The sequence below is a fragment of the Falco punctatus genome (assembly GCF_963210335.1).
Source record: "Falco punctatus genome assembly, chromosome: 1".
NCBI classification, from domain to species: Eukaryota; Metazoa; Chordata; class Aves; order Falconiformes; family Falconidae; genus Falco; species Falco punctatus.
In genome coordinates, this window is record NC_137580.1 from 57780776 (window position 1) to 57924954 (window position 144179).

At 41.1% G+C, this 144179-nt stretch overlaps 1 protein-coding gene and 2 long non-coding RNA genes across 9 annotated transcripts in view; 2 read left to right on the plus strand and 1 right to left on the minus strand.

The window, feature by feature from the left end:
- LOC308063239 overlaps nucleotides 1-36229 on the plus strand; it is an 83187-nt gene extending 46958 nt beyond the window's left edge. For 2 of the 3 annotated variants that reach the window (XR_013927893.1, XR_013927894.1), the window contains 2 exons: nucleotides 371-471; nucleotides 10161-36229. This is a non-coding gene — a long non-coding RNA (uncharacterized lncRNA). Of the gene's footprint in view, nucleotides 472-10160 lie in introns of all 3 variants that reach the window. The other variant, XR_013927892.1, reaches the window with a different exon arrangement.
- Nucleotides 36230-63155: 26926 nt separating this feature from the next.
- USP46 (ubiquitin specific peptidase 46) lies at nucleotides 63156-105248 on the minus strand. Of its 4 annotated transcripts, none has more exons than XM_080385879.1 (12): nucleotides 104590-105248; nucleotides 104067-104134; nucleotides 99501-99581; nucleotides 95917-96038; nucleotides 84466-84546; nucleotides 83481-83694; nucleotides 80988-81217; nucleotides 77446-77522; nucleotides 71973-72056; nucleotides 71486-71683; nucleotides 70689-70767; nucleotides 63156-69689 (listed from the first exon to the last, which is right to left on the minus strand). In XM_080385879.1, the coding sequence occupies exons 4-12, from the start codon at nucleotides 95995-95997 to the stop codon at nucleotides 69588-69590; spliced, it is 1146 nt and encodes a 381-aa protein (XP_080242005.1). In that variant the 5' UTR covers nucleotides 95998-96038; nucleotides 99501-99581; nucleotides 104067-104134; nucleotides 104590-105248; the 3' UTR covers nucleotides 63156-69587. The 4 variants fall into 4 exon arrangements, with proteins under 4 accessions (XP_080242005.1, XP_080242008.1, XP_080242007.1 ...); XM_080385882.1 differs by lacking the exon at nucleotides 95917-96038 and adding an exon at nucleotides 97033-97187 and having other exon boundaries at nucleotides 104590-105245; XM_080385881.1 differs by lacking the exon at nucleotides 95917-96038 and adding an exon at nucleotides 97033-99139 and having other exon boundaries at nucleotides 104590-105245.
- Nucleotides 105249-105330: 82 nt separating this feature from the next.
- Nucleotides 105331-109486, plus strand: LOC308063232. 2 transcript variants are annotated; one of them, XR_013927889.1, is made up of 4 exons: nucleotides 105331-105424; nucleotides 105721-105945; nucleotides 106811-106913; nucleotides 107328-108129. It is a non-coding gene; the product is annotated as an uncharacterized lncRNA (long non-coding RNA). The 2 variants fall into 2 exon arrangements; XR_013927890.1 differs by lacking the exon at nucleotides 105331-105424 and adding an exon at nucleotides 109456-109486 and having other exon boundaries at nucleotides 105431-105945; nucleotides 107328-109097.
- Nucleotides 109487-144179: the final 34693 nt, after the last annotated feature.

Sequence of the window (144179 nt, forward strand, 5' to 3'; positions counted from 1 at the left end):
TGGTCATAAAGCAAGCCAGGATAACATGGTATTAGAAATTCAAGCTGAAGCGCCCTTCCAAGTGCATTGAAAAATTCACATGTTAAAATAAATGACCTTCTAACTCATATATTCTGTTTTATTACCCTTCTACTAGTGCCATACATAGATATCTTGGCTAACCTAACTCTTATTTTGTAGAGGTGCACATGCCAAGAAGAGCTGGCCAAGAGGAAAGTCTGCAGAGCAACTCTCCCCCATTCACAGGCAATACCCAGCCAGCTAGCGATCTGAATGATTCGTGTGCGAATGTGAATGGCTCTGCCCAGGACTAGTGCTCTGCTTGCAATGTTCTTTTGCAAATGCTCAGCTGTTGCATATTTTCATATAGGGTCCCTCTTGCCTGGGATAAACAAACACAACAGCAAGCTCCAGAAGAAATAGGAAACCCAGACCAAAGAATGAGACCACACATCAAATAAACTCTTAACAGTAAGTAACAGGTCAAGATAGTATTTATTCTTCAAATGTTTATTGTTTATTTGTATTGTAGCACTGCTTAAAGGCCAAGGGTGCTTTGCACTAACCACTATTCAGGCCTAATAAAAAGCCCGAGCTTCAAGGACAGGCCCATCTGCCTCTACATTTACATTCTCTGGTTTTATATCACTCATTTGACTTTGGTATATCAAAGCTCTATAGGAAATTTCATTCACCTTCCTTCCTTTCAGACCTGAAGTCCCAAGAGCTCCAATTCAAATCTTCTCCTGTATATTTATTGCTTACTAAATGAGGTACAGGAAAGGATTATAATTCAGGCTGCAAAATTCTACCTTCAAAAGCTAGGAAATGCCAGATTAAATATGTAATAGCAGTTCAGTCCTCTTAGGTATTATATAGATTAAGATACAAGACATAATTTTTCTTTTCCCCTGGCAACCTTGCCTCATTCAGTGCTGGCAAGCGAATCAATGAGCCATGGCTCAGTATTCTCTGTTATTCAGGTGGCTGAATGTATGTCATATGCCTCCTTCGCTGCATGCTGGTCAAAGTCCTGGGTGAGAACTGAACATTTAGTTTCTTAGTTTTCTGTGATGCTCTCTATTGGTGCATCTGAGGGCTTCATGAACATTTCTAAGTTTTTCTTCAGGAAATCCCTGGAAGTGATTCTGTTTTTACATTACAGGCAAAAAATGATGCAGGAGTTGGAACGCTTTTCTTGCCAGATGGTGTCATGGGTGGTTGCTTGCCTCAGAAACAGGGGGATTGGGGAAACTGAGGTAGATTTCCAGGGTCTGGAGGCAAGTGTGCCCTCAGAGTACAGTCTTCTTGCTGTTCCCTGAAGCTTCTTCAAGTCTCAAATCCCAGCTCTTTCCTCTCTTTGCTTCTGCAGTCTTCCTTCCTCAGGCATTTCTTCACAGTCCAAGCACCTTCAGTTTTTAAGTTTTCCTCTCTGAGCTGACAGCCCAAGTGACAAATCATCCTCCTCATCACCCAGTCTCTCCCTCTCCCATTGTCATGGATGTACTTGGCATCTGCAGGAAAAAAACATGACTGGGATTTTGACAGGAGGGCTCCAGTGCCTCAAGGATTAGACCAGCTTTCCTGTAGTGCTTTTAAAACCAAGGTCCAGGACTGAAAGTGTATTTCATTGACATCCAGCTACTACTCAAGCACAGGAATGGTCTACCTGCAGATATTCTTTTCTTCTTGTAAAATTCCTACCATTTCTAAAGGATGTCTTAGAACAAACTGCCAAAGGATCTTTTTTACTTTTCATTGTTATTAAAAAAAAAAAAAAAAAATCTGTTGTGGTTTAATCCCAGCTGGCAACCAAACACCATGAAGCCACTCACCCACTCCCCCCACAGTGGGATGGGGGAGAGGACTGGAAGAGTAAAAGTGAGAAAACTAATGGGCTGAGATAAAGACAGTTTAATAAGTAAAGTAAAAGCCGTGCATGCAAGCAAAGCAAACCAAGGAATTAATTCACCACTTCCCGTAGGCAGGCAGATGTTCAGCCATCTCCAGGAAAGCAGGGCTCCATCACACATAACGGTTACTTGGAAGACAAGTGCCATAATGCTGAATGTCCTCCCTTCCTTCTTCCCCCAGCTTATATACTCAGCATGACGTCATATGGTCTGGAATATCCCTTTGCCTGGTTCAGGTCAGCTGTCCTGGCTGTGTCCTCTCCCAATTTCTAGTGCCACTCCAGCCCCCTTTGCTGGCAGGGCCCAAGAAACTGAGAAGTCCTTGAATTTTGTAAATGTTACCCAGCAACAACCAAAAACATTGGTGTGCCATCAGCATTGTTCGTACATGAAATTCAAAACACAGCACTACACCAGCTACTAAGAAGAAAATTAACTCTATCCCAGCTAAACCAAGACAATTTCCTGGCCCTAAATTTCCTAATTTCCAGTGTCTACTCCAAGTGTTTTTGGGAAAAAAGAAAGAACTTCCAAGATCATTGCATGAGAATTGGAGATTCATCATCTGTGCTTGAGAGTGTTCTAGGTATTTGGTGATCTGTGGTGATGCTGTTAAGATTCACTTGTTTCCCAATGCCGTTTCCATGGTAAGAAATACTTGGCTGGAGATTGGATATGTGATAGAGGAACAACAGTGGGAAGTCTGTCAGAGAGAGCCTTCAGTGCCTCCTGGGTATGTTGTAGCTCTAGTTACAGTCCAGCTTTAACATGTTTTTTGGGGGTTGTGGTGGTTTTTTTTTTGATCTAGGAAAACATTGATGCAATCAAGTTGCAGATGAAGGTAACATTGCATTAGAGCTGTATTTGTACCAAGAAATTCAGTGCTTCCTGTATCTTCTATAAGACAGGCTGGCCCAACAGTGCTTTGTAAGAAAGCATGCATCAAAAGGAGTGTTTAGAGAAATCCCAATCTTGTTGTGGAGTACCCCAGATTGTCATGCAACTCCTTGTTAAAGGAGCATGAAGAACAAGTAGTATCTGAAGCAAAAGTGAGGGATGAACCAACTGTAGGCTCTGGCTCTGGTTGCCCCGAGGTGGCCTCTTTTGTATCTCAGTGTCTGCCGAGTGCTGCTGAGCATCTTGGTGACTGGACTGCAGGCAGCATCATGGGCTGGCCAGAACAGCAAGAGAGCTCACATTGAGTCCATGGGTGTTCAACAGGTAGGCTCTGAGTCTGCTCATGCGTTTAGCAAGCGTTTGAGAAACATCCCTGAAACCTCAATTCTGCTCTGGATAGTTTCTTGTTGTAGAAAGAGTGCATTTTTAGAAAGGGGTGGCTGCCCCAGGAAATTCAGCATGCTGAGTTAATGCAATTGTTCACATTTGCTAAAATGTGAACAATTTTGAACACATTTGCTAAAATGTTACAGTTGCTAAAAGTGAAAGTAGTATGACTTGAACCTGTTGGATACACTTAATATTTCTTGGATTCAGTTATATTTGCTGTGCTAAAAACGCTTTGAAACCGTTACAGTTGTGACCCAGTATTTTAGATGAACAGCCAAGAGCCTACAGACCCCTTGGCTCCAGTGCTCTTCCTTCCCATCTCACCGCACAGGATCGAGCCCTTGCGTTGCGCTGCTTGCACGTCGCACCCAGCACGCCCTGTCCCAGACCCACAAAGCGTTCAGTTCCCACACAGGAGAGGCTTCAGAGTCGTTTCGGAGCGATCAGGTTTTCAATCCCGACGGCTGCCTTTTCCTCCCTGTGCGGCTGGACTTCAGTTGTCGTGTTCCCCCCCTCGCCCCCGCCCCGGGGCAGATTTTTGTGCCCCGGAGGGAGCAGCCTGGCTGCGGGTCCCGGCCGCCGCGGCTGCTGACAGCAGAGGGCAGCAAGAGACAAAGAGCGTTTCATAAACTGGGTAAACTGGGTCAGGTTCTGCTTCCCGGCGTTGGCTCTCGGGATGCAGCGGCCCCGCCGCCAGCCCCCGGCCCGGAGCGGGGCGCCGAGACGGCGGGCGGGGGGCTCGGCAGCCGCGGGGCGCGGGGTACGGGGGCTGTGCCGAGCGCGGGGCTTTGCCCGGGTACAGCAGCGCCATATGGCACTTCAGCATGCTCGTGTCGAAAAGCTACAAGGAGCTGAAATTAGCTACGGTTAGCTTTCATCGCGCGGCAACATGTATCGCGTAATTGAACCATGAATAAATGATTTCTTACATAATGATGAGCGCTGCTGGGTTGCATTCCTTGCCCCCTCTACTCTGCAAATCTCTGAAGAGGGATGTATGTTTGGAAAATATTTTGTACTGAAGGACAAAGCAAGAAGGTCAATGCTACCATCTGATTTTTAACAACTGGTATTTTCTCTTCTACAGACTCATAGAAACGGATCTTTTTTGCTTGCTTAGCTAGTGGTTAAATAAACAAAACCTGGAGTAATGCAACTTTCCCTTCACTCTCCCGCCAGTATGTACCCTAAACAGGTCGTGTTGGTGGAAGGGGGAAACCCAGCTGCTGGTGTCCTCTCAGGTGACAGCACTTGCAAAACCGGCAGCCACATTTCCCGGAGGTGAGGGTAGCTGCTCACAAGTGTAGGAACTGCAACTGCCATCACAGTTCGTCTTCATGCCTACCTGTAAAGCAGCATGTTGGCAGCATGTAAACAATAATGTATATGGCCTTAGGCAGTCACAAATCAGCTCTGTGATCTGGCACAAGCAAGTGCCGTGGGGTGGCTCCTCTGCTTGCTTGCCCTGGCAGTGCCAGCAGCAATGTCCAGCTTGTACATCGTCTTCACAAACGGTCTCGTTACCTGAAAGGTGAGTGGCCCTAAGCTCTTCACATCATTAAGCTTGTCTGTTCAAATTATTACTTTCATGGTGTACAAACATTTGCAAAATTCATTATAGTCTTCATGTTAGAGAGACCTCTTACACTAACAGAATAATCATGGAGGTTCCCTTCCACATAAAAGAAAGGAGTTGGGATCGTGGCCTTCTAAAGGTCTCTGTTTCTCCAATGTAGGGACAGAGATGCTTAAGTGGTTCCAATGGATTTGAGAACTGTGCATGGGGGGTGATAGAGGAGCAGATAAAATATGAAAAGCAATGTGAAGGGACCCTCACTTTAGATAAAAATAAGTTGCAGAAGAAGAGAGCACTTTTGACTTGTTTGTGGTTTTAATTTTTTTTTAACATTGTAAAATAAGACAGAGCACTTTCGTTTAAGCATGCTGGCCTACTTTCACCGAAACTCAAGAACTTCATCCTAGCTCAGATTCTCATCAATCAGTTCCTTCTATAGAAATCACAAGTGTGCTATAGTACATGTTTTATTTTTTACAGCTGCCGTCAAGCAGCGTGCCCCTCTGCCAAGCATGGGGCCAAACCCTGGCATTTTTTCCTGCTACCACCAGCTGGCAAAGTGATAAGATGGTGCTCAGCGTGACAGGGCACATTTTGATGGCATGCAGCAGATGAGACAGACTTCCAATCTGGTGAAACTGTTCTTTATTTTAAAATTCTCATGTAATGTACTCCTAACCCTTATTTATTTTTTGTTTAAACATCTTCAGTTTGGACCATCTTCCACATTAAGTCCATATTTCAATGTTAAATGAAATTCTTTGATAAAATTAATTGTATTCAGTGCTGCTATAACGCAAGAGCTGTAAAATGTAGAAAAGGGCCAGTTTCTGTCTAGAAGGTCTTCTAATATTTTATGTTATGCCAACCCCCCCCCCCAATTTAGGAGCAAGATTTGGGCCTAAAATCCAGGACAGGCTCTATGTTGAAGTCAAAACGACAGTTTTTTTCTTAAACAGGCTGCTATTGGAGGCTGTGGTCACTTATATTCCACGGTAATGAGCACCATACAAAAATCTCAGATGGACACCTCTTAACTTCAAGAGGCAAATATAATGAAATATTGGGTGGCAAACACCTCTGTTTAGTTTAGCTCTACATTCGGTACCATTGAGTGTTGTGGACTGGACAAGCGCCTTCCCAACCTAGCGGAATTGCCACTGGCACTGGCGAGACAGCCATGCAGAGCAGCCCATTATCCCTCTCTAGGAGCTCTTAGAAATTTTTACATAATGATCTGCTAAGAAATGCCATGTATGATGACCTTTTTTTCAAGTTTAATATTGCTCTCAATTGAGAAATTTTCAAGTGGATTTTACAAGCATTCCGTCTTCTAAGGGGAAAAAACACCCCTGCTGCAGTGTTTATTGACCAAAACCCCACATCATGGAAGCACGCTCCACTTTACATTATCCGTTGTAGTTATGATTTTCCAAAGACTTCTAGGATCTAAATAAATAGTGGAAATGAAATGTAATTTTAAAATAAAGAGAATTTCTAATATTAAAAGGTTCTAACATAAAACAGGTAATAGACTGATTCCTTCATCTTAGACAGTAGAAAGTGAATGCTTCTCATAAATTTGGAAATAAATTTGTGGGTTAAATTATATATCTGCTGAAGAAATCATATGTGTAGAGACAGAGGATGAAAAATTAACTCCTTGACCCAGTCCTGCTACTAAGCAGAATTCTGGCCATAGATGAATTTGCACAGAGTTTATCCCATTCCAATATTTTGTAGAAATCTGTCAAAAATACTGCAGGATGCATTTTGTCAAACTGCCTCATTTCTCTGTTGATATTTTCCTTCATTTTTTTCATTCCTGTTTCCTTCCTGGAGTATTGCTGCATAGCAAAAGCCCCTACATGTTTGTTAGTGAGCTGGAAGAAGTGCAACGTACCCTTGCCTTTAGGCATAACACACTAACATCATCCCATACAATTAACTGCTTACAAAACATTTCTTTCTCTCACTGTTCATAGCACATATTATGGATTACTTGCTGAAATTTGTCTTCTCACCTAGGGCAGGAATCTGCTGCTTGGTAAACTTCCAGAACATGTCACCCAGGCATCAAGATAGACTTACACTGCTTGCTTAGCACGAAAAGTCCTTCTCCCCACCTGGAATTTCACAGTGATTGATTTCCTGCAAAGCACCTCACTCCAAAGTGAATTAGGAATTGGACTCACCTCCTTCCTGCTTCAGGGACCATGCGTGTTTTAATAGCCAAATCCTTGTGCTAAGCTAAGTTTCTCCCCAAAGGGTCGGGCTAGGACCACTCACTGGGCATGGCACTGTGGAGATGCAGCCACGAGTTCTAGTTGTAATCTTTCACTCACTTCCACACTATGTGGGCTTGACCAAATCATCTGGGGCAACATTTCTAAGCATTCTGTCATTTTGACATTTCCCACAATTGACATTTACTTAGTAAAGCCTTTCTTCTCTTGTCCCACCTCCCTGTGCAGGGCTGTTTTCAGAAGAAGTGGCCAGTGAATAGTGTAAGTGTCAATCAACAAGCTCTGAAAACCAGGTCATAATTCACTGTTAATGCCCCCCTTCTAAGCAAGGCTGAAAGCCTCTTTCCTTATGTTAGCCTCAGTGGCCCAATCAGTGTTTTTTTTCCAAAGCTATAATCTGTCTCCTAGCAAATTAAGTTGATTTCTACAGTAAAAGTGCCACAGTGTTGGTTCCCAGCCGCCGCCCCCCCCCCCCCCCCCCCCCCCCCGCAATCTGTTAACATCATGAGAACAGAAATTTCCAAACATTTGTCAGAGAAACACATTCTTCTTTTAACTATTTACCTCGGAAAAATGAATTAACTCTCCTAGATTTATTTTGTTAATGGTGCCTAGATACAGTGCTGTTGGGTACACTGGAAATTATCCTAAATAGAACTCTCCTGGAGAATTCATTTGGAAAATAACTGAATGATACTAAAAAGCTTTAGAGATGAAGATGCAACTGTCATCACAAACACTTCTTAATGGGCTCTATTTTAAGTATAAATATTTTGCATTTGGGCTAACACCTTCATGCTACATTTCAGTCTAATTGTTTTTAAAAGCAAACAGAAAATGCTTGAATAAAACTATGTAATGGGAATTGTGCAATTATTTAATGCGTTTATTCATGTCAGCAGGTAAAGGGAATTTGAAGCATAAGAACACACATGCAGATGGCAAGGGAGGGACAATAAGTGTGACAGTCTGGCACATGGGTAGGCGTACAATACTTGAAAGGCCTTCCCAGAACCTCAGTATTATAAAATTTGGCACTGTTTTGTGACCCAGGTGCCTAACTGATAATGAGTCTTGTAAGATTTGTCTCTTGGGATGAGAAGACAATGTGGGATCTAGACACCTTCTGTGATGCAGAACCTGCAAAATGAGCATGGGACAGATCAAACAGGGGAGTATTTCTTCACTGAGAAAAGTTCCCAGTCTGTTCAACCAGTGATGGAGACTCACCCAGGCTGCTGTGTTTGGACCCCAAACTATGGACCTACCTTTCGCTATGTTACCTTTCTTTCTCCCAGGAGACACCAATACAGACTTTTTCTTGGACCTTCCCAGCATTCTCCCTAGTTGTTCCTGTGTGCCTACTTTCATGTACATGCTTGTTTATGATTTATAGCTTTTGTGACACAAGGGTTTCTAAAGCAGTTTTTTATTTCAACAGCCTGAGATCAGTAAGGATTTAGACAAAACAGCAGGCTACTTGCATGTCCAGTCCCATTTTTCTCAAAACACGATATGGCTCTTTGGATTAAAGCTGTCCTGCTTAGCCATGGAAACCAGCTACAGCAAAGGTCCGCCTGGGTGATCTGCCAGCTACTCACCATCTTGACGGGGCACGATTTTTTCCTTTCTGTCCTCCCTCTTTGTCTCTTCCATGGGAACACGAAATTATCAAGAGTTTCTGTGAGTCTCTGTTGCTGACTTAGTACTGGGTTGTGTAATTTTTCTTGGCATTTCTTGGGTGTTATAGAACAGCCTGAAGCTATTTCACAATCAGCATCATCTAAAAAAAACCCTGACTGTAGAAACACATTGACATTCACAAATCAATCACAGCTAGCCCTTAATCCTAAAGCTCTCTATCAGTGTTTTTGCAGGATGACATGCTGCATCTATTTGTGTCTGGTGCATCTTTGCTGCCTTCGTTCTCTGGTATTTCTGACTCTTTTCATGGATACCTTATACTCTTCAGAAGAAAAGCTATGAGTTTTCCTTGGGAGACCCATACCTGCTTTGCGCTTTTTGGGAAATGTTGGCATGTGCCTGTTTTTGGCAAACTCAAACTTTGTTTCAGCTGCCTGGTTTTGAAGTGGACTTCCATGGCTCTTAGAAATTCTTGCAGTTCTTATAATTGTAGCAGTAGCTCTTCCTATAGTGAGATCTCTTTCATTATTTTCAAATCCCATCTACTCTTAGATGAGCAGGTTTGAATCAAGGGGTGAAGTGCTGAGGGTTACAGGCATTGCTTTGTATATTTTACAGTCAACAGTGCATAGTTCAGTCTTGAGGCAGTTGTTTTTGGATATCCCCTCAACTGGATTGTTTAATCACTGCCATGTGCCCTAAATTCCACTGACGCAAAATGGAACTGCAAGGTTTGCCATCTGTTGCTCTGTCAGCGTCTCGAAGAAGCCAGACACTAGAAAGAGAAAACTATTAGGAAAACGTTCTTTTCCTGCTTTAAAATCTATGCAATTCACATTGCATCTTGTGAGAAAAAGAAATTTTTTGATGAATGCTTTGAAAAATCCCAAGATTAAGTATTAAATATTGAAATTTCTCTTTCTTCCTATCCTCTCAAAATACATATTGCCACAGAGAACTGGGGATCAGTGTGCTCTTTGGGATGCAAGACCGTTGTTTTGGAAAGTAAAACACTGGGGCAATTCACAAGGCATTTTAGGCGAAGCTCTTTGGCTCCCACATGGCGTTCCAGTGCAGGCAGTGAGCTGTGGGGAGCATACCAGGTAATTCATACCCAAAAGAATTCAAAAGGGAGGCAGAAAAAGCTATTCTTCTGAAGAGCAGAAGTTCTAATCCTAAAATAAAAGAAGGAAAGTATGCAAACAGGATTTGCCTGTAGAGCAAATGACATGCCTTGGGTGTGCTGTGGGGTTTGTCCCATGGCCCATCTGCGTTACAAGGCAGTGTAACGCCCAGATTATGGCATGCATTCATAGGCCTTTTCAAATACTTAAATGTCCTCGATGCTGTAACAATGAGACAAATGCACAGACATACCTCTCACACTGTTCCATGCCATTTAGGTGAAGCTAATCCTTTTACAGTCGAGATTATAAATAGCTTCCAACCAAAAGCCTAATTTAGGTATCAACATTTCATTCTCTGTTTATACAGAGCCTGGTGCAACGACATCCTGATCCATGAGTGGACTTCTTTAGCAATACTGCAATATGATTAACAGATCTTTCCTTTTGTGCCAAGAATGGTATGGGGCCAAAGGAAAATGGCAGAATACAAGAAAAAAAATGCCTATGGAGAAAGAAGAGGAATCCAGAGTGTGCCTACTCTTTGTGTTGTGGTGATTAGATTTCTACTGATGTAAGTGGTTTTGAATTAAGCAGTTGGTGGTCGATATAAAAACATAGTCAGAGAGATGGAAATAATTATTTTAAAACCCTAGATGGTTATGCTGCAAGATGATTTCTCTTACAAGTCTCTGTTTTTATGGATTTATGACTGCGTGAAGGAAAGTTCTTCCACATCTGAACCTTACAAGCTTGGCACTTTTGCTGCTGAAGTCTTGATTTCACATCTGTATGTAGTCCTACAGCACTGAGTGGATCCCCTTCTGGGTGTGGAGATATACTTCGTTGGACCATGGGAAAATATCTGTATTTAGTAGGTGATGCTCCAGATGTATTAGAACCTCGTGGTTTAGGATGGGACAGACCTTTCCAAAAGAAGCATGTACTAAAGGTCAAAGTCTTGTCTACAAAAGCACATCTGAAAGCTCCAAGCTGTTGACCCATACAACCAGCTTGATAGAAAATGCTACAAGCAGTCACTGGAGGAAGATGAGAAGCTTCTGCCAGACACCAGATGAAAGCAGGCTAGCTCTTCAGGCAAAGCATACACTTTTATAAACATTTTGTCAAGTGTTACTGTTTTCAGTCACAGCTGCTTGGGTAACTCCCTATAACCCTCATAATTATTTTCTGTCTTTCTGAAGAAGTCAGTAAGGAAAAAAGTGGTGGGTTGTGGTTTTTTTGGGGGGGTGGGTGGGAGTGGTTTTTTTTTTTTTTTTTTTTTTTTATAAATAAAATAATGTCTTAATCTGTCATTTCCAGATCCAGTGCCCTCTATGCTGAAACTTCGGAAGTATGCATTTTTATTTATTTGCTTTGCATTCTGGCTACACACATGGCTGACATTATTCTCTTTCTAGTTTTCAATTGTGAATCACATTTTGCCCCTCCTATCTCAACCCATGCTCCAGGAACTGACTGATTCCATAGAGATCAAGAAGAAAAAGTAGCTCAACAGTTTGTGACTCTATATAAGGAACTTCAAAAATTTTACCTATTTGTTTTCATGTTAGTCCAAAGACTTTAGGCTGAAGCTTTTCAGACCTTAGAGATTAAATTGTATGCCCCATGGTAAAAGCAGATGAGATCCCTGATCCTTGTCAGTATAAGCTGAAGAAAATTCCTCTCTGATCCCAAATCTAACACAGCTGCGCTCTGACCAGATCAGTAAGACATACTGCAGGTTTTAACTGTCAGTACTGCTTTATTACATCCCTTGGAGTGAGGGGACAGTCTGACACACTAAGCCATGTTCATGGCATTTTCAGTCCACGCTGTACCGAGCCCAATGTGGTGGGATCCTGGTCTATGTCTGGGACTCCTTATCAAGTAGCTCAGTCATTGTGTATCACAAAAATGCCTTCCCGAGCCCTGCAGGAGGCTGGCAGAGGCCTTGAACCTAGACCTCTGATTTTGACCACTGATTTATTATAGCACTGGGAACACCAGGGACAGGGTATGGCCGAGGTGGGGAGGGGGTCTGTGACAGAGGGAGTCATGGCCATTTGGAGGAGAGGCCATAGGCGAGTACACTGGCCCTCCAGCCCTCACCTCTATCCACTGGAGTCTTTCCTCAGAGCAGATTAGCCTCATCCTCTGGAGCAATGTCTGATTTCATGTTGAACCCTGCTAGGGCGAGGTCCCAGCAGAGGTGCCCTTGGGAATGTGGGACAGGTAGAGGGCTGGCTCATCTCTGATTGCTGGGGCTGCAGGATGCCAGAGTTCTCTGTAGCAGCATCTAAGGACCTGGCTGAATGCTCTGGGGCATCTCAAAATACCACTTGCTGTAGAGGAATTATAGAGGAATGAAGGCAGGTTAGTCAACATTGATAATATACAGCTGTGGGCTGGCTTCAGGGGGGTGGGTTGGCTGATGTGGGTAAGGTGCAGCTGTGGCTGGTTCCTGCTAAGTAGTTAAATGGCTCTAGGGGGGATAGAAGAGGAGCTCTGGATGAAGAGAGATCTGGAAGAAGCAGAGGGAGGAGATGTGTGCCTCAGATGTAGGTGTGATAAGGAGAGGCCTTGGGAGAAGCAGGGGGCCTGGGTGAGGTGAGTCTGGCTGGAAGAGGAGCCTGAAGACGGAAGACTCTGGACACAGCAGAAGTAAGAAGGAGGGTGGACTGGCCTGAAGAGGATGCAGAAACAACACAGACAGTAGATGAACTGTTGAAATCTTGTGGGGGGCTGGTGGCTGTGCCAGGGCAAGGCATGGGAGCTACTTACTGAAGTTAACCTAGTATGGGATGGTAAAAGCCCTGTTGCAGCTGGCTAGTTTTGCTAGTGCTGTGACAACTTGCTACCTGCATTTGGGGAACTGATTTGCACACTTGGTAATAAGTTCCCTGTTCCCCTTATAAGCTTTTTCAAAGTATAAATAGTCTCATGTATCTAAGCTCAAACCTTAAGTCTCTTCCAGCATGAGTAGACCTGTAGTGTCTTTCTCCCCAGACTATCATAAATCTTTTGTATGGTGTGTCATGTCTCTTTGAGGAGCTGTACAAGTTCGAAATGTTTTTTGTGACCTATTTGTGCTCTGTTGTATTCCCACATCCCTCTCAATACACAAGCACAGGGAAAGAATGAATTTCTCCATAACAGCTTTGCCCAGGCTGTGCATGGGAGCAGGTTCATTTTGTTACCTCTTTCCATTATTTATCTTTGTTTATTGAAGGGTTATGGCAGCCTTCAGTTGTAGTATTGACAGTTACTTTCAATGATATGTGAGCCATAGCTGTTAGCACAAATCTGTGTCTCCCGGCCTGTGGCTGCCATCTCTGTCCCTGAGCCTTAGGTGCAGGCTGGGTTGTGGCCGACTGACCTTGTAATTCAGGTCACACTACCTCAGCAGTCTGCTATTTTACTGTGTTTATCATGATCTACAGCAAGTGCCACCAGCAAATATTTTGTGTTTCTAAACGACTGATACGCTATTAGTGGTAGCACAGGGACTGGTCCCTATGGACCAGGCTGGAGTAGCCTCAGTGACAGATACGTCTCCATCACGACATGATGAGACTCACCACTGAGGCAGCTTGTAGTTATTTTAATATGTACTCTGTTATTGCTGCACCAAATAATTTTAAACAAAGTATCACCTGCTTCTAAATCAAATGCCTTGTAGAAATCCAGATAGACTATATCAAGATACCTGACCATGTCAAATATGTCTGAGATTCCCTTGGAACAAAGGTAATATTTAATGCCTTGATTTTCTTTTGTACAGGACAGCATAAATACCATTCCATCAAGCATATGATGTACAGCCTGAGGCAGTCAGCTAATGGTGTGTGAAGCTAATGCACTGCTCTTAAAACTTTTTTCTAACCCTGACTAAAGAGCAATATTAGTGCTTTGACAAATGACTGGAAGTAACTGGCTTTCTGAATAGGCTGAAATTATCTTTGCATGCCGTGATTTGCATTTGGGAAGGGTGATCGATGACAACAGGCCACTCATCTACAAATTAATTTGGCTTTTATATCAAAAAAAGCTAAGCTGAAAAGACTGTGACATGTTGGGTCTGGCCAACATTGTCAAGCTTTTGCATTTAGAACTGGCTGGCATTTTTTTCCCATTTTATATGATGAAGACCCCATAGTCAGAATATAAAGAATTATTGTACTTGGTTTCTTGTATCTGATTCCTGCTTTTATTGCTAGCTGCTCAACAGTTGGAGGCAACTGAGCTAACATTGTGGTTCTTCAGGTTTAAATGCCAATACACTTTAATAAAGTGTACAGCAGGCTTCAGTATGGATTAGTGAGCCAAATTCCACTTGTATAACACTGTCTCCTGGAGACCCATGGTCTGGATCATTACCCAGTTGCCAATTAAAATGCCAGTGAGGCAGTGGACTCTTATTCTTAGAACTGTGGCTGTAATATATTATTGTGTGTCTTATCTTTGAAATTAGAATAGGCTTTATCCTAAGTAGATCTGAAGATTTTAGCCCAGAAGATATAAAAGATGATGATATGTCTTAGTGTCTCTTATTCCATTACCATCTATTTTTATCCCAGACAGAGTATGCATAGAGACAATGTAAGCGAACTAAAACTAAATGGTTCTATGATAAAATGAGGTCAAAGAAGAGTCAAATGCAAGGTAATCAAACTGGTGAGATATCAAACTTATCAGCTGTTTGCATTTTAAGCAGTTCTCTAGTATTTTTTGTGTTTTTCTTATACCTGTTTCTGTAGGGTGGCATTTAATCAAGCACAGCAGAACACTGGGGTAGGCTTGATCCCGTTGCTCTTCACCTGAGAACTGGGGAAGCTCAGCCAAAAGAGCTGTTGCTAAAAACTGATTCATGTGTGTCTCTTTACAGAGTGACTCTCTCCAACTTGTAGCTCATAGAGTATCCTCCTTTCTGTTCCTATTTCAGGGTGATAAAAACATAGAGCTGCTGTAAGGGGGAGGCTGGGGGGTGTGTTTGCTGCTGCTCCCTTGGAGGCAGGCCCTGGCTGTGGGGCACGCAAGCTGCCTGGGCCAGGGGATGTGGTGGCTGGGGAGCTGCTGGAGCAGGCAATGGGTACAACTGCCACATGGTGCCCTCAGCAGAGGCAGGGAGAGCTCTGTCTGGCCACCTGCGCAGCACCATCGTGGTTCTTGGTATTGGGTAATATGGAAGAGCTCCAAATCCTATTTCACAGAGGCAAGCTAAGAGTTAAAAGTGGAAATAAAAACTTGGGGAGAAAATTATTGAAATGCCCTAGCCTAACAAAGGACTTAAACATGAGCATTGATCAATGTCAATAGGATTGGACATGGCAGGAGCTGATCCCTTTGTGGAAAAAGTGACATATATATATCCCTGAAGAATATAAAGCATTACGATACTACTACTACTGCAAATTGTTATATATAAATGATATTGTATAATATATTTATAGTAATTATGCTTTGAGAATAGCATGAATAAATGGTCTTGAATTTTTTGTGGCGTAACACCATATAGCATGTTCTGTTGTGATGCAAACCAAGGACAGCTCTGCTGCCTAAGTGAGGCTTCACTGGTCAGTGGGACTGAAAAGACAGGCTCACAGCTGGTGCTGTAACTTGAGGAACTGTATCACCTGGCAGATAAACAGCCTACCCATCCCATGTGCAGGGTTATGCTACTCTAACCATCAAGAGACTGAGAAACTTCTGTAGAGTTATAGAAGACTGAAAGAAGGAAGAAAGCCAGTGAAAGTCAGAGGCTGAAATACAAGGCTGAGGGTTTTCTTGCCTTTGTTTACCCAATGCTATTAACCTGCCAGTTTATTTTAACTATTTATTTCAAAGTAACATTTGAAGTTAACAAAGACCTCAGACTCTGCAGAAAGAATTTATCAACACCTTTACTGAGTAGCTGTTTGCCCAATCTTTTGCTGGATTTTGTTGCTACATTCCTTGCAATCACTCGGTAGTTTCACAGCAAGAAGCCACTAGGCTGCTGCATGTGAAGGCTAGGACAGGACAAGGAATTTAGCAATGCCTCTGTGCCTACAGACTGCAGGGAATGCGGGCACCTAAAGTTCCTATGAAGTCTCTGGAAAACCTCATGTTCAGTAGGCCAGCTCTGTAGTTTTGTGCCCAGCTGGCCCTAAAGAGAATGCTGCTGCTTCCACACCCATGGGGCTTTTTTGTAATGACAACGGCACTGTTCTGAACAGATTTATCTGCCTAACTAGTAATAAAAGCATATGGGAGTTAGAAACCAGAGAGGGGCAACTGAAGGCACTACCCTGCTTCCCCAGCTGGAATGAAAGGTATTAACCAGTGAAATACAGCAGAAAGCATGTTTAACAGCAAGCTCACAGGGTTTCCCTCTGCATTCTGATGTGACCAGCCCCAGTCCTGGCTAGAGGAAGCAGTGTGTCAGGTGACAAATGTGGCAAAACACAGCACTGTGCGCTCTGGGCTGTGCGCTTCCTGGATGTGATTATGTGTCTGTGGGAAACGGGTCTCTTCAGCCTTCCTGGCCAGTTACGGGAGAACACAGATGGGATGCTGAATGTTATCTGTACCATGAGGTTGCTGGTTCAAATATCATCCCATGTGGCTTGTAACTAAATACTGTTACCATTTGATTAGAGCTCTGTCTTTAGTATCAATTAGCCAGTGAAAAAGGAACTGGTGGTTTTGCCTTGATTCTTAGTAGATGGATACCCACATCGTAACAGCCAAGCCCTGCACAGCTCACCTGGAATGGACGAGCGAGGGATGTGGCAAGGCAGCTAACCATAATCCTGGGGGGGAAGTCTTTTGGTATCGGGCTTATTGAGTGTTGCTTTACTATTTGTGGTAGAAGACCTGACTTTCCATTTCTTTCTGCCTTCATGTGTGATCAATTCTCTTTAACTACTTGATTCTAATTAAGAAAGGAAAGAAAACACAGTTGTAGTAGAAGACTGATTCATCCTACAGTTAAGGGCAAATCCTTCACCAGTATAAGTTGTTGTTGCTCTAATGGCTTAAGGGGGGCTTCAGTCATCTGAAAGTCTTCCTCATTAATCTGGACAAGTTAAGCCTGTAAGCCTGTTGCAGGCCACAATAATGATTAGCATGCAAGAAAACTGGCTTTGGCCTCTTGGCAACAATGCTTGATTAAATTATTTGAAGCCAAAGTTCAAGAAATGGGGGTCAGTCATAGATGAGAACAAGTGCAATTCTTGTTCTCTGAGTGTTTTCTTACAGATGTATCAGGGCCTTCTGAGAAAAACTTATCATACCTTAACTTGGGTGATAACACTGTGAAGAATAATTCCTGAAAAGATTTTATCTTCTTTGCCTGGCCTTGTATAATCCTCAGCTCCATAGCAGGAATGCTGTGATCAGAGATCTACCGCCTTGAACCAAATACTGTATAAACTGAGTTTAAAAGGAACAGAAGGAAAATAGAGGCTTTCCCCCCATAATGTTAATGCATCATTTTACTTTGTAAGTGGAAGGTGTTTCCTACATTCACCTTGGGTAGGAGACCACCTCTAAGATGCTGAGTTGAAAAACTGAACACTCTCCTGAGCTGCAAACATCAAAGACCACAGTGGAAGTATTTGAGTATTTACTCATGTGTTTCAGATTCATGATGCAAACAGAAGCTGACAGAAGGAGAAAAAACCCCACAGAACCCAAACCACTTAGCTGGTGCAGCAAAACCCATCAATGTTTATTTTTATCTGACCCAAATTTAGTCAGACTCCCTAAAATCATTTTATATGCTGGAGATAAATATGATTGTATAAACATGGGAAGAAAACTTTCCCCTTGTAAGCAGAAAAATGCAGCCTTTTATAAATGTTGACTTTTCTTTAGGTAATCTACAATAAATTAGCATTGATAATAAAAGTAATTGAAATCCAGTACAAAGAGCTAGTGGGTGGTCTGCAAATAAAAGAAGAGCAATATGGATTAATGTAATTTTTTTAATGGAGTCTGACAGCGTGAGATTCTGAGGCGTTTTAACCACATGACAAGTTTGACTTTTTTACCTCTCTGATTATTCAGTGCAGGATGGTAATAATGGTTAAGATATCTTTGAAAACTTTGCACAGATGAAGATCTGAGACATCCCAATAAAATCAATTTCCCAGTGTTTATCAGGACAGCAAACATATTCTTGGAATTGGGCCAATTATAACACAGAAGAAGAGTATAGGAGGTTTTTGAAGTCATACTGAAAATTTTGCAAGTGGAGGAAGATCTGACTACTGATTTCCATTTTGTGCATTTAGTAGTTGATGGAAACTCATAAAAGCTAGTGTAGCAGTACTAAAAGGACAAGTGAAGTATGAATCGCACAAAATCTGAGTTAAAATTGGTTGCTTTGAAGTGTTGATCTTTGTTAAACAAAACTGGAGAAGAAAGGAAGGGGAAAAAGACCTCCTTATCTGTGACTGGGTGCTTCCAAGGGGTTGGTCTTGTTGGAGATGGCAATGCTGCTGCTGGGAAAAGGGCATTGGGGAGGAGTGGCTGACACCCCAGGAGGCTGCGCTGCCATTCAGTGAGACCTGGACAGGCCAGAGAGCTGGGTGGGGAGGAACCCAATGAGGTTCAGCAAAGGCAAGTGTGAGGCTGCACCTGAGGAGGAACAACCCCATGCACCAGGACAGGCTGGGGCTGACCTGCTGGAAGGCAGCTCTGTGGAGAAAGACCTGGCAGTTCTGGTGGGCAATAAGTTGTCCATGGGCCAGCAGTGGCCAAGAAGGCCAATGGGACCCTGGGGTGCGTTATAGGGAGTGTGGCCAGCAGGTCAGGGGAGGGGATCCTGGCCCTCTGCTCTGCCCTGGGGAGGCCACACCTGGAGTGCTGTGTCCAGCTCTGGGCTTCCCAGCTCAAGAGAGACAGGGAACTGCTGGAGAGGGGCCAGTGGAAGACTACAAAGGTGATTAAGTGACTGGAGCATCTCCCTGATGAGGAGAGGCTGTGAGAGTTGGGACTGTTTAGCTTGGAGAAGAGAAGACTGAGAGGGGATCTTATTGATGCATACAAATATCTTAAGGGCGAGTGTCAGGAGGACAGGGTCAGGCTCTTTTCAGTGGTGCCCAGCGACAGGACAAGGGGCAATGGGCACAAGCTGCAACACAAGAAGTTTCATCTGAATATGGGGAAGAACTTCTTTATCTTGTTGGTGATGGAGCACTGGCAGAGGCTGCCCAGAGAGGGTGTGGAGTCTCCTTCTCTGGCAACATTCATCACCTGCCTGGATGGGATTCTGTGCAACCTGCTGTAGGTGAACCTTGCTTTAGCAGGGGGTTGGACTAGATGATCTCCAGAGGTGCCTTCCAACCCTGGCCATTCTGTGATGCTGAGTCCCCCAGGGCCATCAGAAGGGGTCTGAGCAACTCCTGCTTGCAGCTCCTAAGACCACTTGTGATGGCCCTGGAGGATGCTGTTCATCAAATAAAAAAGCAGCATTCCTGCTCCCCCCGCCCCTTGCCCAAAATGTTCAGAGAAATACAAAGGTAACTCTCCCTAACCTAGGAAAATTAGAATAGCAATGGTTGTGTAATATGCAAATGGATGCTTATAGCTCAATAAGGATCTGTCTGAACTCTTGGCTGTTGAACTTTACAGGGTAGAGGGTAGTAAGGAACAAAAAGTGATGGCAGCCAGTTACTGGCTGTCCTAAAAAAAGCATGTGCAAAAAAAGTGTCTGGTACACTATACTGTTGTTTGATTATTAGCTATTAGACAGTTTGATAAAATGTTTTATATATAATTCAATGACAGCTATGGAAAATCAAATGTCTCTTTCCATATTCACTATTTATGCTATTCATAACCCATTATAAGGGTTATTCAAAGAAGATAAAGCAATTTGGTGACTGACAGGTTTAGTGTAGACATTTCTTTGGCGGAGCTGGATCCATAAAGATAAACTGAACCAAGCATTAGTCAGTTTGCTGAAGCTAATGAAAAGGGGTAATTTATATATAAATAAACTGATGGACACCAGCGTGATTAGTCACATGAGGCAAATCCACAGGATCGGTCTGTATTTTGTAAGGAACCTTGAATTAGATGATATATGTTCTTTTTGATCTACTATATGTTATGGACATGGACTGAGCCATACCTGATGACTCCTGATCTGAAGACTCCTGAAGGAAATGTTTTACTATTTGAACATAGGCCTTCACTTGAATATCACAGTGACCATAGCACCTTGTTTACAGCTGGGACCAAAATCCTAAGCTATTGGATTTCCCCAGAAGTGCAAAGGAAATTGAAATCCAGCTCAGACCATAAAGGTCAGGTTCATCTCTAAAAATAAACAGCATGTATAACTTTCAAATGACAGCTGTTCACAAAATCACCAAGCAATCAAACAAGATAAGGTGTCTGGTGTTTTAAAACATCATTTATTGGCAGGTTCTGAAGGGCCAGTGCAAAGCTGGGGGTGTACCTGCAGGGGGTTACCTTACAACCCCATTAAGCATCTTCCCCCTATAGTGGGATATCAGAAGACTAAACACATCCTGCGGACACAGGAAGGGTTGGAGATGACTCCATCTCTGATGTTTTTTTCTGTGCCCCAACTACTTGCTAAAAGACTCACTTTTCCACACATTTGCAGAGCATATGACTAAGGCACTCCCAATGGTATCGCTGCCCTCGATAAATTCTCCCACGACCAGAAAACATTTGCATGGAGACATGAGGGTAAGCACCTTCCTTCAGGTGGCTCAGAGGGATGACTGATGTTGTGAGGAATTGTGCCAGGTCCCTGCAAGCCATGTGAGCACAGCGTGTCTCATGGGCAGCTCTTGGTGGCAAGGCAGGACGTGAGCTTGCCGCTGCCTCTTGCAGCTCAGTCAACTGGGTGGGTGCAGTGAACGTCCCTTGCACCACTCTTGCCTTTGGCGAAGGTGGACTAGAGTTTTCTATGTTTCCTGTGATTTAACACTGCCACATAGTGAAAAAAAGAGACTCATCTATTCAATCCAACCTCATCAGAAGTTAGTTCAGGAAGAAACCATGGGGAATCTTTCAGCATCTCTAGTATTGTCTATGGAAAAATAAAAATCTCAAGTAGCATCATTGGCATCAAAATTTAGTGCTTATTTTCTCTTAATTGTACAGGGATATTGGGAACTGAATTAGTTGGGCAAAATGCAGACCTTGGAAAAAAGCAGGACAGTTACATAAATCCCCAGAATTTCAGTAATAAAATCAAGTTAGAGTGGTAGGCAGATACCATCAGCTCCCTTTTAAGGAAGCTTAACAGACCAGATAGGGTTTTTTTAATCCCTTTATGTTTTATTTGAATGCTGAGCAAACATCTGAGCTCTACAATGTATTTAGGCTGTGTGAAAGATTAATGTGGAAAAAATCAGCCACATTTACATACATCTGGAAATAATTCATGTGCACTTAGTGTTTGGTATAGATATTGTCGTAATTCCAATCTCAGTGACACAGGAGACATGGGAGCTCATTAGCTTTTCTCCTTTAGAGAGACAGGTTCAATATATATTTTCCAGCAGGAATACAAACAGGTTTGTTGATTTATGCTTATTTACCATGTCCTTGAGGAGTCCCAGAAACGCCATCAATCTCTGCTGTTACAATCAGATCTCCATGACCATGGGACCTGAGAACATCTTATTTTGGTAACGTGGAAGGTACATCCCATCTCCTTTCTTGCAGCTTTTCAGTTCTGCCTTGCAGCCCCTCCATCCATCACACCATTGTGCTGGCACCCTGCTCTCTGTGAGGGGACAGTGCACAGGGCTGACTGACCGGCTGCCCTCAGCTCCAAGCCACTGCAGGAGGATTCTCTTAGGACTGGGGGAATTTTCATAGTGACTGGATCAGTGACCTGAGTGCTGTAATTCAGATTCCCCCGGCAAAGCCTGTGTCCTGCTGCCATCTGCCCCTGGGGAGATAATGGGGAATGGTGGGAGTGAGCACCTGCGGAGAGTGTGTTGGTGGCTGTCACTGACCTCGAGGCTTGGGTGGCAGCACCCAGAAAGGAGACCTGCACAAGTGGCTTAACTGGTGTAGCATGCAAACATCAGGAGAAAAAAGGGTAGCTGCATTTTGGCCAGGACAGATTGGCTTGGGACCCCTCAATGACAGGCTGTTTTTGCGCCAGACTAGTGATGAAGTTACAGATGGGGTCATCTGTAACTCTTACAATATTTTAGGACAGTGAAAGATAATGCTGCTAGCAGGTTTCAAAAATAGATAAGAAAAGCACCGTTGACATAGTTGGAGCAGCATATGGTCTCCTTGTTATCCAATCATTCAAATCTAAGTGTACCCTTACATGCAAAAGCATGAACGCTTTGTATCGATAATGCAGTAGGTGGTTTAGAAGAAGTTGGTTTGAAGGGTGTGTTCTGTATTTCAGCTGCACTTGACATGACAAATCTTCCTCTTGTTTTCAAATGCAGAACTGGCAAGGACACACTGTGAGCTCGTTTATTTCCCTCAAGAAGCAAATGAAGCTCTTGTGGAAATTTCTTGATCCTGCTGCTATCCATCAAAAATAATAGTTATACCCATGGTCTCTCAGGGAGAAATGTGAGTGTTTTCCCCTTGAGGCGTCTGAAACCTTGGATCAAAAATTTAAAATGAGCAGAATGCTAGCTCATGAAACAAAATAAAACACTAGGAAAGACACGTGAAGGGGTTAAGTGGCAGGGTCAGAAGTAAGATGAGAGCCAATGTATAGATTTCATGATAACAAAATGATGGGTTTTGCAGCCAGGATTAATTACTCTGAACCTCACAATCTTGGACAATAAAGGCTTGACTTTAATCTCAGCTGCAAAATTAAGATATAAATTCATACTTTTCCCTCCCTCTACCCCAGAGTTGTTGACTTTAGTCTGGATTTTGATTTATCCTGTAATAGGAATGGAATCTAGCACTGAAATTTGGATCTTGACCCAAATACGGTGCAGAACTGAACCATATTGGAAACGATGAGACTGCGATATTCTGGCCTTATATTCTGTGCTCAGCTTTTTGATTAAATGTAAAAAATGGGAACAGATCCTTCTGCACGCTGGTTAACACCCCTCAAGGGAAAAAAGTGGTCATTTGATCCTGTGTGGGCAATCTCAAATGTCTGTGCTGCAAAATCCCCCCACTGGCCTTCACAGCCCGTTGTAGTCCATTACATCAAATTTCACCTGACCATACTTAGAGAAAACTGCATGTGCCAATAGATCAGGTTTTTTATTTGGGAATGCTCATTATGCACGTCTTCTGTGCTGCCATTTCCCCATTTTGTTCTTTCAGTTGTTCATACCTGGGGAAAGGAAGTGTCCTGGACCAAAGAGAGCTTTTTTTGCATCATGGAGTAATTTGACCCTGATACGAGCCTAAACCGTGTATTCCATCCTTCCCTCCCTGTGATGTATGCCAAACCTACGCTACTGCACTGTGTGATGTTCAGCATGTGTAGCTCCAGACTGGAGCAATTTGGGGAATATAGGACCAGGTTTCTTTCAGAGGAAACTGGATTGGAGGCTCTGCTCCAGGTGCACACCCGTGTCCTTCTACCTCTCATGAGAACATTGGAGTCTCAAGCAATTGTTGGTCCAGCCAGACGCATACTGGGAATGTTTGGCTCAGGAAACCAGTGTGCAGAAAACCCCTTGAACTGTCTATGCCATAGCTCCAGCTGCTTCCCTCTACCGATCCATTCCTCCTGGCCAAAATCACTTGCTAATATCAATTTACCACTGAAGCCTTAAAAATGCAATCGCTCCCGATTTTAGTGAATGCCCCAGCAAGTGATCTGCTGCAAAATCGTATTGTGGAAATGGATGTCCTGACTACTCTTGCCAAAATACAGTGCATGGCAAATACTTTCCTTCACGTGGCTGTGCTTCTCTGGCCAAACTCTTGAGTACGGAGAAGCCACAGTGGAGAGACTAACAAGGGAGAAGACAACAGTTCTGCACAAAAATGAGCACTGTGAGTGATCTGCAACTTTCTGCAGGGCAAAGAGATTGAATGTTGTGCAGAAGGTGGAGTTGTGCAAAAGCGGATGGGATACAGACATGAAACTGTAGGACTTTTGACTGAGTATTTCTTGAGACCGGGCTCTGTAGCTTAGGTTAGACTCTAAAGAAGCTACAGATAGGTGGCAAGGAAGGTCTTCTCACATCCAACAAATTAGCAGAGCTTATGGTCTTCTGCTGCAATTGCCTTAGGATGTGGCTGCATGTATTTTTGGTGTGGACAAAAGCGTGGCATGAACAGGGACCTTTCAGGTATGAGCATAGGTAAAATTTAGGGCATCTTTTCCTTCTGAGGACCTAATTGGCTCCTCCTGTGTTGCTTGTACTTCTCCATATCCCTGGTGTTATTCAGTGCTGTGCAACACAGAGTAGCAAACCACATGAAACTCAGTTGCAAGCTGTATCTGTCCCCAGGGTGCAGGTCTCCCTATTCCTGGAATAAACATACCTTTGGACAATTTTTTTTTTGTTTTTTGCAGTGCTTTGCAGATAATACCATAGATGGTAATTGCCAGAGTAAGTTGAAGCCTTTTTCTCATAAGCAAAGAATAAATTTGCTAGAGCTACGGCTGGCCTGTATGAGGACACTTCTGGTGGTCATTTAACAGTAGCAATTCGTGTTTACTGTGTGGTCGTTCTTCTAGCACAGGAAGATTTTGCATTAAATGCTTCTTCATAAAATAAATGCTTTTTCATAAAGTCTATATGTACATGCACATGGATGGCATTTACTCATCTCCTTCAACAACTGCATAAGGTGGAGAAATGGCTATTGATGAAGTTGCTGAAATCCCAATTTTTCTCTTTTAATTTTTAGATTAAGAAGAGCTGGTAACTGTGCCCTCTCCAATAAAAATAGCTCCTGGTAACATCGTGTAAGAGATGAATTATTTGTTAATCTGGAAGAACAATTTGAAGAAGGAGGATGTGATGGAGGTACAGAGAGAAGTAACACAAGGGCCAGGATTTCACCACTAGAGAGTGTAATTCTACTACATAATTTGACCTTTTCTGTTCCCAGAGAAAATGATTCAAGGTGGGGAACTTTGCAATATGCAACAGCTTGAACAGCACTGCCCGAAGTACCTTCTTTAGGTCTTTTATTAAAATGGACATCAAGGGGTTACTGTATCCTTGGAAGATAAATGCATTACTTCCTCTGTGCGTTGCCTAGCATGCGTTTGAGGAGGCATTTTGCAAAACAAGATGTATGTAAATTGAATAAGAGCTTATATTGAGCTTATCCTTGAGACAGATGGTTATGTGTTCAAATTTAAATTTCAAGCATTTTAATAAAAGTGGCCAGCTGAAATGCATTTATATGTATTTTTGAATTTTGTTTTCAACTGTGGTGTTCTATCACCATGCATTTCCCTTGGGCTGATGCTGCAATTTTTACCTTAAAGACGGCTCTTTGAAAATCCTGCCTTTGCTTCTGCTAGTGTGGCTCCAAAACTGCACTGCCAAAGTCACTGCTGTCTCATGGTGTTATGATGATTAAACCAGGCATCTAATGGTTAAAAAAATAGGGGAAATTGATCTCTTATTTACAGATAATGTAATTTCTCTTTATGGGTGCATATCTTTGTCATGAGTTTCACATGGGGAGTCTTCAATCTGCTGCAATCTGTGCATGGTGACATCCACACATAGCTTTAGGTCTCTTTCAGTGGCTGTATATTCAGGCCTGTCATATCTCATTTGTTAATGCCTGGGATTTCTCTGCTTTGCTGCAGCTTCGCTCCTCCTTGCTGAATGGAGCAGTGAAGCCACAGCTGGCAGCAAGGAACAAGAAGCAATTGGCACTTGCAGTGCCAGCTGGAGGGCATGAGCACTGAGGGGGCTCTAGGAGCCCATGGCATGGGTCTAGTCACAGCCTGATGCTGGCAGAGAAAATGAGGGTTCTCAGGTCATCTGCTATGGTCACTGGTAGAAGATGTGAGGAGCCTGGGAAGTGCAGTGTCACAGCTGTTGGGGCTGTGGATGAGGAAGAAACGCATCTTGGCATCATGTCTGTTGGCATCCTTTGTAGCCCTTGTTCAAACCAATCTCTAGCTGAACTGGAGTCATCAGGAGCAACATTGAAGCTGGGTAAAAATAAGGCTATTGAGTATATGCCAGTCATGTAGAGTTAAGAGATTGTTAATGGCTCCTCCATGTGTGCACAAGAGTATACATAAAACCCGCAGCGCTGGTACCTGGAATTTGTCAGGTTTAGGAATAGACTGACTGAAATGTGTATGCATAGTATCTGTTCCTTACCACTCGTCTCCCACAGGTTCCAGCAAGCATAGTATCTGTTAAGCATAGTATCTGTTCCTTACCACCCATCGAACCCACAGGTTCCAGCAAGCACTTAAATGCTGTTCTTGGGAACCTGGGAAAGGGTCATCACATATGCTGAAACCTGTGAATGTGATTATATCTCTAACAACATCCTTGGAAATATGTCATAGTCCTGAAGCTAGTGAAACAAATTAATTTTTAACATAACTGCATTGATTTTGGTTAAGTTTTCTATAGAGAGAAATCTGACCAAGCTTTTGTCTGCTGTAATTTTAAAAGTTTGCAGTGAATTGAGATATATGTAACCCAGAATATCCACTGGTGTTTTAAAAGTTTTGCTCCCTTCTCCTTTCATAACAAAACTGGTACAAACTTGCATCTCCCATACAGTAGATGCGGCAATTAACTCAGTTATAGCATATTCCAAAGGACATGCTGTTCCATGACTGACCATTAAAATACCAAAACAATTATGCTCAATTCATGTATCATTGAGGCAACACAAAACATTTAAGAAAGAATGGATATTAAAAGTGAGTTTTATATAGTTTCCATGGTGACTATACTAAAAGCAATAAAAATAGGTTTAAATATGTTTTCATTTAGAATATCTTTAAAAGAATTTGTTTGGTTCAGACATGCTGTGTTTACACTATAATTTGTCTCAAATCACTGATTATTATAAAATGAAGCTAAATTGGCATGGCAGTACTGTTCAAACACTTCAACAGTACACCAAAATAGTTCAAAGCTTGTTGCTCAATATTTTTATCACAGCTGACATGCACATTAGAATGGGAAAAGGGTCCAAAAAGGCAGTAACATGATTTAAAATCAGTGCCACAGTTCTGCATTAGGCCATCTTCCAGAGTACATTTTGCTCTTGCTGTTTTATTATAGAATTCAGGAGCTTATCGAGAGACAGCTAAACTTTGTACAAACAAAGGCGATGTGTTGGCAGCTTCTCAGGAACCCGGAGCAGATCAGATTTGTGAGTATTCTCATAGTAGCAAGGGGCAGGGAGTAATAATTGATATACAGGATTGTACTGTCAGATCTTACTTTGGCCTTCCTTTAAAAATAATACAGAAATGGCTTCATCTTTGAGTCCCCCTGCAACAAACAGCATTAAGAAATGCTGTGGTAATGCAATGAGTATAAAGTAAGGCACAAGGATTTGGGGTGTCTCTGTGTGTGTGTGTCATGTAATATGCGATTTCCAGGCTGAACATCCTAACCTTCAGACTTAAGGCAACTATTTTGGTTGCTTCTAGCTAACTGCAGGATGAAAGGGTGAAAGCCCCTTGAAAGGCTTTACTGCCTCTAAGAGCAAGGTAACTGAGCCAGTACTTGTTATGCCTGCTTGGTATAGCTGGCAAAGATTTATGTTCAAAACTATGCTTTCATTTAAGTGTAGTGATATTTTGCTCTATTGTTTGTTTTCTGAATCAGGACCAGCATATTGGTGAAAATTGTACTTCGCAGTAAAATTGTCCTTCTCTCGCTTTCTGGTGACCAAAGCTAACACTATCTGAGAGGATCTGCCATCTTCACTGAGCTGGAAAGCAGCAAGTGTGAGCAATTTAGGTAAGAAAAGTAATTCTCTAAAGCCTCAAATTGCCCTTTATTTCTGAAATGCTTTCTGACAGGCCTAATCCCTTCCCTGGCAGGGGGGAGCAAGACCTTAGGAACTGCATCTTTCTGAGCTCCCTCTTTGGTAAAGGGATAGAAATAAGCTCACCCAAAAGGCAGCCATGAGCATCTAAGGCTTAGTTTCTCTCCTGGATGGCCTTGCCCAGGCACCCATCTGACTCCTCTGGCTATGAGACATGCTGCGGAGATCAGCCTGGCCATGCTGTCCTGGTTTTGGCTGGGACAGACTTAACTTTCTTCTTAGTTATTGGTTCAGTGCTGTGTTTTGGATTTAGTATGAGAATAATGTTGATGACACACTGATGTTTTAGTTGTTGCTAAGTAGTTCTTACTCTAAATCAAGGACTTTTCGGTTTCCCAGGCTCTGCCAGTGAGCAGGTGCACAAGAAGCCAGGAGGGAGCAGAGCGAGGGCAGCTGATCCAAACTAGCCAAAGGGATATTCCATACCATAGAACATCATGCTCAGTATATAAACTGGAGGGAGTTGGCCGGCAACCTCCGATCACCTATGCACAGCAAAGTCTGTGGGCTTAGCTGAAGAAGGCAGCTCCATAAGGTACCATTTGAGAAGGAAATGAAGGTTATCAGGAGTAGTCAACATGGATTCACCAAGGGAAAGTCATGCCTGACCAACCTGGTAGCCTTCTATGATGGAATGACTGGCTGGGTAGATGAGGGGAGGGCAGTGGATGTTGTCTGCTTTGACCTCAGCCAGGCTTTTGACACTGTCTCCCATAACGTCCTCATAGGTAAGCTCAGGAAGTGTGGGTTAGATGAGCGGACAGGGAGGTGGATTGAGAACGGGCTGAATGGCAGAGCCCAGAGGGCTGTGATCAGTGGCAGAGTCCAGCTGGAGGCCTGTAGCTGGCGGTGCCCCAGGGATCAACACTGGCTCCAGTCTTGTTCAACTTGTCAATGACCTGGATGAAGGGGCTGAGTGTACCCTCAGTGAGTTTGCAGATGATACAAAACCGGGAGCAGCAGCTGACACCCCAGGAGGCTGCGCTGCCGTTCAGTGAGACCTGGACAGGACGGAGAGCTGGGTTGGGAGGAACCCAATGAGGTTCAGCAAAGGTAAGTGTAGGGTCCTGCACCTCTGGGAGGAACAACATGCACTGAAACAGCCTAGAGGTTGTCCTGCTGGAAGGCAGCTCTGCAGAGAAGGACCTGAGAGTTCTGGTGGGCAGCAAGTTGCCTATGGTCCAGCAGTGTGCCCTTGTGGCCAAGAAGGCCAATGGGACCCTGGGGTGCGTTATGGGGAGTGTGGCCAGCAGGTCGAGGGAGGTGATCCTGCCCCTCTGCTCTGCCCTGGTGAGGCTGCACATGGAGTGCTGTGTCCAGCTCTGGGCTTCCCAGCTCAAGAGAGACAGGGAACTGCTGGAGAGGGGCCAGTGGAAGACTACAAAGGAGAGGCTGTGAGAGCTGGACCTGTTTAGCTTGGAGAAGAGAAGACTGAGAGGGGACCTTATTGATGTATACAAATATCTTAAGGGCGAGTGTCAGGAGGACAGGGTCAGGCTCTTTTCAGTGGTGCCCAGCGACAGGACAAGGGGCAATGGGCACAAGCTGCAACACAAGAAGTTCCACCTGAAAATGGGGAAGAACTTCTTTATCTTGTTGGTGACGGAGCACTGCCACAGGCTGCCCAGAGAGGTTGTGGAGTCTCCTTCTCTGGCGACATTCAACACCTGCCTGGATGGGATTCTGTGCAACCTGCTGTAGGTGAACAATTCTGTGTCTCTGAAAAGCAGTTTGGGGTGAGAACTGAACAACCTAGTCTTGGCCTCTCAATTGAGGAATGAGGTGGGTTAAGGCTTTCTGAAACTTTGGCTGTCGCTAACTAGTATAAGGTCACAGCGTGCACATAACTCTTGTACACTTTTTAAAAGTCAGACAAGACTAAATTATGGTGCTCTTCTGTGAATTATAAATGTTGCAGCCACGATTAGCTTCCAAGACATGGACGAAGCTGAATGACATCTGGACTCTGAGGTAACCTTAGATGAAAATGCTGCTTCTGTGCTTGACTCAGTCTTCTTGGAAGCTGCTCCCCCATAAATGTTTAATAATGCAGTATTACAACAGCAGCTGCAGTACCCGCCAACTGGGATATGGATGTCTTTGTTCATATGCAACTACTTACTTTGAAAGGTTGAGACAATGCTAGGAAGACAATGGTGCTTGAACTGAGAAATATTTGTGGTTATTTCTCCTTGCCTCCCACTCCCATACTTGACTTTTGGCTGTCTTTCCTCAAGTCTGCATGAAAATCTGCAGTTTCTAACAGAACTGAGTACAACTGTGTGCAATTGTACACAAGGACCGTGGTTCAGGAAAATGTGTGCATATTTTCTAAGACAGCATGAAGGGGAAACAACACTGATTTAGCAGTTGCTACTGCAGTCCAAGCTTCTTGCCAGAAGGAAGTTCTGTTTTAGGGGAGATCTGAGGTAGGAGTTCGATTCTTCTGTTTGTTTAAAACACATTTACTCGGGGTTTTCCAGAGAGGGGCATGGCTTGGCTTTTACATGGGATGTTGGATTTTGGCTGAGGTGCTCCAACTGACTGTGATGGGGTTTTGTATGCAGGAACTTACTACAGCTCATACAGGAGGCTTGCAACTGACTGGAGAGAATGAGCTACTGTTAATGGGTGGAGTTCTCCATTCCCACCCTGTAGAGGTCAAACAGCCAAATCAGATAATTTTTACCAAAATGTCTGTTTGGGTTTTTTTAGCTTGGATAAAGGAAGCAATGATCACACCGTGATTTCAAGCCCTTTGTAGTTCTCTGAGCTCCCTGGCCTTGGCCACGGGCTCTGTGTAAAGCACGGACATCTTGACTCAGGTTTTTCAGGCAGTACATCCTTCCTTTAGGCAAAGTCCACGACCCTTTGCATCTAGGTTTGTCCCATGCCAGCTTTGCCTGAAGGCAACTTCTTGCTCATTTCCCTGAACTGATGCTCACCCCACTTTTGCTTTGTACAGGGACAAAGTGAGAATTTGTAAGCTTAGCAAAATTACTGGAGGGGGATGTCGAGGAAAAGAAAGACTAGATTTTGAGTGTCTTAGAAGCACCTGGTGTTTTCCTATATCAGCCTGTGCCTCGGAGCAAATGGCCTCAGTTTGGGACAGGTGTGACTCAGATCACCACCTATCTGCAATTCTAGTTGCTTCACCCATCAGCAAAGTGCAAGGATCATCAAGAAAACTGTCTACTCAATGTCAGGGGGTTGCAGTGACCCAAATGTCAACTCATACTATTAATAATTGGTTTAGCTAGAGCTGTGAACAGCCTCTGCTTCTTTTATAGCGGAAGAAAAAAGGAAACCTGTGATACTTGGAGTGCTGGTGTGTGTGTGGTCTTTTCCTCATGCAAGCTTACCTGAGAAGTCATTCTTATGTTCATAAGCAGCCTGCCATTACTTTAACCTCTTTTTCTTAGCTGTAGTTCTAATATACCTTCTGCCCAGATATCAGTGTGCCACACAAATGTAACTACTCAGGCAGCAAATGTGGGTTATCTCAGACTACATAGTCAACAAAACACATGCTGTTTTGCACTCCCGTTTCTGATATAGACAGCCTTTGCCTGATACAATACACTTTTGCTGTAGAAAAAACTGACATACCTCTAATAACTGATGGTGATTTGCAATTAGCTGTGAAGTGCAAAGCAACTGTCCTAATTAAAACACAGGAAAAAAGGGCTTTTAGATTTTTACATAGCATTGTACGTACCCTAAAAGTCCTTGGGATATTCCTTGAAAATTACTTGCCTAATTACAAGCATCAGAACTTATAATGATACACCCTTCTTCTCTTACCATGTCTATAAGTACATGAGAATAGTTCCTTCTGCTTTTGTTTGCTCTGACAACTTCAAATAAAGCAAATACAGGTGCCTCCAAACTTTATTTTTCTATCTTTTATGCCAATTTTTACTATTGGATGTCATCGTGGTGTTGTGCTTTGTGCATGAATGCTGAAGGTGAACAGCAAGTAAATGAAAGTAACAAGCCAAAAGCTAAAAGTGCATTTTTATTGCTTTCAAAAATATTATCACTCTTCCTTTCTGTTTTACTCTTGTGCCAGGGGGAGAGGGCAGATTATACTCTGAATTAGACTTGTGAAATTTCTGAATTTGCCAAGAACCTATTGTTATGGTTCTGAAATGATACAGGAAGAACCAGTGACCTGAAACATTGCAGCCAAGGTTGGTGAGGCTGCGAGCACACCCACCATTGCGCAGATGTACTTTGGGCTGTGTAGATACTTGGTTTAACTTGCCGGATGCAAGGCAGGAGCCTGCGATCAGATACATCCAGAAGCTTGTACTAGAGGTGTGAACCACGACAAGTCCAGTTCCTTTTGCAAAGTTCTTGCAAGATAAATAAGCAAAAATATTATGGTACAGATAATATGCTGGTACAGAAGGAGAGAAAATGGACTTATGGAGCCCGAGGCTGCCTGCAGTTTTATTTGGCTGCTTTCCTTGATTTTCATTCCAGGCAGCCAGTACAGAAGAGGCAATACTGTGATACACAGAAAATAAGTTTACCTTTTATAAGATAGCCTTTTTTCGATAAGACCACATCAGTTTAGACCAGCAGAGAATTTTACCTATTTCTTCTCACTGATGCCATTATCAGTCCTCCAGAGCACTGTGTTATTACTTTTTTTCAATATAGAGCACTGATTGCTCTTGAAATGCTGCTGCAGTTTGTCAAAGCAATGAGGTCGGTTCTCATTTATGGAAAGACTTCTTTCTACAACTACAGTAGTGCAGAGGTAGCTTTCAGAAAGCAATAACTGGAGCTCAGCACCTTTAATGTGCCTGTAATTTTTTAAGGTAAGTATACATTACTGTGAGCAACTTTTATAGCCAAGCCATCAGACAAAACATTGCATGTAAACACACTAAAGCCTTTAAGGAGAAGGGAATAAATGAAAACTATGATGGTTACAGGCTTTTTGATAGTCTATCCTTAAGAAAATTCCCCTTTGTGACAGCTGTATTCCTACTGATACTCTCCACCAGGCAGACTACTTTTGTCTATTAATCAGACATACATGTGCTAACAATACTGAGTCCTTTGATAGCAAAGCAAAAATCAATGAAGCTGAAGTCAGGGATAGTTTGATTTCTATCAGAGTCTCAGCATGGTGTAAGATGAGTTTTCTTCTACTGATCAGCACATCTGAGTCTGAAATATTGGTGGGTTTTGTAAGGAGAGGATTTATTGTTTTAATAATCATACTAGGTATTTAGTTTTCCTATGTCTCCAGGCTAATTTCAGAGAAAACAATGATGAGATAGGAGAGATGTGGCTGCCCAATGCTGCAGGCAGATGTGATTAGGTTTATACTTATTTTTCAAGTGGTATATTGTGTTATTAAATTTGCTAAACACCCTTGAGAACAGGAGACAGGGCAAAAAGGCTTGTAAAACCACTCACATGCTTGAAAGTGGCATTGTCAAAATTTCCAACCATTGAACTCCCTGAAAATGATAAAATGTTATTGGAAAATTATCTTACCAATTCTACCGACCTTCAGATAATGTAAAGGACCATCTTCCTACTGTAGTAGCAGCTTATATCACTTAGGGATATGTCCCCTGCATGGTAAACCAAACCACCAGACTTCTCATGCATTTCAAGCAGCTTGATGGTTAGAGGTGGGACCTGAGGTAGCGATCACAACATGAATAGTCCCTATTAAATTCAAGCTCTGTGTGTGTGCTCATTTATCGGAAAACCTGAAATCGCTTGATGTTTTTTATCTGGGTTCTTTCTCTTCTTTCTGAGCAATAATGCCACCAACTAATTATATCTGAAGAGAGATCCCTTGAGAGAAGGCTGACATCTGTGTCACACGCTGACTGCTCTATTAGAGTCTACTGTTCTATGCAGTCAGTGTCTGATCAGGTTTCATGTGCCTCGAAAGCCAGACAACCTGCAATAGGATACTCCTAGGCAGTGAAAGCACATTAAATATTTAAACACAGAATTTGACATCATCCATTAGGTCTATTAAAGAATCTCACTTCTTGCTGCCAAAACTAACCACACAGCTTACCAACTGTATGACTTTTAAAATTACTAACTTTCTGCTTCTTATGCCCTCCATGAATGTTTCCATGCTAGTTTCCAATGTTTCCATGATACTGCCAGCAATCTCTATGCAAGTTTCTAATGCTATTCTCACTGAAGATAATGGCACTTAAATTAGTTTTGTACTGTATAGGAGAAGGGAAGTAATAATTTATAGCAGAGACATAAATGAACAATTTTTTATGAAGGAAATAAATTCTTAATTTGTCAGAAAAATCTGAATTCATCATGCAAAATATTTTATTGTAAGACCTCTTTGGTCTAGTATCAAATCACTGAGAACCCCAGAAGGGAGGCAAGCGGTGCCTTGCCAATTCTTGGAATGAACTCCTGGAGAAAAATAAAAATAAAAACTAAATAACTTCCCTGTGGCCACACATTGACTGCAAAGGCAAAGCTGAACATTACAGCCAGGTTTTGTGACTGTCAGTGCTGTCCTTAGATTGGTAAGGATGTTGTCTATCTCTGGAAAATGCCACAGTGTTTTTCCTCAAAACACTCAGCATTGCTCTAGTTCTGCTCCATCTGGAATCAGTTAATATTAAGCCTATACTCCATACATAAAATAATGATACCATATTGGAATTGTATTTTACTTTCCCAGAAATATTGGCAACATTCTTACAATAATAAAAGCCCACTGCATTGTGGATTTCTTTTCCCCTTAAAATATTTAGGGTTTATTTCTAGATAAATCTCTTTGGTGCTTCTTGGGTCACCAGTTCTTTCTGTGGCTTTCATCAGAAAGAAAACTTTGTTCCTGTTTTGTCTGATTTCATAATCTCGTAGCCACCTTTGTTGATTCAAGAAAAAAGATTACTTTATGCTCATCCCATTGTCTGTTTTTTCTAAATTTTTTGCAGGGCTCTGGAAAAGCAACTTTGGAAAAGAAACCTACTCATTGTTCTTTAATTTTAGTATCGCCTCTAAATTAATGTCCTGAGAAACTGTTCCGCTTCAGAAATTATTCAACTTTCTTCATTCTGTTACTATTTAGACCACTATCACTGTATGGTTTCAACAGGAGAGTAGTTAAAGTAAGAAAGCAGAGCTAAATAGCAGAATATTATCATTTTTGATGGATCTGCAGTACTTGGCTGATGTGACACTGTGATAACTTTAAACATTGATGCTGAAGTTAAAAAATGCTGCTTTCAGGTTATGTTGACGTAGAACATTTGTATACAAAATGATGTTATGTCAGTAAGTGTGGTATTACACAATAATAGCAAAAATGTTGAGAAATTATATTTAGGAAAAAAGAAACAATGAGTTGTTTGCTTTTTTAAGGGGAGAAAAACTAGTATGTTGTGGGTTTTTTTTAAAAGCATTTGTCTGAAGAAACCTAGTTTGTTTTGTTTCAAAGAGGTGGGCAGTGTTGCTCATATGTTAATCATGGTTCTAACTTCATGGTAGCTTCTAACTTAAAGGTAACTTCAGCTGGCAATGTAACGTCTAAGCAAGTGTAGGAGTAGAGAGGCATGACAGGAGGATATGAAAGTGATGACAGAAGGTATAATCTTTGGCCAGGAACAATAACCTACTGCTTCATCTACATGGTCTGACTGCAGGAACCACTTTGGGCTGAGGTCTGATGTGACTGCCAGCATATCCCGGAGGAAGCAAAGTGTATCTACTGCTTAGCATAGTCCCCAAGGGACACTTACCTGCTGTGGGGTGGACCTTGCCAGCTTCTCTTCAGTTTTTCTTGAGAGGGCTGCAGCATCATCTGTCGTCAGAGAGCTTTGACACTGGATGTGTGCAGCTGAGTAGTCTTAGAGTAAAAAGAGCTCCAGCTGCCCACAGGACTCAACAGGGATGGTGGCTACCAACTCCTGTGAGTAACCTGGAGTTCAGTGTGCTCTTGGGCTTGCTCTAAAATGTACCATGGGTGACAGTGCGCAAGTCTTTTTGGTATGCTGTTCTCTCTGCTCTATAGAGTAACTTCTGTGAGAGCAGGAGTCCTTCTGTACAAATCAGTTTGGGGGTTTGCCTCCATGTCTATGCTTCCAGTTGAAATCAACTCCAGTCTTTGCCTCATCATTTGGTAAACTGCTTTTTCAAATTTTTTTCTTCCAGCTAATGCAGACTTGACTGGTTTTCCTTCCCAAAATGAAGATGTCTGTGGTTTCTCACATACACAAAGCTGTGGGCAATGAACAGAAAGAAATATAGCACTGACGTATTTATTCAGGGCAAAAAAAAAGATCCTTCAATTATACAAAATCTACCACTGACATCAGATACTTAAAAAATAGGTCAAGTTTCTGAAGCTGGCATTTTCAAAGTTAAGAAGAACTTCCTGGACACAGGTTAAGGATAAGGTAGTAAGGTCAAGGGGGGACAGAGAAATATCTTTTGTCACAAGGAAATGAACTTAACCAGGTTCCTTACTTCTTCAGTTCATCTCTGCTTTCTTTACCTTGGCCCTTTGCAGCTTTCTCACCTGCATCTCCAACTCCATTCTCCTGTCTGCAAACCCCCACCCTTCCCCATCTGGCTCTCCTTTTCACTTCAGCCTGACTCAGTGCTTGCCACATACCTAAGGAATCAGTACAATGCCTAACCTGCTCCTCACTCTCTACACTGCTCCAGAGATGCTGTCTCCTGCTTACCTGTTATCTTTTTTACATTCTTGGCTGGTTCAATGCACCTCTAGGAAGCAGATCTCTATCTCTTGATACTAGAAACTGGAGTGTCACTTTATTGGCAAAACGTAAGTCTTATTAAAAGCTTTTGATGTGATTCAAAGTTACATGAAATGTAAGAGATATCATAATAGCTGATCCCACTTTTACTACTCCAAGACTGAACTGTACAGTGTATTTTGTATCATCCTGTCTTCCCTCAATTGTAAACCATTATTCACATAAGTAATTCCGTCTCAGTTGCATTGCTGTGCATCATAATAGAGATTTTCTTCTTTTCGTGTTTTTTTCCTATTTGGTTTTGCCTAAACTTTTCCAGACTTAAAGATTTGCTCTCTGAGTTTGCTTCTCTGAGTAATTTGGCTTTAGCTTCTCTTTGCTTTTGAAGTTCTTCTGCTAGTGCCCTGCTTCATGATCTGAACAAAAATGACCTTTGAGGAGGCAAACAATCTTGCAGTCTTTGCTTAGTAAAGAACTGATTGAAAAGCGGTATCCCATTTCCTCTGAAAATGTCTGGGTTTTTTTCCCTTGCTAAGCTTTTGCCAAAAGAAGTGGAACATTTCTTACATTTCTAGCACTTTCCAGTTTCTCAATGTGTCTGTGCTGTTTGCCACTGCTTGCATTGAATCTGAAGTACCCACCACCGCTGCGGGATTTCATATCACACACTAAAGAGAACCAGCAAATACAGTAACAGCTTCAAATACACTGAAACAGTGGAAAAGCACAGAAGGAAATAATTACCACTTTATTTGTGTTATTAGGCTGGACTGACACAACCCCTTTCAGCACGCCATCTGTCTTTGGTTAAAATGGAAAGGTTTCTTATGAAATGATGCATTTGCAAGGGGTTCACAGCTGCATAGCCAACCAAATCTTTTAGCATCTGTTCGGTCCAAAGAGATCTGGACTTAATGTACCTTTGAAAGAATATTCTTGAAATGGTGCTTTACTTCAGGTAGTCCTCTTCTGATGTGTCAGTGGTTAATAGCACCGTCAGTGGTGAGCTGCGTACTTTGTTGCTTGGAAAGGTCAGGAAGGAGGCTAATGTGAGCCTGGCCAGCTGCCTGGAAAAAAATGACCTATTAAAGCAAGGCCAGAATGGACTGTGCATTATTTTTTTGTGCTTTTGTTGTTCTAAATTTACTAATGGGGTTATCAAATGGGACTGTGGAAGGAACACCCAGTGGAGTGAGCGGGTTTGTGTGACCTGAGAAGGCCTGCTGTCCAACTGTCTCTAGGCTTTTTACCTTTTCGGGTCCATTCCAGGTTTTCAAATCTATACCATGTGAGAGACTGACATTTTTATAGCTGTAAGAAGACTATGACTATGCACAGAGAAGAGCATTATGTGGTCACCGACATTGCAAGTGGGTCTTGCTTTGCCACCAGGCAATGATAAACGGTAGTAACAATCATAGCATACATTCAGTCAGTAATGAATGCGTTTCAGACTACAACAGTTTTGTTCTTGTCAGTTTTCCACTGTGTTTGTTAACTGAAGAGAATGATGAGTTTACTCTTACTTGAGCATTCACCTTAAATGTGTTTGTGTTTAGTAATCTCTTCGTATGAAGCACAAGAAATGACTGGGTGCCAAAAAAGGACTAAATATTTATATAGCAGTCCAGAAAGGTCATGGCATTGTGCAAAGGGATAAAGATAATCATGCACAATGCCATGACAGTTGATAGTCTTATTTAAAAGGCAAACAAAATGGCTATCTCCAGATATGATTTATATGTCTGTGCAACTAAGACCATGCATGCATAGTCATTCCAGAACTAGGACATAACAAAGTTGCTGCTGCTGCTGTGCCGTACATTTACACATAAACAATTAATCCAGCAGGTCCAGTGCATGTTCAAATTGACAGGTATGCATAGATCAATATTATGGACATACATAGTAGCACCAGCACATCCGGGTCTGGGTCTCCTGCTAGCCCAAAAGGCCTGGCTACTCTCACTGCAGGTTTTAAACCAGTCAGTGAGACCCACTCTGATGTGAAGATACTGTAGGTGCAGGCAGCCAGCTGTCTTTGGCATCATGTTGGTGGGAGCAGCAGCCAAACCACCTCAGCCCCGTGGGACCGAACCTAGCTTGCCATGGAAGATGGGCCAAGCTGTGTGGGACAGCAGTGGAAGTAGTTCTCCTACCCAGCAAAAGCCTCAGCAGCAGCAGAAGCAGCCAGCCTGTGTCTCCCAAGCTCTTCATACCCTGGCTGTGTCTCTGTTCTTCCCTTTTCTTCTTATTTCCAGGAGATGTGTTAGGGACAGCTTGGTGTTGGACCATCATCCTTGGGGCAGCACAATTAAAATTGTTGTTATTTTGATGTTATTATGATGTTAAGAAGCTGTAAGTTGGCTGGTACATTACATTCTTCTGCCATAGAGGTCTGGTCTTTTGTCTGATGCAGAGAAGTTGGGAAAGGGCTCATTCTTGCAAGGCATGATCAGCTTGATGTATGTGAGCAGTTCTGTTAAAACCAGCAGACCTACTTGGAGAGCGAAGATAGGTACTTGCAGTAGGATTTACAGAATCTGAGATTGCCTTTTAAACAGCTATTTAGTTTAAAGATTAGATACCCAGTTTCTTTGTCAGAAAGGTTTCCCTCATCTTCAGATAAAGGAGGCAGAAATTCCTGTTAGCTCTTGTTCTGCAGCTGCAAGTCTTAGGTCAGTTTTTGGTCCAAGTCCTCCTGCAAGAATAGTTCCAGATGTGAAGATCTGGATGTGGCTGCCATGCTCTGGGGTTATCCGAGTCTCTCACTCCCACAGCTTCAGGTGCTCTCCCTAACAGCTTGAAAGCTCTGGTATCGCTGGCCTTCAAGCAGTCTGTCTGATGGGATTGCTCTGCAGCCATGGCTATAGATATGGGCCCATAAACAGCTTGCCTGTGCAATCTGGAATGTCAGCTAGTAGACTAGTTCCCTGACAGTAATACAAGGACAATTTGGTGTAATGGGTCCATTCCCACCAGATACATTGGGCCCCACAAACCACGTTGTCCAGTGATGTGTTCTGTCAGAATTCCCACATTTCTAGCAAACTGCCTCCCTTGAGCCCTGAGTTATGACTGAAGACACTAGATGCCATTTCATGCAGAAGTGTGATCATCTAGAAAGTAAAAGATCTAAATAAATAACTCAAAACCAGTTCAGTTCCTCAAAAGTGAAGATATAGTGCTGAGTAGTATTTTGGCATTCGCTATTGCTCATTCTGATGAGAGTCGGTGGACTGCACTACTTGACTTAAATGGGCATTAAGAGGGGCCATTAAAATTTGACTGTCCTTAATCAAATTAGCCTATCACATATAAACCAGCCTTCCCACACATTAATTTTCTTAGTGTGTTTTTCTGGTGTATGTTTCTATTTTTCTTTTCCCTTGTTCTTTGACAAGGAAAGGAGAATTATCGGATTATTTGAACAATTTCTGCCAGCTTCCCCAAGGTAATGCATTCACCATCACCCCATCAATTAGTAGTGATATAAACACAGGTGGCTAAAACCCGTTCTACCAGTGTGTGCTGTTGTTTTGCCTGAGTTATTCTTGAATTTTGATATGCTGCATAGCAGAACTAGAGGGCAAATCATCTTGAATCTTGTGTGTCCATTTGCTGGCAGTATGTTTTCTAAAGAATACACAACATATTAGCCATCCTTCTCCATTTAAATAATGAAATTTTGTTCTAGAATTCTGAAAACAAGGTCAGGCAAGGACTTTTTTTAATGGAGAAACAACATCTGTTTCTTGTGTATTACCATCTTTTATATAGGAAATGTGATTACTTCCTCTGTTCCATTTGATGATGCTAGTGTTGTTTTACATTGCTAGTTACATTTTTCTTTCTAATTTGAGCATTTTTGTTATCCAGCTGGTGTTCAAAAATCAAGCCTTACTTTCCAGATGTCATAGTAGAGAAAAGGTTCAACTTCAAGGATAATTTTAGTAAAAATATATGAATGATGTTAGGGTTCTTGTGGGGAAAAACAACGATGAGCACAGGAGAGGTGGTGAGTTCATTAAACTAGCAGAGAGAAAAACCCAGAGCAGGTCACAAAGCATCAAGGATAGCTCTGAAATCATTGCTCTGAGTAGCAAAGGAAAGATGAGAGGTAGTTAAAAGTGGATTTTTGAAGGAGAAAACAAACTGTGACAGCCCTGTTACAACAACATTTTCATGCTTCAGCCTGTGTTTTATGACTTGCTTCAAGTGAGGTGGACAGAACTGGGTAAGACTGAATAAACAAAGGATGCTTCTTACTTCAGTACATATCAGATATGGCCCTGACAACAGTTTGACAGGGTAGGTGTTCAGACCAAAATCAAACAGGTGGTACAGTAAGAACAAGGATATCTATAAAGCTATTTGTGAATTTGAGATGTAATGTAGAAGATGTAGTAACAAATGCTTTTTATATGGAGACAGATGAGTGTTTAAAAATGGGCCTAAGATTTGACAGCTTTGGCTGGGAGAGAAGTAATGAGATGGGAAGACATAATGTGTACGATATACAGTGCCTTTTTACAGTGCATCTTGTGACCCTGCTCTTTAGGTCTCCTCATTACTAAACCCTTCACCTAGCCCTGACCAGACATCTGGAAGCCATTCATGAAGAGCTAAGCTGTGGACTAACATTCCTGGTGTACATAGGAGGATGATTTCAAGACTCCACAAGGCAAACAAAGTTGAAAGGAAGAAAGAGTTCTTATTTAAGCAATGTTAGGTGTGGTATGTTTGTTCACCAAAGCCTGGAGTATGTTTTTATGCACCCAAGCAACAGGACTAGGAATATTGTCCTTGTTCCCTCTCAGGAAACATGCCATCTCAGCCTGAATCCCCTGCCTGGTGGGGAAATAACATCTTCCCAACTAGTGAGCCCCATCTTGTAATTTCTTACTTTACACTATACTCACTAACTAGGAAGTTACTCTTTTCATAGCAGTAATCTTAAACAGGAATTTGTCACTCCTGAGATATTCATAGCAGAGCTGGAAACAAAGGATCCTCTGTGCTTGACAGAAGCATTTTTCACCTATCATAATTTAAAGTACTGGTAACACATTTCTGCTAAGATTCAGTGCTCCCCATGCTACAGAAACACCACCCCCATGTCTCTGCTAAGGCCTGTTGCATGAAAGGATTGGGAAGCTGGCAAGGACTTTGCTTCCATGAGTAGCAGGGAAAATGCAGGAAAGGACAGTGATTCCTCCACCCTGCCATGTCTAGTGTTAGGGGGAGAGCGAGCTACGTGGCACTGTGAATCAAGTGTGTGAGCCTGGAGAGCCCTGGAGAGTGGGATCCAAAGGGATGAACTGGACAAAGCTTTGCTCTGGTTTTGGTTTTGGTGTCGTGTCCCCCCCCCCTGCCATGAATGAAGGTTAGAACTCTAACAACAAAGCACCAGGACAAAATGGATAATCATGATGACACTGAAAGCTGTTAAGCATCTCTAGCCACTCTCTGAAGGAACCAAAGGTACGCTATACGACACTGATAAAAGAAGTAGTTCATGATAAGACTAAGAGTGGTGCGGCCACTTGCAACAGAAAGTGCGTTCCTCAAATTAAAAAAGCTTGATACACTCTGTCTGACCTTAGTCTGCCATCAGTCACAGACACTTTTGCAATATAACACACTGTTGGTGACAGTTTGAAAAATTAAAGAATGATTGAAGATCCATCTTCAATCCAAATATAGGCATCTGGAAATAAGTACGCCACAGCACATGGACCAGGGCTTAGCACTGAAATTGCACCAGGTGTTGCATAGTATGCAGTATATGGCATGCACTAATCTGCATTGTTAATTAACTATCTCTTGTTTGCCCTTGTGGCGCAGAAGTTCATGCGAAATCCCAAAGTCCAGTTTTTGGGCTCTTCTCAGTGAACACCTCCCACCCCAGCTGCATCGTCATTTCAGATGTTCCCTGGAAAAAGACAGTTTCTTGATCAATGCAGAGGAAACAGCCACTGCCAAGCTGTTAACAGCCCCCATTGATCTCTGCTTGCTTCCTGAACTGCATCGTGTGCTGATTGACTCAAGCTAAAATTTGCATTATTCATTATGTTCTTATTTATTTATGATATTCGCAGGAATCTTGCAAGAGGTTTTCTTTCCCTGGCTGCCACCTCCTCAGCATAACCTAGGCTAGGAAGGAAAATGACTCAAGTGGGGAATAAAAAAAGGAGAGCAGATAAAGCTCATATCTCAGTGAAGACTGCACAGTCCAGCTACTAGTGATGGCAAAATACAACAGACTTTATCTCAGAGAGGTGTTTCCAATGCAGTGCATTGCTTATGGGAGAAGGATGGAAGCGAGTCACATCCCAGCGTCAGGGAATCTTTGCTGTAGTTACAAAGTGCCGCAGTCGGCACAAGTTTCACTAAGCAGGAGAGTTTTGTGGTACTCTTTTTGTGAACATGGAACATCTGCTTAGGCTTGAGCAAAATTTAAGGCTTAAGTGCATAGCTGTCAAAACCGAAGTTCCAAAGTCCATCTGCCATTGGCTTTAATTACTCAGGTATTTGAAACATGGTCTGTACTTAAAGGACAGAGGATGACTAATATAGGCTGGTTTATTTACTTTTTTTCATTCCACAGTTTATAATGCTTAATGTATTTTTAATTATAACAATAAAGAAAAGCTCTAAGCTTTATCTTTAGGATAAAATCATAACAATACACTTACAGGAAAGTAGGTCTTTTGACCAAACGTATTATTTTTTTTATCATAGTGCATTACAAAGCTGCTTTTAGAGTCCACAAAAATTCTTCAGTGTCTAAAATAACCATCTGGAAACATTGTGATACAGTAGCATTGACTGAGAGCAAAAGTCAAAGTGGTATGCCTTTTATTCAAAAAATTTCCAGATACAAACCAGAATTGTCAGGTTTTGTGACTAGATTAATCCTCATGCAGCACCAACCATGCAGCATGAATGTTACCTGACAGTGCACGATATGTGAAGAGCTTTATTTACAAAAAATTGATGACTAATACTACATCTTAGACTTCCCATGATGGCCACTGCTTTAAAGAAGAAAGGAAGTGGGGGTCTTGCTCTAGTTGCTCTACACAGTCTTCTTTCAGAAAAGTCAAATGGACCTGACAAGAGCTGCCTGCCAAACAAGAAAAAAACCCAACCAAAAACCTTAGAAAAGGATGAGTCAGAAACTGAAGCAGTGAGCTCAGAATCTTGAAACCCTCCTTAGATCGACACTCTTTTTATAAAAGCCTTCCTTGTCAATATCTCTGGCTCCAAATTGTGTTTCATGGGGACCTACTCACAGAGCACATCGTCAGCACTGTTTCTGAAGTGGAGCAGAAAATTTCCACCACTGTATTTATTGATCAGAAAATGCTGCTTCATAATTAGGCTTCTTTTCTTTTTTTTATGCTTGCTTATGTGAAATACCACTCTGAAAGAAGTCAGTGAGGTATTCCAATAGTGGTGAAGTCTTCCCTTTTCCATTTCCCAAATGTAAGTCTTGTGTTTACCATTTAAAATTGACATACTTTCTAATAGTTTTAATTTTGTAAACATTTTAAAATGGTAACCTTTTAAAGTCAAAGTAAAAAGCTATCATTCAAATAAATAGTAAGTATTTTACACAGTCCAGAACAAAATCCTTAAAATACTTTCTGTATATGGGAAACAAATTTTGTTTCAAACTTGGATTCACTACAAAAGTGAACTTGAAACATCAAAACCTCCTCATGGCACACAATTTCTGCATTTAAATCAGTTCTATTCACTCCAAAATACTGGGCTGATGTCTCATTAGATGTCTCGTTACACCTAGCGGAGTGCACGTTTGGAGGAATTCAGTAGGGGAAGGTCACCAGGAAGGACATCATGGCCAGCGAGCTCCTGAATTGGCCATGACTGCAGTAGCTCCAGACCTGGTAACTCACTCAGGTAGTGAATCATGCTGAGAGGTAGGATTTTTAATTCATCTGGATTTTAGCATTCACAGTAGTGTCTGAACACAGTGCTACACTGTCCTTGTTCTGGTCAGAACCTGTGCCCCTAGGCACAGAGGTTCCCCAAGCAGAGACAACCAAAATCCATGATGATGCGTGGCATTTGGGAGCCTGTCTGAGTTCCTGCTCCCAGGTGTTCTACCAGGCAGCCACCCGTTGCCTGAAACCACACACTGAGAAGGATGCCCTTGGTGGAGACATGGTCTCTTGTTGACTGTTAGAGCTGGCAGACCCTTTTTGGGTTGTCAGGTGTGGAAGTTGCTTACTGGTTGCATTTTAAAACTGAAAAAGGCAGATCATGTATAGACCTATAAAAAAGGAAATTGGTAATAGGAATAATACGTGGGAAGACGGTTATTCTTTTATTTGCCCAAGAGCCCTTGTTATTTGAAGGACCTGTAACGTGGGTTTCATGACATGTTTTAGTAGTTAGAAATATCCAGGTCTCAGCTGCACTGGCCTGGGAAGCACCTTGTAGGCAGCCTGTGGGTTTTGTAGTGTCTTTGAACCATATAAATCAGAAGCAGCTGGTTTTGTGCCACATCTCACTGTAATGCTGAGCTTGATTAAAGTCTGAACACTGATGAGTTCTCTGCCTCCAATTCAAGCTGATCTTTTAACTCTGGCTTTGAAATGTCATCCTGGAAGAAGGCAAGGACAAACACCAGAAAATGTCCCAGGAAGCTTTTAATTGCTTTTCATTCCTCAATTTGCCTTCTCCTCCCTTCCCACTCTGAAACAAGAATTGCTTGGGTTTTTTTCTTTTTAACTAAAACCAAACTATGAGAAAAGCAGGTTTTACCCTACTCTGACAGCTGTATGTGATTTACAGCCCATATTGAGTATGCTGGTTTCATTTCCATCACTTGTCTCACTCAGAGCAAACTTAGCTGTCTGCAGATGTGATCCTAAAAAACTGCACCCCACAAAAGCACTGGCAATCTCGCCCGTTTGAGTTAAGTCAGGCTAGGGGCTTGCTCTGTTATCATTGCTTATTTGTGCTATCTGAGAAAATGTTAGCTCCATGGCTGGTGGATAATAGCAGAGCTCTGTTGATTGCTGGAGGCCAAGACCTCCTGCTTATGAAAACAGCCACTATTTGTCTTCTTTTAATCTGTTAGGATCCTCAGTGGCTGCTAATCAGTGCATTTCCAGTGGAGAACAAAGTCTGAACGTTTAACATCTCCCCTCAATTTACACTGAGTTATTGCTGGGATTTGCCAGTCCCAGCTCCTCCATCTCTGCAGATCTGGACCAGGAATTTGTGGCTGTTTAAGTACACCATGCCCCTGGACAGCACAATTACAGGGAGCCTTTCCCTGTTTCATTTCCAGCTCTACCTTTTCAAGTTGTTTACCTAACAGGGTTGACCTGCGGTCATTCCAGTTACAGTTGGAAGGTATCGGTGTGTCAGTATCTAATCAGGCAGCAACTCCTGGTAATGCATTACCTATCTGGGACTTAGAAACAGAAGTTTGCCTTTTCCTTACCCTAGTTCTCATAAGACATCAATACTGTAATGCTTTATTTTATGAGGCTAATAAATTACAACTTTCTTTCCATGTTCTGTGGAAAGACAAAAAGTTGTTATTATTCTTGCAAAACCACATTAAACAGAGAGCAACAGCAACCAGAGTATTGCTGACATTGCTTAATGAAAACCAGAGCATTGCAGTGGAAAACACACTGGGAAGGACAGCTTCAATTAGAGGAAAAGAGAGATTAAAGATCTCTTTTATACAACCTAGGGAAGGAATGTGAAAGAATGGTGTAATTGAAGGATAAAATGGAAACGGTAAATGGCTTACGATAAGATCAGTACGCAGAGACAGTGAAGCCAGTATTGCTAGGAATATGTGTAGAAGTCCATAAAATCCCCCAAAGCCAATTCAGACTGGAACAGACAGATACAGAGGAAATATCCCAGGAATTGTGAGCATGTAGAAATCCTATTGGATAAGGACAAAAGGTTTGAAAGGGAAGAATGCAAACAGTTTCAAAACCCATCAAGTATTTGTCACATCAAAAAAAAATATTCACTGAAATGGGAGTAGAGTCAGGAAGATCAAAGTCTTTTCCTGAAGGAGACATGAATTAAATTTGGTGACAATTATGCTCTGAAGATACCCCTGTAATCGCAAAATTTGGTCTTCTCAATAGGGAAAATCTGCAGAACTTGGAAAGGTAAAACCACTTAAACTTGAAACTGTTATAAGCATGTGTCATATTTCTTCTTAACACATTGTATAAAAGGGCTTTGACTTAGACAAGTATGTTTTTAATTAATTTAAATTGTTAATTTAACCAGGCTAAGAACAAGGGCAGAGGGGGAGGAAAAGGGGATAAAGGAAATTATTTCAACTTCAAAGAATGTCCAACTGCATTAACAACAAGGGAAACAGGATACCAAGAAAAGAAGATCTTCTGCAAAGCAGTCCTTATTCTCCCTAGGCTTTCTGTAACAATTAAAAAAAATCAGCCTTTTGTTTACTGCTTCTCTGATTTTGAGGCAGGGCTAAGCAATCTTGTTTTCATCCACCTATGGAGCTTTGGAGAGTGGCTCCACCTGAGCAATCTGCCACCCGCCTTCCAGTGCAATCTTTTTTTCAGCACTCCCTGATTGGCAGCACAGCTTAAGTGCTGTTACCTCTTGCAGTTATTATTGCCATCTGATACCGTCGACCACTTTATTCCAAGAAGTGTTTGAATGTACCTACCCATGTCCCAGTTCTTTCTGTTCTTAACTGCTGCCTACCCTGTCTTTGTACCATGGGCTTGTTCTTGTCATTTGGTCCTTTCCACTCTGCTCTTATTCCACAAACTTTCTTTCTGTCTCAGCTATTACAAGCCCTGAGGCTACTCCAGTATGTGTGCATAGGCAGGCATGTATATGCATGTATGTATTTCGTCTGTTCAGGCCATGCCACCTCCCTGCTCCTTTCTGATGGCATTTGGGGTACAGTTGCCTGGCCACATGCAGACATGTGCCGTGGTGGAAGAAGGGGAGCCTGCCCCTGCAGAAGAAGGGAGTTGAAGGTCAGCCCTTAGAGATGTAAGGAGAAGTACATGAGGAAGCTTGGCTGGTGCCTGCCTGTGCCATATCTAGCTCTTTCTAATGCCCTGGGTCCATTAATTTCATCAGTACTTAAAACCCCTCTGGAGTATTTATATTTTTTTTCTTGGGTGTTTCTAAGAGACACAGATAAAGTAATTGGTCCAACAGTAAATCTGCTATGATGTGTTTATAAATACGGGCTTTAGGTTCTCTGGAAAGTTTAGAATTCTGTTTTCAACAATGCAAGTTTACACAGAGGTAGAAACATGGACCAGAAGAACTAGGTCATTATGGGAGTTTCTATTTTTACTTGAAGTAGATGAACATTGACTGACATCTTTACAAAAGGATGACATTATTAGCAGTGGAGGCTGGTGGTGTTGGCAGACTTACCAGCACTGTTGTTTCTCTTTGGTTTAAACTCTGCCCTGGTGAGGCACTAGGGAACGTTCCTGTTGCAGCAGCAGCAGCACTATGTACAGCTATCCACATTAATTAGTCTTGTTAATCAACGAGGTGTGTTTGCCGAGGCTAAATAGTACACTGATGGGATTTTTAATTTAGCAGATTAGCTTCCTTGGCACAGCTCTGTGTCATATAGACATGTTCAGGTTGACCTGCACGATATGCCTGGTAACTGGTACCATGTTTTCCCCAGTGATAAGTGACCATCAGGTGGAACTCATGATCCTGGCCATGAAGCAGAGCAGGACCTGAAGGAGCTCTCTATCAAGAACTGCACCTGGGTAACGCTGATAGCCTAACAGGGCATGCCACCCCTTACACACACTCCAGGTAGGTGATTTCTACCTCCTTTCTTCTTCAGCACATACAGCTTTGTTAACGTTCTGAAAGGAGAATTATTGCAGTGGATAAAGATGATCTAAATCTCTGTTCAGGTAGGTGGGGTCCATCCACCACCGGGAAAGGGAGGTGGGCAAAGGTCGGGCTCTGCTCGCTGCTGTGGCTGAGCAAGTACAGGGAGGTGAGTGGTTTGTCACTGCTGGTATAGAGACTAGCAGTAAGATTGGTTATGAGTCTTCCCAGAAACACCTTTTGTGCCTTTTTACTATCTCACAAATTAGAAAACTTCAAAAGTTATTTGGCAAGGAACAGGAAAATATCTCCAAGCTTAAACTTTAATGGGCTGGAGAAAGCCACTTCCCAGGCAACTCTGATCAGATGGATGTCACTGTGCCCTTCCCATTACCTCCATCCTGCCACACCACGCTGCAGATCCTAGAGAAGGATGGGTCCATAACAAAAGATCCTGCCTGGGCAAGTGCTGTTTCTCGTGTAATCTGCTTTACTTGGGCTGAGTCTAGGGTCACAAAACAGTTGCCTTAGTGGTAGGCTGTTATGACACCAGACGTTTAGCATACCTGAACAACTGTTCAGGGAATTTGGAGGGTTACTGCCTCGTGCCCGTGCTCCTCTGGGAGCTCTTTCCCCCTTGATAGCCTTCGATTGCATCCTGCACATTCCTTGAATATTTTATGCCAAATTTGTCGTCTGGTCAAACAAATCTCAAAAATTTAATTGGGCTGTAAGAGAGTTCATTTATGCTTCCCTGTTCCTCAGTCACTCAGAAGATGCAAAGCCCGCACAAGAGAGGCAGTAATTACCATTTTATATAACATGTATGTAGGTATCTGTGCTTACTCATTTAAAATGACTGCTCTATCTACCGTGAGGAGAGGCTTCATTGTGATATAGGTTTTATGTATATGCCCTTTAGAAACCACAGGTTGAACACCTGACTTTGAAGGTGCAGTGAACCAGATTCTGCCCCTCTTATATGAAATGATCCTTCAGCTTTGACTTTGTTTAGACGAGGCACTGCTGAAAGTACCCTTTAACATAAGCAAAGGTAGAGGAAATGGTCTACTACCTCTTCAAATGAATCAGCATGACTCAGCTTCCCAAAGACATTTTGGCGCTTTAATTGCCACTGACATGGCCTCTAAGACAATCATCATATCAGCCATTTCACAGAAATGAGACTCAGCAATTTTCCTAAAGCTCTTAGGAAAAACAAAAGGTTTGGGAAAGGTATTCATCACAATGAGCGAGACTGAACTGGATGGAGGCAGGTGTGTTTGCTCCTGTCGAAAGTATAGCATTTGAGGCAATTAGAATCACAGTAGCTTTTCTGTGTCCTATTTTAAGTCTTTTGAAGAATATTTGAACGTAACTGAAATTTTAAAAACTCTGTGTATTCCGCGTGGTGTTAGAAAACGTAGATTGAAATATTAATGGAGAATAACATGTTCTTGACATGGGAACTAAGTAGGAACCAATGAAAACATCAAGAGATGTGTAATAAGGTCCTACAGGAAGGAGGAGAATGGCTTCTGGCATGCATTTGGGGCAGAGTGGATGGAATATGGTAAAGATGACAGTGGCATGCCTGGGTAGTTAATTCCCCAGTAGGGGCAGAACAACGAAGACAGTAACATCTGAGACCACTGCAGCCCTGGGCTTCCCACAGAGAAGCAAAGTCCTGCTTTTGAGGAATGAGCAGAAATAAAATCCTGCAAAGCACTATGGCAACCATCACCAGGGATACCATCACAGATCTCAAACGTGTTTATGCAGAAGAATTACAAATCACGGAGTGAGATGATAAACTTGGAAATGGTATTTTAAAAGTAAAAACACTGTCACCTGGTAACAGCAGTGATATAGAAACGTGACACTTGGACTTCTTAATAAAACAAAACTGTTTTTAAAAGATACTGCAGTGATTATCTCCTAGAAATAGCTACAGAGAGTTGTATTTGAAAAATATCTGCAGGCAAGAGAACCGGACATTGTGCAAGAAGGAAAACCAGACCAACAAAGTCACTGCAGTAGAACTATGTGAAGATCTTTAAACAAAACAAAAGTTTTTTTTTAAAAAAACAATATTCACAAAACTATTTCATGGTCCTATGTAAGACCAATACATATACTGACATCACATTTAATCATGTTTATGGATGACGCAAATTCCATTGAGTGTAGTGTGGTCCTCATCGATAGAGTTCTGCTGAGCTATAGTCATATTTCACAAAGGTAGAAACCCCAAACCAATTCTTGGTTCTGTTTGGTTTTAAAGAGGGAAGTGGGAATTGTCATGTCCTGCTCCTGGATGTATCACTGACCTGATCAATCACACTGGGCAACCCACCTACTTGTTTCAAGCTTCTGTCTTTCAAAGGAAGACAAAAGCTTGCTGGAGTGTTGTGAAGATGAGCTACTTACCATTTATGCAGAGGGTTAAACACGTGAAGTGTTGGTTTACAAAATGCTGTATGATGTAATTTGTTGGCATTCTTCACGATTGGCATTTTTTATCATGTATCTTAAATGCTTTTCTCTTCCACCTATACTGCCCATGAGCCATCCTGTTTCTCCACAAGTTCTTCAGTCTCACGTAGCGCTTGTTGACACTGCTCACATCTTCTGCAGAGGTACAGGAAAAGACTGTTATCCTTTATTCATGCTGAGTTCATGAGTGATCCTGTAAGAACAACAGCTATTAGTACAGTCTGTGTAAACAGATGTTTCTGAATCTCACTGCCAGACCTCGTTCAAATGTGAAGCTGAATGGTCTTCACTGGTAGTCAAATGGTTCCAGACTCCTACCCTGTCTCTCTAGGTATATAAATGTCCACCAACCTTTGCAGATAATTCAGTTAATGAAGTTGTGGGTTTTTTTAAATCCAGTATCCCACAAGTGCTCTCGGTCTCTGACAGCATCTCCAGCTGCTGCTACTCGGCTCCCCTGTGAAAAAGGCTGGTGTCCAGGAGCAAGACTGGGTCACCCTGACAGCACGTCTGCACGTCTGCTTCTACCCTATGCCACCTGACAGAGAAAAATGAGCAAGATTGCAGTCTGTATTACTGATGATCAGGCAAGTACAAATCAGAACAATATTTCTAATGTTTGAGATTTGAGAGGAACTAGTAATGTTTTTGTAGTAATAGCCTAATCCTGATTTTGAATAACAAAACACTGTTTCTGAGTAACAGGAAAGACAAAAGAAAAACACAAAGACAAATTATCACACATTCCTTCTCAGTCTCAAAAATATTGTCATCTCTGTATTTTCTTACAGGCTTTTTTGATTCTGATATGGTCGGTGCAATGTTTGCCTCCCACTATGACATCAAAACATTTCTCAATACTTACATCTTGGCTTATGACTTAAGAAAGGAGCACTGTTCTGCTGCGCTATTTAACATTACTCTTCACTATTATTGGCAGAAATACGTTACTGTCACTTGCACACTGACACAAATTCAATCATCCTTTCAGTGGACACTTTACTCAGATTAAATTAACCCATATGCATTGTATAAAAGCATTTCAAGTTAAAATGGTTCAAGTTAGTCAAATAATCAAGCAGCCAAATGATTCATTACAGCTGATATCTTCAGTTACATTAGTATTGCATACTTATCTTTTTTGAAGGCAATTAATTTTTTGCAGTCTGGATTTTCCTACTGCTGTACACATAGGCCTTTATGATTGAATTTGCTTGGAGTGGGGAGCTGTATGGTTATTCTTTCTCCCTTCTAACTTTTTGTCCTGGGTTTCAAGGGTGGCAGAACAGTTGCTTGGTCTGATGCAGGCAGCAGCATCATCATGCTGTGCTTGGAGTACAAAAGCACCCCTGCATGGCACCCACGCTCTGCTGCCTGCCAGGCCGCTGGTTTGCCTTCCACTTGTAGCAGCACTCTGCCCATACTTTTCAAGCCTAAAAGACCACATCTTTGCAGGACAATTTATTCTGAATGATAAACAGTCCAGGTGTTTTTTCCCTAGCTTGTGAAGATTAAGGAAATCAGCAAAGTGTCTCCTAATGATTCAGTGTAACAGTTAAAAATGTCAGGGTTTATTTCTAGATGGATGTGGTCACAGTTTTTGCTTTATAAGTGCATATACCAAGCACAACTCAACTATACTGCCATATGAATCAGAAGTGCCTATACAGAAAGTCTGCTGATGTGGGAGTTTCTAGCATGCATTAGTGAGGAGAAGCTGTGACTCTACCTCGAGTGCTTTTTGAAAGCAAATCTCATGCTCTATTACAAACAGAAGAAACAACTATCTGCATGAAGTACACAGCACAGATACTCTTTGCATCATCTAATGGTGAAGACAGGGGTAGGATGGAATTACTTCACTTTGTATGAGTTCCTGTGAGAAAACCACAGAGCTACAGCTTTCTGCTTGGTTGCAAAAGCATAATTCAGATACTTTGATCTATCTCCTCTTGGCAATTCTATAATCCATGTTTATAGCAAACTATATAGGAAGGGGATAGATTAATTTTCCATTATGTTATGTATCAAAACATTCTAGGGGTAATCCACAAAATATTTCATATAGTGGCTCCCCCATGCCCTCAAGGCTACATGTCTGAAATCAGAACCACTTGCTTCAGGAAAGACGGCAACAATTAAGGGTGGAGGGTGGTTTCCATGTGGTGAAAATCGGTAGGTTTTCACAGCTCCCAGTAGAGCTACCCAGCCTATTTCAGCAGAGAGCTTGGCTCCTTAGATGCCTACACAGCTTTTTGTCGAAGATGACCATTCTTGGAGGTGCACACTGGAGTTAGCAAGCTGCCAGGCAGCCTCAGAGCAAAAGATACAAGACTAAAAACTCCAGACTCAACACATGCTGCTGTTGGGGAAAATCTCAGGTTTTCTAGTGCGCTCTTCCTTGCTCTAAGAACAAGGTAACACTGATGAAATGCCTCGATGAAAACTTCCCATCACAAATTTCAAATAGAAGTAGTAGGAATTTGTGAGTGTATTCAGTGCCAGAGACCTCTGAATTTAGGGGGTTATAATGGAATATAAGGAGCACAAACTGGCCCACCGTTTTTAGTGTTTTTCAAACAGTACAATCTGTACAATCTTTTAGCTATCTGCTAACTTCAATATATTTGCTGATTTGATTTATTTCCTTTATGACCAGTCTGTCAGCTAAGATACAATGGGACTGCAAAAGAACTCTTTAATTTAATGGCTTTCATTAGATTATGAGTTTCTCACTTGAATGAATAAAGACTTACGAGAAATCTAACTTGTGAAGGGCAGCAACAACCACAGACTGAATTTAAACTTATGGAGGGGGCCAGGAGGAGCAAGAAATATTATTATGAACTTTAAAACTGCTGTTAAAATCCATATGGGACCTGTGAACAGAGAAGAAATAGAGAATCTGAATACCCTGATTATTTTTTTTTAACTACAAATGCCTAATAACCAATCATAACATTTTGACATTTAGGTAAATAGCTATTTAGTAGAATTTGAGTACAGCAACTTTTGGTTAGTCCCTTAAATTTAGTGCTGTTCCCACTGAAATAAACTGAAATTGGGAGTGTCCACACTATGCAAGTTGTGTAAGACCAGATGAGCATCTGTTCCATTTTTCCATCTCCAGCACTGACCAGGTCCAGATCCACAGCTTTATTAATGCAGCCTGAAGGCAAAATCTATTGGATTCAGAGGAAAGATTTCCCTGTTAATTTCAGGAGGAGTAAGCCACATGAGTGGCAATTATATATTCTTTTACTATTTTCAAAACAAAAAATAGAACGGAATATTTTGAATACCCACAAAATAGTTGAAGTATGTTGCATTAATCTAAGTTAATACAAGAATAGCCTGAAATTGAAAGAATTATAATAAGGATATCCTCAATTTGGCATGTAAAGGCATATGTACTCTTATCACCGTGACATTTGTCTTTTCGCTGCTGTGCTCCATGGGAGCCACTCTAGTGCTGTCAGTGGTGTCATTTAGTTGAGTCCCAGCCCTTCCTAGAGCCAGGTCACTTGCTGCCCTTTATTGCAGTAACAGCAGATAGTTTATTGGTGAAAAAACCAACCTGGATCATTACCTCAGGGTCCTATAGGCCAGCAGGCGTGGGAAGAAGGACAAATGGTCTGGGGTGTGGATGGGAGCAAGGGGGTCCTAATGAGTCTAGGGAGAGGTAGGAATTAAGAGCTCTGGGTTTTATTGCCCACGAGTCACTGGGCTGTTGCATTACTCCAGTCAAGGACTTAAGCTGGATGAATACTTGTAAAGGGCTTTGGGGTCCTTGCAAAAGAGCATGCTCATGTATTTCCAGAGGTAACCCCAAGGGTCCTAAGGAGAGGGTGAAAGACTCACATTTCCCCAAACTGCTTTCGAAGAGCACAGGCTTCCTGCCCTTTTTGTAGACTTGCTCCCTTTCTTGTTCCAAAGGGCATACCAGCCTTTAAAAAAAAAAAAAAAAGGCAGCTAATTAAGGAAATAGTGACTACCTATTATGCCAGAATCTGTAAAATGTGGGTTTATATTTTATGTACATAGTAAACCAAAACCTTTTGCTCCTTTATATGTTGCTATAGAGATGAATACAAAAAGTCTTCATAGGAGAGATTTTAGGCAATTTTTTAGGCAATTTAAATGCAAGTGATTTATGTGAAAGCCATCATAAAATAATTAAAGAATAGACAGAATTTTCAATTTAACTGTTAGCTTCTGTTTGCTGTGATACTGGAGACTGGAAATTTACTGCTGTAGGGACAAAATACATACTGATGAGAGACTCGGGCAGTGAAGAGTTATCGGGCTGCGGAGACTTTTATAAAAAGAAAGGTAGAATGAGGATATTTTTGAGTATTTTTTTCTAAGGTTTAGCACATGCTTGTTCTAAATTCTCTTTGCTCCCAACACCAAAGAGAGCCCTCTGTGAAACAGACCCTTGATCAAACAGCTTAGAAGTTGTTTTTACTCAAGCTCCTTGTGTAAAAGTTGTTCTCATACAAGTCCTGAGACTACAGCCAGGTACTAAAAGGGAGGAGAAAAAAAGAAATTACTGACCTCCAAACCCTGCTGTTTCATGATAAGCCACACTCCTGGGGTGATATTTCTTCCAGAAACCCAGGTCTTTTTTGTCTTTTCAGAATCAAGTTGTCTGGAAATTGTCCTGGAATGCAAGGGCAAAACAGTCAGAGTGCCTATAACTTCAAGAAATTCATCATGGGCTGCCAAGGTCCCGTATCTCTACAATACGTTTTCAAGTATAGTAACATGCACCTAGATATGAGTATTCTATATGTACTTCCAATTAACGGACACCTAGTTACTGGCTGTCCTAGCCAGTTTTCCAGCACAACAGGATAAAAGCTGCTCACATTGACATTGGTTAATGCCCCAAAGCACATTGAATTGTAGCATGCAAAAGGCAGGATTTCTTTCCCATCTGTTCATGTGTATCAAATACTGCATGAACGTAGATGATGATAATTCATGCCAGTTGGGGTTATTTGGATGTGGTGTTCTGTTTTGAGCTCATCTTTCATCAGACCATGTTCACCAGTGCTTGGGGCCATTTCATCCACTGGCAGTTAGGATCTTTGGAGGCACGGGGGGATTGCTTTGGCTTGTTATTAAATTCCTGTAAGGGAGGATGGCAGGTAGGATTTGGGAGGAAGAAAAGCAGTGGTTTTGCATGGAAGTAGGAAAATACAGTTCCAGTGGGGATGAGATCAGTGTTTGAAGGTATCTGTTGCCAAGGAAATATACGGTATTAGAGAAATAAGATCACAGTTTTCTCCTACGACTGCTTCTCTATTTTGATGAATAGTTACAGTCCAGAGGAAACAGCAACCGGAGGAGAAGCTGCTATTGCCAAACAATTGGGCACACATGGTATTAAGAATAACCTTCTTAAAAAAGGGATAGTAGGATGACGCTTCATGCTCTCATTCGCATTACAGAACGCTCTGGAGTACAAGGATGCCCACGCCCTGAGGCGCATGCCTGAGGCAGTCATCCATCACTTGTCCCATCACTTTCTCAAGTAGGCTTCAAACCTAAGAGACGGAATATTCTTTCTGTGTGAAACTGTGCGTTAACTGAGAAGCAGGTAAAAGTGGATGATGATTTAACTGTTCAGAAAAAATCCTTGTCACTTCTAATCTCCTGTGTTATACACTTGCGTTGGTTTTCTAATCCACTGTATCACCCATCAGGAGATTAGGCACGAGCTATCCAGCCTTCCCCACTTGTAAATGGATTTGAACCATATGGCTTGTAAACCCCGCAGCGGTCCTAATGTGAGTTTAGTTGGGGCCCATGTGCTGCTTCTAAAAAACAAGTATTACTAATGTTTTTACATCAAACTTGTAAAAGTTGAAACTGGTTTTGGGTCTGGATCTGACCTTTCCCAGAGTCTGGGAATGCTGAGATGATTATTAAAAGACTGTGAAGCCAAGGAGTAACAGCAGCGCTTGGTAGTTGTCCACAAAGAAAAGCATTAAGAAGCAGAAAAATTTTTGTGTCGTATAACTTATATGGCCAAAAACCAAGGGACAGTGGTTCGCTGGTGTAATGCCCTGGCTATTCTTATTTGTTCTGTGAAGCATCTCTCTGTGACAGCCACTCAGTCATACAGGTTTGCTTAATTTGTTCAAAGGAATTGAAAATGTTAGGTAGTCCCCTCCTGGTTGTGTTTGTCAAACAGAAGTAAATTATTGTGCTGTGGTTGGACAGCATTATAAAATTAACATTCAGCCAAATGCATATTTTCTTCTACAAAAGATCTTATCAGCTTCTGGAAGAGAAGAGCTGCCTTTTCTTTGCTCAGTTCCCAGTAGAAAGGGTTTGATAAGAATGGCACATTGAAAGTGAAAGGCACCTCTTTAAACCAGCAGTCCATTGCAGTAACAGCTGAGGATGGTTCACTTCTGCGTATTTGCTAGTGTTTGTTCCATCCTCCAAACATGGGTTTTTTGGAAACCTGATCCTTATGAGCTCCAAACACCCATGTGGGCGAGGAATCGTCCTTTATAAAAGGAACACAGCATTTCTTACTCCTTTTCATGAATATTAACCATTTCCTTCTCTGAACATTACAATGATTTGGCTGACTTCTTTGCTTTGCAGATGGGAAAAGTAAGGTTAAAATGAAGAGTACAAAACCCAAGAAAGAAATAATTTAAAGACAGAGTTCTAAAAAAAACCCCCACATTGTTTGTCTTTTTAATATTTAACTTCATAAAAACATTGAGAGTTTGGGTTTTTTTTGTTGATGATCTTGTAGTCATCCTAAAATCCTTCCAAAGGCCCCAGATATAATAAGTAATACTGTAAGTAACACAATAATATCTTATTATCTGAGACATAAATGGAAAATTATTACGGATGATAAAATATTTTTTAGGAGGGAAATGAGCTAAGCAAATATAAAGAATGAGGCGGTACACAGTGCATAACCCATTAGCCTAATTCATATCTGTAAGAAAAGCATCAATTAACTAAGTTTAGAGAGAAAGTTTCTTTCCCTTGGAAACTTGCCTTTTTTTTTTTTTTTTTTTTTTCTTTGTAAGGAAATTACCTTGTTTAACGGGTCATTTATTTCAAAGCTGTCTGCAATAGGGTTTTCTCTCTTTCCTTTGAAATCTCCAGATACAGTCATAGTGAGAGACAGCGAGCTGAAAGAAACTGCAACTCCCTTGTCAGATCACCTGTTAGTCACCCTGGACCTCATCTTTGCCCGCTGACTTTGATTGGGGTAATGATGGGGTATGTTGCTTGGAAATAAAATTCAATAATACTGACCTTTCGGGACAAACTCAGAATACATTTGTATCACTGAATTCCTGCCACCTCTGGACAGTTGTTTGATCTCTTTTTTCCTGTCAAATAACCATCATATAGTCTTACTGTCTGCAAATCTCCCCTGTTGAAGGGAGCACTGCAGTTATTAAAGGAAGACTGCCTGAAAAGAAAAAAAAAGTATACTGTTATAACCTAATTATTGCGCATATGAGAGTAACTGAGGTTGCAGCCTCTACTCCTCTGACCTAAGCTCCATAGCTCTCTGAGATAGGTAGGTAGATGTTGGTATACCCATTTTCTGCATGGGAAATAGAGGGAGAGAGGTTGCATTATCTGCCCCCCTGTAATATAGTGAGTTCTTGACAGGGATGAGATTGGAAATCACAGACTCTCATGCTCCCAGACCTTGCTGCTTTCCTGAGCATCCTCTCCTGAAGGATGAGTCCTGTGAATGTGCCCTATAATACTGGATATTAAATAGTCATACGGTTCACTGAAGCTGGTGGGCTGGTATTGCAGTTCTTCAGACAGAGAAAGGCTAAGCACTCTTCCATTCACTGAGAGCCAGAATGGTAGAAGATACTGTCCAAAACTACAGGAGTAATAGGAAAAACAAAGAAGCCTACACATCATGGCTTATAAGGAAAAAACCGACCCTACCCAACCAATAAAAAGGGGCGAGAATGTCACTTGAAATTATGCCAGGGAACATGCATCTTGGGTTTTTTTTCATTAAGAAATGGTTACATGAATTCAGGTTTATCAGAGCTTCAAGATAAAAAAACGGTTTACCTGGGAGATAGGCTCATTTTCATATTACAGGAATTTTGAGTAAAATACCCTTGGATAAATAAAGCTCAGTTGGATATAGGGCACGGTGAATGGAGAGGTTTGTTTTCAGCTCAGTACCTGGAGGCAGGGATTAACTGCACAGGAGCGAGAGCAAGAGGGTCAGTGTGTTAAGGAAACATTCTCTGGGTACATTTCTTCTACAAGTATCATGAAAACTAAATGGACCTACTAAACGCTGGGGGTTTATTCACTGCCGTTACCGCAGCGAATGCTGGCCGTGCATGGTCTGTATTCTGCAGTACTGCTTACTTTATGATAAACTGATTGTCCTTCCTCATCCTCTGCAACTGCGCTTGGCAACAATAAATGAGTGTGGATGCGTAACACTGCTATAAAGCAAAGCTTTTAGATTTCATGCACCACCTTCTCTAAGCCATGGTAAAAATACAGTTTAGTATAAATATTGAACAGTACTCTGAAGCATGTTATTGCAAAATTGTGGTAAGTTTAAAGTTGGTTGAAGCCACATTGCAGCATAGTGATGCCGTATGCCAGAAATATACCCCCTTATATGCCGACAGCAGAATTAGCAGCCTGTGCTTAAGCATTTAAAAATATTGCAGTTGTAAAGGTTAGGGGGGAGAATTCTGCTTACCTTTTGTGGGCTTTTGTCCTCAAGGCCATCTTCTGAGGGGCAACTGAGTGCCATTCTGGTGTCTTAGTCAACACTGGTCTTGTCCTGAACTACTCGTCTTGCAGAATTAAATTGGTTAAAACTTCAATGACCTTACCTCAGAATACTTTTGTTCATCTGAAAATGTAACTAGAAATATCCAGAATGAAGAAAGAGAAATAAACCAACTAAATAAATGACATTCTTGCTTTACCTAATATTTTCTGCTAGTGTATAATAATTAACAACTACTAGGGGGCAAAAGAAAGTTAATCCATTCTTTAGAAAGCGAAGAGCTGTTTATGACTAACTTCCCAAGTAACCTCAGCTGCCCCAGTACATTCCAGGCAAGACAAGCTGTTTCAGAGATAGCAAGGGATCGGGTTATATTGGAGTGATGTGCTACAAGATCTGCGCTTTGAACTGCATCCAGAAATGAATAGGTCATCAAGGTAGTGCCGAGGAGCTGAGGAAAATGTTCCTACTAGGTAAACTGGTCTAGCTGAGGGATGGCCAGATTCAGCACAAGTTACAGTTCTCTAAAATACGTAGGTGTTTTGGTACACATTACCCAATTTCTACAATTTTCACCAAATCAGGTGTTGGAAAGTTATTAACTTATTTGGTAAAATATTTTGAAGATTAAAAATGTTTTCTAAATGACAGTGAGAATTATATGATTAGTGACTAAATAAAGTGTAAAATTTCGTTTGTTCTCTGGAACTGTGTTTTCAGATAGCAGAGATAATCCTACTTGCAGTTTCTTCCCCAGTGCTTATTGTTCCACACATAGCCACGTCTTACAGCTGCACAGAAACCATAGTCTGCACACCAAATGTTTTACGTGGATGTAAGAAACTTTATTCCCATTTCTCCTGCTACTAATCCCACCATAAAACTGCAAATCTGTCCGGAGCGTCTTTACAGCTACACCAAGGTGATTGGCAGTAGAATTTGTTCTCTGTCAGGCAGTCTCTTGGTTGATGCCCAAGCATTTGAGATGTCTAATTTGCAATGTTGGGTGACATCTGTATCTTCTGCTTCAACACCTTTGCTGTTCTGGAACATTTGAATATTTTTCCTCATATGTGTGTGAAAGGAAAGCCAAAGAGTAATGTTTCATTGTGGCTTATTCCAAATTTCTTTCCAGTATCAACCTCTTTATTTTACCCTAAGAGTGATTTGGCAAAAAATGTCTATCAGTCTCCACCTCTTGAACTTGATCCTGGTAGGTCTCCCCATGTGTCCTGGGCCAACCTGCAAACTCCAGGTTGTTGCCACCTCTGCTGTTTCTGTATTCGTGGTGAGGTGAAATGCAGTGTTAGCACCAAGCAAAGGGTTTGTGGCTGGTTAAACTGATACAGGCGAGAAGCATGTTCACTTTGATAATGGTCACTCTTTACACTGGTGAATGCCACCAATGCTTCCTTCAAAGCAAGCCCATCCTTCACACCTGAACCCTAAAATTGAGCTCAGAGTAGTAGAGACCTGCTGTGACAAAGAGGATTGAGAGTGCCTCCCCCCAGCCATATAACAATATGGGGAAGGGAACCATAGAGAAAAAAAACAGAGAAAAGTTGTTATAGTTCAGAAATGTCTTGGATTGATTCATTAAAGGAATTGTCTTAGATTCACACCACACGAGCAAACTGAAACAGGAGAGTGCATATGGTTGTTTATCTTTTTTCTAGATCTGCTGATTATTTTCCTATGTAAAGCAAAGTGATTCTGTATTGGAAATACAAAACTTGTGCATCATCTGTTCCTGGAAAGATGAGCTCGGGCAAAATGCGTATCAAAGCTGCATAGGTGTGGAGTAGAGAAAGCTATCACTGGTCTGGTGTGCCCTGAGAGAAAGGATCCAGGGAGATCCAGGTCTTCAGAGGGCTGCTGGCCCCCACAGCCTGTGACACAGAAGTCTCCCAGAGACAGCAAGGACACGTGGCTACAGCCTCCTTGGACTGAGGAAAGCTTGAAACACTTCGGTCACAGTAGAGCAGCCAAATGAGTCACACAGTGAGGGTGAGTGAACTTTAACAAGGCGATGGAGAAATCATCTACTATGTGATATAAAATTACTAAGTGAAGCGGAACATTTTTCAGAACAGATAATTGAAACATTCTGTTATCATATATACATATATTTCTATGTCTTCAAAATGATTGTCCTGTTTTTCTCCTTCAAATATTTTTACTTGATTTTTAAATTGCACACAGACATTGAAGGAAATTAACCATCTCCAGAAATGTGGTTTTCCATGTCATGTATTTAGCCGTGTCTAATAACTGATGTTTCAAGTCTGGTGAGTGTATTTAAATGAGGAATCTTACATTTTTCTCATAGCGCACCTGAGTTTTCAATTCAAGGTGAAATTATATTTTTATCATTTTTCTGTTTATCTGGTACAGAGAACACAACCCAAGGTAATGTAAAATGATTACTCTAGCTGATACCAAAATCTAAGGAACAGAGACATAGGTAAACGTCATACAGCTTCTGGGAAAGCGTATTTCTGAAGTGACAGCAATTCTAGTAGAGCCCACAGTGATTGCGAATTCTGCTCTTGGAAATCTTTGATTGGTTTCTTAATATGTACACTATAAATTTTATTTCTTTAAAATGTTTTTAAAGTATGTATATGTGATTTATTTATTTCAGTCATCTCCTGTGTTTTACGTTTCTGTCTCTGTTCTGCAGTTAAAAGTTTATGTTCTAATAACCCAGAAGTAAATTTGAAGGTGCTTCAAGGTTTTAATTTGAAAGGAAAATTGTACTGTAAGATGTAAAGTGTTTTTCAACCCAGTCCTCTGATAGTCTGATGTGCCACGAATCTTACAGCATGTTAGCTATAAATTTAACATGCAGTTCGACAGCTATGTTTGATTTTGGTTCTCTGAATGATTCTGAGGAAATAACAAGAATCCATTCAGACAAAAGCAAGAAACACCAGTCTTTTATTTATGTAACGTTTGAGAAAGTGAATTGTGTTTGCTGATTAATAACCAGGAAAATGAGCAGACTACAGGAACCTTTCAATTCTCTGGCAGAATTTTAGACCTCATTAGCAAAACCCTTTCCCACTCTGGTAGTCCCAAGCAAAATCCCAGGCTATAGGGCTTGGAATTCCTAGTCCCTGATGCAAAAGGTTTTTGCTGCTTTTTTTTCCCCTTCAGTTTTAGCTGTCCTCAGTAACATCAGCAAGGTCATGATGTCCTTTAACTAGGTACAGCTCAGTCACGCAATTGTACGTGTAATCCACCAAACCCACTCAGGAACTGCATGCAAAATTGGTTCCCTTAAGACACTTCAGAGGCAGTTAGCCCAGGTGGTGAAATATTCTCTGATGTCACTTGAAATGCGATGACTCCATTAAATGAAATAAGAAGTGAGCATCAGCAGTCTTGCCATCTGTAACAATACAGATACCTGACATCCATAAGCATGTTGCGTAACAACCAACGTCAATGTTCAGCCTTAGTCTGACTCCAGCTGAATTCAAAGCAAGTTGAGTGGAAGCAAGATCAGCTAGGGAGTTTATTTTTTGTAAAATATAAACATGTTAACAGGAGAAAATACTGTTTTCTTATGTTACAACCTTAATAACCAACATTAAATTTATCTTACAGTTCTGCAGGTAGTGCAGGTTTTAATTACATGTACATGATTAAAAAGAGCAGATACTCAACTGTACACATACACCATGTATTGTACACTTCACTAGAAATTCAGTATTTTTGTGTGTCTCCAATTGGTGTGCCTAATAATTTTACTATGTCTTACTCCATTTAAAAAACTAGCACAAAATATTTAAGTGGTTTTATTATGATTGCATCATTTTGACAAGGTAGAGAGGGACTATATATTTACAAACAGATATACATATTCAAAGCCTCCAAAAAGCCAGCCCTTTCCGTATTTCTTCCTATTTTCTTTCTTCTTCCCTGTACCTTACGCTCATATTCATACAGCTTATGGTGACTTTACTCCTACAAAGTCACGGGTAAGTTATGGAGCTTGTGTTAAGTCTTTAACAAAAGCCACTGAAGCTAGAAAATTGTCTCCAGGAAAAGTACTTGAATCCGTAACACGGCTGCCCTGACGTTGCTCTTGCTGTTAGAATGAGAGTTGAGAGAGGGCTAGGAAACAATTCAGTATGTGAACACAGTCTGTCTTGGAACAACTGCAAATATGAACACCATGGCAAATACAAAGCTGATGTTTAAGCACAGCCTCTTTAAGGAACGTATACCTACTAATGAGGTTTTGGGGAGTGGGGAGAGAGGGGTTGCTAATATTCATTAATTATCTACTGTGGCAAGCAAGATGTTTTGGTGAACTGCAAGGTATCTTCACAAAGGGTTTGCTCCTGCTACTTTGGAACCGCTAGGAGAAGGGTTTGGATTAACTAGGGGATGGAGTACCGACTCCAGCTGGGTACAAGCTGAGGGTTAGGAAGCTGTATGCTAATCCAGCTCCTCCTGCGGACCTATCGTGCTATCACTGAGAGAGAAGTCACTCTTTAATATGCTTACATATAGTGAAGTTGTCACCTGCAACAGCTTTCATCAGAAGCATTAGGCTGTTAAATTGACCACTGTGAATGGCACACACAATTTATTTTATGTTGTACAATAGTCCCAGTTTTGATAGCCAAATGAAGCAGAATTATTAAAGAATTATAGCAACTCTGAGACCATGAATAAAGGGGAGTTATGTGCGGTTTCATATTAAATCATTCAGGCAAAAGTCAGCAAGCAAACCTCCTGGGGGGTAAAGAATCATTAGTGTGTAAAAAGGTGTGGGCTTAGCCCAGATGGTCCCATTAGGTGGGCACATACCTCCTGACAGGTGTTATTTGACCTTCTATGCAAAAGGCATGTGTTAATCTGAGTAAGTCTTGTGGACAGGTTCAAGCAATCTCTTTGAACTAATGCATGTTAACTGGAAAGAAATTAAAAGGCTTGTCTACCAAGGCTTCCCAAGATCTATTTAAATGTTATGTGCCATGTTAAATTGAGAAGAAACACCTCAGCAGCAGAACTGACGCAACAGGAAAAAGCCCTGGTCTTTTCATTGATCAACAAGAATATGATGTCTAGAAACCTAAGAATAACCCTTGCATTAGCACAGAAAGTCTGTGACTTTCTGATATGGACACCACAGATGCTGGCCTCTAAGAAACATCCAGTGTCTTTGACAGATGGTGTGGCATTTTTACACCAGCACTTATCCTACCTCATTATCTCCTCCCTTTGTATGAGCCCAAGTGGAGAGAAGGAAGAAGAAAAAAAAGATTGCTCTCCTTGCTAGCACTCACACAAGAATAAACGCAGCTCTTAAGTATATTTATACTTGAGACTGTACAGAACACAGATAAAATGGCAAAGAGAGCAATACCTGTATCATCAGCAGATTGACCGCTGTGTTTGGTAAAAGAGAATTGTCCTGTGAGAAGTGGAGCTTTTCTAAATTACAGTCATTGGTAACTGTGCTACAGATTAAGGTATTACAGTAATTCGCAGATGGGTTAGCAGGTACAGTGCAAAAAGGCTGCGAAACGTGCACTGTGAGTGCAACTTGTTAGGTACATACTGCTATATGTAGCAGAAATGTAGAAAATACCGCATCCTTGTTATGTACCAACAAATATGTATGGACAAATTTGGGCTTCCCAAATTTACAACCCAACTAGGACTACAAGCCTAAAAATGGAAATTGGGTTGTAACCAGAGATGTTGGATCACAAGCAAACAGCTGCAAAAGCAAAAAGACAAAGGCAAAATGTTAAGCTGATTGGAATTTCACAAGATTGATGTTGTTGCTTAAAGTGCTTGGCTTGATTACATTTAAAAAAAAAATCAAAGTACATAAAAATTAAACCAGAAAACTAATAATATTAACTACATAAGTTATTATAAAAATACAAAAAAAAGATAAATCAAAGAAAAATAAATTAAAACAAACACTGATAAAAGGTAGTAGTAAAGTACAGGTACATAGCCAAAAACTTCTGAACATTTCTAGTACACATTCAGCTGTAAGACACTGCTCACACTCGTAGCCACAAGCAGCAAAAAAGAGACAAACCAAGAAGGGGCTGCTGCTGAGAGGCATAAAATCACTGGCAGCTGCAAGTAGTCGGCTCAGGTCCCCAGTACCTGATGCTGTAACAGATGGGTGAATGAAACGTAATGTCTGAAGATAAAAGACAGGTTGTGGTAGCATTTTAAGGACTCGCCATTTAACATGAATTTCAGTTTCAGCTTAGGTCTTTAATATCTTTATTAAATCTGATATGAAGGAAATACCTACTGCCTTATTTTCTTTACTGCAACTGCTAAAGGAACAAGACTTTTAAGATGTAATCTACTGTTCTGAGGTAACTGTAAATTATTAAAATAAAACTGATAGGAGCAATTCTGAGACAGTTTCAACAAGGTGCTCTGCTTCACTGGTATGGACTCCATCACTTCCCTCTTCTGCCTCCCTCTGCTATGCCCCAAAAATAGAAATTACATAAAATCCTGACAGCCTGTTCTGTGAAACATAAAAGTTTTGGTCTGAGCTCATCCTCTAAGGTAACTGATTCATCAGCACTGCAGTGCTTCATTGGGTTCAGTGGAAAAAACAGCACAGGACAAAAACATTCTTTTTTTCCAAGTAAGAACACAGTAATAAGATTTATAAATGGACAAGACATCTCAGCAACAGCGTGTGAAACAAGTAGAAAACTTCAGATGTCATTAGGCCTAATAGACTCAGAACCTAACGCCACAGAAATTCTCATTTTCGGGAAGCACAGAGTACTATTAGACATCTGTGCTACAATTTTGTTTTCTATCTGCTGGCTGAAAAGCTTTTATTGTCCTAGATATTTTTCCATTCATTCCTAAAGGACTGGAAATCTATACATAAGCATGACAGAAAAGGGATTACATTTTATTTATTCAACCAAAATACTTTACATGATTGTTTCTGTGAGGATCCCAATCCTGTGTGAATGTGCTTAATTTGACACAGAAGATAAGTTCTGCTGCCTAGACTGGCACTATCCATACAGCCGTAATGGACAGCTTTTGCTGGACTGAAGTCAAGACATTCGGCACACTGTAAACTGGATATAATTTATAGAATTGTGACTGTATTATTTTTTTTATCAAAAGAAAATGCTCCTTAGTTTAGCTAGTGTTAGCACAAAGTGAATATTCCACAATTTTTCAGTTGATGTCAGACCACTGATGTTGGACTGGTGTGATACCAGTGCTGTGAACTTTTCATGGGCTAGCATGAATTTAAAATGCTTTTTCATACTTTATGACAAGGCTTATTCTAGTAATTTTACTCTCAAAAACATACTGCATTATCTCTATATTTTACAACCTAAAGCTGTCTTGCAGCAGGAGAAAACCAGAGATTATTACCCTGTACTTTAGCCTTTAAATATTCATATTAGTAGTATTAAAAATATCAATTTTCAGATAAGTCAATTAAAATATGGAAAACATTTCCTAAAATTGAACTGATTTTAAAATCATTTTTATGAAAAATTACTTTTCATATAAACATGAGCCCTAAACATTCAAATGATACCTTAAGAATATCTCTTTTGTTGTTTGTTTTAAAATTGAAGAATGCCCTAAGAATGTTCAACAGTAAACTGTGATTTAGAGACTTTTGGACCAGCACTGGCTAATGCTGATCCAGAAAGTGCCTTCATTCATAGGGAAAACTTATCCATTTTAAAAAGCAAGTGATTATTATATTTTTATATGGAAATTCCACATGTTTATAAAGAAATCCAGTAAAGAGGGATTTGCAGGCTCAGCTTTTCAGTGGAAAAGCTCCTGAGTCTCAGTGAGAGTTGAAGTCTCTGGTAAGATGTCTGTCTTCTGTGTTAGAGACAGAACATTTCATTCTAATGTCAATAAAAGAACTAGAGCTGCATCACAATAATGCTTGTCTTGTGCCTGCATAACAGCCTTCATTCACATGAGTGATCTCTGTAGACCACTACTTGTTCCCCAAACTAAGTACGCTAAGGTTACATTCTATGTCTGTTTTCTTGTATCAGTATAACAACGTGATAAATCACAAATAATGTTAGATGAAAAGTCCACCTCTGTTTCTCCTTCAGTGTAAAGTGCTACATTTCCTTAGTTTTCAAAATGGCCATTGACAAATCCAACTGAACTTCAACTGACGTTACAGTAGAAGCTAGTACTTCATCTTCACCGTTATTTAACAAAAGATATTTCACATTCACAGTAGATTACAATGAAAAAAGTTATTATTTTTCCTACAGAAGACTACAATATAAGATTTAGCTACACTTCAAAAGCCATTTTTTAAAATGGATTGTTGGCCCTAAGGTGGCAGGCAGGCTTCTGAAAGAAAAGGAGGACCAAGAGCAACATTGTCTAATAATTAATTAACGAGAGTGAAGGAATATAACAGGTAGAAATCAATGTTGTGAGATGAAAACATTTCCTTGTAAATACTAGAACCAACTGTCAGTCTCCCTGAAGACAAGAGTGTTTTTGCTGTTGACTTCATTGGAATAGGAATTTGGCTACTAAGGTAAAAGAATTGTATAATGGAGTGAAAGTTCAAACCAAGCAAAGTGGTTACCCAGTGTTACCACTCTCTCAGCCTGCTGTCGATCCCTTTTCATGCCCTACTGATACTTTCTTCTACATTCATTCTTTGCCAAATTCCAGTACGTGAGTTCAGCAATTTTATTAGCTAGTCCATGACTGGTGCCAGCCAAATTTACCCAGTAAAATCACAAATTAATCCTTTTGCACTAAGTGTTTTGATGTTTTTAAAATCAGACACTCCAGAGCCCTATCTGTTTTTGTGGTGACACAAATGCTGCCAAACATGGCCAAAATGTTAGAGATGATATGACAGCATGTGTAAACCAATGGTTGTTATGCATTTTGTTATGTTGCTAAGAAATCAACTCTGTCTTCAGAAATTAAAATGGGATCTACAGATACTCAGAAAACTGCAGGATCGAGCTGTGTCATATATTGCATGAACACCACACTTAAATGGACTGTGTAATTTAAGTTCTGATGGATGTTATATATACATAAGCAGTGCTGCAAACTCTGCAAACTCAGTTAAGCAAACAACCTATGACATAATTTTAACAGAAAGATAAGTTCAGTCTCCATAAATGTAATTTATCTTTGTGTTATGTGTCATCCCACTCCTTTTATTCCAGTGCTCTGTAAGGTCTGAAATCTCACCTCATCTGTACCATCTCATGATAAACAAACTGACTGGACACACAGAATTACTTAGATCCACTGTAATTTAAATCCCTCTATGTGCATTTTAGGCCTAGGGTTATGCACTGGAAGTTTTTAACAACCCTAAGCTTAAATGATTTTGGAAGAATATCTTTTCTGCAGCAGAGAGTAACATGTAAAAAAATCCCCTATACAATCATAATTCCAACCATCATGAAACAGATTATTTTCCTTACACTTAAAATGGGTAAGTATATGTCAGGATGTATTTAAAGGAATGCATTGTAAACCAACATGCCCCAAAGCCATTTAGAAAGTTTTAAACAATTTTGCCTTAAATGCAATGAACACTTCCATATAAAATACTACTCTAGCTGGATTGGGTTTAACAGTTGACATCCAAATCTTATTATCTGTAAATGTTAGTCCATATAAATTCCACTAAAATCTGACTGCAATTAATTCTTCAGACTTAAAAACTACAAACAACCCCCCTCCCCAAAACAATGTTCCGCATGTCAAAAATGGACAGTTATAGGCAATATCACATAGACCCTTTAATAGGAGACAGAGTGTATTATTGTTCAACCATACAAGATGTGGTCTGTGTAAAAGTCAGTTAAGGGGGGCCATCACCTTCTTTTGCGTGTAGCATCATTGTGTGCAATTGTCACAGTGTGCCAAGTCACTCTCTTGATTGATAGAACAAAATATATCCAGACTCTGAATTTTTTGATATATCAGAGGTCAGACCATAGAATTCTTCGATAGCTTGAGCATCTATTTTCTGCAAAATAAATAAAAAAAATCAATGGGCAGTTAGGTAAAATAAATACCAAACACAATCTACATGACTGTGTAAACACAAAAGACAAACCGAGTTATTTGTTTCACGGTAGCAATTTTCAAATTCTGCTTGCAATTTAAGCAGGGAAAGGGTAATGCTCAGGGGCTAAGCCCCATTGGTCTCAGTCATGGAAGTCAATAGGAATGCCTGCCTCAGTGAATCTAACGGATTAGGCTTTTTCCAATAACAGAGAGACTCTTTGGAATGCAGTAGTGAACACTGTTAAAACACATAAATGTGACCGTGTGACCCCGTATTTCTGAAATTTCCAGAAAACGTCTTCAAGACACGTCCCATTCAATGTCCCAGTGCTTACTTTGCCCACTGGATTTACCCTGGGAAATCAGACTTAAGACCTCAGTTTTGTCAAGGTGCCACAACAGCGTAAAGGGTTGGCTTAGTAAAGAATTGCAGAATGCTTAGACAGAAACTGTAACAGCTGTGGGTCAGATCCTGCTTTAAGTTATATTCAGATAAACCCAGATCCATTCCAGAATCCAGATTTTCTTGTAACTTCCCAATTGTTCGAATATTAAAATTGTACAGCAGGGCTAGCTATACGCAGTCCAATTTTTCCAAGTGATACTGCCAAGGATTGCAAAATAGTTCCCGGATATTTCAGGTTCTAATGAATTAAGTTGATTTTATTAGACATAGAAAACATTCCAAATTAAACCCTTGAAGTCTGATATTAAAAACGTTTGATGTTGCTCTGAAAAAAAACAACTCCCTCTGACATTGACAGAGTAAGAACTGCAGGATTAATAGGGGTTTTTGCAGTCTGATTTCCAAACAGAGTTGAGCTACATGTCACATTACAACCAAACTGTGGCTTTGCAGACTAGTAATCTATACCCAGATCTGGATCAGAATTTTAACTACAAATAGAGAAGAGAATATAAACACAAAAGCTGTGCTCGTGACCTTCAGCATACTGACCTCTACAATGTCATCATCAAACAAGAGCCAAAATCCATGACTTTTCACAATAGTAATATAATGTCCCCGATTCGGTCCACTGGAAAGACAAGCAAAAACACAAACCACAAAATATTAGAAGATACTATTGAGTCCATTTTGATAAGTCACATTTCTATATGCAAGCAGACTGAATTATAACTATTATGCATAACGTATTAAACACACCCCTGGTGGTACAGTAGATATTTACTCCTTTCGCCTTTTTACTGATTTGTTGCAAAGACTTCATCAACTGAAAACTAAATGTGTTGTTTTCATCTGTGTCACGACCATTTACAAATTAACCTACAGAACACAACAATTTGCTCATTGCAGGCATCAACTATTGCAAAAATTTTAAAAAAAATCTGAAGTAAATTTAAAGGGGGAAATTGTTTGGTATCGACCATGAATATTTAGTTACATATAGTCATTGAGAAGAGGGAGAACAAGTCATATTCCTAGATCCTCAAGGATTTTTCCGTGTGTTTCATATTTGACAATACCCCATATGTGGGAAGCTTTATTAAAATTATCATTTTCATTGCCTTGACAGGAGACCAAGGTGATCTGTTGTAGGGCCTACACGCTAGCAACATCCGGCCCTCACAGAGTCCTGGCTCCCAAGCTCTCTAAGTGGGCTGATGAGGAAAGAGAGAGCTCCATTAATTCAAGCCAATCTTGTGACTTTTGGGACTTCCCACATTTTTTCAGGCATGCTCTGCCCTTGGCAAATGTCTGGCAATAAGCTTGAGGTATACATGAAAGTATCTTACCTTCCACAGTGAACAACAACGGCTACCAAGTCGTACATCCGATCTAGGTTGACAGCATCGCCAGATGTGTTAAAGAGACGTAACTCCAGAGGAAATACTACACGATAAGACAGCTTAGTATACCTGTGCAATTGCTCCATATACTTGAACCTCTTGAGGTGTAAGGCAAGAATCATTGGCAGTTTTTTTACTCTCATCCTGTGAAACCATTAGAGTGCATATGATAAAGACCTGACCAGTTCAAAGCCATTCTGTCTTTCCTTAATGAGTAAACGTTTGCATTACAAAAGCACTTTGTAAGTAACAATAGTCAACTTCCAGACTAAGACATATGTAATAGCTTTGAATCTGTCTGTAGGCTCTCTGGCCCACATAGAGAATGCAGTTGGGGTGTAAGGCTTCTAGGTATCTAAATACAATAATAATTAAGGAGAAGGTTTGTCAAAGCCCAGGAGGGACATGGTGAAACACCCTGCTCTTCACTTACCTTTTCTGTGCCTCTTGTTTACTGCAGCAAGTTTCGCAGTAGTATTTCTGTTCACTACATAATGTCTCTGTGTTACTGAAGTCTCTGTAAATAAACACAATTATCAGTTCTTAAAGGATCTTTACACTTTTGCCCCACTTGGGCTGATGAAATGGAACCCTTAAAAGACACACAGGATGAAATCCTCTCTCCACCAAGTCCAATTTTCTGGAACATCTGAAGCAACTGTGTTGGGGTTTGCAAAGGGACTTGAAGTATTTGACTGCTACAATGCCCTGTATTAGGAGCTGAGGCCCTCCATATGATACAGATGGAGGGTCAGGTATCTCAAAAAGGGACTTATATCCTGGTCTCGTATGTACCAAGGGGCTGCCTAGACTTGGATGTAGTCACCAAATCCATCCAGTCCCTTTTTAAATTATTTGCAGAACGGAACAGCTTCAGGTGCATTTGTGTCATCCCCAAATAGCTCACAGAAGAAATAAACTGAACTCAGTTTTCTGCATCCTCTAACCTCTTGAACTGCCATCCTTAAGTTATTTGATTATACCTTCTTACTGTCCAAAAAAGGAAAAGGTCAGCTAGTATAGAAGATTTTGTAAATCCTAATCAAGTAAATACACTTGGAAATGTTTCTGGATTGCACTTTTGAAGTGATAGAGGCAGAGGAAGGTTTGATACTGTCTCCCAGTTCACAGACAAGATTTGTTGGAAGTCAGTGCTGATATGCTATGAGGAGTATCTTAGGTACCTAAAACATTTAACTGTAAAAAAATGACAGTAAACTTTTGTCACCTCTAGTGCTACATTGCAGCTGAGCAGGTGTTTTGAGAGCTGTAAATGCAGACATATGCACCTGTCTTCTGCTTTAAGCACACAGGTTGTCTTGTGATTTTGGGCCTTAAACAGATATATCTGAAGTACAGACCTGTCCTGTTGATTGCAGCTACACTGTACCTGATAGACTTCCGAACTCCAGGCAAATTCAGATCTATTTGGGCCCAATAAATTCCATTCTACTATTGCAGTTCACACACTGAATGGCATGGTCTGCTCTCACAGTAGGCAGAACAAGAATCACCTTATAAAGGCAAAGGGAGGATTCTGGATGACTATTTCTTCCTGGCATCATCACCACAGGGGAAGACGGAAGAGCTGAAGACCATATAGATTGCCAGGGCATGGGTATTAGAGGTTATTTACATAACTTCTTAAAAGGGGAGGATTTTCCATTTCCAGGTTCTATGTCCTTTAAGGTTGACAGAGCATACAGAGAGGTACTTCTATGACTGGATATTTATTCTAACTGAGAATGCTTTTACTGGGTTTTTTTCTTTATATGGTCTTAAAGAATTTGATCAGAAAGTGATGAAATTTAGGACAAGATACATCTCTTGAAAGACAAGTTGCAACAGAACTTTGATCATAAAAATATTTTTTTATCTAAAATAAAAACAAAGCATGATAACTGGAAAGGATTTGTTTCAGTGGTAAACATTGATCTTGAACACTGGATTTTACATTTGAATTTAAAGACAAAATTAACTGAATTTAGCCAATTCCTTTGAAAAACATGATAACCTTTCAGGGAATCATAAGTGAAGAGATGAAACTTTAGAAAATGCTAGAGACAGATTATATGTGTGGGGAACGTAATGATGCAAGATTCAGCAGAAAGTCCTTGTGTTGAGTTTTAGGTCTGCTGTTAAGGAAAGAGTCTGATGTTTGTTTTCAAAGCCTACAGTCTTGATTTAAAAGAAAAACAAACTTGTGGAATTCGTTAGTTTCCTTCCTACCTCAAAGTGAAGCTATGGCAATAATATTTTTCTAACATAAAGAAACACATACAGATGGTAGAAATTTCATAGAGATTGGTTTGTTCTGTGCCAAGCCTCCCATGAACATGAATTAAACTCAAAGAGTTTCTGAATTTCTTTTAAAATGTATTAATTACTCTGAAGCCAGTAATACCTAACATTTTAATTTATAAGTTGACTGCTATGGGAATTACATCTGTGAAAGCCAGAGAAATATGCAAATATTTGATAAGCTGAGGGACGTTCCCTTACATCCCTCTTAGCATTTGTTCCTTTGTCTTCCACTTCCACCTGAAAGGCTGTTACCCTACCTACCAAGGCAGCTGAGGCACAGTCACGGAATTTAGGGGCACTACTAATTCCTGTACCAGGAACAAAACTTATGGCATATTTTATAAGCATGAACTCTTTCCTTGGGGGGAGGCATGCAAGTGACAAACAGATGCTTTTGCTGCCCTTTACAACTGCAACTTCCGTAGCTGTTTCATCAATACAGAATGGCACTTCTAACAGATGTTGAACAGTTAGAAACAACAGATCATTGACCAGAGTTCATGCAAAGTCTGCACGTACAAGAACTATAGGCTTGAGGAACTTTTCTTTATACCTGCAGAGCTAGTTTCAAGACTTCCATTAACAGGCCGATCTCCATTCTGTTTACATGGTATTTAACAGAAGAAAGGAATTTTTAAATACACCTACTCAAGATATAATAATTTATCATTGACCTCATATGCTTCCACAGTCCGTCTCTCTACAGCCTCTATGCCACAGTGTGAAAGATGCTTTGTATTGTTTATATGCATAAATAATATGCATTTTCTGTTTTAAGAGATCAGAGAATTCTTAGTGGAATAAAAAAGCACAAGCAGACTAGCTAAAAGTCAGGATCAAATGAACTGGTAAACTTCGCAACTGCTAGTGGAAATAAAAATAATGGGCATGTACTATATTTGTTACTAGACTTCTATTGCCTCAGACCTGATTGTCTACCCTGTGGAGTTAGACTATGCCAGAAGCTTGTAGCCTTTGGACCTCTTATGTACACACGGACCTTTTCAACCTGAAAAGCTACAGAAATAACTATGAAGAACATTCATTTGTAGTGGCAAAGAAATTCCTTCTATTTAAATGTTATCGTGCAGGTTTTTTCTTTAATTTACCTTTTCATTGCAGTAGCACTCAAAGCTGTAAAGACACAGCAAAGCAGTTGTTAAAAAAAAGGAAACAACAAAGTTCCCAAAATGAGTAATAACTTGGCCATTCCTACTAACGGAAACCACAAAAGCACTTACACTTCATTTAATAATGCATAATACCATATAGCAAAAAGAGGAAATCCACAGTCTAACTAAATATAAGTTTTCTAAACAGATAGACATGCTGTTAGTGTAAAAGACTATCAGAGCAAGTGATGACTGTCTTCCTGTTTAATCTGTAAATAGCAACCTGTATCTCTCACCTCAAGAAAAGAAAAAATGGGATTTTGCTTTCCTTCACTTCCAAAAGGAACAATGGGTGGACTTCAAAATGCATGTCGTGCTGTTGGAGTAAAGGCAGATACTATACTGGGATGTATAAACAAACTTTTAGGGCATCCGTTCTTCTCAGGATTGTGTAGATCTCTGCTGGAATATTGTGCCTAATTTTAGGCAACTGCACTTCAAGAAAGATAGTGTCCAAGGGAGAGCTTCAATTGGAGAGAAGGTTGAAGAGTAATGTACATAAGCAGAGATCTAGAGAAGAGAGCCTGTGAAAGAAACGTTGAATGACCTCAGGCTGTTTAACTTAAAAAGAAAGGCGATTACATTCTTCCTGTATGTAAAAGGCTGCTGCTCAGAGGAAGGGAAGCAAGCCCTGGTTTATGCCCAGAGCACCCAGGGCAGGCAGAAACGGGCTTGAACTGAAACAAGAAAGATTCATGTCACACAGCGGGAAAAACTTGTTAATAGTAAGAACAGGAAGGACTGGGATAGACAAGTGAGCTACTACTGCTAGAAGACCTTTTGGAACAGGTTGTGCAAGCATCCTGTCTGAGGTGGAGATAGGGACTAACCTCTTGGGGAGCCTCTCAACCCCACCATCCACCTGTTGGCTTCAATGGTGCAAGTGTAGTTCTTCCACGTTGTAAGCTACAGCCACTGGCTCTTCAGAAATGCTATTGGTACCTTTATTGAAGTATTCTGTGACTTTGCATAAAACAGCCTTTCCAAACAAAACATTTCCAGGAAGCTTAAAAATGAAGAAATGAAATAAAAATATGGAGAAAACTGAAGGACAGATGGTAACTTATGTACAGCAGCTGTTTCTAACAAGTTCACCAGGCTAAGCTGTAAGAAAAAGTCAGTGCTCAGTTTCCAGTAACAGTATAGCACAGAACAAAGTAACAGGTTAGGAAGGACTTGAGAAGATGCACACTTTAGCCTCCTTGCACGTCAGTGTGATTTCAAATTGACTTTGAACACCATAGGGAAAGGCAAGTAATGCTGACAATGAAATGGCTACACTGAAGAATTTAAACGTGTGCAAAGAAAAGCCTGTATACCAATACTGATTCAATTATCGATGACCATGAACAGGCAAAGATACAAGGGGGAAAAAAAGAAAATAATGCGCTCCTTTCCAAAGCTGCTCTTCAGTTTGCTCACTTTTTAAAATGAGGCTAGTTACTGCCATGTGGAATACCTCAGGGCTACAGTATCCTATAGGAGACTGAACAGAAGTTGAGAATGAAAAAACTTACTAGATCTAGTACTTTGAAATGTAAGAGAAGTTACTTAGTACCATTGTGGTATCCTCAGAGAAACCACTGCTTTCTGACTCAAAAAATGGTTAGTACCTCATATACTTTCTCTTTCTGTAACTCTCAGCTTGGGGTGAGATGCCAGGCAACCCTTTCTAGGTATTCCAGAATAACTTTTAAATGCAATTTCAAGCTTGGCAGAAATTTTGGAGCTTGAAAGAGTAATTTGACCAATTGATAATCAGTACCTTAGAGCAGCAACATATTGTCTTAAATCTAGGTATTGGTTTATCAATGCCAAAACTCCAGATATTTTAAATCTTTCAGAATAATAATCCATGCAACTCTGAAAATTATTTTTATCTCTAAAGTATTTGTTCAATACTTAAAGAGTGTACTAGGAGCAGAACCAGAACTTAGAATAAAAGATTTCTCTCCATAATTTTAGGATAAGACATAGAATAAGGAATTTATCTAGTAGAAAACTAGACTTCTGAAATCTTTTGCCCTCTAGGGACTCTATCACTCACTCTGAAAAGCACACACTTGACTTCTAATATGCACATGAGTCCTAATCAACAAAGCACTTGAGCAGAAGCTCACTTTAATCCATTTGAAGCCAATTATTACTCTGTAGCAGTTCTTCTAGATGACAAGGCAATCAATTATTTTCCCCAAGAGATGACTTTTTTTCTCTTTCAAACACATACATTGAAAGAGAAAGTGAGTACACCAAAATACATTAATGCATATTTTGTCATTAGAGGAAATATCCAGTTTACGGTCTTTTTCTTCTCCTTGGGAAAAGTTCAAAACCCCATGTTATTCTGCTTCTCTTTCCTGTACTTCCTAAACCTGCAAAATTTAGCAAAGTCAGACAGAACTATCTGCCAAAGGAGACACATTCATTTACCTTAGACAGTGTGTAATTGATGTGTTCTGCTCCACATCAACAGAAAGGTCAAGAAAATCTTCATCTTTGCTACTAACCTGTTGCAAAAAATATACATGTAAAATAGAGACTTAATAAAATGCCATACATCCAAATGCTGTTTATATCTATTCGCAAATGCTAAAGATAGAGCAATTTCTACAGAAATAAATTACACAAAAATAATTCATTTCATTTTGTTAGTAGCTCTACCAATTCAGCTTTCCTATCACCTAATTTCCATCTCTTCCACTTACCCAAGCCCACCAACCATGGGCCAGTGACCATAATCTACTATTCATTAAAGGGGGGCCACCACTGCCTATATTAGCTGTGACTGGTGCACTACATTATGTTTCCTTGTTATGCAACATAGCCTAATTTCTTAATTTTACTGGAATTTTATTTACCCTTTGTATAATATATTACACTACCTAATCACAGTTTATGCCCTACATAATCACTCTTACTATTAAGGATCCACATAAGTATCTGTCAAGAAATGTCATATTTAACCATGTTATATTTTCTCTCCAGTGAGATTTCAAAAGGCTGGCTTTATATTTCTGGTCAACACAGCTGCATTTCCCCATTGAATGTTGATCCTGATCAATAATTTTGACTAAAAAAAAATAAAAGATCAAAGGTAAAAATAGTAAAGTGATAAAATTTTGCAAAATCATTTTTATTTTGCCAATGTTTTTTAGGCAAAACAGGAGAAAAATTCCAATAAAGAGCTTTTTTTAAGAAAAAGTAACCCCAAACATTTTCAGAATGACAGGTCTTGATTTGTGTTTTGAAAATGATTCTTCACTTAGAGTATTTAATCTTGAAGATGATGTAAAAAAGCTCCAACTCACCCAAACAGACAATTGGTATAATACTTCAACTGAGTTAAAGAGACTGCAGAATTACTTACTGCACATGAATTTAGTCATATTCATAACAACCAATTCTGTTTACAAAATGCTGCAGTAACACTTCATGTTTTGCCTCCTATGACTACATTTCCTTAGACTAACTAAATCAGATGACAGGATAGTGAAGTTCAAATCAAGAACTTCAGTGAGGGGTTGAATCCATTGTTCTGATGCAAGTTCCTCGTCGTCAGATTTCTGCAGTTCTATGGATCTGAAAGTTATATACTACTTTCAGCTCATCTTTGCGTGATGTCAGGGATCCTATAAACACGGTGAATGCAACCCATATCAGTTCTGAATCCAGAGGAACATCTTTAGCAGGATGAATTCTAATATTATCAAGGATGTACAGAGGCATAACACACACACGATTAAAATGAACAGATTAAAAATCCTCCCTGAAGCATGATTTGACCCACAGGGAAGAGGAAACCACAAAACTGGCAGCAATCAACTGCAGTATAAATACACAGCTAGAATCTGAAAGATAGAGCAACAAAGCTTCAGAGAACATTGTGTCTCTATGGCTGGAACTAGAGTTCTGTCAGACACACTGCATATCAAGAAAGAGGTTAAATACTTGGAAAAGTCTTTGGCAAGTATAGTGTTTCATTGGAATACCGCAAAGAAGCTAGGAATTTAGTCACTGATTCCAGCATATCAAATATTTACTGAAGGGGAAGATGAGCTAGCTGGAGTTAGAGTAATACAGACCAAAACAAAAGGTAGTTGGAAAACCAGATTCAATGTGCACTCTTTGTGAGTGAGAATAAGAACTGCTGGAATCTGAATGACACTTCATGCACTACATATAAATGTTTTAGCAAAGCAACATCTTTTAATTCATTTTACTATTTCCTAAAGATTTCAAGATACAATAATACAAGAAAAATAAACTGGAAAAGTATTCTGGGTAGTATAGTATACTTCTGCATTCACAGGAACCTACAGACAAGCCTTCCTACAGCAGCAATACCTGGCACTATTGTTTTCCACAAAGCGGTCACTTTGAGTTAGTTTTGCAGTTGCCCAAGGACACATCCTGACCTCACTACAGTTTGTCTGAGTAAACACTGGCTATTAATTTGGAGTTAGGCCGCAACCTAAAGAAGCATGTCAGTTAAAAATTAATTCTACCTTTTCACTTAATTTAACTTGGTGTTGTTACTTGGGGTTTTATAATTGAAAGAGACTAAAGAATTACTTTTCAATATCTCGTGTTTTCACTTATACAAGCTTGTTCCAAACTTGGTCCAACCCCTTCTTACATGTTGACTATCACTGTATCTCTTTTATCCCCCCTCTCTGATCCAATTCCCTGGAGAAGTCATATTTTCTTGGAGTACAGAGCTATCCTTTATGATTAGAAATATCAGAATATATTCTTTTATACATCTGGTAGGACCTGGGTAGGGTTTATCTCACCTAACTTCAACTGTCTAAAGTTAGATATTTAACCTCAGCTTGCTGTCTGAAGATAGCTTCTCTGGGCACCTTCTCCCATCTTAATGCAAATAATCAAAAGGTGCATTTTCTTTAGGGGAAGTACTTGGCAGCAGTACTGGTCTGAGTTAGAAACACATTATTCATAGGCCAGATCAGTTTGCTGGCCCAACAACTGGAGCCAGGACAAGCTGTATAGAGCAGAATACCTGATACTGTTAAAAATATTGTTTCATGAAATAGCCTACTGACAGGTGGAGAGAGCTTCCTGCAGGAGCTCCTTTGCAATCTCCACCATCTACAGAAGGAGCTGAGAAAACTAGTTCATCCTTGACACCTACCTTTTACAAAGCAAAAGTTATGTGAGGTTAATTCCAACCTGGTCTAGTGGAAGCCGTCCCTGCCCATGGCAAGGAGATTGGAACTAAATGGTCTTTAAGGTCGCTTCCAAACCAAACCATTTGTGATTCTATAATTCTGTGATTTTTGGAAAATCAGTGACACTGTTCTCCCCAAAAGAGACTTTTTTTTGCTATCTGTGTTACTCTTTCACATAGCTACCTCAACCTCAAAGAGAGAAACTTCTTTTTTTTTTTTTTTCTTCAATATTTCTTTTCCCTTTAAGTAGCAGCATGTGATTGAAAACCACATAAATTGATAGGAGACTTGCAATCAGGTTTCCTAACTAAAACTAGTTTTTACTCATGCTTCAAACATCAGAGACTTCAAACTGACAGCCTCTAGAAAATATTAGGGAGATAAAAGAAAACATATGGTTTGTTAATAACAAACCCTCTGTATGCCAGTCACATTCTTAGGATTCAATTAACACAAATTCATCTTAATATTTCACTTATTTGTGGAATAATTATGTGAATCTCTTTTCCCAAAGTTACAGTAATAAGGAAGGGTATTGATTAACTAGCAAGGATTTTAACTGTAGAGATATGTATTAGGACAGCAAGACTTGGCATAGGTTAGCCAAGTAATGCTTAGAAAAATAAATTTTTAGAAAAGAATATACTCACTTCAAGAAGTAAAGTCTACAGGAATATCCACAATTCTCAGATGTCTGAAAAGATTCATATATTTATATATATAAAATTATCTATCTATTAATGGGCAACAACTAAAAAAAAAAAAATCTATCCCAATGCTTACGGTTTCACAGTTCAAACATCTAGTTTCGTTAGTCAGTGTTCCCTGAAAAATCTCATGCACCCAGGTGAGTTCTTGTTTATTGTTCTCTTCAGCTTCATTCATGTTGCCATTTTTCAGTTTCCCATTTTGCTTTTCCTGTTTCTTCTCCTCTTGCAAAATGTCTGCGATGGTGTTGAGCAGGTAATTTAAAAACTCATGTGCATCCTGCTGCATGTAGTTGTCAAAGAGATCTGTGAAGAAAAGAGTCAAGATTTCTAAAGCTGAGTATATCCTTTCCTTCAAGAAAGCAAACTAAATTAATTATTTCTTTCCAAATACATGTACTGGCCCTTGCTCAGCAAAGTGTTTAGAATCATGCCAAAGAGCAGTTTTGCAGTTACAATGGCTTCAGTGAAGCTCCTTTGGGGGAAGGCTTCATCTCACCTAACTTTAGCTGCCAAAAAAGTTACCATCTTCTTTGGAGTTGGCTGTGTAGACTCCCACTACAGTCAATGAAGAAAGCAAGAGGATGACTCATCCTAAATTAATTCCTTAGACTAGATGCCTAACTTTAGGCAACACTGATTCACACCCACACCTCCTACCCAAGTCCCTCAGACACTTAGGAACATCACGGAGTTTGGACAGTAAGATATGCCTGAGGAAACTGAAGACATTGGATGCTGACACATGCTGGTGTACTGCATCTGGCTGGGATGGAGTTCCCTTTCCTTACAGCTGCCTGTACAGTGCTGTGCTCTGTATGTGTGGCTAGAACAGTGTGGATAAGGCACCAGTGTTTTGGCTGTTGCTGAGCAGTGCTCAGACAGCATCAAGACTGTCCCTCTTCCCCCCGACACCAAAGGCTGGTAGGCTGGGGATGATCAAGCAGTAGGGAGGGGACACAGCTGAGACAGCTGAACCAAACTGACCAAAGGGATATTCCATGCTGTGTGACTTTGTGTTCAGCAATAAAAGCTCAGAGAAAGGGGGAAAAAAAAAAGGGGGGGGGGGGGCAGGCATTTCTTATTAAGATGTTTGTCTTCCAAAGAAGCTCCTGTGCATACCAAGGCCCTGCTTCCTAGGGAGTGGCTGGAAATCACCTGCTGATGGGGGGTAGAGAATAGATCTCCTTTGGTTTTGCTTTGCTTCCTCATGCAGCCTTTGCGCTTTTTTTTTTTTTTTTTTAATTAGACTGCCTTTATCTCAACACAGAAGTGTTTTTCATCTATTTTCTCCCCCTGTCCTGCTGAGGAAGGGAATGAGAGACAGGCTTGGTGGGCACCTGGCAGCCAGCCAAGGTTAACTTGCCACAAATAGTAATAATAACACCACCTAACAAAGTTCATTTTTCACATGCAAGTCTGATGAGCAGAGACTTGTCCTCTTCAATAAAAAATGCTTACAGGAGAAGGGGAAAGTATCTCAGTGGTGATTTAGTACAGACTTCTCCAGTGAAGGCTTAGTTTTCCCACCATGCTGAAGAAAAATGAATCTATGTTCCCAGAAATGTGTATTTTTATCCCCCTGCTCCTCAAAAAGCTCACATGGATGTCCTCAGAAAATATTGCACAGATTCTTTGGCTTTGCAGTGTCTAACACATAAGCAGGTTAATACACACTAAGTCTGGCCCTAATTATAAAAGCTGAAAACATAAGATCCAGTCCGCAAAAGTGATCCCCAACACTCGTGGGGGCATTTATCACTAAATCACTCAGCTAACTTTGTCACAGTTTCAAACAGGAATGAACAGTCTGCCCATTTATATGCTGTCACCAGGAAGCAATTTCTTCCAGGTGTTTGACTCTTACTTTGTCTCTTCATTCAAAGCTCCCCTGTTTCTAAGCATACCACCCACACTGATATGAATCCAGGCCAAAACGGAGCTGTGTGGCAGGCTTCCTTATTTCAAGATGTTCCTCATATCCCTTAGACAGAACTACTTAGACAGATTAGGCATATGCTGTTAGCAACCTAGTGCTTAAAAAGGGCCTGACGCTTCACAAAGTGAGGCTGTGCCCACAGCTTCTAAGAACAAGGGCAGCAGTTGACGTGTAGTCCACTGAACACCCCCACATACGGTTTCCCATCCTCCAGGGTGTTTTGTAATAATGGTGCCTGTAGCATTCCTAGGTCACACAATTTCTATACTGCCAGCTGCTCTCCATCTCTCTCTGCCATACTCCACAAAAAACAACAATCAAAAAACGACAGCAGAGTGCCACCCTATTCCCAGCCCTAGCTCCCTGTACAGTGTGGTCTGTCCCACCGGGCTGTGAAAACATCATTAATTCATGCACCTTTGGGAACTTATGGGAACTGGTATGGTTATTTCAAGCACAATCTCATGTACACAGATACTAAAATATTCATATCTAAACCCCCAAAAGTACTAAAAGCAACTTAGAAATCTAACCTGAGCATCTGATTAATATGACCACATTGCCCAGTATTTATTTATATGCTCCTGATCGATGTGTGAATGTCTAAGAGAATCCCAGTTTCACACTTACCATTCTCTTTTCGTAACCTTGATATGAACTTCTTTGGTGGAATAACTCCAACTTTCTTCTTCTGAGTAGCAATACTGTGGAAAAGATCTGCCAGGCAAGTCAAGAGATTTTCCTTCTTTTTCTGTTGGGCCTTGTATGATAATACATTTTCCCGAAATGGCCGGCAAAAATACAATGCCTGCAGCACGGAGTTACAGTAGCAGGTGTTCCCAAACTGCCATATAAAATTAAAAACAATCTTAATCCCTGTGCATCACAATAAAACTCGTTGCTTCATTCAGCTTCTGGCTTCTGTGCCCCTGTCACATACCAGCCATTTTGCCATGCAGCTGCTGTAGGAATATATTTCCACACCCACATCTGACACTTCACAGGAAAAAACTATGGTGTTCTAAATTAACTAGGATACAAAGCAGAAGTTTCCACTTGTAAGAGATATATTTATTGTAGTGGATTTCGTTAAGCTTGTAAGCTGCTCAGTAGAGAATGACTAATGTTTTCAATGGAAAGAATTACTGTATCTGTTTTATTTATATGAGAATAAACAAGTGATTAAACTCTTCTCACTCATTCTCTCCTAAGTCAGATAACAAAGCTCCTCCCAAGAGTGTCCCCAGTGCAGACTGCTGCTCCTAAGCTTGTACATGCTTCCATCACATCTTCCCTCACATTTCATAGCTAAACCAGACTTTTAACTTCGTTGAAGTTCAAATTCTAATCCCTGGAAACACTCACAGAACAGTAAACTGTTTTCTCTGTGGGCGTATGAAGCTGTCTTCAAATATCTGATACAGTTTTGCAACCCGTTTTATGTAAAATTGGAATGTGAGCAGCACTTTTTCAAAAAAAGATAATCCTACCTTAGAAAAGGGTTGGGGAGGAAAAAAAAAAAACAAAGAAAAAGAACAAACCAAAGTTCAAGTAATATCAAAGCCACAGTTCTGTATATGGTTTATACTGTTTGCCTAGTGAAAATGGTACTTACATTGACCAATCCAAAGTAGTGTTCATTGATTGGAAACTGCTCTGGGCCAATGTCTTTTTCCAGAGCAGAGGCATTGGTGCCCTATAAAAAAAAAGAGAGAAGAGATTGTTTAGAATATTAAGATACTAAAAGAAAGTTATGGACAGCATCAAGTCAGAAACTCCTTTTCTCCTTGCAGCTACAATTGGCCAAGCTAACTCTTGTCTTAGGGGCAAGCATGACAGTCACATGAGCCAATAAAAATATTTGCAGTTCTAGACAGGGGAGCTGGCCTGGCCTGGATACTCTAGTAACGGCTGAGTAGAACTGAGCAGGTCACAACAGTGGTTCTCCCTACACCCACCTCTCCCTTATTCTGGTGGGTGTCCCTTATTCGCAGACACAGTAGTCTGCGAACAGCCAGATCCCGTTACCCTCTTGCCTCATAGAGATACTTGTCGATCATAAGCAAAACTCTTAGTTTTCTTGGATAAACCAGTTCCTAGATGTAAGACTTGAATTGGTCAGCAGCCTTTAACAACACCTGGGCTTCAGACTGGCACCCGGTTCTAGTAACAACATCACAAATATTAAAAGCAAGTGTAACATCTGCCGTTTTGTGCTGTCTGACACCAAAGGGTGCATCAGCCCAAGCACTGTTCCATCTCTCAGTCACTGCCTCTGTGTGGCAAGTTATGTCCAGATGTATCTTCACTCCAACAGCAAAGCTGCTTCCACAATTACTGCTCTCTGAAGTAAAACTACTAATCTTGTATGTTACCTGCAGTTTTGCGATATTAAAATACACATTTTTAAACAAGCTTAGACTACGAAGCAAGCAAGCAAGATTGCTGCCAGAGCAAATGTCGTAACTGCTGTCCACTCCATAAGCACACAGATTGCTGTAGGACCTCACGAAAAATGCTGTATTTGGACAAGTATTCCCTACATAAATTGATTCAAGACCTATCAGCCAATTTTTAATCTGCATCATAATTTCTTTATTGACATCATACATTTATTTCCTTACTGAGCATGCTCTGCAGTGTGAAGCATTAATATATTATGCCTTAGAATTTCCACCACACAAGAATAGCACAGTTGGTTGACTTTCATAAACCCATGTAAAACGCCTCTGTAAACATGTCAACATGTAAAACATCTGATCACTTCTGAAATTTCCTGGGTTCCTGAGGCATGTTCAATATATCATTTGCTTTGAGACAAAGCTAAGGGTAATCAAATTCAATAATTCTGGTGTCCCTTCCCCACCTTCTCCCCAAAGCCTGATTTGTGTTTCCTTACTGCACCTACCATCAGCACTGTGTGCTATATTAGAATATTATTTCATGTCAGCTCATCAAAAGAAGATTTAAGTCAACAGAATCAGTGGTGTGAAACTAAGCACAGGTGCTCTTTGAGAATTTGCAAGTCTTGAAAGTAAAACAGCTCCTTCAAGTTGACAGCTTCCAGGAAAGATCCAAATATTTTGTATTTCACATCCCCTTATCAGATCTCTTTCCAGTCTCTCCTCTTTCCTCCCATACATGCAGCTCATTGCTCAGACCAAGTGTATGTGATTTCCCGGACATTCCCCTTGAGACTGAAGTACTTCACCTGCACAAGACTCCATGCAAAGCTTAAGGGATATTCAGGTTCTGCTAAGCCTCAGTGAGAAACTTGGAAAAATGAATAATGTATGCAAAGCAATTATTGGCTACCTTTCAACGGAGATGACAGTGTGATAATTATGTAAGTTCCATATGAAGATTAGTTTCTTTGCTTGGAAAGTCAGCCTTGCCAAAGATGCATAGATTCAGCAAAGCATCCAGCTTCTCAAGAGGTAGGAAACTGATAGACATTTGTCTATCTGATATTAACAGCAAAAAACCCAGCCACTGTTACCCTCAAAACCTTGACTGATAAAAGAAAAACATGACTACAGAAGATTAATGCAGCTTCTGAAGAAAACCATCTTCATATTAATATTCATTGTATAGCTTTCAGATCAAAGCAAAGGTTTTCTTCCATTACACTTTTAGCGTTCTAATCAAGCTCCCTAACATAAGAACGAAACGGGTGTTTTTCCAGTTTTGCAGGAAGTATTTTCCACACTGAAAAAAATTCTCCCTCTAGAATTCATGGAAAATAGTATCTTTAAAAAGTAACCTCCTACTCTTTCATAAAATACAGGTTAGTGTGTGCTGTTAGACAAGTAGAACGCAAATGCTCTGCTAACTAGTTGCTCCTACATTACTCATTTGCCTTTCCTCCAGTGCCAGGGTTTCTTACTTTGGAGGATGCCATCTGGTTTGACAAATCCTTTCTAGCATTTAAACTGTCTTGTAAATATTGTGAGAAAGAGGATTTACCAAACAAAATTATCGCTGAAAACCAAACAAATCCATGATGTGCACTAACTGATCTTCATACAAAAACTATACATTGCATGGAAATTTCCAAAGTACATCCAGTTGTACTCTTAGTAACAGCTTGTCATGGAGCTTTACCTCCCCAAAACAAGGCCTTGGCTGTTGCAAATATTAAACAAAGCACTGTGTGCTGGTTTCCCAATGAAAGAGAGGGGCTAAATTCAGTCTTTGGGTAAGCTGACATAATTCTCATGGACTTCATTAGGAGTTGTGCCTTCTTATATCAAGGGCAATGTCAGTCTGGTTTATTTTAAGGTCTCCAAAAATATACTGTTAAATTCATAGAAGAAGAAGAGTAGGAAAACGGGTAAGAAGCACAGAGACCTAATACTTCAAAGCAGGATATATTTCTCACATGGAGAAAAAAACGTAGACAATTCAGTAAACTCAAACCACGCCATGTTGCACATACATTACATGTTTTGTATCGGCCATCTCCTCAAGAAACAGTTGATATGTGGAATTTTTTCCAACCAAAGTATACCAGAAACTGTACACCCCAGCCAAGTTTAAACTAGAAAAATATGTTATTAGAGATGTGTTAAAGATGATTCAGAACTCAGTTTAAACCAACCATATCAATCACAGAAAACATGTTAGCCTATTGAGGTTAATCTGCAGCAAAAATCAACCATGACTATTTAACACAGTTTTAAGCATGGTGGTTCTTGCTCCCACTCCCAGCGAGTCATTTTGGTCACTTCTGCAGTGAAAACCTGCTAAAACATTTTTAAAGCAATCCATTCTCTATGACTTTATAAGCGGTCCCATGCTTCAGCTGGGAGCAATATCCTACTGCAGCTGAGTCTACTGTAGTTTCATAATAAAACAGCAAGAGTGGCAGTGCAGCCACAGAGCCTGAAAAGAGGACAGACGTAAGTCAATGAACTGGGACTATTAAATAAATTCATATCAGGGTATAGAGACAATAAAAGAGACTGGCTCCTTCTTAAAAGTATACACTAATGAAGGAAATGCAACAAGGTAACTGTGGTGGCCAGACCTTAGGAAAACAAGAACTAGGTCAATGTGGAAACTCCTACTCTGTATTCTGTGGTGTTGGTAAACCTTGATTTCTCCGAAGTTTTACCACTTAATTCAACAACCATTATTCACCGTTTAATTCAACAATCAGTACTGAGCCCTTATAAAACAGCAAAGACATACAGTTGGAGACAAAGCCAAGCATGGGTCAATTCAGGCTAAGCCAAAATTTCTATCACAGCATCACTCCAAAAACTTTCTGGCCATATGACCTGTATTTTTTCCTTCTGTTATTTTGCTCTAGGGCTTCCAATGGGTAAGTCTGCCAGTTTTCTTTTCAGCTGAAATTTCTAATAATGTTGCTAAGAGTTTCATTTGTTCTTTGCATCACATGAAACAGATTAAGTAAAAAAACCTCCTGTTCCTTTGCACTTTAGCATGTAAATAAAGTAACAGTGCAGGGAAAAAAAAGAAAAAGGCATCTGATTAGATCATTAAGTCACATGTGGCAAAATAACCTAAATAAAATTATTCTATGGAGGATGAGAAATGTAATAGAGCTAATATGAAAGATACTGCAAGCAGAAAACAGACTAGATTTTCTACTGTGACAGAGCTATAAAAAATGGCACTAACTTTCTAGAAATATGCATGTGCTTATTTGAAAGTAAATGAGTCAAGTAAAAAAATTAGGACATTTCATAAGTCACCTATGGAAAACTTATTACCTAGGTATCACCAAATAAACGCAAACACAGCATGAGTAACCATCAACAAATAATATACAAACTAAGAAATAACAAGAAATCTCTTGTTCACAAGAAAATTTTAAAAATAAAAGAAAAACCACATAAAAATTGAACAATGAAAACAGGAACGTAACAAATACATGAAGAACACGAGATCAATGAAAGAAGATGGCTGGTCCATGACAAAGGGCTTCAGATCATATACAGCTGTTAACTACTTCTTTTTTTCGTAGTATTCAGGGAGAGTGAGAGCAACGTGCTAGAAACAAGTTGTTTCCTGAAGGGAGAAACTGAAGACTTAAGACAAACTGAGAGTGATGTCTGGGCTGGTAGAAGAGAAATTAGAATAAAAATAGAAATGGCTTCAGGGTCAGGCAGCCTGAGTTTCAGGATTTTGGAAAGCAAAGCATATGGAAGGGAAGGGAAAAAGAAGGTAAAGAAAGATGTGTAAGGCCTCCTGGCCAACAAACGGCAGTGATGGATAACTCAAAAGAAAGGAAGCAACTGTAAATAAACCCCAAACTTAGCTCCTAGAATCAACACAAATTAAGCAAGAGTAAGAGAAGAGCAAGCAATATCACACCACACAGTATATATGCAACTGCTTTCAACAGACACATCATCTGTCCCCAGTGTTGGACTGTGACCATCCTCAGGGACAACTGCACCTATGGTAAGTAATTGGAACCACTGAAGCAGCCTTCCTCCCAACTCATTGATATTAAATGCCAAATCCGAAATGTTTCTGTAATTTTTAAAGTGTGAGTCCCACAAGATGGTTGAACTTCACCAAATCAGCTTTTTTTTTTTTCTTTCTGCAAAGAAATACTTTATTGTTCCTCCAGCTAAGCTATTTTGGGTCTTTGCTGCCACAAGAAAAAAGATAAAAGAGAAAATGCTACAAAAACCACAGGAAATCATAGTAAACAGCAAAAGGATACTAGCTAACAAAAAACCCACTGTGTAGTCATATTTTTAGAGGAAAGGTGTTCTAAGACAATGTATCTAGATAAACTTTTTGTGCGTTTTTTCAAAGAGTTTTCTGATCATTAATGCAAATGATAAAACCTTGAAAGGAGATGTCTAACTTGTTTTTTGCTGGATGTACTGAACTATCCCTAATCACAGATCTCAGTATTACATATACCTTAAATAAGTTAGCTCTTTACTGTGCGGTGACTAGAGAAAAATTGAGAGGCCTGAAATCCTGAACCTTAAATCTTGAATAAAGATTTAAGGCACTCAGTCTTATATAGCTTATAAAACTTGGTTTTCACAAAGCATAAAGCAACCAAGTACTGGAAGTGAGGTTCTAGTGAAGTATTACAAGTACAGTATCTACATCCTTAAGTATTTTTTTTAAAAAAATGACCTTTAAAGTTTCCATGATTAGACAACCTTTACCAAACTGCAACTCAGTATTCTTTCATGAGTCTGTCTCTATTCCCAGCTTAATTGTTCTTGGATTAGTGGCACTCAGGCTTTTGCTGGAACAAGTAGCAAAAACTTTTCTTTTTTGGCCAGTTTCCTTCTTCAGAAGACATAACCTTAAGATGACATCACAAGTGAAAAAGAGACTGAGGTTTGCTTACAGACTATAATTTCTTCAATAACATTTTTGTCTGGGCCACCCAGACAGCATACGTGGTGGCTCAGAACATTCTAAAGGCAAGGCACCTTCTAGACTTCATCACAGCTGCACCAGCTGGAGTATGCTTTGATAACCTGGAGACAGAAGAAAGAATATCTTCATTAAATCTCAATGTAACATGAGTTATGAGGGCTGCAGTTATGTTGCAAGACATGTTTAGAATTCAAAATTGGTTTTGACAGTCAGTTTTTAGTAATGTTTTTCTTCTAGAGAATTGTTGTAAAAAGCTGGGACAAGTGCAAGATTCTGCACATGAAGAGAAGAATCACCTGTACCCTGTATATGTACAGAATGGCAAAGAGCTAAGGTAGTACTGCTAAAAAAAAAAAAAAAAAAAAGGAAAAAAAAAGTCGAGAGATGACAGTATCATAGTGTAGTATAAGATGAATAAGCATTAGCTATGCTGTGCAATTTCAAAAAAATACAACAACAAATGTTGACAACATAATGAAATTCTTACAGACAGCAGTCTACAAAGTTCTTAAAGTAACTTTCCTGTTTCACTTGTCACTGGTAAGACATCCAGGTTTGGGTGCTAGGTTTCAAGAAAGATGAAGATAACTGGAGAGAATCTGAAAGAAGGCAGTCAAAATGAAAAAACACTAGAGAAAAATGACCTATAAAAAAGGGTTGAACAGGGTTGTGTTGCATAAGACAGAAAAGGCAGGGCATGACAATATTTTCAAGTATATAGTTTGTTACTGAAAGGAACTAGCCTGTTCTTGATCTCAAGGGTGGACCAAGCTCAAATTACAGTAATGTAGGTTCAGGTTAGGCATTAGGAAACATTCTAGTCATAAGGATATTGAAGCCTTGAGATAGACTGCCTCGAGAGATGATGTAGTCACTATCACTGGAAATCTTCAAGTCTGACAGGCATACGTCAGAAATAATACAGGTTTATCAAATGGAATTCCAGTAGACAGTTGGAGACTTTATTATCCTAGGAGTTTAGATGCAACCATTATTAGGTCATCAAATTAAATAACCACAACACTCAATATCCAGTAATGGCTGGCTTGAAAGCATCAGCAAAGCAGTCTTCTCTGCAAAGGCTGAGCATACCCAAGAATGCGCTTATAATGGAGCCCTGACACTGGAGCTGTAAGCTCGTTCCTTCCGCAGAAGTACTGATGTACAGTGGTGTTAAGAGTACGTAACATGCATAAATGTGTATAAGTGTATCTACCAAACAGGCAGCCAAGGACAGCTTCATGAGGCTAAAGGAACTTCAGCAGAAGAGACTTTGCTGACTGCTTCTCTGACTGGCCATGATTTACATTCCACAGACTGTGGCTCTTCAAGTCCATCAGAACCTCACCTCCTGCATGACACTTGCCCACCACACACAGTTAATCAGGGTCCAGAGTCTGCTTTTAATTCCATTTCTTCCACAATTCAGACTTACTCAGACTTGCTGAGCTGTAATTAAGAGGTTCCTTTATTAAAGTATTTAGCATAACCACTGGTTTGCTCTTAATTCAGCAACTTGAAGCCAGACTCTATGCATCTAGAAGAAATACACATCGATTACACGTTGTATCGACAAACTGTCCTGTTGTCCCTATCTTCTAAACAAGTAAGTGAATGATCACTACTTTAGCCATAAAAAAGGTGTTTACACAAGACAAATCTCAGTCATTAGTCCAGGTCATACATAGGAAATGATGTATTAGGATGTTTCTCACTTTGCATGTCCTCCTCTATCAAAAAAAAAAAAAAAAAAAAAATCAATCTTTTGATGGAATAAACACTTCCTGCTTGCCAGTCCAGTATCCATTTTCCAGCCATACTCTCAAGTTTCTCATTACTTCAGAAAAGTATTACAGTAAGTAAACTTCACATTCTCTATATTTTTCATATTTTTATTTCTATGTTTTCTATATGTGTCATACTGAAATTGTGCACTCTTGAGACTATACTTCTAAAAATGCATTGTTTGAACTGCCTGGAACTAACCTTTTCAGATGTAAAAATCTGTTTTCCTTTATCAATCTAAATATGCCTTTGGATAGCTGTTTTACTATCTTCATGTATTATTCTGCCTTAATCTCTGTTTATGAGAAGTTTTAAAAATCTCAAAGAAATATACACCACAGGTTGTCCAAATGAATAAATCCAGTTGAAAGTCATAGTGATCAATTCTGTAATCCAGTAATACACTTATTGTACAAAGCAGAATTTGACTATTTCTAGAGCATTACAATTGTAATTTGTTTTATATCAAGTATTTTCCAAATCTGTTTGTAGCTTGAGTTCTCATTCTGCCAGTGCCCTATATTCAAACATATCCTGCAATGAGTCTCTAAAATCATGACATTAAAAACAGGCAAGCAAACAAAAAATCCAACAGTTATTCTTACTTGCTTCCTGAAAGTAGAGACTCCCAGGTTTTTAGGCTTTTCCCTACAGCTAGTTTCTAGGATGGTTAGAAACTTTTGTTTGTTTTTAAAAAGCTGAAATTCACAGGTATTCACATAATTCCTGGTGAATTGTGTGAATGCTTTCTCAAATAAAACCACCGATTGTTATGAAACTCATAGACACTACAAGAAGAACGGGTAACATGAAAGCCCAATTAATAAGAACCAAATTAATCTGAGGAACTGCAACTTTTTTTTCCCAAAAGATATCTATACAGCAACTACCAGGAGCAACTGTGAGGTATCTCAGATGATACTTTGCATCAGAAGTGATCCAACTGTGTTCAGAATGTCCTATTTATGAAATTGACAGAGGAGTGCTCTGAAGTGCAGATCAGATTATTTGAAATACTAATGCAAAACTATGAAAAGGGGGATTAATACCTGTTCTCAGCAGAATACTAAAAGGTATTTAGGAGAGACAGGGTCCACGGAGCTTCTCTGTAAAAATGTATGTCAATACATTTTGAAATGGTTAGATGTCCTTCACTGCACGTAACAGTAATATACCTGGGCCACCGCTGCAGCATGAGTTTAACTCAGAACTCAAGGCTGTACCAAAAGTTCATCAACAGAGAAACATACTGCAAAGGATGTCAGTAAGCAATGATCCTTAAATGCCAGTATGCCTATCTGCCTTTGAAGCAGCATTCTGTACTTGAGTCATCAGGTTATCTCCAGAAACAATAAAAAAAAGAGGATTACAGCATCCTAGAGGCTAAAAGCACATCCCTAGTTTGTGCTACAGTCTGCAAGGATTACATGGTACCAGCTGTTGGTATTCCTTAAACAGGGTTTCTTGAGCGTATCTTATGCTTGCTCACATCTACTATACCTGTCCTACATAAAAGCTGATTACCTATTGTATACATCCTGGTGGACCTCACACGCAGAGTGGATGAACTTTCCCAGTGTCTGCAAGGCAGGCAAGAGGAACTTGGGGACTAGACCTCCCGTTTCAGTGAGGGTGGCCACTGTGTCCACATAAGAGTCCCACCAATTCCTTCAGGCACTGTTGCCTTCATCCCCTCCACTCCAGCAGAACAAGTTTTAACTCTTTGGTCTCATTAACCAAATCAGTGAATAATAGCTAGGACTATTGTTACTATAACTAGGGGGATGAACCTGGTAAAAGACAATAAAGGAATCTTGTTTAATTCTAGAAAGTTGTGCATTTTAATATTTCCTAGAAATAAATGTGCCAAGTAGAAACTTTGCACCTAACATTTTTTCTTAACGGTTAGCTCCTACTGTGTCTGCCTCAGCATGTGAGAGCTTACCCAGTGAATATATATAGTACTAGATACCTTCTGCAAGCAGGTTAAATGCTGTCCCTAGCTTCCTTGCTTCAGTACATTTGTTTTGATCCTTTCTGGAAAAGACTGAAACTCTACCATCTTCAGGAGACCAAAATGACAATCTGAGATACTAGACCTCAGGCAGTCAATTGAATAGCAAACATACATCCTAAAATGCTGAGTAGCCAGGTTCCTCTGAGCTAAATTCATTCAGCTCAATTTCATCTGTTTTTCCACTTCAGGACATGAAAGTACTTGGACAAACAAACAGAAAAAACTTTGTCAAGAAAAGACTACCATTGAAAACATAATGTATGTTGCATTCAGAGAAGGACAAGTATTTCAGGACCAATCCTCACCTCTGTCTCTCTCCCCCAGCCCCTAGCCCCCACCCCCCAATAAAATCAACCAGGCATCATCCATTTTTTTTCAAGATTTAACAAAAAACAACAACAACAAAATCTCTATGAACACTCTCAAGTGGAATGTGAATGGAAAAAGATGAACAGCAAATTTTTTTTTCATTCCTATGTTCAATGAGGTTAAAAACTTAGAAACATACTATTATGCAGCATTATATACCAAAATATATTATATTACCTAAGAATTATGCATATTTTTCTTATTCCACAAATTGTAAGTAGTTCAGTTCTTCAAGCACTATGTTATAGTGCAGGAGCAAGGTCTGGAATCCAACATTTTTGTCTCATAGATTTCTACAGATGCCCTAAATCAAACTAGTCCTGCAAATATTCAGGTGTTATACAGGTAAAAGGTTTTCTAACCTTCCCAAGTCCCATGCTTATGGAGGGTTGTCATAGCTCCTCCTACAGACCACTGAGTTCAAGTCCGGTACCACCTCATCTAAGCAGACATATTTTGGAGGAGCCATAATGCAGCGTTGCAAATACTTCCAAGAATTTATGTTTCTCTTACAGCCTCAAATTCCTGTAGATGTCTGAAAATCTCAGCTTTTTTTCCTAAAAGAACTTCTAGTCCCTGTGGGTTATCCAGAAAAGACTGAATGCGATCAGCACAACACAACGTCTCTAAAAACTAAGTACACAGGCCACAAGGAATACATAGCTTTAAAACGTCACTGTTGTTAAACCAACTTCACCTTCTGTCACAGTACTGGCCTTGAACTATGAGCCTTTGTATGCCTCTTCTGCCTGAGGCTCTAATTCTTCCCTTCAGTCTCTCCATTCCTCGGATGCTACTTTGGCAGGATATACTGGCAGCAACAGCTGAGCAGCACACCATTCGCACAACCTCATGAGTTTTGCTGTGAATCCATTAAGTCTTTGGGAGAAGTGTACCATATACAGGTACATGAATAGTGGAGTTCCTAGTACTGTATGCCAACGCGAAAGTCTTTCAACCACCCAAGAGTCTCCAGCTCCCCTCCATGCGGTGCTCTCTTACGCAGTCTGCAGGGCATCAGGGCATCACACCCACCATTCACCAGCAATAAAAACCGAAGCCTACCTCAGAAGGAAGGTAAGTGCACCCAGGTTTTCTCCTCACTCCTGTACTGTTTCCTAAACCTTTCTTTGCAGTATCCTGGCCCACAGGACTGGAATTCATTAAGAGCAGTGAGAAGTTTAGAAAGCTGCTTAGTGTTGGTGAAGAATGGTGAGCACCAACATCATTTTACCCCAAGTCTGGATTTTGTATTAAGTTCTTTTAACCCCAGATCCAACACTCCCTCTCTGCATTTCAGAGCAGGCGTTTCAAAAGGGAGGACTAGGACTTAAATCAGAACTGTGCGTGGGATGCCCTGGACATCTGGTTGGAAACAAAAGAGCAAGCCCACTTAAGTGGAAGCGTGGGCATGTGGAAGGGGAGCAGGCTTGCAATCCACACTCCCTCCCCCAGCCCATGGCTGCTGACCGCACAGGAGCCAGGCCTCTGGGGCTGTGCCTGCCGCCTTACCCTAGAGGTAGGCTCCGTTCTCCAGGGCAGATGAATGGTATGTGTGGCATCACCAGCACAAGGCATGCTGGGGCACCACATGGAGGGAAGGTGGCAACTGTCTGTAGCTGCTCTTGAAGAACCTGGAAATAAGGGGGGAAAAATACAGACTAAAACAACAAAACGTGTGGAAATAGGCTTCTCTTCTGTTTGCGTTGGAGCGCTTAGCACACACCGATTTCTTTGGCAAGTTTGTTACTGCCCCACTGTATTAATAAACCTTTGACAGACAAATGACAAAGTTTGAGCTATCCCTTCTCCCACTAAGAAGTTTCAAAAATCTAAACCCAATCAGATGCTCCAAGTTTGTTAGGCTTTAAATTAGACCCAAGCACAACGCAGAAAGTGTCCTTTCAACAGTTCCTAAGGAGGAAAATGGCAAAATCTGAGCACAACAAACAAAAATATCAGTTTCCTTATTCCTTCCTAATCGCCTAGTCTGATTTAGAGAAAGCTAAGTGATTCACGAGTCCTTAACGAACAGCAGTCCTCCCGGAGTGCCATGCAATAGAAGCTAAACCCTGGTGTTAGCTCTAAAGCCAAGACTTCCCAGAACAGGTACCATCAGGATCCAAAAGCGTATTATCAGGCATCTAAACATCCTCCTTTTCTGTGTAACCTGGAGAGCTCCTGGACCCATGAGACCACAGGGTGCCTGCTTGTGAGGGTGAAATGGGGTCACTGACTTAATGCGGATTCAAAGCCCAACTTTGGGGTCCTTTCGCAGGATTATTAGGGCAGGAGGAGGAAGGGCGGGCTGCGGCTCCGTCTGCAAGGCGTACCGGCCGGGGCCAGCCCAGCTCCACGGGCCCCGCACCGGCTCAGCACCTCCGTGTCCCCCCGGCCCACTCCCGGGCTGCCCCGGGAAAACTCCTCGGGACGTCGCCACTCTCGGGCGGCCAACTCCATCCAGGCCCGCCCCGGCGCAGCCTGCCCGGCTCCCCCGCCGCCGGGGGCAGGGATGCCTGGCGCCCCTGGGAGGAGCCCCCCAGCCGCCCCTCCGCCGGCCCCAGCAGGGCCTGCCCCCGGAGGGGCTGCTGTGCCGCCCCCGCCGCCGCGCCCGCCGCCAGCACTCACCATATTACAGATGGAGGCGATGTTTCTGACAGTCATTAGTCTAAAGGTTGCAGCGATCCCACACCGCCATCTTTATAAGGTGAAAACAGCCTCGCTCATGGTGGGAAGAGCGCAGGAAGGGAAAGGGGGCGGCGGCGGCGGCTTCTGCGCCGGGGCTGGGATAAAAGCAAGAGGAGGGGACTGCACAGGAGCCCTCTGCGCCCGCAGAGCAGCCAGCAGGACGGACCTTCCTGCCCTCCCCCCCTCCGGGGCGGGTGGCCGGCAGCTCTAGCAGCGCGGCGGGAGCCGCCGCATCTCCGCTCCTTCCGCCGCTGACTCGCACGGTCCGCAGGGCCCCGGGCTCCCGCTGGAGCGCTCAGCCGCGCCTCTGCGCCAGCCGGCACCGCGCTAATCTCTCCCTTCCTCCTCCTCCTCCTCCTCCTCCTCCTCTCCCGGCGGCTGCCGTCGCTGCTCGCCGCTCCATTGCAGCGCCGCGCCCGCTGATCCGCGGTGACAGCGCCGGGGGAAGGAAGGTCAGAGGCGGTGACCGCACGGGGCCCCGCCGGCGGGCCCGGCCGCGCCCGGCCAATGTGCGGCGGGGAGGGGACGCGGGGGCTGCCCCGCCGGCTGCCCGGGACGGGCGCTCCGAGGGGAGCGGCGGTGCCTTTATCACCGGGCCCGGGACGGCCCCGGGCTGCGAGGCTGTCGGGGCGTGCGAGATCCCCTCGGCCGGCAGCGGGGTGAGGGCCGGGGGGCAGAGTCCAGGCGGGCGGCACGGCGGTGTGCCAGTGACGGCTGCGCTGTACCGGGACGTGCTCGCTCCACCAGTTTTGAGGTACGCAGGAGCCCAGGCACAGCGAGCCCCAGCAGAGTAGGCTGGCGTGTAATTTGCTGCCCACAGCAGGTGCTTGGTGTTGCCACTCCTGCAGACAACACCTTCACAAACACTCTTTTGGGACCATGCCCACACCACACATCTTTAGGCCCAAGTTCATAACACGTGGCATTTATGTGACACCATTGATGCAACCATCTCCGTTCCTCTTCAAACACCAGTTGGGGCCCATGCCTTTCCCCAAGGTAGACCAGTATAAGTGTACTAAATTTACACGCATGATAACAGGCACAAGATTGTTAAATAGCTAGCTTGAGGCCACACAGCAAATCTCTGAGAGAAGCAAGAACGGTGTTCAGCTGGGGCAATGCCTTATCTTAGAAGTCCCCTTTTCTTTAGCAGATATTGCTGTTTTCAGCAGGAGCTTAAGGCCTGTTTATTGTTCCTCTGCTATAGTAGGGAAATCATTCCAATGGAGAGAGAGAGAACTACTAATGTTTCTATAGGCACCTCTGCTTCTGACAGCACCTGCAAGTATGGCACACTCATGCTTGGCTATGCTTTTTACTTCATGATGCTGGAATATAATAATTTCAGTCTATAAAGCCAGGTCCCACAGGCTTTATTTACCAGAACCATTCTGAAGTCAGTAATTATTTTTTTATTTCAAGAAAAGGTCCATGATTATTAATAAAAATCTGGCATTAGCAGTAGCATCTAAAGATAAATTCCTGCCCTGAGAATACTGTTAGGTAAGTGGTCTCAATCCAGCTCATTGTGGATGATTGTCCACTTCATGGAAATGGTACCAAATTTAGCATCAGTTGGCATTCTGTTGACAGTTTCAGCAAAGAAACTCAAAACTGTGTTGTCACAGCAACAGAACTTTCTTTCCCCAGTAACTTCGATTAATTATATTTAAAACTTTGCAGACATTTCAAATACATGATGGGAGAAAGATTTTTGGACATAATGAAGTTGTCGGGGCTACTAAACTGTTTCATAAATCCACAAATCACTATGTAAAAGAGCCATCAAATAATGTAACACTGAGAAAAGAATAATCTTTGGTATAGTTCTATGAAATTCATGGTCTTATATTATGCGTGAATTTCACCCCAAGTGTTTAATTTGCTTAAACTCTGAGGATGGAATTATACATGTCACAGGTTTTCTTGACATAACCAAGGGAAATGGGAGTTAAGGTGAGGTATTGTTTCAGGACTGGCCACCCCCAGCCTCAGTTCTGAAGCAATCATGGCCTGGTTGGTCTCCAGTGCATTTCTAAGTAGCCTGTGGAGAATGACAGTACTGCACTATAGCTGGTTTTTAAACTCGGATCCCTTTTTTTCCGGAAGCCTAGTTGTGTATTCTTTGCTGCAGCGTATTTATTCCAATTTACTGTAGAGAATCGTACTTGCTGTCAGTGAAAAGTTATTAAGTAAATGAATGGGTTTGAAAGCTGCTTAAAAATTTAAATGAAACAAAATGTGGTAACTAATAAAGCCATTTACCTCACATATATTTTAATGTCAAGGACATCATTCCCATAGTGCCAACCCCAGAGAAATCATACAAAGTAGAAAAAAAAAAAAAAAAGAGTAAGAAAAAGGTAAATATTTTCAGAAAGAAAGAGAAAAAAGTGTTTTCATACTTCTGTGTTCTCACTGATGCCGATTACTTGACTCCAGGGTAAGTTTTCAGGTGGTTTCTGTTTGTTAAACTTTTTTTTTTCCTCTGAAAGACAAAATTAAATTGCTATTAATTAAGCATTTATTGGTTGTTCAAGAAAATGACTGCTCTTGAAACTAAGCATATTTGGAAATATGCACATACACACACATCATTCTGTGAAGAATTCAATATCATTATCCTTAATGTTAATAAAAATACTTCTATTTAAGGGTGGACACATTTCATGTCTTATTTCTGAGGATTCATCATAAAAATAGGAAATAATATACAAGTGTTTATGTGCCAGTTTAACAATAGTTTAGCATTGGCTTTTTTGCTCGTCAGTCACATATCAAACCAGGAAAGAGGAAAGAAACTTTCACACTTGAAATGGGCTGGTGTTTTGGTTTTCTTCTGGTGCTGTCATTTTCAGAACTAGAAAGTCTATTTCTGTAGCTTTTTGAAGATAAAAAAGTGCTAAGAAAAGCAACAAATGCTAGTTACAAATGTTATAGGAACTGTATAAATAAAGAACAGTGAACAATTGTTTCCACTCTAAAGCATTGCCCTATCTCTTCATAACAAACAACTACCCTGTGTTTCTTCCGAGTGTTAGACAAAGAGAAGGAAAACAAAGGACTATTTATAACCTAAGAGTGCTTATATAATTTCTGTTGAAAGGTCAAAAAATGCCTTCTGCATTTAATTTTAGATCGGTCTTGGTCTCATCTGGTTATACGCTTGAACATTTTTATTTCACTACATAAAATAAGAACCTATTGTAAATATCCTCTTTGGCTAGCACAGGCTTGGACTTTCATAACATTTTCCATTTGACGTTCTAAGAGTACTTTGCAAACATTCACTCAGACTTGTTAAATTATTGGGTGGCAAGTTAACATTAGCTTCTTTTACAAAGCAAGAGAACGGGCAGCAGAAATTTAGCAACTTGTTCAAAGTTATACAGGAAAGTTAGTAGCAAAGCTGGGACTGGAATATCTGCTCACTCCATGCTACAAAGAGGATATTGCATTTTCACTCCAGAAGTCATGGAAAACTCCATGGAGGGTTATGTTTTTCTTGTCATAAACTCTGGTCCAGAAACGGGTCATCATCCATCAGCTTTGCTGAACAAGTGCTTGGAACTGAATCAAACTTAGGATATATTTCTAGGCAATTAAAAGGGCATTTTAGCAAAAAAGGCAGTTAAAACAACACTCAGGTTTTCTGGAAGGTAGGAGAATATATAATAAGAATTAAAAGAGAATTCAGATACCTGAAATACTTTCAGTGCTGACAATGTATATATAGAATTTTACAGACTTTTTTGATATTTTGTATCTCACATTAAATTATGTTTTACAAAAAGTATCAGTATTTAATATATCTATTTAATTTAATAAATTTTAAATTATTTAATTTAAAATTTAATTAAAAATTAATAAAATTTAACAGAATGGCAAATATGTAGACACAAGCATAAGGACGAAGAATTTTCCATGAAGCTTGGCCCCCACTGCAGAACAGATTAGGAGCTTTAGTACAATGCCAAATGCCGACTTGCAGTCCTTGGACTGAGGTTGTAGGGCATGCCTCATAGCAGGTCCACGGAAACCTCTATTTGCACCTGAAATTCTAATGGTTAGAGTGAGTTGTAGTCCATGTAAAATTCATGGCAATCCACACAAAATGTGGGGATTCTCTTGGAGGCCTCTTAGTCTAAAGCCTGCCCACCACCCCCACCCCCCCCAAACCACACATGCACACACACTTTGGAATCACTATTCTTCTTTAAGATTGTCAGCTTCAAAGCAACCCCTACCCAACATTTTAAAATAACCTGAGAAATTATTTCTTTTGATTTAAAATATGGTAAAACTTTATCTTTAGAATCCTAAAAAGTCATACTGACACCTACCAAATATGAAACAAAGAAAATAAAACTTTGCACTAAATTGATCTCTGAATCTCCCTTATCTTTGCTAATGTATACGTTATACTAGTTGGCAGAGAGGGAATACCATCTTTTCCTTTTTCTCAGGAATTGCTATTTCACAGGAAAAACCAAAATCACTTACAGCAGCTGACTTTTTTTTTTTGGCCAGCCATCAGACTTGAAAGCCCAAGGCAGCAGAATAAGACAGATGCAAATACATTGATGTCAAATACACCAAAAGCTGACTGAGTAGATAAAAGGGGCTAATAGTTCTACAGCCTTAACCATTAAACAGCCTATTCTATGAAGAGGCTGTTTAGGCCTTTACGATCAGTTCAATGCTCAATAACGGCCTAGAGGAGTGATTATCTCATAATATCTTACTCTTGCCTTTTCCCTGCTGCTTAATTGTGTTTCAAAAATATTCTGTTAGGAGCTTTGAACAATGACAATGAGAGAACTTCTGCATATTGCTTCATCAGTTTACATAATACTAATCTTTCCTGACACTCACTACTCAACTGAAAACACGCCCACATTTCTGTAAGGTAGAATCTTGAAGAATGGCCTCTTTATCAGGTATTTTATTCAGCAAGGAAGTTCACTAGCATTTTTCTTAGCTATATAAAAATGTGCTTTAAGTTGGAAAGATCCCTTTTAAGTTCTAATCATACATATTGGCTAGAAAGAGATAACCAAATTTTTTAGCTGTGGAAGTGATTTCTCAAACACAAAGACACTCACTGAGCAAAAATAACAGAAAACATATGTTTCTAACAGAAATGTATTGCTATTTCTGCCTCTGGAAAGGAAATAACAACTCTGGCTTGCCCTTCTCTCCTCCAATGGTTTTATTTATTATTTTTGTTCTATTCTACAGACTAATTTTAACTAACATACATTCTGAGGACAAAACACAAAGGATATTGTGACAGCAGACAGGCTGTAAGTGGCATTTAGTTTATTTTCAGCATGAATTTAGAATAGCCTTTTCATTTTATGTAAATTGTGGCATAAATTAATCAGATTATGTTTTTATTACATTACCATCTCAAAGTTTTAATCAAGGGCAGAAAAAAAGCTACTGCATTGTAAGGTCCAAAATCTGCCAGTTATTTAATGCAGATGGATACTGTCATCCATCTGCAAAGACTGATGGTCACATTAGATTTTTCTTGCTTGGTTTTCCTTCATATTACTGTGGAAAAAGACAGTGACATTGAAATGAAACATTAGTGACAGTTGTGCATTTTGGTGAAACTAACATGATGTTTTTGAACAAATGTTTTTCCAAAGTCTTTCAGCTGAGAGGTATCAGGCCAGTGACTTTGAGATTAAATTCATGCATCCCACAAAGAAAGACTTGGCTGATTAGAGCACCACTCTTCAAGATCTGAATAATTGAGTTCAGATCACTGCAAACTCCTTAAAAAGCTCAACAATAAATCCACAAAATAACCAAGGCACCCCGCTGCCAATTAGCTAACTTCAAAATGCAGACCTTCAGATATTCTTCTCCACGACCACCTAAAGTGGAAGTGTCCTAACATAAACAGACCTGGCAACATCTACTGGCATGGTTGACCAGGCACCTGACAGCTTTTCCTGCTAGAACCTGCTAACCTCTCACACTGCAAAGAAGCAAATGTTCTTTTTCACCATGAGGTGACCAGTGTGGAATAAAAGTAGCATGTTTACTATCTGATTCTTAAGTGTAGTTTTTGTACCAACTGTCCATACTCTCCCCCTCTTCCCTTAAATATTTTCATGTTCATGGTGAAGCTTCCATGATAACTGAAGTTCCTGTAAGTTCTGCTCATGACCAGACTTGCATCTCTCCTGGATCTCTCCAGGATCCATCTCAAAATTAAGCTGTACTTAGATCCACTGGTGACATGGGCTTTCCCACAAGTCCCCAAGATACCCAGGGTTGTAGGCAGACTCAGTGCCCAGCTAAGAAGTTTGTTCAGATAGAAGTTAAAGAGGCAGCCCTTTTGCTTCAAGAAAACAGAAACACAGCAGATCTGCTTGCAGTCTTGTAGGTAGTAACTCAATGGTTGCAGCACTTGCCCAAGGAAACAGGACACCCTGACCTGCATGTAAAGAGATTCAAATTCCCATTTGAACATTGCTAGGACAGAAATTTATTCTATAGGGAAGGTCTGGGAAGGGACAGAGAAGGTGGCCTCTGCATTCCTGCTCTTGAGTTTGTGCCACTATCAGACAAGAAAGTTTCATGGAGCCAGAGAGGAGACAAACAATGCAAAGTTTGTATGGGGTAGACAGAAGAAAGCTTGTGCAGGTAGGATTTTATCTGAATTATTAAAATGCTCATCTGGGCAGGATACTGATCACTGGTTTGCTGTGCTAACAGAGGTGCCAGCTTACATTCTGTACTAGAAAAGAAAAAACTGAGCTTGACGTACATTCCGCTGATACAGGTGGTAAAAATGTAAAGGTTGGATGCTACTTCATCTTTTTGGCTATACGACAAGAAAGGACTGATCTGACTTACCTGCCTAGCTGTAGAAAATGGTCATTGCAGAGAACCCCACTTGAAATAACCTGAAGCTACATGCCTTACAAATTCATATCCAGAGAGGGACTTACCTAGAGCTCTGAGACAGCTTCCGAATCCTGATGTCCTCACAATAAATTTACTGGCACAGGGGTTACACCTGCAACAATGTTTTAAGTATGAATAATTAGTCAGAAGAAGTAACTAGAAGTGATAAGAAACACTTTCTAGAGCTGTCCCTTGATTGCAACTATGTGATTGTTGGTTTCTGGCTGAATCAGGTCAGTTTAGTTCTGCTGAGGGTAATTTAAACGCAGGGTTCAGAAAACTTAAGGGTAGTGGGCCAACCTGTAATTTTCTTTCCACATACTTACAGGTGCTGTGCTGTGGCAACTCACTATAAGGCAATACACATCGTTTCTCACTGAGACAGGAAGCTAAGAATTATCAGAAATATATTCACCTCTTTGTGAAGCAGGGACTTTCATTGAATTCGGAACTCCACAGGAACCAAGATGTTGCAGTTCCTACCCTACTAGCTTTGCTGGGCAACATTCAAAGTGTCTGTGCTACAAACTACCAATTCCCAGTTTACGCTAATCTGCTTGTACTCACCCTAAAACGTCTTAGTAGTGTCCCCAGCCAGCAGCACATCGCAGCTGAGGTGGAACAGCCATGTTTTGCATCCACGCTGTGCACTGACAGGACAGGCCTGGTCCCACCATGCCGCCCCGGGAATGGCAGCACAGACGCGCTCTGGAGCCAGCGGCACGTGCTGTAACGGCAGCGAGGGCATTAGCGCGGGTTGGGGCCTGCTGCACTGCCCTCGCAGGCGGATCCTAAGCCTCCTAAAGCAGGGCTTAGATGGGAGTTTAGACAGAGATCAACGGTACTTAGTTCCTCAAAGCCGCTAACGCGGCTGCTACTTCACACCGCAGACGCTTTTGTTTCTCTGCCTTTTGGCCTTTGGAGGTTGAAGGCCTCCGGGCCCCCAGCGCTCGGCCCGGGCACAGATCGGCAGTTACGTCCCGACCAGGACGAAAGGCCGCGTCACGACCCAGGCGGCAGGTCCGCCCCCGACTGACTGCCGCAGGGAGCACGACTGAGCAAGCGGGGCGCTTCTCACGGAGGCAGAAGGCCGCCCCCTCACCCCTGACCGGTGCGCTCCGCTGGCACCGGCCGCCCCTTCCCGGGGGCAGCCCCCACCGTCGGGCCGCGGGGGAAGCGCAGCACTGCGCCCCTCCCTCAGCGGCTGCGGGGAGACCCGGCGCGCGGGCCGCTCCCCCTGCGCGGGGTCACGTGCGCCAGCTCGGCCAATAGGCGGCGGCGCCCTTCCCGCTGGCTCCTCTGGCCGCGCGGGCGCCGCGCGGGGTCTCGCGGGAGCGGCGGGGCGGTATTTAAGGCCGCGGGAGGCGCTGCGTTCTCCCTCTCCTTGCCGCTCTTCGCTGCGGTAAGCCTGTTGTAGCTGCTCCCCAGAAGGAGCCCCGGGCTCCTGACGGAGGGTGGGAGGCTTGGGGTGGTGGGATTGGGCCTTCTCGCGTCTTCCCTTCACATCTTGCCCTTCCAGAGCCTGGCGGTGCTCTGGGGAGTCAACACAGGGGGATAGAGCGCCTTTCCCTCACAGAAACCCAGTGCGGAGCCGTTCGCCTCCGCCCTGCATCCTGTCGTGAGGCACAAGCGTCCCTGTCCCTCCCCCCTCCCCGGCCCCCCTCGTTGCCCCTCTCTTCAGATTTCTCTCTGCCGCAGGGAGCGGCGGAGGCCACACGCACCCCCAGAGCGGCCGCCCGGCGGGGAGGAAGGCGGCAGAAAGCGCCCCACGGTCCTGGCAAGGCCTTCAGATGCCCCCGAAGGCTTTGCCCGCTGGCCTGCCGCGCTCGGCTGCTCCCAGCCCGGGCAGGAGGCAATGCACAGGGCAGGCCTTCCCAGTGGGAAACGCTGGGGACCTGGAGTCGTGCCTTTGAGCGCCTATAGGTAAGGGAGCACACCGACCTCGTCACGTATCTCACCTCTTCTGCTAAGGCTTTGGCCTTCAGAAACGGAGGGCTTTGAACCTGAGACTTTGTACCACCTAAAGGCAAACATATGTCTGAGGATACTGGTCTGTATCACTGTGAGACAAAAAGAAGGGTTTGTGTACGTTTGTTTCCCTTCCCTTTTCTAAATGGTAGGTGTTGAGCTGTACAGACCTTAAGTCGGATTCAGTGCAGTGGTTTCTTTTTTTACAGTCTACATCAAGAAAATTGCAGTCATAACTTGCAGTGTTTAGGGTGCTGAATGCTGTAGGCACTTAAGTTCAAACGGATTTAACTTTTCAAACAAGAAGCCGTCACTGATTATGTAGGCTTTTGGCCTGGTGGTCTAGTATGTCTGTAACAGTGACTTTTGATGTCTGTCTTCGTTGAGCTCTGTGTATAATTTGTTACTAAGTATGTGTAACTAGGCACAAGGTAGCAATGAATAGGCTGGTAAAGGTCAGTTTAAGTCTAGAATTGTACAGCTTCAGGGTAGCGTCAACTTTTTAAACAATTTAGGCTTAATAAACTTTCCATTGTTTCCGATCAGTAGTATATTTTAAAAGAACTTCTATGTAGTTTAAATGGGCTAATTAAAACAATCTTTTCAACAGATTGAGCCATTGCCGACCTTTTCCTTTAGGTCTTGATTTGATAACAAACTTCATGAAAATGACTTCTGCAACTGTAGAACATGACTTCTAAGAAAATCTAATTCAACCTAATAGCAACTCTGTAGAATATGGCTTTCAGAACGTCTGTAATAAGACAATATAAATTACAATATGTAATTTAATAATTTTCATCTTTTTTGTGCTGTATAGAGGTACTAAGCAACTCTGAAATATTTTAGACATGGATGATGACACCTAAATTAGAAGCAATGCTCAAGACTTCTTAGGAATGAATAATACCTTCTGCTAGAAGGTAAGTGTGCTCTAGTCTAATGACAATTGCAAATAGTTTTAAAACTTGTTTTTTCATAAGTTGTAAATTTCAAGCAAACTGTGGTAACTCTTGAGTAAATAATAAGTTCAGATAATAATCTTCAATAAGAAAAAAATGGTGCTTTAATCTACTCCCCTTATATGCTTTGCCCTCTTAAGTCTGGCAGTGTCTTAAGTGGCCAACCCAGAGGGGTATAAAAGATCTCTCTCAAACCCAGAGGTGAGGTTGAAACTCTTCTTTGGATCATGCTGAGAGGAACACATTCATGAAACTAATGAACTTTGTGAAGCTGCTTCATCAACTTTATTACTAGCTTGTAGGTAGGGTTTGAACTGTTATCAGATTGTCATGTTATCTGAGACTTGGTATCAATTTCGTCTAAATCTTTTTCAGGTTTCTCAAGTCTGTTGGTGCTTTATGTGAACCTACATGATAAATGTCTTGAATGAAAAGAGTTCCTTGTAATTGGTTGGTCTCCAGGTACGTTGCATAAAAAAGGATTAAAAAAATATTAGTGGATGTATTGCCTTCTATATCTAAAGAATTTAATTTATTCCTTACCTGAAAACAAAAACTCCAGCAATAGTTTGGACTAGTGGAAACCTGTGTGGTAATTGTTAGGACCTCATACAGATTTAGCCAATCCAAATCAGAAAAAAGTCAGAGGAAAGCTTGTGATTGTTATTGGATCAGTTCATTCTAACATTTCCTCTAATCTGGCTGTCCTGTGGAATGGAATCCATACTAGTGGTATGGGAAAGGAAAATCCTGTCCTGCACAAATGAAGACAATTATATTGAGAATTGGCTCTGCCTTAAGGGTTATTTAATGTAGCACGTTTATATAACCCAGCCTCAGGCCACCAGTTACCTCTTGTGTATATGTGATGCAGACTGCAAATTAAATAAAACTTGCAGGGAGGAAAGCAGCGTGTGCAAGGGATTTGAACTGATATTAAACATCAGCTTATGATTTCATGAGTTGCTGATTTCTGAATTCATACTAGATGACTACAACCTGTAATATGTTGTCTTGAAAGTGGAATTGAGACCAGCAATGGCTAAAACTGCACATCTTCAATGATCATGTTTAAACAGGAACCGTGCCATTTGCTGAAACAAGTTTCTTTAAACTGCTGTAATTTATTTCTATGTCTATATGTATTAATTGAAATAAAATGAAAATGCTACCAGAAGTCTGTGTTCTGAAGGTTTCTTGTTCAGGTACTTCCTGTATGAAGGCTTGGGTTTGTTTTATGGATGTGAATACTTGTGTTGTCATGCAGAAACATTCTCTTTACATGTGCACACTTGATAAACTTAATTTTTAATTGAAGTGGGCCATTTTCAATGCATCTGTAATCTTCTTTTATTCTGACTGCCTGATCCTCGTTTTCTGAAGTATTTTAGAATGCAAAAGCACTTTGAGATCAACTGGTCAACTTCCAAGTCATTTCATTAGGCTGTATGTGCTATTTGCATGTTCTCCAGCTAGTGAAAAGGTCTCAAACTTTAAAGAACAAAGAATCCCATTACCTGCCCATTTCAAATAAAAAAGTGGAAAAGGTTGCAATATTCCATGTAAAGAACAACCAGTGTGAAGATCCTTGAAGAGCAAGATCAGTGTTGAGTGATTGAAAGCTTTTGTGTGCTTATGTCTAAACATTAAAAACTTATTCCTCAATGGTGGGTCTTAACAGGAAGTGATTTATGTGTGTCCTGTTCCTAGCCACTGGTACCTTAAAATGCACAAGCAAGAATATAAAATACAGTTAAAGTAGCTGCCAGGTGCTTCCCCACTGCCTACAGAGGAAAGTGAGTTAAGTGTGGATTTATGGAACAAACATATACATGGTCAGATTTAACCCCCATCTAGCCACAAAGTGTTTCTGGTTATCTTTGCTTAAATCTAGGCTAAATGGGGTATTTAGTCGTCAATATTTATAGCCTGCTAGTCTTGCCTAGGTATTTATTTTCCTGTGGAGTTGTGTTTTAATAAACTAAATTTGAAGGGAATACAACAGTACTTTCCCTTCTTTATATTAAACCTGTCTGACAACTGTCTAGTTCCTGTTATAAAAAAAAAATAAACCATTTTCCTACAAGCCTTGTCAGTTATTTTATAAACCTCTGTCCCCTGCAGTCACGCTCAGGGGTTGTTTTAGTCTATTCAGTCTTGCCTTATGCGAGTGTGGTTTCATAGCTGATCCATGCTGCCCTGTCCAGGCTGTGTAAATCGTACTTCTCTTGGGTTCAATACTAATTGATGGCATTTAGCATAGAGAGACTTTAAATGTTTTCTCCTGTATAACTGGTAAGCTTGTTTACATTTGTTAGCTTGGGATGGTGTTCTCAGTGAGCTGTCTGCACTTCCAGAACTTTATGAAGGGAGTAGAATTATCTTGGAAGGGCTGGAGTTTTCCTTCCCAGATCTATTAGTCGCGCAGTAAGTGGTGTTAAATTCCATCTGCTGCTCTGTCCATAAGGATCTTGTCAGAATCAAGATGTTTTGGAGTCTGCAGCCATTGTTACCTTTGAGTATTCTGTGTTTTTCACATCAGTTTGAAAACAGCTTTGAAACTTTTCACTTATGAAAGCTATTTGTTCCTCTCCTTTTTGAATTAATGGCCTAAGTATACTTAAGACCCCCACCCCCTACTCTTTCATAGTAGCTATCATGCCCTTGAAGGACCTATCTGAAGACTTATTGAAAAGAATGCTCCTTTGAGTCATGCTTAGGTGCTGACTCTTTCAGGGACTTGTTTGTTTAGGGTTTTTGAGGCATTATTATTCAACTTCATGCTGTGCAGTTGGTGATAAAAATTGCCATTAAATCCTAATGACTTAGTCCTTATTCACAAATTTGTTCTAAAACATTTCAGGCAGGTCCTTGTTCATTCATCCCTAGTTTTTAAAAATTTTGGGAAAGTAATCTCTATCACAGACAAATCATTCACTTGGCTTTTGTGATGTAGCCTTCAAATTCTCAAAGGCTCCTTTCATACTTGCTTATTTCTTGGGCTTGCAAATTCTTTTGCAGACTGCCTGCTTCAAATCAATTTGAAAAGATTAATATTTTGTATCATATTGTTCCTTAAGCATTTCTGCTGCTTCAGTATCATACAGATTTAGATGGGGTTATTCAATTTTACTTTGTTTTGGCATGACTTGCAGTTACTGAAAGATACAGCTTCACTGTGGAGCACATCCACAGTTTAAAAGGGCTATATTTTTTGTGTTTTTCAATTTGCCCATGAAACTTGATTAAAACTTGTCTTTTAAGCAACATTTTACCTGTTTAGCCATACCGCACCCTTTTAAACTGGTACTTTTATGTAGTTTCATTGCTCACTGCTTTTGTCCTTTTTTTTTTTTTTCCTTCCTTAAAGGGAGAAATTTGCCTAAAATTTCAGTAAGTTCAATATAGAAATGTTTTAGGATGTACTTGTTTCCATTGCGGACAGCTGAAGTTTTGTTTCCTATCAGTCTGTCTGTTGCAGAAGATAAGCTTTTTCAGATCAGTGACTTGCACACTTGTACTACATACTGGCAGTATGTTATTCAGTTTCCCCAACAGAATTGCAGTGTTAGCAAAGTCCTAATTTGCCATAGTTATCAATGAAATACCCATGAGCTACTAAGAGATGACGTTGCATGTAAAGTCCAATCTTTGCTGTTCTGCCCTTCTGAAACATCTGGTAAGAAAGAGAGGATCCATTCTAAACATGATCTATTCTTCTGCTTTCACACAGCAAAAATGGATTCAGCTTACTGGTTTTAGTACATCTGGAGAGGGAGCAATAATGAGAAAAAGTGTACTTGAGACTCAGGTGAATACTTAACATTTCACCTACCTTGTTCTTCAGGTAACTAGGCAATCATAAGGCACTATTTAAAAAGGGGAAGAGCTTTTTCAGTAGAATGGGTTTAATAATACAAAGTCAAAATAGAGTTTGTATTTTAAGCTAAAGTATCAAATTATTTCATGTGTTTATAAGGCTTACGACTTTGTACATTTGACTGACTGTTACGACTCAGTTGGGGCCGTTATTCTATGCTGAAGGCTCATTTTGAAGAAACACTGGTTGGAAAGATAAGTCACTTGAGAGTAGACTCTGTTCTATGACTTCTCATGAGTAGTTACAGTAAGAACTCTCTTATCGATTAACTTTGACTTGTTTCTATTCCATCTTCAGGCTTTTTGGAGTATAAATACGTCAGTTCAGGCATCGTTCACCTAATTAAATTTATGATATATCATGTTAAAGTAGTGAAGCAAAACAAAAGGATTAGTATTAGTCTAGGAATATGAAGTAAGTCTGCATGTGATAACTTTATTGTTGTAAATTAGCTCATTCACCCTAACGCTGTGCAGTTCACTGAGAGCTGGTTTGTATGAATTCTGTCCTTTAAATGAAGCTATAACGTTGCAATTTTTGCTTTTATTACTCATTGGAAAAGTGAAGACTAATGGAAGAAAAATAGCCAGGTTTGCTGGAGAATAGTCAAGGGCTAACTAGTTGGCTTGCACCATTACAGATTTGTGTTAACTGGCCTTGTTACAAGCTAGATGATATTAAGGCAAATTCTGTCATTTTGTAAGTTTTTGTATGATCATTTGTACAACAGGGATTATATGAGAGTGTTGGGGGAAATAAAGATGGAGGAAAGCTGCAATATAGCTTTTAATCTGTACATCTCTGTTCATTCAGGCTTATTGATTGCTAATTTAGGAATGCTGCATTGGTTTTTCACTGACTAAATCTGCAAGAATGTTAAATTTGTTCAGCAAGACTGAAGACTGCCAGACAGAAGAGGGAATATTTTCATATCCATGTATTTATTCTGTGTTCTAGCAGACAATTGAAAGCATGATAGTTCTTCTGTAACTTACTGCTAAAACTGTCAAGATGTCAAGACTCAATAATCAAAGAAAATGCAGATTAAAAAAGCCGAAGAATGAAGTGTACTTTGGGAGTGACGTGCTCAGCCCTGGACAGTTTCCTCTGTACAGGGCTACATGGAACAACGTTGTTTTGTATTCTGTGCAAGGGTCTGGCAAGATGCAAAAATGTTTATTCTTCCTGTTTTTTTTGAACTGGGAGCAGTTGTTGGTGGACCACCTTGAAAGTCTGGCACTCCCCAAGAGTTTTAGTTCTGAGGACCTTGGCAATACCAGAATTTCTGTGATGACTTATACTTAGTAACACAGATTTGGGACCTCCAAGGTTTGTACTGTTTTGTTTTTAAGGATTTAAAATTTGCATGCAGGTATTAATTAATGTTAGAGTTAGGTTTATGACCCTTTGTGGCCTTATATTAATAAATCATACTTACAGATCTTCAGTGGGAAGCTTGGAGGCAATACTCAAGTAATAACGGCTAGTTGTTGTCCTAGTTATTCTTTTGAGTTGATGGTTAGTTGCCTGCATCTTCCTTATTTATGCCTTCCCATAACGCTATGGTTGTATCCAAGATTCTTGAGTTCGTGTAAAGAGCAGAACAGCAGTAGGCTGAGTATATAGGCTGAATGCACTTGTACCTAAGAAACAATGAGTGCATCCCATGTGTTCTGATTTGGATCAATGCAGGCAGACATTTCTCACAAAAATGCAGTTTGAGATAGCAAAATCTTTTTATATCAGATCTGTATAGAACATGTTTTCTTAAAACTTTCTACATTTGGTTTCAGATGCAACTCACATTGGATTTTTCCACACATCAATACTTTTGCTCATCTAAACAAAGGTGAAAGCTGCGTGACCTTCAGTGACATTCACTGCTGCAAAGAGGGCCTTTTCTGTTCAGTGGACCCTGATGTAAAGATCAGAGATTTCCTCCTATGCTTTGATATTTAACATCTACAGCTTTGACTCGGTGCATAAACACTGAACACTGTAATACTGAAAACACTCATACTCCTTCAGATTAAAGAATAGTGTACAAGCTGACAACAATGATTTGCCATCTTCAGATTGTATTGTATGTTTACTGTAAGACATAAAGTTAATCTAATCACAACACATTCTAATGTATTTCAACCTAAATGTACTTTATTAAAATAATGATCAGCAGTAATTGGAAATAGGCAGAGGCCTAGGAAGAGCAGTGTGCACAAAACCAGGGGATGAAAAAATGCTGGGAGTTGCTGCTTTTAGCGCTGCCTGGGTTTGGAGACAATAGGTCATGCAGATCTTAGTTTGTTTAATGTGGTAGCAGGTGAGATAATTGTCTTTCCTTCTCAGTGGCATATTGCACACCAAAGCAGAGGTGGTATTTGGCCTGTGATTCAGTGTTTTTCAGACTTTCTCCTGATAAGTGAAGGGATTACATGAAGGTAAATTATATGAAGGAATTTGGCTTAGGTTTCATTAGTGGTCCTGCCATTAAATCTTATTACAGATGATGTAGGAAGATGAAATCCCAGCTTATTTGGCTATATCATGATCTGTGCCTTAAAAATAGAAAATTATCTCATGTAGCTTGTAAAGTGAAAGAAAATCAATAGCAGCTCTGTAGAAAAAAATCTCAGTAAGCTACTTGAAAAGATTGCTAACTGTAATGTTCTCAAGATTTTGGTAATGGATCCTAATAGATTCATCATTTTTATGTATTTATTTTTCCTCTGACATGTAAACGTAAAATATATCCAACATACTTTACTGGTAAAATAACTAGAAGGGAATAAAGCCAAGTAAAGCAAACAGAAGGATGCAGTCTGTTTCCAGAAAGAATGTGTTCTGTCCCACATACTCAGACTCAAGATACTGATTTCAGATCCAGCATGGCACAAGATTTTTAGAGTTGCTGATATGCTGTGACATACCATGATTTTTTTTTTTCCAGATACCCATGGATTTCCTCAAAGTTTTGTTTTAGACCTTGCTGCTGCTGTTTCAATTTGCAGATAGGTCTGTGTTCTCTGTTGTGTGGTATAAAAGAAAAAGAAAAGAAAAAAAAAGAATAAGATAAAAAGAAATAAGTTGATAATTAAAAAAGAAAGAAAATAAAAAATCTCTTTTGCTGCTCTACATGAAATCTGGGATTTTCATCTACACATACTGCTGCTATCAAGAAAATCTGGAAAGAGAAAAAAGGTATAATGATGGAATTCATAGGTGTGCAATAAAAATGCTTTAACTCTGTGATGTGTTTTTATAGTAAGTGATGTGAAAATTATTAAAAAGCAACCTCAAGAACTATAAGATAACATTAAGTCCCTCCTGGATTCAAGCCCTTGCTGCTTCTTATAATGCATAATGAGTATGTTTATTGGAACTACATATCAGCTGCAGTCCTTTCAGTTGTCCACTACTCCTTTTTTGTATATCATTGTTGGCAGGGCCTAAATAATTTTTGGTCCTATGCAAAAAGATGCTGCCAGGTCAGTATTTTCATATCATTTTGTTGTGTAGGGAGAGCACCTCAGGTTTGGGTACCTTAACTGTAGATCATTTCTTCTTCATAGTGTTGCAGATGTAATAGCAATGTGGTCCAATTCTCACCTGTGTGGTGGTAAGGCTGAGAAGTCTGACGGATCCGAGCTAGGTCTCATCTGCCCTCTTGGTCTGAGCTGGGAAATGATGATTGCAACAGCTGTGACTCCTCTCCAGCATAGTTTTATCACGTGTTAGTTCAAGGAAACTAATTATACAAACAAGTAACAGGGTGACTTTTTTTACTGCTACTGTGCTGTACATTGGGGTTTTTTTCCAAACTGAAGTTTTATTGCTCTGTCTGTTTTGATTCACAGTATTATGTCTGTTCTCACCTGACTTGGTACAAGACCGTGCAGTGTGTCTATTTACCATGAGTCAAAGCAGAAGAAAGGTCTCAAGGTACCTGTATAGGTTGGTCCTATTAAAACTCTACACCAGGTTCCTCAGATTGCCATGCTCTTTGCAGGCTCCTTGGGCTACAGCCTTCCTCTTCAGTAGCCGTGATTTTTACTTCTCATGGAGCTTCTTCCTCCTTTAACCAATTTGAGTTTTGTTGTTACCGTGTCTTAAAAATGCTAACCAAAACCCCATCTTAAACTGACAGAATATGGAGAAGCAACTGCTTTTAGTAAAAACTCTGATATGTGTGTGATGTGAAAGAACTATAAAATTAGACACAGTAAACTGAATGAAAACAAGTTTTAAGATACAGAAAAATAATAGCTCTGCTTTGCAGCTATCTGTGTCACTGATTAATACTTACAATTACAGACAGTATTAAGCTGGTACGTAAAAATCACAAAAATTTATATTTTTCTTTCTTGCATGCCTACAGGCAGCATATTTGCTGGTGAGCAGGAAAAGAAAAATTACTGCCGTTGTCATACTTCATAACGGAACTAGCACCGCCTGGCTTACGCACTGTATGCTGTGTAGTCCACAATTTTTATAAATCCTTTCCTTGGACTGCTTGGAAATTGCTAGGAAAAAGAAAGTGTGCCAAGAATTCATCATAAAACATTGAGAACTTGAGTACCTGTATTTATACGATTAGAGAGGGGCTGATGGTTTTCCTTTTTGACTAGAATTATGACTGTTAACTGAATGCAGCTTCAGGTATGAGTGCTCTCTCCTCATTTGGATATAGGGGTTGGGTATGAAACAAAAAGGTAAAGAAAAATATTGAATATATTATATACCTTCTTAAATATCCCATGTATCTCAAACTGCTTCATTATGAATTACAGTGCTGCTATCACTTCAGGAACTGTAACCAGATACAGCATTTGTTATGTAGTTACTACAGCTCCCATGTAACCCTTGGACAGAACTTGATTTCTGAGGAAGAAAATACGATAGGGTACTGCCATTGGTTTTTGTTTGTGGTTTGATTCTTTTTTTTTTTTAAAGACTTGCATTTTTTATTAAGTGGAATTGTCATTCCATGTCCACTAGTGTGACAGAAGAGCTGCTCTCTCAGCTCTCACTGGCTTGAGACCTGTCTATTAGAATTTGAAAAGGCTGCTTGAACTTAGGTAGCTTTAAAACTTCCAGAAATAAGGTATGCAAACTTAGTTGAAGGTCACTAGGACCTGTAAGTCAGTATCGTGGATGACAAGCATGCTAGGACAAATGAAAGGTAGGTCTTCAGACATTTTCACCAAAATTCAATGAAACTGTGTTTGTTTACTTTAGCAGAGTCAGGCCCCCACTCCTCTCTACAAACTTTAGTTATCTTTCTGAGGTTGCTAGTCATGACCTAACACCTACAATGATTTGAGGTCCTGTCCTCAGTCTGGCCTCTTTCCTATTGCTACCAGGTGCCCAGTCTGAAGGTTTGGGTTTACGTAACTTTGGGTTATTCGTATAATTTCTCACTAACGCTCATGCTGTTAACCTGAACTCATCTTTGATCTCGTTCAGCAGGGTGAGAAGTTTCTAGCTTTGACTCACAGTTTGTCGTCCTACCTTTAGTTTTTGCTTTAAGAAAATAATCTTTATTTTTCCATGTAAGTGATGTGTCCTTCCATTGTGGCTTCTGCAACTTAATTGTGGATTACTCCCATTTAACCACTTCTTGTTTTTATTCAGGGTAATTGTATTATTACTGAGTCTGCCTTAAGAAGTTTATTTAATATCTTCCTGATATTTTGTGTATGTTTGTGTGAACACAAAGAGAAGTCGTTCCTTGCAATTTGTAATCGGAATCTTTAAAGTAGTTACAGACTGTGATTTAAGTGCCTTTGTTTTTATGCTGTGGGACATAGTTTATATATGTTTTTATTGCCTGGAGATTTGAGTACAAGTTGGGCTGCTTGAAAGGGTCTTGCATAAAATTCAGTAGTGCAAAATGCTGTTGGCGTTTTCTTGTGGAAAAATAAATTAGAGGTGAATATTTCATGTATTGAAAAGGGGGTAGGGAGGAATTGTTTTTCCTTCCAAGTAAATTATTTTCAGTTGTCAGATTTCAAAGCTCCAAGTAAGAATATTATATGGATCATCTGTTTGCTTATATTCCCAGCTGCCTTTCAGATTGACTCTGGTAGAATTTCTTGTGGTAGATTCTATAAATTGCATGTTTTGAAGTAACTTAAATAAATAATTTTAGGGTAGGATTTTTCAGAAGTATTCAGAACTGAATTCTTTCCAGTCTTTCTGAAATTAGTGTTTTACTGTTGATGTCATTAGAGCAAAATTTGTTCAGTACTGAACAGTTTGAAAATCCCACTGCTGGTGTATTGGGTCTGGCTGAGATGGAGTTAATTTTCCCGCAGCAGCCCTCCCAGCGCTGTGCTTTGTACTCATAGCTGGAAAGGTGCTGGTAACACACCAGCGATTTGGCTACTGCTGAGCTGTGCTCCACCGCATCCAGGCTGGCTCTCCAGCATTGCCCCAGCAACAGCCGGCTGGGGGTGGGCAACATATTGGGGAGGGGGCACAGCCAGGACAGCTCATCCAAACTGACCAAGGGATATTCCACACCGTATGATGTCTGCTAAGCAATAAAAGCTAAGAGAAGCGGGGGACTGGGGGCATTCGTTACAAAGATACTCATTTATGATGTTTGTCTTCTGGTGCAACTGCTATGTGAAGCCGTACTTCCCAGGAAGTGGCCGGACATGGCCTGCTAATGGGAAGTACAGAATAAAATCTTTTGTTTTCCTTTGCTTCCATGTGCGGCCTTTGTTTTTATTTTATTAAACCACCTTTATCTTGACTCACAAAATTTTTTTTCATCATATTTTGTCCCTGCCCCCTGCCCCTCCCTTGTACAGAGGACAGCAGTGATAGAGCAGCTTGGTGAGCACTGGGTGTCCAGCCAAGGTCAAACCACCACAACTGGTTACTAAAATCAAAATCTTTGGTATTTCTTAATCTCTTCAGGTGGCAGGGCGTGGTTGGTTCAGCCAAGTGATTTGGATTGGCCGCACCGAAACTGTTGATAATGTAATTCCATACTTACATCATGAAGCCAAGAGGAAAAAATAATTATTACCCTGCAGGCAATGAAGGAAATATAAAACACACAGTGGTAGACTGTCTTTTAAGAAGTCTTAATTCACACCCTATGTCTCATCAAATATGTCACATAATAGAAACAGTCTTGCAAATATGAACTGTTTTGGTAAGCAGGAGCTTTATTTGATTTTGTTATTGTTACTCGTGATGCAGGTCTTTTAAGAATCTGAGCTAGTCCTGCAGAATACTTAATTCCTTGCTTGAATTTTGTTCCCTAACACAGCTCTAGAGGTGAAGACACTATTTACAGTTCATACCCATAGTCTGTAACACACTACAGGGCCAATGTGTAAATCAAAACAATCATTGAGGTAAAGAGTTTTAGGAAAACATGCGTTTCATACAGAGAATGGTATGGGAGACTCGATCTAGAATACGAGGACAGTCTCAGATTATTGTGTGCATGCTTTAGTGTCATTTGGGTAGCATCACTAGGGTAAAAGAAAGTCCTATTTAAGCAATATATAATTGTAATTAAAAACTAGATAGAACGTGGAGTTATAATAATGAAACAAATCTACCTGGAAAATGATAGCTTGAGGAAGCACCATGAGATGACTGAAAAAGTGTTTATAGCCATCACACAGGGGGTATTGTAATTCCAATTTTACTTTGAAATCGGAAAGCTACCATAAATTTGACTTTAGTTTTTTGGCATGGACTGAAGAAGAGTGTAGATAAGGCTGTGTCAATGCTTCTGAAGAAGCAGCCAGTGAAGATGCCGTGGTTTGTGTTTCACAAGTTGTTCAGGAGCCTTGGGAGCTGGGTTCGGTTGCTCTGGGTTGGAATAGTTCCATAAGCAGCACTGACTGAATGCCACCTATTGTGGGAAGTCCATTTCTTCAGTTGCCTAAAGACACTAACTGAGGGGGGAAAAAAAATCAAGACCCCTGCTAAAGAGATGTTAAATGTTGTTTGCAACGATATAAGCTCAGTAGTCTGTTCCACCAACACAGTATTGACATATGATGAATTACAAAATTAAAATCAATGTGAGAATTGGTTGGTGATCGAAACTTATCTAGAGCTGATATAAAATTGGCAAGAACAGAATAAAACATAGAACAAAGTGTAGACATTTTGTAAATTTCAGTGTATCTAGTCCACATTGAAGCTCTACTAGTCTTTCTTCTTGTTTGATAGTTTATGTGTCAAAACCAGGAACATTTGACACACCTCTCACATTTCTATTCTATAACTTAGCAAGAGGTGGGATATTCAATATCAGTCATTGGTTCTCCGTGTCAGTAGATTGATAGTTTAGGATTCCAAAATATACTTTGTTCACAGTCATAGCCTACTAAAAAGGTATCTAACACACGAGCCAGATGATTGTGTTACATAACAACTCGGTAACGCTGGTCTAAAAGCTCACTTGATCTTTTTAATCTTGGATAATTTTTCTGCCCAAAATTGTTTGCAGGCAGCTTGTCCAGAAAACAAATTAACGTTTTAATTAAATTTTAATTAAACTCTTGTTTAATTTGCTGTTAATTCAGCTGAAAAAAACCACCAAGGGTAATATCACCTCTGCTTGTTAGAAAAGCAGTGCTCCAATTCAGCAAATACATGTGAGTTTTCAAATGCAATTGGTTGTACTGGCTGTGTGGTTTCTGTCCTCGCCTAACTAGAAACAGAGCCGGCTGTGATCACAGACTTTGGCTCCTTGCTCCTTGTTCAGCTGCAGCTCTGCTGAATGCAGTGCTGGGGGGTCACCACATATGCTTGCTGCCTGTGATTCCAAGCTGCTTGGAGCAGGTCTGTTTATGTAAACGTGCATACAGAAACAAGCTGCACCCAGGGATGGGTGGCTACCCAAGATTAATCAGAACAAAAAGGACTTAGCAAGTATGTAGGTCCCAGCAGGCACAGCTTCTGCAGGGCGTTATGTCTTGGGAAAGAGTTAGGGAGAGAGAGGGAAGGTAATGGAAATGGATGGGGCCTCGTTACAATTTGCATACCTGGGAAAGTACACTTTCAGACATTTGTAGGGCAAGAGAAGGGTACATTTCCCTCACTCAGGAGTTCATTTTCTGTTCTGTCCCTGGAGCTGCAAATCTACAAATGAGCCTAAAGGGATGTGATCAGTGCAGTGTAAAAAAGTCCACTGTAATTTATATAGAATCAGTCCTTGTGGTAGCAGAGAAGAACATGGTAAATAAGCCTATAGGCAACACCATAAAATTGCATTTAGACTTCTCACAGTATGCAAATTAATCTGCTTAGACCTAATTTTATGGGGCAGTTCATGCCATGGGGTCTGGATATATCCTAAGGGACCTGGTTCTCTATAGTGCTGGGCATCCAACAGCACTGGTGGATATATAGCACTAATGATTTTATAACAGTAATAATTTTGATCTTCTGAAACTGTTTTAAATAGCTGGAATTGTGTGTAAATCAATAGCAGCAAATATGTCTCCTTATAATCATACTCCTATAAATAACTGATTTTACTGTATTGAGAAAATTAGTTTCTTCTTGTGTTATCTATTACCTCATCGTACCCACTGTACGACAGCTAAACACCTTGGCTACCCAAGGACAAAAACATAATTTTGTTTAAAGATGCACTTGTGTCCCATTTATTCAGGGCATCTTAATTGTTAGATTCTCTGCATGTGGTTACAGAGCTGCTTTTCGCCAAGCTTGCAGCACATTAACCCTGATTCACAGCAAGAAGTGCCCGTAAGTCCCAGAAATTATAAAATTCTGGTGAAGTGTTATATATAGGTTCTTGAAACATGTTTTGTAACAAAAAGGCTTTTTGTCTTATGAAGGAAATAGTAGCGTATCAAATCCAGGATATTTGGTATAAGGCAAAAACCTTTCTTGTTCAGGTTGCAACACTTAAATCACAGGTTGGCTTGAAAGGAGAAAAAGGTAAAACAGAAGGAGAGCAAGGTGCTGGAGCACAGTACTGAAAAGAAAACCCACTGCATTGTATCATCAACAAAAAAGAGGAAAAACCTAAATTACTCTAAGTAATTATGAAATTTCTTTTTGAAATGCAGGCTTCATTTTTTTCAATTTTGAAAGTCTCAAACTTACACAAAGCAGGAGGACAAGGGAAGAAAATTATCCAGAGGGTTGCACCAGGGTATCCACGAGGCTATGTGGCATCTAAACCCACCATTAAAAATATCTAAGGCTCAATAATCAGAACTGAATTAATGTGGAGCTGGCAAAAGACTAGTGGCTTTCTCCTCTTTGCCTTTATTTTGTAACTCAGAAAGCCTGATTGCTGAGATGTTTGCTAAACAGTTGCTAGTAATAACCATATCAATCTCATTTTGAATTACAGCAGATCTATGCCAGAGCCTGGCCTGGTGATTTTATTATGGAGACAGGCAGCCCAGGCTCTGTTTCATACTCATCTAATCTCTCAACATTCTGGGGAAAAACATATAGGTATTTTTTTCTCAGAATAGTTTTTAAATCAGTTTTGAAAGAGTTGGGCTATAATCTTTCACTGTCAGTATTCAAGACTGTACTGGCCTACCCTCTTACTGATTCTTTTCTACGTATACAACATTTAGCAAGTAAATGGAAATAACACCACTGAGCTTTGCTCCTTGTCCCAGCATGACAGCAGGAAACTTGCTGCCACCATACTGTAACACTTAAGATGATTTTCAGCTGGTATTGCAACACTAAGAAACAAAAATAGCTGCATGTAAAGTGGCAAAATACCATACCTTCAGGGCCTTTTGTTACTAGAAAATAGGTCAATTTGCACTATTTTTAAGGATACTTGTGACCTTTCTGGTAACGATCTTATTGGCTTGGTGATATTCAAATTATGGTTCTATTTTAAGAATAATACCTTGGTACATTTGCTGTTAGAATGCCTAGATGGAGGACAAAAATCTTACTGAAAGCTTGATTGAATGAAGCACGTCTGGTCCGCATTTGTGTTCCTGGTGAGCGATTGTTCTGGCTTAGCAGCTCCACTGGCTGCATACAAATTCAAGGTACCAGAGGCCCTTTTCAATAAGCATGCCAATTCAGTTAAGCTGCCTAAACTCCTTGTACCTTTTCCATGTTCCTAATTTAAATTGGCAGTGCTTCTGAACGGTATCAGGTTGTCAGCGTCAGAGGAAAGAACCGTTCCTTTTGTTCCCAGAACTAGTACAGTGTGAGCTTTCTCATCTGGCGGTGCAGGATGACTGGGATAAAGAGGAGGGAAAAGTTCCCATCCTTCATCTAAAGGAAGAGCCACAAAAGAGGACTGATTTTATAACTCAGCACTGGGCTTACCAGAGGAGTTGCTGCTGAATCCTATGGATACCACTTTATGCTGGTAATCTCTCAACATGTTTTTGCTGGGAGGACAGTGCACAGTAGCAGAATCCCTTGTACCGCAGAGCAAAGATCAATACACAGTATTCACCTTGCTTGGAAATATGTAGATACCTCTTGACTCTGTGCTCCCTAGAGGAGACAGAAACACGATGCTAATCTCCCTGTCCTCCTGTGCCTTTTTATGAACCGAGCAATCTAAATGCATATATAAATATATATATGTTAAGTAATATGCCTCACAGTACATCTGCAGTGCCTTATTCAGCCTTGTTCAGTTCATTCATAATTGGATCATCTTCACATTAATAATTTAGTCAAGATCAGAGCGGCCAAACAAATATGTTCTGAAGTTCTTGCTGTTAGAGCAATCAAATTCCATAAATCTATTATCAAGGTTTCTTTGTCTTACCTAGAAACATTTCAGTCCTACAAATTATCACACTGCAAAACCTTGCTACCTTACCATTCACCAAAATGCCTTATTCTGTCAGTGAAAAAGACCCCAAACTTATTTCTGCTTCTGATACGCCAACTAGAAAAAAATGTCCCCAAAGTGGCCCAAACAGCTAGGTGGTCGTAGTGCCCAGGAAGCATGTGAAGTGGATGTTTGATCGCTGGTGTGATGGTTTCAGCACTTTTGATGTGCTGTTCCATCGAGATTCTTGAAAGCTTCTGGTTGTAGCGCTGAATACAGTTTGCATGGATGAAAATCACATTGAAGAGAGAGTGGTCTTCACAACTTCTGCTGAGATAATTACTCTAATTCTGGTCTAAACCATTGCTTGTCCCAGTAAGGAAACAGGTTTCCTGTGCCTCCTCATATGAAACAAGTTCTTCATGCAGCTCATCCTTAGCTGGCAAGTAGCCTCCTGTGCCCCTCCATCTCCCAACCTGGAACTATCTCTGGGGGTACCTCCCCCAGTCCTGAACTTTTAACATGATACTTCACCTCCATCAACATCTTCTCCAGCAAGGCTCCATCAGAGAAGGGAAGGTGGGTAGCAGATTGGGTTAAATTCTCTTTCCTCCAAAATCTTAATTTTCATGCCCTTGCTAGGTCTTCGTTCTGCTACTCACCTTCAGCCCTCCTCGTCACCTGGTGAGAAGGTGAATCCATAATCCTGCTCTTCAAGGTGCGGAACACTTTGAAAATAAGCGGTGTGGTACAGACCCATACATATTTAAAAAAAAACATCTCCCTATTGCACTTTTTACAAGCTGGCTGTAAATTGTTTCATTGTTTACTGATTCAGTTGTGTATTTTTCACAGAGGCTTGCTCAGCAATGGAATGTTTCTATTCAAGTCTCTTGGCAAGGTGAAGCAAAAACATGGCTTGCAAAATTGCTTCTGTTCATGTTAAGAAAATGCTTTTTACCAATATTTGTGGACTTTGGATCAGAAGTCCTCTGCATTGTATGCGTTCCCCCCTGACTGCTGTGTAATTAGGCCCTGATGTTTCGGCAGAAGAATGCTCCCCAGCCTGCTGCCAGCCCGGCGCACTCCCTGGTGCACCTGCACAAAGCTTCCTGATAAGGCCACTCTAATCGGCACCTGGAGGAATGTGGTGTAGATCAGCAGCAAGTCGCCGGTACAGTGGCTCCACTGTATCCCCAGTTAAGCTGTAACTGATATATAAACAGGAAAAAAACCCGACTTTTTGTTTGTAACAAGCAGTGCATAGAGTTAGAGTGGATTGGATTTTTATTTTGAAAAGAGAAAATTTCAGTGGCTCTCAAACACTTGGGTTTGGTTCAGGTCCTGCAACAGTGGAGAATGTTTGCAAGTCCAGGCAATCTTACAATTCTTAGGGTTTTTTTTTCTATATACCCTGCAATTCTTTTTATAAGCAAGACCAAATTAATAGCTTCCTCCTTTTATAAATTTAGGAAATAGGAAACAATTATAACCATCTTTTAGAAAGTCACATGTTTTTTCTAACACTTTCTTTTAAGCATGGGTTGTAATTACTTGTCATACATTAACACTGAAGTTATCAGCTAAGAGCCAAGCCTCATTCTGCTGGATACTGCTCGTGCCTGTTGTGCTCAGGCAGCCTGCATTTTGGTAAGCTATTCAAATAAAACATACTAACAGGATGAGAGAGGTACCTTTCTTACCCAGATACAGGTCACTGGAGAATCACATGGACCAGTAATTTGGCCAATATGATTTAGTGGGACTGAATCACTATCTGACTAACTGCTGCTCTTCACACTCCCAGTAATACCATGGATATTCATCAGATGTTACAGGGGGATAGATCAGCGCTTAGAAGGGTAATTGCTATCCATGGCTCCCTTCATTCACACAGCTGGCTGATCAAGAGAGATATTCCTAGGCAGACCAGGTTATTCCTTGAGGTTATTTTTCTCAGACGTCCCGTATATAGCTGAACAGTTATCAAGAAACCAGAACAAAGTAAGAGCCGGAATGAGCCTGGTTGACTGATTTCACAGCTGATGGGTGGTGTGGCTCTGTTAGCAGGATGCGTGCTGTGTAATGCTCCTTTCTTTTGTGCCCTGCAGCACTAAAGAGTATGCAGAATGGACTGAGACATTGTCTTGTCACGACAAAAAACCTATGCATAGGATTTTTAAAATCACAGCCTATAAATTGCTTTTTTCTCCTTCCAGTATCTTAAGGACAGACAAGCTCTTACTGAAAAGCTTTCATACCGCCTTCTGCTTCTGCTTTCCAAAGAGACAAACAACAGAGCGCTGGGGCACTGTCACGGTGAATAGACCATATCTCCTGGTGACTTTAAGAGCTTTCCTGACTAAAGATGTTTTCCTGACTCAAGTCCAGACCTGTGATAATGCAGCCCATTTTGCAGCCAGTTTTACTGTGTTATCTGAGTAGTTTTGGAGTCTTGAATCTATTTATCTCCTCTGTGATAGAGCGTGGCTGCACACCATTTACCCATTACACAGAAGAGCTGCGGCAGCAAGGGAATCAGACCAGAATCTCAGAAATCACAGACTATCAAAACATTCCTCACCTTGTTAATGTTTTACTAATGGGGTGGATGCCTTTTTGCCTTTGTTTCTTTTTGTTTTGCTTACATTCCCAGGTGTCTTGGTCGATCACACTGTCTTTGAGAATGGGTAGACTTAAAATCTCACCTTGAGTTAAATCCCGGGCCATTTTTAGCTTGCTTGTTGCTAGCACTGAAGTATCATATGATGCATTTTGCAATGATTTAATTGTTACCCTTTCACACAAGGTGAAGGAAGACTACAGAACAAGCTGTTTTCAGAATGTTATTCCCAACATTTCACAAGAGGCAGCCTCTGACCTAGGCTGCGTCTCCACCTTGGCAGGATGCACTCTTGTGTGGGGGGAACCTATAAAGGAGCCCCACCGTGACATGATCTCAAGGTCACCACTGCTGTGGTCTCAGAACATCCAGCTCTGGATAAATTATAGCCTCACAAACCTTTCATCTGGCACATACATCACTGCTGCAACAATGGGTTTACAGTGATATTAGTGGCAGAGGAGATGGCCATAAATGTGATATAGCATGTGTGTTACATGTCCTTAATGGTGGCACCGGTTCCCACCAGGGACAGTGGTGAGAGTGTTAAGGTTCTTTTTAAAAGGTTAATGAGGGAAGGGGGACTCCAGCATTGCAACTGAATTTCAGAGTAATCCCTATCAGATTGCTCATAGTTCTCCTCTTACGGGGGGTGTGTGTGGGGGTTGTGTGTGTGGGGGGGGTGGGGGTGGGGTGTGGGGGTGTAATTGAAGTGTTTCTCCAGGATCAGCTAAGTCCTACTGCATTATTCATGGATACAAACTGGCTTACTTTAGCCTGAAAGACATGTAGGAGGAAAACACAGGTTAGTTTCTTTACAGCACGAGACTACCTTAATCTGTAGCACAGCCTGTGTGGCTGCTGAGCCAGGGGTGAGGTGCTGTGTGCTGTTCACGGGGCGTGCTGTCCTGCCAAGGCACTCACAGGGCTGTCAGCAGGGTGATGCTTAGGTCTTCTGCATTTGTGGAACAGGTGAAATAAAAGGACCCCCAAGCCTTTAAGGGCCTGTCTTCAAGGACACAGCGGGAGAGGGGACAGTTACGTACCAATCATTTTAATTTCTGGTATCTGTCCTGTGCACATCCTAGTAAAATCCAACATCCCTCAGTTTTGAAGACTTGCTGACTTTCTGAGTAGCTCACAGATGGGAACCGCATGGGCAGATCCAGCTGGGAGCTCTGGCTGATTCATTTCTAGCCCCGACACACGATCAGCTTACAGACCACTGCTGCAGCTCGCTGTACTTGAGTCTTCAGACTTGAGTTCTGGAAGATGGCCCTGGGTGAACTAGAGACAAGGCCAACTTGGAAGTGCAAAAGCTCTAGAAAGGTGCTTCTGCTGATTTCCTTTCCTGAGCCAACAGGGACTTGGCTAGGACAGCCCTGCAAGGAAGGGGGGATACATGCAACCGGTATGGTCTCTGAGTTACTAGTAGTGTCTTTGCATTGCTAGGTGGAAAAAATAAAAATGTCTTAATTTTTTTGTGATGCTTTTGCTTTACTTGCTTTCTTTACTTATTTGCGCTTAATTTTCTCAGGAATTTCTCTTCTTCATTCACGTTGCTAGTGACAGTGTCCTCAGACATCCATCTCCACAGTGCTATATTTATTCATTTTAAAATAAGTGCTTTTAAAATGAAATGGACATTTTTCATACCTATTTTTATTTTGCTTGGGGTTTAAATATTAGACAAAGCTGGACTAAATAATACGCTTTAGACCATGAAGCCTCTGCAAATATCTCTTTATATTGTGTACTGTTACCCAAAACCTCAGTGATGTGGCAGTCAATAGATACACATATCTATATCCACTTTCCTTGTAGTTACATAAACTTTTAAAGCAAATGTTCCATTAGCTCCTGACCATCAATCTTAATGTAATAATGGGGCTGTTTAAAGCCAGATAGACTCCCCGCCCCTCCCCAGTTCTATTAAAATATTTACATTGTAATAACTCAGTAGTTTTTTGTTGTTTTTTTTCCTTTTTTTTTCCTAAATGGAAGGCATGTAAGTGAGTGAAAGTATTTTAAAGCAGGGTGAGACTGAAGGGACGTGACATGTTATTGAATTAAGGGCCTTAGAAGGTGAGGGCTGTGCAGTCATAAATTTCAGGAATGCGGATGTGACTCTGAATGTGTATATGAAGTTGACAGAGTTTGACAGCTACCATCTGTGAACAATAATGTATAGAGAAGCAGGGCTACATGATGCAGGCTGGAATGTACCTATCAGGCTCTAAGGACTATAACAATTTACTACTCATTATCAGTGACTGTGGTCATGATTAGCTGCAGGGTTTGGAATGAAACTTGGAAATTATGAGAACAAAGTTCCCCTTGTTAAAGCAGAGTAATTAGTTTAATACATACGAGGAGAAAACGGGCAGGAGACTTCCCTTTTTTTCCTGCTCAGGAACACTAAAAAATTGCACAGTGAAAATGGATAGACTGTTACTTCTTTCTGCATCACTTGAAATATGAGAAAATGGCTGGTTTGTATTCAGGCCTTTACTATTCCAGAGCTTTCCACAACTCTACAGTCTTTGCAGCAGAGAATGGCAGAGACGTAATTATGTGATAACTGTGTTTATGCTACATTCGTTGATCAAAGCTGATTTCTTGAGGTCTGTACTTTTCTGTGTTACGTCAGAGCACAGCATTTTGGCCAAAATATACCTTTGAGCCATAGCATCTTGTAAGTAAAATCTCTATTTCAAAAAAGGGGTCTTTGCCGTTTTCTCAGGTATGTGTATTACAAACAAATTTGTTTTTTCCCACAGGTTTATATTTTTTCTTGGTAAACACTATCATGGACATTGCAGCTGAAGCCACAGAGAAAGTGAATTCTCACTTAAGGTTGCTCAAGTACACTGTCTGTCAAGACCGTGAGTCAGATTATTGCTTAGTGTAAACTAGCATGGGTCAGTCCTACTTGAAATTTGTGTTTATACAAGCTGAGAATCTGTCCCAGAAAACCAAGGAAATTATCAGATAATAAACAAAAAACATACCATCTCCATAATGCATATTTCAATGCCCACAATAATATATATTCCCATTCTTTTCCTGCAAGCATTTGCTTTTCTTACAAAAATGACATCAGTCCCCGTCTACACACATTAGTCAACAGCGAACCCCAACAGCAGTTTTAGCTCTGACAACAAGGTGCCCAGATTTCTAGGAAGGGCATTTGACTTTGAAAAATATCCAGCAAAAACAATACATAGAAAGAGAGAAACAGCAGGAAGACTCTTAAAGCAAGAAAGCTATCGTCCATCCTCCTTTAATTGAAAGAGAAAGGTTAAGGCTGGTTTAAAAAGAATGTGTGAGCAGACAAGAAAAGTATAGTAAGCAGTTGCTGTGATAGATGGTTTAAATTTAGTTGTTCCTGCCTGGGGGTGGGGGGTGGGCTGGGGGTTGGGCTGTGTGACCTTGTTGGATCCCTTTTGCTGCTATTGTAATAGGAAAATAGGAGGTTATTTCTCAGCTGGAAAGGTTGCATGTTTTTTCATTATCTGCTTCAGAAAATCGTACACCGGTGAGGTTACCAACAGAAAGCCTTTAACATAGGTGTGTTGCATCCATATGAAGTGACTGACTGATGCAGACAGGACTTCAAGGTGTGTCTGTCACAATCATGAACGTGCACCTTATCTCTTGGTTAAACTAACCTACCTTGAGTTTTGGGTTGGCACATTTCTAGTATCCAGGTTAGCTTGGTATGTTTTTTCTGCATTAAGATGACTGCAGGCTAAACATGCCATTGCAACGGCAAACAGATGGAACAAGTGGGGTAAGGTAAACCTCTTTTCTTCCGTGTTCCTCAGCATCACTGGAAATTTTGCTTATACCGGTCAATGCACACACGGCCTTACTAGCTGATCAGGATCTTTTTCCCAATCAGATCATTTTCAACTAAATAAAGTGGGAAGAAATCAGTTTAACATTTTCCTCAACAATTTTTTATGATTTTTCTTTTGACAAGCTGTTTCTCAGAAATGAAAGAAAGTTGTGTAAGTTAGATTTTTGATGGAAACAGTTTATTTTTCAATGGAGAAAAAAATGTATTTTCCAACTAGCTCTTTCTAGCATTGTATAAAAGTGCAGTTCCTGAAGCAAATTAACATGCAGATGACGCTGGTATTGGTGTGGAAAGGGGCGAGGAGTGTAACGATTCAGTGTTGCAGTGAGTTATGTTGACAGTGAAAAACCTGGGTTGGATCTTGTATAATTGTCAGGTGCTTCACGTGTGCCATTTTGTGTCTGGCTTTCTTATTCAGAGCCTGTTCAGGTGCCTGTGAACCCAAATCAGTGACATCCACCTCACTCCTCCCCTTACAGTAGACTCCCCTATTGCTTTGCCCTATTTGTACAGCACCTGCCACAGTGCAAATAATAGTCTTAATGATGATTATTTAAAAATAAATTAAACAATAGGCAGAAGATATCAAGGACCTTCTGGTCACTGCTTATTAGGGAGAAGGGCTAAAGACAAATGGTTTCATTGACCATTTCCTGTCTTGTTGTACTCCCAAACAGTTTGGTATTCAGACATCACCCATAGAGACACGACCTGCCAAACATCCAATAATAAGTACTAGCCGGGGACCTAGATGGGTCTTTGTGTTCTGAAAAGTTTCCTCCTTGCAGATCCGTCTTAACAGGTGCTGTTCTTATGCTACCACAGTTAAAATGGACGTGATATGCAAAATGAACCTTCTGCTACCTAACTGTGGTACTCTTTGATACCGCATGCTATCAGTTTTGTCCCTAGCCTGTTCAGATTCCAGCTGGGTGAGGGGGAGCTCCATTAATTAGACGTCGTTATCTGTGTCTGCTGCTTGTGAGACAGAAAACATGCCTACACAACACAAGATGGACCGACACAGATGGGAGCACAAACTCATAGCAACCTAAACACAACCCACCCTGGGGCTCTAGATGGATGTTACAGACACATGCTAGTGTGGAAAGCCCTTTCCACCTGCTATGTTTTTGCTGCTATTGTTATCTGTAATAGCAAGATAAAAGCTTGTTGAGGTTTACTATGCTATTTTGTGTCCTTTATTTTGCTGTGTGCACATTTCCAAAGGCATTAAAGCCTTTGAGACTGTAGCAGCCTGTAAAAGAGAACCATTTTCTAAGCCTGCCTGTCTAATGCAGGTAATCTACTGCATTCCTTCAAAGCAGTAAAGAAAATAGCAACAGGACTGAAATTGCCTGTAATTTTCCTCCTAGCATTTTGTAACTGGAGTATTACTATGTTATTTTACGGCACTTTTTTTATGTGGGGGCAGCTTCTGAGGCCCAGGGATCACATTTCTCTAAAAAGTCTTTCTTTATATGCTTTAAGACTTCAGTATTACATCAAAGTTGGTAGAGCAGCTACCAAACACTTCAGTACCAAGTTACAAATATTTCGTATCTTTACCAGCGTTTATTCCTCTCCTCATCCCAACAAGCCAGTAAGGCAGTGGGACTGAGCAGTCTGACCTCTTTCCCTGCTTTTGCTGCTTGTTCATTTTAAAATCTGCTGTCAGGAATTTGTCTTCCAAGTTCCCCCAGCTCCAAGTTCTCCTTTGTATTCAAGCTGTCTTGTAGTGATTAACCAACTTATAAACACAGTAGGAATTACTACCAATAATGGGTCTAACCTTAAAAGATGGTAATCTCAAAGGGTTTTGTGGCTACTTCATGCCCTGCAAGTTAAACCTCAACAGTTTCCAGAGTTCACACATTAACTTCTGTAATGTGGTTTTGAGACATTGTTGAGTTGTTGGGATTTTTAAACTGCTTTATTGCTTTTGATTCAGCAATATACTTCTGAAGATATTTTCAAAATGTGCAACATTGGTCCAACTCAGCAATAATGAGTGATAAAATTTTCATTGATTTTCGCTATTCCATGCTTTGCTTGGCCTCTGTATTCCCATGACACTAAGGTATAGATCTCAGAAGACAAAAGGTTAGTCCTAAAAGATCAGCTACCTTATTGTTGCCTGCCTGTGCAAATATTTACTTTTAGTTTTACTGGAGTGTCATCTTCCTTTCCGCTGAACACAGCTTTCTAAAACATTTTTATTTCCATTCAGGATCTGATCTTTGTGCTGGGTTCTAATATGCTGAGCATGCACTGATGTTGGATGGAAGTACAAACACTTTTTATTCTCTATAAATTTTATCTTGTTTAAGTGAATTATTTTTAACATGGCATTTCTCAGTTTCAGGTACTAGGCAGACTTCAGGGTACAAGTGTTGTGGTTCCTGTGGAGTTTATATCTAGTGACATCCCTGGGTATCCAGAAAATGGATACAAGAATAAGACCTGATGCTGTCCTTTTAATGATAAATCTGATAATGAATAACAAAGTGTTAGCCTACAAAAATGGGCTGCAACAGCAATAAACATCTCTGGCAGACAAGCCAGCATCAGCAGCAAGCCTGGGGTGCAGGACACAAGCAGGCATGTTGCCCTGTCCCTGTATCCTGGCTGCTGGGATCCTGCTTATCAATTAAGAGGTAATTGAACTTGACCGTCACTCTCTCTCTCTGAGCATTTCGGAAGTCTGGATCGTTGACAGTCTCTAGCCCCTGCTGTTCTCGAAACCAGAGCCAGTGGGGAGGAGAAAATGAACGCCACAAAATGCATGCACTTGCTCACGACCTTAACAAATTCACTCACCACCCTGCCAGCCAGTTATCCTTAGACTGCCCCACTGATGAGTCAATTTTTGAGCCCCGGTTAAGACTGCAGAACTTACCTGTGACTGTAATAGTTAAGAACAGGACTGGTCTGTGAAGCTGTCAGGTATTTAGACTGCCCCTTATTTTACATAGCATGAGGGCTGGCTGCGGGGGATGTCTGAGCAGTTGCCACAGTGCATATGACTCATTATAATAATAAAGGTTGACTCGGACTTGCTTCCAGTCTGTGCTCTAATGAGAGATAGGAGGTTACGTTAATCAACAGGATAACAGCCCCCACCTTTCCAGCTAGAAGCATTAATGAATCATTGGTTTGTCTGCTCATGTGGGATATGGCATTCTAGCGACAGTCATTACATTGGTTTACTTGAATAACCTTTTATTTTTCAAGAGGGGGTCTGTTCATGTTAATTATTCTCACAGCTGGGATGGAAGTATACAGCTCTTAAACCCCTCTTCCAGTTCAGAAAGCAGGCTGGAGCCAATGTCTCGGTCCTTCAGCTGAATGCCCACATTAGTGGATGACATAAAGAGGTGCTTTCTCGCTTGTTCTTTCTCACTCTGGCCCTCTGAAGCTCGTTTCTTTCCTGTTCTATCACTCTGCTTTGAGAGAAGAGGCAGGGAATGCCCTGCTTCCATAGAAGTATGCAGTCCAGTGGCTGGAAGAGACTCCCGGAGGGGGCAAGGTGTTGCTTTGAGTCACGTCAGGCTGAGGAGAGCACTGAATGCAGGTCTCCTGCTTTCTAGGTGAGCACTTCAGACTCTGAGCAGTCATGGGCTGTCACAGGCAGTCCGCATGACTCTGCCCTCTGAAGAGAAAAAAGTGAGCTGAACAGCTGCACCCGAAAAACCAGCCTGTGTCTCTGAGCACCACTGTCCCTAAGTGTCTTAGTAAAGCTGGGTGTAAGAAACTTCACGGCATCCATGTTTGTGCAACCAAGGCCAACCAAGATGTGACCCTACATCTGTTTGGACATGACAAATGGACTGGCTGTGTATAAAAGCATCATCCTTCCTGCTGACTCTGGCTGGCGGCAAATTCCCTGTGAACGTCTGTGGGCCACAGAAAGTCCTATAGATGTCCTCCTGAAGCTGCTTTGGCCACCCCCCAGGAGACGAGCACCAGTCACAACAGGGGGGGCAGAGCTTCCAGTCTTTTTACCTCATCCTTGATTCAGCAGTTGATGGGTGGCTCTGCCATCTCACCAAGTTGATAGAAGTTAATCCCTGCTAGGGAATCATGGAACTTCACTCCCAGAAATCTCCCCCAACTTTCATCCTTTGCCAGCACAACCTGGCCTCATTTGCACACTGAAAGCACCTGCACTTTTTTGTGCAAGCCACCATTCTACTAACAGTGCATCACACCTTGACGGTGCTTTTTATCCACCCACCTTTGAGCACCTGATGATGAGATGAAAATGAGGAACTGGGTAATACAACTTGCTTTTGATATAATTCAGAAGTGGAAGCAATGCAGTATTACAGCAAACAGCTAGGCGAGTGTTTCTATATTTATGGTCCATCAGAGAGGGCTAACTACATGTTTTATAGCTAGGAGAACCACAGAGAGTGTTTCAGAAATGCACTCTCTGCAGCCACAATTCATACACCCCAAAATACCTATCAGCAGACTTGGAAGAGAGGAAGGGAGAAGAGAAGAGAAGGGAAATGGGAAAGAAGCTGTTAGAACCATGGATAAAGTGCTGCTTTGAATTTCTTGTAATTAGGAAATCAGGTACGTGTACCTTTTTTTCTAATATTTTTGTGTACAATATGTTTCCTCTTGTTAAAGCTGACTGAACACTGGGAACGCTGAGAAGCAAGTACGTAGAAAGGCATTAGCAGGAGGCCAGAGAAACCTCCCAGAGCAACGGGGCTGATCCAAGAACTCATATGGTTCTTGTATCAGTGGTCTTGTTTGGGGTTTCTTGCAGAGACCCGCTAATCTTACTCTGGCTCTCTCAAAAAACCAGTATGTATCACAGAAACATAGCCCGCTAGTACTTGATACAGCACACATTGCTTCCATTTGTCTCCTTGAAGGATATTGTATATCTTTACCCGCAGTTTGTCTCTGTGAGCTGAAGTACACCCGAGCTTGGAGGAGCTTGCCTTAGTTGTGACTACAGCGTACGCCAGTTGGGTCTGCTCTTTCTTTCCAAAGGGGTGCAAGGCAGGACAAGTCAGATGAATTTGGCAGGTGAACAAAATCTTTTGGCGACTCTAAGAAAAACAACTGCTCCATGGTTTGGAAGCTCTTGCTGGATCGCACGGTGAATCAGAGCATGTCCCTTACTGCTTCACAACCGCTCCACTCCTAGGAGCACACAGCCTTGCGCCGAGGCCAAAACCGAGCCTCAGAGCGTATGAATTTTCGTCTTGTAATAACAGCTTAATTTTCTAGACACGGAGTACATGTCCTCCAGTAATATGTGACGAAATGTAAATGGTGAGTGTTCTGTATCCAGCCTCGTCGCCCGTGCTGGCAGCCTCTCCTTGGGAGTCTCAACAGCCCTGCACACCCGTGATGCTTACGTTTTCTCATGCATTCCCGAACAAAGCCATGCTTGAAGCCGCAAGTTTCACCTACAAGCCACTGGCAGTTTCTTGCATGATGACAGACCTTTATGGCAATTAGCCAGGGGAAAGGATGTCAGCAGATGTTGGGGTGGGGAGCAGGAGGAACACATACAACAGAAAAAAGCCATGTGAGAGTGAACAGACTAACCTGCCATGAGAGCCAGGGCTCCCTGGCCTCAGACCCAGGACACTTCATCTCCCACACAGCATCACCGCTGCACACCAGTGCTCGTACCACCGGTGAGACTGTGCGCCAGAACGAACCCAGACCTGGAGCTGGCTCCACTCTCCTCTTGGCACCTCTGGGATGGCAACCAGGGGCTGCCTTGCATGCCCCATCAGCAGTGGCAGGGGACGGGGGAGGCTCTGGCTTCTAGCCTGGCAAGCCCTCAGGTGTGAGGGTGGCCTGGCACAGAAGCCTGCAGGAACACTGCCAACGTGGGAAGTGTGCTTTTGGCTCAGGATGCTGAAAGACAGCTTGAGGCATGGGGCAGGGACAGGCGGACAAGCAGGAGGGCTGGGCTGGGCGCCTGAGTTTGTATGGAACGGGGAGGGAGTGGTGGGGGAAAGCATGGGAGTTTGGATGGGCTTGGCTCGGTGTTGGGGTGGGTGGCACAAGGACGCAGAGAGGGGGTCGGGACACTCTTTGTCCTGAGGTGTGACCAGACGCTGGCCCATGATCACTGATGTACAAGGGGTTAGCCATCTTTTTACATCTTGGTACCTGCTGCTGTCGGTGGTGGCACTCAAGTTAACTTTGGGCACCTCAGATCTAGGGGGGCACTCACCTCCTGGAGGCCCTGAGGCAAGGGCACTGAGCTCCAGAAATCCCACTGATGCCAGTAACCTTTGGATCTGGCCATGCACCGCGATGGGGCTGAACTGAGCAAAAGCAAACGGTTTCTTACCTCTTCTGATCTCCCCATTCCTCTTCTGGCTGCCCATACACAGCTCCACTCATGGCAGCAGCTGATCTGGTTTTGATGCAGATGAGTTGCGTCCATGTTTCCTTCTGCTGCTCGGACCGCAGGAGTCCATGTCGCTGGCAGAGCTGGGAGGTGAGGCTGGCTGCAGGGCTCGTCACTCGGTGCATGAGTGGGGCTGCATGTCATCATCGCTGTGGCTCCTGGTGACGATAGAATGCCAAGGGTTCTGACAGAATGCCAGTCTGGATTGAAACAACTACCTGCAAAAAGTATGTCTGTATGGCTCCATTTAAGAAACCTGTGCATTATGGACTGCAAAACGTTACAGGATGAGTGCGTTCTTCCCAGACCCCTCACTTTTCTGAGTACTACCACAGGGCTCTGTACCCAGCCTGCCCACAGTGCCTTTCTCTCCCCCCATCAAAAACGCCAGCTGCGATTTGCTTCCTTTGCAGAATTTGTTTTCCATCCTCTACTTGTTGCACGCTTCTTTTCTCATATTTGAAGATATATTTTTTTCTCTGAAAATATGTTGGGTGCTTTTTCAAGTGCAAGTGGAGCTACAGGCCTGAAACACAAACCAAGAATCACATAATTTGCCTTTGCATTTTATTTAAAGCAATAAAAAGTGATAAATAAAATATCCCCACTTCGTACTTCTTTTCCAGCTAAAGGTCAGTTTGTCCTAGTGTTAAGAAAAACTGTAAGCTAAATCAACATAGATGAGCTGCTGTACAGCTTCCAGGGAGTCTTGAAAAAAATCTTTCTTTCTGCAAACAATCTCTCATTATAACTCTGAACAAAAGTTTCTACTTCTGCAAATGATTTGCTAGTCAAAGAAAGTGGGACATCCATTAAAAAATGTAAATGTTGGTTTAGAAAATACTGTATGAGTAGAGTTTGAGAAAATTATGCTCTATTGTCGTCTCAGCCCGTTGTTCTTTTTTTTCCCCCCCGAATATTTTTACTGAGTACTGACATTTTTTTCAGCAGTTTTTATCTCAGAGTTAATTATAACATTACAATCTGTCCCAGATCGGTAATAATGTAGTTATTCGGCTTGCTGAGCGCACAGGAGAATGAACTGCAACTTCAGTTCTTTCGTAGCTGATTCATAGACCAAAAGAGAATGAATCTTTTATGTACAACTGCCTTCTGGTATTTTGAAACAGCTGAGATTGCAGTTACTGCTCAGATACAAATTAAAAACATTCTAGTTACGTGTTAATGTTTTATTCATGTTTATATGTAATATTAATGCAAAATACTTCCACTTCTCAGTTATAAATCCTGTTTTCAGGTTGTGATGTTTCAGCTATTTCAGACGCCAAGATGTGAGAGAATGTGTGATTCTAAGCAGTGAGTCAGCTGTTGTCTACATCTACAGTTAAGTAGTATGGCCAGAATAACACCTCATTTGACTGGTTCTCCTAATTATTTTTGTGCAAAACCTATTCTCTTTCACACCCATGGGAATTCAAGAGAGATGCTGACAATAACTACTGGGGAGAATTACTGTTGCTCGTAGTCAGACCTGCAGATAAAGTGATTCTTTGTCTAGAATGCAGTAAAAACCCAGTATGTATTAAATTTCAACATCATCTAATTTTCCAGTAGTTGACTGTAGTTGGAATTGCTTTAAAGCTTGACTTACTACACAATTTTTTCTATATGCTCTTAGCAAGCATATAGCTTGCTTTATAGCTAGCCTAATACTGATTCTTAGTATTCATTTCTGCAATTTGAAATAATAATCTTGAGTTACAATTCAATCTTGGTCAGAAGTCAAATTAAAAGAAAAAATCTGTTTTACAAATGCAACTGTGAGAAAGCATAAGTTTTCCCAGACTTTCTAGATACTGGTTTTTTTGCCCAACTTCAGACTATGGGAATGCATTTTGTAGTGAGTAATTCTATTCCTATACCATGAAAATTAATGTAAACTTTGTTACTAATATCAACATGGGTGGAACCAAACCTCTAGCAAAATACATACTGCACAGTAGTACAGTAGCATATAACGGAGCATTTTCTTAGGTACTTTAATGAATAAAAGTTCATATTTTGCATTTAAATGACCTTTCATCTGAAATTTAAAGTGTTGTGTATTTCAAGTTGACACTTAATGGAGACTGTAGTTCCAGTCCTCCCTTTGCCATTACTATAAGAAGGCAGCGAAGTCCCAAGGTCAAATGAAGCCCCCTGGTAGCCAAGTCACAGAAGTCATCGCTCTGCAACCTGCTCCAAGCACATGAAAGTATCCCTGATGCAAAAAGCGTAGAGCTGTCGTTAGATCTAAGCTGGAGCAATACTGAAATAAGGATGAGCCACTGGATGTCTTGGTTGTTTAGGTTGTACTGCAGAGTTTTTTGTTTTTTAACAGCAAAACCAAGCCCAGCCCTACTTCCTAAATGGTGGCTTGTCCACTGCTGAGAGCCTTGGAAGAGCCCAGTCACCTGCTGGTATGTGTAAGGCTGCCTCCAGTCCAAGCCAGCCGTCCCATCTGGGCAGGGGGCAATTGCTGTGCCGTATTTGCATCCCTTCCATGGTTGTCCTATAGCAGTGTGACTCCTTGGGTATCAGAAATTAAGGACAACCCATGTTAAACCAGTTTGCAACAGAGCCAGATAGAAGTTCCTCTGCCTTCAGCCGGCTGGCTTGCTCCCTTGTCCTCCTACTCGTCCCCCTTGACAAAACTTGCTGCCCCAGCCTGCATCCAGGAGAGGGACCTTTCCCAGAGGAGCCAGTTTAAGCACAGGTTTTCTTTCATGTCTTCACCTGTGTCCGACAAGCATTAGTAGCGATGGGCTTTATTTTGGACCATGTGAACAGAAACTTCCTCTCAGGATGTAGTTCAACCTGGTTGCATTACAGATAGTTTCTGGGCAGGTGGGTGGCACGGACCCCAAGCTGTGGTGCATCATGCATTTTACCCCTACAGCTCCTGGCTAGAAGCTAGGCAGTGAGTTAGTATTTTCCTTTCTCTTTTTAGTATTCTCTGTTAGTATTTTCCCTTCTCAGTTGGTGGAGACTCCTGTAATTCATTCTGCAAGAAAACACGACCAATGGATTCATCAGTTGAGACTTTTTGGGTTTGGTTGGGTGAGATTTGAGAATTCAGTGAGACGGTGTTAAAGGTGAGTTGTAGTTCAGCCACAAAACCCCATCTCAAGGATATCTCGGGCAAATGAGAGTATTTGTTTTCAAAGTTCCTGAATATTTTAAGGAGAAGGGAAAAGTGCTCTGGCATAGCATGAGAAACAAGTGGAAATGCTTTCCTTCCACCTGGACTTGATGCTTTCCTTTTCTTCCAATGAACAAGGTGGCATTAAACCTTAGCACGTGCAACTGCATACGCTGTGGCAGCGGCGTCCCTTTCGCCTGTGCAAGCGGTGTGATGGCCCTGGAGCTGGCTGGTGGGGGAGGCCATGCCAGGGCTGAGCAGAGGAGGAGGGCTGGCAGGACCAGCCCCATTGCCTCCCTCGCCTGGGGACCCATTCCAGCCACACCGCATCGCAGCACTGCAGGGACAACAGGGCACATAACTCTGGGCTCTGAGCAAGAAAGCAAATATAAAAATGACTGTGAAAATTGCCCAACTGGTTAAAACTGGTTCTAGCAAGGAACTGAAGTTCTACCTTGAAATACTTAAAACCCATTTGGATGGCATAGATTTACATTCCAGATGAAGAATTAATGGCTTTCATACAACATCCTCAGCAGAGATGCCCCAGCATACCAACCTCTGTGTTTTTGGTAGATGGAATTTGTAATTCCTCCTGGAGCTGCATTCTTCTAAGTGTTACTTCTATTTTTGGACCGACTACTTTATTTAGAAAAAAAACTCCTGTGCTCTTGTCAAACCATAGAGACTGTATGAGTCATCTATACAATAACACTAAACTGTCCTTCTCTGTTATGGTGCAGTTCATCATCATCACAAAGGGATTTACAGAAAACAAACATAGCTGACAGTCTGATCTTAAGCTTCCTGTGTTTAGTCCTTGGGCATGGTTAGCCAGCTGAACAGTGTATCGTTGAAAAATGGATTGTTATTAAAATGTTGGGTGTTGCAGTAGCTCAAAAGTCTCATTTTTTTGCTGGTAAAAATGAATGCCATTCCTCTGACAATTTTCGGCTGCCTATCTATAGTCATTTGCCAGCATAATAATTGTGTGAATGCTAATGACTAGCCTGAAACTTTGATGAATAACATTTTTTAAGGCTGCCTTGTAGGCAGCACTGCTCGCTCATTTAAATGCCTTAAAACACATCCTTCACAAAACATCACCAATGGGCTTTAGACTCAGACAAAACAGAATACAGAAATTTGTCATACAGAAACACAATGAAGAAAAAGATAACCAGCTTCTTATAGCCTGTATATCTATGTAGCTATATAGATTACTAGTAGTGTTTCCCAAGTAGGAATAATTTACTTTCCATTTTTCCCCATTACATTTTTATTGTTTGTCTACTTTGGATTATCAACAAAATGTTTGGAACACCTGGCTTCTTACGGAAATCTGTATAGTGGCAGGCTTTTTTTTAAACTGTTACTTTCAAATTGTTAACAGTAATTGCGTTTTTAAAATGGCATGTGGATCCAGCTTCTACTGAAAGGAGTTTCAGTGGCAGGAACATGCTGGACTTCAGCGGCCTGGGTAACTTAGAGTTTGAACTTTTCTCGTGTATCTTTGCCATACACCATAACGAGCCTATGAAGGGGTTAGTAATTCTTCTACCAACGAAATACTTTCTGTGTTGCACCACGGGGCTGATTAATTGAGGATGTAGAAGAAATGCTGAATAACATCCAAATCTTCAAGTATATTTAGGTGCTCTGTTCCCATGGGCAAACAGAAGACAGACTGCCGGTATGACAGGAGACAGTATAATGGTATGACATTATGCAATTAAGGCTGTAAGAAAACGCATATGCATGTGGGAGGATGAGTTAAGGTTGCCCAGGCAATCTTATTTCTGGCACTTCCTATATTTTCTGCATTTGACTTTGCAACCTACATGTTCACTCATCATAACTTTCTGTTGTAGTATGTAGACATGACTTGAATTCACATCCTTCTTGCTGAAGAAGTTCTATTGAAAATGTAAAGTTTTCAGTATCCTTCCGCTTCACAACAAGGTTAGCGCATGCCATGGTCAATGAGGGCTTGTGCCGTCCTGGCTGACCCCTGAGCGGGGCAGGATGCATGCACCAAGCACCCACCAGAGGTGACAGCCAAGAAGTGGAGAGGTGGTAACAGAAACACTGCCTTCCCTGCCTGTAGTTTCAGGGATGTGACTTCTGTGTGATGACCCCATGAAGTTAAAGGCTGGGTAGGGTTAGACTTGCAGATGTTATCTGCAAAAAGCTCTTCATTTGCTTAGGAACTGGGAGAAGCTGTGCCAGCCCCGGCGCTCCTCTGCTGGTGTGAGCATCACCCAGCGGTTTGTCTGGCAGAGCAGGACCTGTCAGCGACCTTTCGCAATGTGTCAGCCCCTCAACCAACTGACTCTGTTGGAACACAAGGTGAGATTTAAAGAGGCCGGCAATGACACTTCAATTGCACAGATTTTAGAGGGCTTAGTATCGGTCCTGAGGCATTCCTAAAATGGAAAACAAAAATTCTGCTAAGCTCTCACACATCCATTTTTGTATGAAGAGTTAGAGCTTGTATTAATTCAATAGATTCCATCACTGGGGTTTTCCCCCTGTCCCTTTTCAGATCAAACTGGAGTTCTGTGTGCAGAACAACTGCTTGTATGGTGGGGGTACAAACCAGCACACACACAAAGAAAAACCCCAAAACCAAACAAACAAAAAAACCCCTGCCAGCAGATGGGCAGCCCTGAATGGAAAAGAAAACCTTGAGCTTTTCACTTCTTGGATTAGAGTTTGGGAGTGTTACATAAGGAGGAAATGGGGCGGGTGGAAAGCAAACTTAAGAGAAGAGAAAATCTGATTAAGATGCAGACTAATATAATTGCAGAACATTAGTCAGGCTTTCTTGTGGAGAGAGAAAAATGCCTGCTGTTGTGCTGCTACAGAAACCACGCAGGGTCTGCGGGTAGGTGAGGGTGCATGGAGCATGTCCCTCCCTCCCTTCCCCCTTTCCCGGCCCTGGAATGAAGATCCTATCTTGCCCAGTAAGCTCGCCCTTCGCTGGCCAGGAGATCTCTCCCAGTACAGAGAGAATATGTTTTCCTGTTTATGTAGTTTCTTTTAATATCCCTCTTCCCTCCCTCTTGTTTTCCTCTTGGAAGGTGATGCAAGGCTGTGTCAGAGGAGGGGGTAAACTCTGCTCTTGGGCTTTTCGCAGGGCTTGGCCGACTTGGCTCTGTAAGTTGGGAGCATGGGACATATGTACTGTGCCATGAACAGACAACTTTTTTGTATCTACCCCTATAAAGCCAAAGACAGAATTCACAGTGCTTTGGAAAGCAAATTTATCTGGAATGAGCAGATGTTGTCTGTGTTTCCAAACACCATGTCCACACCACTTGTTTCCGTGAAGACATGCATTAGAAGTTAATTACCAAAGCACTGGATAACAAAGTACCGTTCATTCCCTGGCAGTCGGTGGAAGTGTCTTTATGGAAGGTGTAAGCCGCATGCAAACTTACCCTCAGAACTGTGGCAGAAAATAAAACACACCCCTGAAGAGTGCAAATGCGTATTTGCACCAGCTCTGACCCATGCCCGTCCCAGCTAAGACTTTGTCTCTGACAGCAGTCACTTCCATATAACTGAGGGGAAGACATAAGAAATTCTGTATTAAAAAGGCTGGTGGATGAGAAAGCCCGTCCACACTGTGTTAGAGCTCTTTCTGGTTCGTAATACTTCAGAGACTGGTGCAAAATGCGGGGAGAAAAATTTACTGCTGCCTATGAATTATATGCTAGCATGAAGTACTGTAAAAATGCATTTTCTCATGATTTATAAATGCATGCTCCTTCTTCATACAGCGATAATTTTAATTTTTGTCCCAGTGCCTTCCTACTACAATTGGCTCAGTAGCTCAATTAATGTATTTTACAGGAACATATTTTGTATCTCAGTTTTTCCAGAAGTCCCACCTTTCAATCTGTTCTGCTTTTGTGTTCTGAGAAAGGGAGAAGATCCCATTCTCCAGTTATTTTAGCGCTTTCATCCAGTCTCTCATTAGTCATCTCCTTTATAAAACCGGTTTATTGCAGTGTTGTCTCATTTTCATCACCCTTTCCCATTCTCTCTTTCCTAACACACCCCTTTAGGTGTTGGAGACACCACTGCTGCCTGCATCACTGTATGTTAGGCTTAAATATCTATGTATGGAATGGTGTTAGAATATTTTTTGTGGGCCTCTAGAAGGGATCTCTCAGTCATCCAATCTCATTGCCACTGCAGTCAACCGCACCATGTAATCCCTTCCATAACCTCCTCCAGCTCCATTTAAAATAAGTCAGATAGGATTTTGCTCCTACCGCTCTTGTTAGAGGGCTGTTCTACTGGTTTGCTACGCCGACTGCAGAGCTGAGCTTATAGCCACTTGTTCTCCTGCTGACATTGGCCCTTAGCTTTAGCTTGCCAGGCTCCCGCATTTCCCAAGCCCCGCTTGCTTTGCTCTGCCAAACTGAATACACCAAGTGTTTTTATCCTCTTCTGAAATGGGCTGTCTAGTGCCTGTTCATTTTCGTGGCTTTTGTCCGTATTTGTTCCACTTTGATTTACTCTTGACTGCCCAACAGAATCACACATTGTGCTGCAGATCTTGTTTGAAATTACTTATCTGATATTGCTGGGTTTACGTTTCCCTTTTTACATAGCTCCTACTCATCTTGTGATTAACTAGTCTTTCTTTTCCAAGTACTGATCTCATAGTCAATGGAAGATTTTTTTTGTGATGAATCTCTGCGTGTCATTAGTATTATCAGATTTAATTATATTTTCATTAAACCAATCCTAAGAGGCATGCAGTTTCTCAGTATACTATTCCCACCCTTGTTTGAACTGGTGATGTCTCCCAGCTCTGCCAACAGCAGATTCCATTGGCATGCTCGTGTTCTTGATGGCACCACTGTAACGAAAATGTGAAGGGTGACAGGAGCCTTGAAGAATCCCACAGAGCAGCTTTCCTTCAGTCTGACACTGCCCATATAAACATCCCTCTGTCACTGTCTCCTGATCCCCTCATATCTTCTGCTTAAACAGCCATTCACCTGTCTGGACGGTATCAGGTATGATTGACCCCAAATAGATTACATCTACCACATTTCCTTTCTTTAAGGAAAACAAAGTTGTATCAGGGAAAGATATCATGCTGAAGCACCATCTCATCTAATCGCATACTTCATGGCTTCCCCATTTATTCCCATAACTTTACACTTATTTTTTCCCTCAAAATTTGTCCAAATTATTGTAAATTATTTTCCTCTCTTTCTCTAATGCAAGTATTCCAGAAGGATTTGAGCACTACAGTAAAACTTCTGGCTCCTTTCACCTTCATCATCACACACTCGGCCTGTCTGCACTCGGGAAAAGACCATTTGTTTTTCCCCACTGCAGTAAACACCCATGACGTTCTTCCAGTTATTCATCTTTCTTCTGCTCCCATCTTTCACAGAATTATCTTTATTTAAAATGGAAGCAAAATGCTTATTGGTTTTGTAAACATTGCCAGAATTCCTTCAGTCCGTGTGCCCTCCTCACTGCATGGCAGCCCTGTTTCTTTTGCGCTGGCTGAAGTAA

What these genes read in the sequence shown, in the direction of transcription:
- USP46 (XM_080385879.1), bottom strand. Translation starts at nt 95,997, where the DNA reads ATGTGGTGCCCCAGCATGCCTTGTGCTGGTGATGCCACACATACCATT. An exon ending in GAACGGAGCCTACCTCTAGG is followed by an intron (nt 84,547 to 95,916) that starts GTAAGGCGGCAG and finishes TTTTTTTTATAG; the next exon opens with GGCACCAATGCCTCTGCTCT. An exon ending in ACTACTTTGGATTGGTCAAT is followed by an intron (nt 83,695 to 84,465) that starts GTAAGTACCATT and finishes TTTATATGGCAG; the next exon opens with TTTGGGAACACCTGCTACTG.